The 113,698-nt window shown below is 48.0% G+C and overlaps 1 protein-coding gene across 6 annotated transcripts; it reads right to left on the bottom strand.

Moving 5' to 3' along the window:
- Positions 1–48,911: 48,911 nt before the first annotated feature.
- On the bottom strand, positions 48,912–96,096 carry TMEM229B (transmembrane protein 229B). 6 transcript variants are annotated; one of them, XM_055289071.2, is made up of 3 exons: positions 95,888–96,096; positions 65,776–65,948; positions 48,912–52,588 (listed from the first exon to the last, which is right to left on the bottom strand). In XM_055289071.2, the coding sequence occupies exons 2-3, from the start codon at positions 65,891–65,893 to the stop codon at positions 52,071–52,073; spliced, it is 636 nt and encodes a 211-aa protein (XP_055145046.1). In that variant the 5' UTR covers positions 65,894–65,948; positions 95,888–96,096; the 3' UTR covers positions 48,912–52,070. The 6 variants fall into 6 exon arrangements, with proteins under 6 accessions (XP_055145046.1, XP_055145045.1, XP_063500523.1 ...); XM_055289070.2 differs by lacking the exon at positions 95,888–96,096 and adding an exon at positions 95,535–95,875; XM_063644453.1 differs by lacking the exon at positions 95,888–96,096 and adding an exon at positions 75,090–75,201.
- Between the last annotated feature and the right edge of the window lie 17,602 nt (positions 96,097–113,698).

The raw sequence follows: 113,698 nt of genomic DNA, 5'->3' as shown, positions 1-113,698 counted from the left end.
TTTGCATTATCTGGCCTATACACCCAGGGAGACAATGTTCCTCATCTTAATCATCTCAGAGCAAGGTATCAGGCAACTAGGGACCACCTCTATAGCTTAGAGCACCCTCCATAACATTCAAACTAGCCAATCCAAAACTGTTCACCTTGTCCTGTCTTGCCTTCCCCTTGAAAGCCCCAATAAAGGCTCTGACCTAACGCTTTCCCCTGGCTCCTCTCTTCTGTCCCCTGACCACCCTGGTGTCCTCTCCCTGTGTGGTATGCCATGTCTTACACAGCTAGCATATGGCCGAGGACCTGTGAGTGTAATACACTCTGTGTGAATTTGCTCTTGATTTTAGCCACTGAACTCACCGTGATGCCTGGCACATGGGTGCTACGCCATAAACATGGGCTGAGTAAGTTAAATGAGTAAAGGTAGAGGAGGTCTATCCACCACAGGTCTTTCTATTCATTTCCACAAAGAAGTTGGGCCTGCCCAGACTGATCACCAGAACTGTAATTTGTGCATCCCAGTTCACCCCTAACTTCTCTCATACGTGGAAGAAAATGCATATCGGTTAGAATGCTTTGGGCTGCAAGTAACTGAAAAGTCAACCAGCAGTGGCTTAAACCCAACACAGATGTTGTTAGTTACTTAATGAGTAGGTGATTCCAGAGTAGATTCAATGGCTCAGTGCTGCCATCAAACCTAGGCTTTCCCCATCCATCTCTTTTTTTTTTTTTTTGAGAGGGAGTTTTGCTCTTGTTGCCCAGGCGCGATCTTGGCTCACTGCAACCTCTGCCTCCCAGGTTCAAGAGATTATCCTGCCTCAGCCTCCCGAGTAGCTGGGATTACAGGCATGCACCACCATGCCTGGCTAATTTTGTATTTTTTTTAGTAGAGATGGGTTTCTCCATATTGTTCAGGCTGGTCTCAAACTCCTAACCTTAGGTGATCTGCCTGCCTCAGCCTCCCAAAGTGCTGGGATTACAGGCGGTTTTCCCCATCTTTCTGCCCTGTCATCATCAGTGTCTTCTGCTATAGCAACAAACATTCTCTCAAAACTGTTTCAAGTAGAAAGGGCCAAAAAAGGGGTTGGGGGAGGGCGTTTGTTTGCAAGATTGAATTTTTAAAATTAAGTGGCTGTCTGTAGTGACCTCTAAGAGAGTACTCATGACATAATTTTGTAATTATTTTTTTACCTGTGACCACACCTTCCCTCCACCCTCCACAGCCAGCTTCTTCATGACAGAAACTGTATTTTAGGACTCTGTTTCCCCAGCCCCTGGCACAGTCTAGGCACCCACAGTGTTGACAGAAGAGGGGGCTCTGAACGGGGCCAAGAGTGAAAGGTGGAGAGGGACCACAAGTGAGGGATGGGAGGGGTCCTTTGCTAGAACCAGGGAACTCAAAGGGAAAGTGGGCATCAGGGTGCTCATAGCATAGGAAAGGGGAAGCGGTAAGTCTGAGAAAAGGTGGGAGAGGGTTGCGGCAAACCTTGGTACAGTCTGGAGAGAACTGCAGAGAGGAAAGGAAGGGTGTAGAGCCTGAGGTTTATGCCGACACAGCTTCTTCCTTTAGGCTTCATAATATTTCTCTCATCTCACAGGGCATTGTTTCCTCCCAGCAAGGTGAGTGTGTGGCTGTCACAATATCCAGAAGTGTCCAAGTGCAAGTGAGCCCTGGGGTGGGTGTCACTGATGGCTCCTGGAATAGCTGGAGGAACGAAAGACTTTTAAATCCACTTCTTTTTCCCACCCATATGGTCTAATGGAATTGAATGCTTAACACCAGCCACTTTTTTAAAAAGTGGGGAAGAGTCCGGGTGCAGTGGCTCATGCCTGTAATCCCAGCACTTTGGGACGCCAAGGCAGGCAGATCACCTGAGGTCGGGAGTTCGAGACCAGCCTGACCAACAAGGATAAACCCCATTTCTACTAAAAATACAAAAAAATTAGCGAAACGTGGTGGTAGGTGCCTGTAATCCCAGCTACTCGGGAGGCTGAGGCAGGAGAATCACTTGAACCCGGGAGATGGAGTTTGTGGTGAGCTGAGATCATGCCATTGCACTCCAGCCTGGGCAACAAGAGCAAAAAACTCTGTCTCAAAAATAAATAAATAAATAAATAAGTAAATAAATAAATAAAATAAAAAATAAAAAGGGGATAGGAGAAGCTAAAATATTGGGGGTGATTAAGAAAGAATGAAGCGTGCCAGGCACAGTGACCGAAGCCTACAGTCCTAGCACTCTGGGAAGCTAAGGCAGGCAGATCACTTGAACTCAAGAGTTCCAGACCAGCCTGGACAACATGATGAAACCACATCTCTACGAAAAATACAGGTGTGTGCTTGTAGTCCCAGCTACTTGGGAGGCTGAGGTCGGGGGAGTACTTAAGCCTGGGAGGTTGAAGCTGCAGTGAGCCAAGATTGTGCCACTGCACTCCAGGGTGGATGACAGAAAAAGTCGCTATTTAAAAAAAAAAAAAAAAAAAAAAAAGGAAGCAGATCCAAGCCCCTGCCCACCCCTAGTCTTCCTTCCTATGCTCCCAGTCTCAGCATCCGGCATTCTCCCTGGTCTTGGGTCATGACCTGTCTGAGCAGGGTCCTGCTGAGACTTCCACTGGGTGTGGGGTGGGGAGGAAGCCCAAAGGATTGGGCTGCCCCCAGAACCCCTTCAGATAAGCAGAGACATGCCCACGGCTGTGCTTCTACCCTGTCTGGAAGTGGGTTCTCTTGTAGTCCTATTCCAGCTCTTGTCAATCAGAGCAGACCCAGTTATCCTCAGTTCCTTCCTCCCCAAGGCTGGTCCCTGGGAGGCAGGTCTCCCTTCTCATTGTCTTAATTCTTCTCAGTCTCCGTTGGAAAGAAAGGATGTCATTCCAACTGGTTCACTTGCTTTGTCTTGCCGGGAGAAACAAAGTTTAGCTCATACTAGGAATGAAAATTTTTTGTTTGTTTGCTTTGTTTTGGTTTGGTTTCAGAGGCAGGGTCTCACTCTGTTGCCCAGGCTGGAATACAGTGGTGTGATCACAGCTCACTACAGCCTCAAACTCCTGGGCTCAAGTGATCCTCCTGCCTCAGCTTCCTGAGCAGCTAGGACTACAAGCACACACCACCATGCCTGCCTAATTTTTAAAAATTTTTGTAGGCCAGATACAGTGGCTCATGCCTATAATCCCAACACTTTGGGAGGCCAAGGTGGGAGAATCGCTTGAGGTCAGGAGTTCAAGACCAGTCTGGACAACATGATGAAACTCCATCTCTACAAAAAATTAGCCTGGTGTGGTGGCACATGCCTATAGTCCCAGCTACTCCAGAGGCTGAGGTGGGAGGATTGCTTGAGCCCAGAAGGTGGAGGTTGCAGTGAGCTGAGATAGCAGCACTGCATTCCAGCCTGGGCAACAGAGTCTCTAAAACCAAACCAAAAAACAAAACAAACAAACAAAAAGTTTTCTTTCGTAGTATGAGCTAAACTGTTTCTCCCGGCAAGACAAAGCAGGTGAACCAGTTGGGATGATGTCCTTCCTTTCCAAAGGGGACTGGGAAGAACTAAGGCAATGAGAGGGGAGCCCTGCCTCAGGGAGAAACAACAGAGGGGAACCGGACCTGCTCTGATGGACAGGAGCTGGAATAGGACCCAGGAGCACCCACTTCGAGACACAGGGTAGAAGCACGGCGGTGGACATGTCTCTGCTGATCTGATGGGGTCCTGAGAGCCAGCCTGATCCTGTGGGCTCCCTCCCTGCCCCATACCCCACATCTTGTCTCAAAAAAATTTTTTTTTTGGTGGAGACATGGTCTTGCTATGTTGCCCATTGGTCTGGAACTCGTGGGCTCAAGTGATCCTCCTGCCTCAGCCTCCCAAAGTGCTGGGATTACAGGCATGAGCCACCATGCCTGGCCAATGAAAAAATTTAATAACCGGCTTGTCCTGCCTGAAAAAAAACATCTCTAAGTGGTTTACTAAACACATAAAACCCCAAAACACACAAGTATCTAACATTTAAAATATTCAGTATGACTCTTAGATTACCTTTTCCTGTGGAGAGACAAGCAGAACAACAGTCTCGAAAAGATTCCCCACACAAAGGAGACTTGTGTGGTCTGACAGGATCGCTGGGCTGAGTTGGGTAGTTGCTGAGGAGGGTAGAGGGTTTGAGCTTCACCGTTGGGGTTTTCAGTGGTGACCTCAGCAAGGGAGTTAAGAATCAAAGCCCTGGGACCATGGCTGTGAAACCTTTGAAAGTAGGAGAACTGCTGTCATGTGCCCTGTGGGAGTTTCACTATCTGCTGCCTCTTCGCTGTCGGCACAGTCAGTGTGCCTCTTAAAACACAAGTGGCCAGTGCGATTGCCTTCAGCAGGAGCAGACTGAAACAGTAGGCTGCCAGGTTCGGGGGACAGTGTGGATAATGTCCATTTTGTTTTGTTTTGTTTTGTTTGAGACAGAGTTTCGCTCTTGTTGCCCAGGCTGGAGTGCAATGGCGTGATCTTGGCTCACGGCAACCTCCGCCTCCTGGATTCAAGCGATTCTCCTGCCTCAGCCTTCCAAGTAGCTGGGATTACAGGCATGTGCCACCATGCCCGGCTAATTTTGTATTTTTAGTACAGACGGGGTTTCTCCATGTTGAGCAGGCTGGTTTCGAACTCCTGACCTTAAGTGATCCACCCAGCTCGGCCTTGCAAAGTACTGGGATTACAGGCGTGAGCCACCATGCCTGGCCTAATGTCCAGTTTTAAGAGACAACGTCTGCAGATTCCTAGGGCTTATAGCTCGGGAGCAGAGGAGTCAGAAGTCACCCAGTCCTCCCCAGGCTTCCGCAGGCTCCAGGACCCTTTCCTCCTCCCACTGGGAAAAACTTGATGAGCCAAAGCAATGGGAAAGCTGGAGTGTTGGAGGTAGCCAGGGTGTATCGTGTCGCGCCGGGGAGGGAGGGATGTTTCAGGCGGCTGATGACTATAGGGATGTGGGTGGCGTACTCCAGTAGAAAAGCTACATTGTAATATTTGTGACAGTCCCGTTAACTGTAAAGCACTATCCAAATGCCATTACAAAATCATCCTGTTGTCGACAATTTTAAGAGAAAAACTTCTGCCCAGTTGCCACTAGAGGGCGGCCGAGTCCCGCATAGTTGAGAAGGTCCCGGGCAGGGAAGGGCCCTTGGTCTGCAAAGGGAGAGGATATGAGAGGGCAGCCCTGGCTGGCTGTGGCCGTGGAAATGCGGCCATCGGCGGGCCCTGGGTTCCAACGCGAAGTTGAAGCAGGCCACCTTTGTCAGGGGCTTCCGTCGTTGTTCTCTGGAATCCCCACACCCTGCCGCGAACACAGTCAGGTGGAACCCCAGGTCGGCGGCCCAGGGCTGTACTCACCCGCTTCCCGCGAGAGCTCCGTCTTAAGACTTACCGTCGCCGTTCATTTTTAGTTCTTATTCCCTGGGCTCCACTAAATACCACCTGCTCTGAGAAACTCATTTACGCTAAGGAGCTAATAATGGCAGACTACAATTTAGTTTTTAGCCCTTTGGGGGACACTCATACTTAGGAGATTTGGTTTCTTTTAAGGGTGTGTAAGCTTAGTTCTCCTCAGGCCCCCCTGCACTGGGGGTGATAGTAACTGTAAGGCACTGTGTTTTTCTAGCATGTTCTGGCACTGTCATGAGACCATCCCTAAAAGCCACTCGCACACATTTCCGAGACACCCAGGGATGTTTCACAGGAGCTCGACAATGCCTTTTTTTTTTTTGAGACAGAGTCTCACTCTGCTGCCCAGGCTGGAGTACAGTGGTGCAACCCTGGCTCACTGCAACCTCTGCCTCCCTGGTTCAAGCGATTCTCCTACCTCAGCCTCCTGAGTAGCTGGGATTACAGGCACACACCACCACACCCAGCTAATTTTTGTATTTTAGTAGAGACGGGGTTTTGCCATGTTGGCCAGGCTGGTGTCAAACACCTGACCTCAAGCGATCCACCCGCCTCAGCCTCCCAAAGTGCTGGAATTACAGGCATGAGCCACCGTGCCCAGCTGACAATGCCTTTTTAGCCTCCACCTATGCCCCAGACCCCCATGGTCAGCTGGGCACACCTCTGACTGCTTCCAATGCAGCATCAGAGGACCCACCCACACCCACATACAAGGACGCCCTCGGTGCACCAGCCCAAAGCTCTATCCTGCTCTCCAAGATTGGAATAACATTCACAGCTAACACTTACAGCACTTCTGTGCCTAGCACTTTTCCAAGTGCTTGTACACATTTAATCTTCACTACACAGTAGGGGAGAACTATTACTATTGCATTACCTTGTTTCACAAAGGAGGAATTTGAGGCCCAGAAAAGTTAAGTACTTTGTCCAAGTCACACAGCTGGTACGTGGAAGAGCCAAGATTCAAACTCAGGCCATCTGATTCATCAGCCAGGTTTCTCACCAGCACACGCACTGCCTCTGCAGAGAGCGGGTGAAACTGCATTGTCAGTCTGTCCTCACCAGCCCTTCCCTCACCAGAACTCAAGGCCAGACCCTTACCCTACTCAACACTGCCCCTTCCTTCCAACCTCAGGCTTGAGGGCCTGGCCTCCTTCCTTTAGTATTAGTTATCGTCTGCCAGCTGCTCCTGAAGCTCTCCCCACTGCTGCCCTGGGCTGTAGGGGGCCTGCTGGAGACAGAGGCAGGCGTTGGTTTGGAGGAGCCGGGTGGACTTTCTGCAGCCTCTCTTATCACACTCTGTAAGCAGCCAGCCACCTCATCTGATTAGCTGATGTTGGTCCCCATTGCAGATGGAATTTTCCCATTAGAGTCAAATGTGAGCAGGATCACAGAGTTAGAAGGAATGTGAAGGCTCAAGACCCATATTCTCTTGTTTCATACAAAATAAGAGCCCACAGAGATTAAATAACTTGCTCAAGTTCACAAAGCTCAGTTGGGCTGAAGCCATGACTAAAATGGGATCATTGTGTTAATAACAACAATAACAATGATGAGGCCCGGTGTGGTGGCTCATGCCTGTAATCGCAGCACTTTGGGAGGCCGAAGCAAGTGGACATTTTTTTTTTTTTTTGAGACAGAGTCTCACACTGTCACCCAGGCTGGAGTGCAGTGGCGTGATCTTGGCTCACCGCAACCTCCGCCTCCCAGGTTCAAGCCATTCTCCTGTCTCAGCCTCCCGAGTAGCTAGGATTACAGGCGCCCACCACCACGCCTGGCCAATTTTTGTATTTTTAGTAGAGACGGGGTTTCACTATGTTGGCCAGGCTGGTCTCAAACTCCTGACCTCGTGATTCGCCCACCTCGGCCTCCCAAAGTGGCTCACAGCCACAAGTGGATCTTTTGAGGTCAGGAGTTTGAGACCAGCCTGGCCAACATGGTGAAACCCCATCTCTACTAAAAATATAAAAATTGGCCAGGTGTGATAGTGGGCACCTGTAATCCCAGCTACTTGGGAGGCTGAGGCAGGAGAATTGCTTGAACCTGAGAGGCAAAGTTTGCAGTGAGTTGAGATTGCGCCATTGCACTCCAGCCTGGGTGACAGAGCAAGACTGTGTTTCAAAACAAACAAACAACAACAACAACAAAAATGATGACAACTAAGATTCCTTAAGGTTTTACCACATGCCACATACAGTACCAGCACCAAGCTGGTACTTAGATGCATTATCTCAGTTAATTCTTTCAACAGCGCTATAAGTAACAGCTTTAAGAGCTCTGTTACTTTCCTCATTTTACAAATGAAGAAAGATTCCAAGAGATTAAGTAACTTCCTCAAGATCACATGGCTCATAAACTGTGGGGCAGATGGTACCCAGGTTTGTCTTCGACTCCAAAGTCGCTGCTCTTAATGATTAAGGCACACAAGGGAATCACAAGCACTCTGATAAAACTCCTGCGAGAGGAGCCTGAACCTGGCTATGCCTTGGCTGGAGCTGAGGCACAGGTACGATGGGACATGGAGACAGGCCACAGTCATGCATTCCAGTCCCCTCCACAAAACCACAGAGCTTGGATGACATGGACCCAGATTTCCCTGGGACAGAGCTTGAACCTTGTATACTCAGGTTCATTTATGCAGAGTCGGGCTGGGAAGGGTAGATTATAGGGAATAACATACGGGCCCAGGGAGGAAAAACATCCACTGTAAGTGAGGAAGGATCCAGGCCTAGTGGACAAGGTGGCTGTGGTTCCCGTGCAAGCCTGTGCCGGACCCATGCCTGGTCCCCTGGAATGCCTGGGTGCTCTCAAGGGGAGGGCTGTATGGTAAAGCAGAAAGAGCCTTCCCACGTGGGCTCACGTGACTTTGCTATAAGCCCTCCATCCCAAGGAAAGAAGAAGCAGGAGGGCTTTCTCAACTGGCAGAGTGATGACCGAGTGGAGTGTCACATCAACTGGTGTCAATGGCATCACGGGGATAAGATCTGGAGGAGGCAGGTGGCAATGGGGCCTGTGGAGTGGAGTCTTGGTGGAGGGGCTGGGCAGTGAGTGACCGGTGCAATATCAGGCGCTGCCCCAGGACACTGACTCGATGAAAGGCCCAGAGACCTCAGGACCTTGGAGGGCCTGCTCATCACTAAGGGGCAGAGAGCTCCTCATTACGTGGACCACAAAGCTTAACGTCCCATTCTGATTGCCTGAGGATTCTGTGATCAAAGCAGTCCCTTCTTGCTGTGCCTTTGGTATAAGCATAAAGCCTCAAAGTGTGCAGGGCTGAGGGTGGGGACACCAGCTTCCCAAATACACCTTTGTGTTTACCTACAAACCTATAGGTGCCCCAGCAACCTGGCAAGAGGGTCCCTATTCTCTCTAGATTTCAGAAAGATAAATCAAACCATGGGGAATCCATGGCAGGCATGAACAGCTAATTCTAGTTCACCAAATCTGGGCTAACAACAGCAGATAAAAAGGGTTCAGCATAGGCTGGGCATGGTGGCTCACGCCTGTAATCCCAGCACTTCAGAGGCTGAGGCAGGTGGATCACGAGGTCAGTAGTTCGAGACCAGCCTGACCAATATAGTGAAACCCCATCTCTACTAAAAATACAAAAATTAGCTGGACGTGGTGGCGCTTGCCTGTGATCCCAGCTACTCAGGAGGCTGAGGCAGGAGAATTGCTTGAACCTGGGAGGCGGAGGTTGCAGTGAGCCAAGATCGCGCCACTGCACTCCAGCCTGGGCAACAGAGTGAGACTCCGTCTCAAAAAGCAAACAAACAAACAAACAAACAAACAAAAAACGGTTTAGTGTAATCCCAGCATTTTGGGAGGCCAAAGTAGGAGAATAGCTTGAGCCCAGGAGTTTGAGACCAGCCTGGGCAACATTATGAGACCCCATCCCTACCCAAAACATTTTAAAAATTAGCCCAGTGTTGTGGCACACATCTGTGGTCCCAGCTACTCTGGAGGCTGAGGTGGGAGGATTGCTTGAGCCCAGGAGGTCCAGGCTGCAGTGAGCCGAGATGCCACCACTGCACTCCAGCTGGGGTTACAGAGTGAGACCCCCATCTCAACAACAGCAGCAGCAGCAGCAGCAGCAGACCAAAACAGCGGCAAAAAAGGTTGGGGAAATGTGAGCTGGGTTGTGTCCCAGAAGCTCCCACATGGAAACTGGGGTGGGGGAAGGAAACAGAGGTTTCTGCAAGGGGCAATCAGTGCCCATATTCTAGATGTCATCTTTGAGTGAGCTTGGAACTGGAGCATAATTTTATCTACTTTTTCTTCTTCATTTTGTATATTAAAATGTTTTAATAGGAGAAAAAGCAAACACCTTTATTTAATGTGTTCATGCTGTGCTCACAGTGATTACCGTTAAATTTTTTAACATATTATTTTCAATACATACATGAAAATGTCACATAGAACAAAATGGAATATAGTGGGAAGTGTGTCTCTCCTGCCCAACAGGCAGCCACTATGAATTGGTAACATCTGCCCAGTGCTTTCCAGCTTAAAGAATGTGTGCTCATAAATTATCTCGTCGGATCCCAGCAACAACTCCCTAAGATATGTTGGCCCTAAATCATTATTGTCTCCATTTACAGATGGGAAGTCCAGCTCCAAGAGGTTAAATGATCTGCCCAGAGTTAGGCATCTAAAGAATGGCAGAACCAAGATTTAGACCCTGGTGGTCAGAGCCCAACTTCTGAAGCCTTCAAATTACACCACACTGCCTTCCTTGGCGAAAGAGCCCTGGTTCTTAGAACCTGGAATGTGCCATAAATAGTTCGCCTTCTACAAAGAGAGACTTGTGGTTGGTCAGAAAACAGAAAAATATCTCCTTTCTTGAGTATTTACATTCCAGAACGGACTGTTCATTCTCTGCTCTGAGACACGTTTACAAGGACACCTCTCTTCTGTGTTTTAGAGCATCGTACCTTTAAAAGTCAGCAGTGGGCAAGCTCTCAGGAGAGACTATGTGAAGAGCTAGTGTTCTAGGGATGCCATGACAAGTTGCCACAAACCGTGGGGCTGAAATAAACAGAAATGTATTCTCTCACGTTCAGGAGGACAGAAGTCCAAAACCAAGGTGCTGGCAGAGTTGGTTCCTTCTGGAAGCTCTGAGGGAGAATCTCGGGCTTCTCTGCTGCCTTATGGTGGTTGCTGGCAACCCTGGGTGGTCCTGGATTTGTAGGGGCATCACTTCAATCTCTGTCTTGGTGGTTGCATATGGTGTTTTCCCTGTCTGTGTGTCTTTGTTTTCTCTTTTATAAAGTTCCCAGTCATTTGATTTAGGGCCCACCCTCATCTAGGTATGACTTCATTTTAAGTAATTATGTCTGCAGAGACCCTGTTGCCACATAAGGTCACATTCTGAGCTTCTTGGTGAGCTTGAATGTTAAGGAGACACCATTCAACATTGTCTTGTCTGTTTTTCTGTTTTGTTCAATAAATAGGGAGGGCACTTTTAGAACATTCTGACTCTTCCTTAACCAGCCATGTCCCAACTCAGGAAGTTGATGCCCATCTTACAAGGAGGGCCAGAAAAAGAGAAGAAGGCACATGGAGGTATCCTCAGAGCTGATGGATGGCTGCTGGCAGACGCCCAGAAACAGGTGCTGGGCCTGGAGGGTGGAAGTATATACCATGGTAGCTGCATGGTTTGGTGTCAAAATACTTGTATTTTAGTGAGCATGAGAATGAGAGTAAGAGTGGGACAGAGGGAAGAGAAAAGGGAGGGAGACAGATGGCTTATTCACACACAAAAAGTTAGTGGTTCAGAATTAATTTAACTTGGAATAAATGATTTTTTTTTCAAAGAAAATTTTAAAGTTGGAGGTATAGAGGAAAACGTGAAAGAATTATGTTCGGCCGGGCGTGGTGGCTCACGCTTGTAATCCCAGCACTTTGGGAGGCCGAGGCGGGTGGATCATGAGGTCAGGAGATCAAGACCACGGTGAAACCCCGTCTCTACTAAAAATACAAAAAATTAGCCCGGCGTGGTGGCGGGCGTCTGTAGTCCCAGCTACTCAAAGAGGCTGAGGCAGGAGAATGGCGTGAACCCAGGAGGCGGAGCTTGCAGTGAGCCGAGATCGCGCCACTGCACTCCAGCCTGGGTGACAGAGCGAGACTCTGTCTGAAAAAAAAAAAAAAAAAAAGAATTACGTTCACAGGACTTGGAGGATCAGAGTATCCTCTAAGCCAGAGAAGCATGAACTTGGACCCCAAGTCAGTTAGCTTGATCTAGAGCAGCAGCAGCCACAGCTGGGAAATCTCTTTTCAGTTGAATTTTTCTTTTAAAAAAGTTCATCTAAATGTTGCATTCTACTCCATATTATATTCATATTTATTTCTCCCCAGAAGATTTAAGGAAAAGTTGATGCTCCATTTTTATCCCATGGCTTGACTATTCCTGGAATATTGGCCCTCTGCTTGGAGAAAAGTGGACTTACAGACAAGCCAAGCTTGTCTCTGATCCTAATTGTGAAGTCTAAATAGTTAAAACTAAAATGGAATATAAATTAAAGGCAAATGAGATACATCCTATAATTCAACAACAACAACAACAACAACAAAATGATTAAAATTCATCTGGAATATGAATGGACAAAATATCAAAAAAAATTTTGTGGGGGAAAAAGAAGGAGGGGGGTAAACTTGAAAAAGCAATCATCACTATATTTCATTGGGGTAAAGACAAGAAACGTTGGCCAGGGTAATAGAAGAGACATACTCTACAGAAACAGATTCAAGCTATTTAAAGACTTGATATAAGATGAATAAGCATCAACACAATGCTACAAGAAAGAATCACTGTTTAACAAATATTGTCTAAGTGGGTCATAAAAAGCCAGAGCAAATGGGAAAGCAAATGTGTTTCCACTGTGATGAGAAGAAAACATTTTGACTATTGACGAAATTAGATATCAGAGACAGGATGGACGGATCTAAATGTGTTTTTAAAAGCCTTTTGTGCCACAGAATGTAATAAAGCAAACACAAAAATGAAAGCCACAGATGGGGGAGAAATATATGTGGCAAATTAAGCTTTCTATCCAAAATAGCTAAAGAACTGATCTAACTATAAAAGGCCAGTATCCTGCCCCTTTTTGATAAGTACTCGAAGGAAATGAGCAGAGAGTTTACACACAATACTTTACATAGAAAAATAGGCAGCCCCACCATGAATCTTGAATTTGCAATTTCGGTGAATTTTATAGTGTTATAAAAATTAATATAAATGATAAAACAAGGTTTGATTGTTCAAATTCCCTGGATACTAATTTGGCAAAACCTACAAAACAATTCCTATCCGTTGATTCCATAATCCTAATTCTAAGGAAGTAGCTGAAGAAAACAGAACAAAGTCATTTCTACAAAGTGTTCGTTGCAGTAGTATTCAAATAGAGAAAAACAGAAACTAACCACTTGCACAGTGATTTCTAAATCAGTGTTTCTTAAAATGGGGCTGAAGGACTGTCTATATCAGAGAAGAATCGCTGATGGGAGCCTGGGAGTATTCATTTTATCAAGAAGGTCAGTTTATGAAACCACAGTAAAGTTCGAGAGCCACTAGATTCTAAGCAGACCACAGACCATGAGAACATTTGGAGGACTAAAGAATGTTTCAGGTAACAGACATGTTCATGCATAGAAGTGGGAAGAAGGAATAATGATGACAGCAGAGAGAACACCAAACCCTACAGGCAGTGTCTTGGTCCATGTTTTGTTGCTTATAACAGAATATCTGAAACTGGGTCATTTATAAAGAAAAAGGATTTGTTTTGTACGTTATTGAGTTGAGAAGTCCAAGGTCCAGGGGGTGCATCTGATGAGGGCCTTCTTGCTGGTGGGAACTCTCTTCAGAGTCCTGAGTTGGTGCAGGGCATCACATGCTGAGGGGCTGAGCATGCTAATGTGCTAGCTCAGGTCTCTCTTCCTCTTCTCTCTCTCTCTTTTTTTTTTTTTTTTGAGATGGAGTCTCACTCTGTCACCCAGGCTGGAGTGCAATAGCACCATTTTGGCTCACTGCAGCCTCCTCCTCCTGGGTTCAAGCAATTCTTCTGCCTCAGCCTCCTAAGTAGCTGGGATTACAGGCACCTGCCACCATGCCTGGTTAATTTTTGTATTTTTAGTGGAGATGGGGTTTCACCAAGTTGGCCAGGCTGGTCTCAAACTCCTGACCTCAGGTGATCCACCTGCCTCAGCAGCCCAAAGTGCTGGGATTACAGGCGTGAGCCATCACGTCCAGCCTTTTCCTCTTCTTATAAAGCTACCAGCTCCACTCCCATGATAGCCCATTAGTCCATTAACCCATTAATCTATGAATGGATTAACCCATTCATGAGGGCAAAGCTCTCATGATCCAATCACCTTTTAAAAGTCCCTCCTCTCAATACTGCCACATTGGGGATTAAGTTTCAACATGAGTTTTGGAGGGAACATTTGAACCATAGCAGGCAGCAACAGCACCGGTCTGAGATGCCCACAGGGCAGTGGCCACAGCAGGGTATGATGGCTAAAGTCATTGGAGTTTTGTAACACTGTGCTTTGTTTAAAAACTCATTATGGTCATACAAGTTTTCATTTATTTATCAAAGTCCCAGGGAGGTCACTGGAAGCAATAACAGAACACCTACAAAGAATCTCCAAGACCCTTGCCTCAAGACATCCTTTTCTGGATGTCACCCCTTCCCTTTCTCTGTCTTGCACTCCCAGTCCCTGGGTGACTAACAGGCCTTTTCTGCCTTCAACTCTGCCCAAGGCCTCCCATCCCATAAGCATCACCCCGCTGTGTCCTTGGCCACGTCCATTGGTGGTGCCAGTGGGTGGAGGTGTTGTCCTCTCATTAGGACAGTTCACTGACCACACATTTTTGCATCAAATAAGGGGGAAACAGAGCTTAGCAGGCAGAGACTGCAGATGGTTAAGTATTTGCTTTTGAGGATGGGGAAGCAAGGCAGGTCTGATGGGATGTGTTGCTAAAGCAATTGTGAGCTTCTCTGGCTCCCAGAGGGCTTACTTCCCTTAGGGCTGATTCCCGAGGCACAGAAATGCCACCGTAGCTCTACTTCCCACATAAGCCTCTTTACTGGAACCTACTGATCCATTCTTGCCCGGAGTCTTGGGGCTTCTTGCCAGTATCTGTGAATGTCACAAGATACTACTGTCCAGCCAAGGTTGGCCAACCTCCTCCAAGAAGGCTGGGCAAATGCTCAGGATGCCAGGCCAGTAGGTGCCTGTGTGGGAGGGGAGAGTTCACTCTCTACCATGTATCTACCCCAGCAGCTGGGGGATATTGGGGTAGCCAGGACTAGCCCAGCAACATATCAAGGTTTTATTCGTTGCTTTCTGCAGCTGTAAGGGAGAATACAAACTCCTCCTTTCAAATTAGCACATCTGTTCCCTGGCCCTGCAATACCAGCTCTCACCCCTTCCTGGCTCTCTCGCAGCTGCCCCCCTAGGTGGTACACAGTCTTCTGCAGCCTTGCATGATCCAGCAGAGGGAGCCCCTTTCCCTGTGGAGACCAGGCTGGGTAGAGTTTCTTCAGGACACCAGAGTGGGCATTAGGGAACTAATGCTCCCAGCCTCCATCTGGCACTCGATAATCTCACTGCTACCCCCAGTCCTTCCACAAGTTCCTCTCACAGGGTCAGAAACCAGCCCAGAGAACAGGTTCCCAGACCTCTGTGCAGTGAGCTGCCCTCTGGAGGGACAGAGGAGAGAAGAGAAACGGCAGAGAAGACACCAGGCAGTCCAGGCACTGTGGCTCACACTTGTCATCCCAGCACTTTGGGAGGCCGAGGTGGGAGGATCACATGAGTCCGGGAATTTGAGACCAGCCTAGGCGACAGAATGAGACCCCATCTCTACAAAAAATTAAAAATATTAGCCAGGCTTGGTGGCACACACCTGTAGTCCCAGCTACATGGGAGGTTGAGGTGGGAGAATCACTTGAACCCGGAGGTCAAGGCTGCAGTGAGCCATGATTGCACCACTGCACTCCAGCCTGGGTGCCGGAGCCAGACCCTGTCTCAAAACAAACAAACAAACAAAAAAGACACCTGGCAGATGGCTGGCGTCCTGTTGTGACTTACATAATAGACCTTTCTTTTATCTTTAATCCCAAAGTACTTCTTGAGTGCCTACCTATGTGCGAAATGCTGTGCTGGGAAGCGACAATCATGAACAGACAGACATGATCCTGCCTTCACGGAACTTGCAGTCCATGGCGGGGAGGCAAAAAATAAACAAGTGAGCAAAGTCACAGAATGATGTGAAATTGTAGTGAGTACGCAGAAGGAAATACACAGGTACAGCGATGGGAAATAAGTGGGCTTCTGCTTCAGATAAGATGGTCAGGGAAGGCTGAGCTGAGCCTGGTTGCAGGGGTGGGCAGGGGCCAGATCAGGCAGACCAAGTTAGGAGATTTCCATTTTTGTCTGAGTCTAATGGGAAGTGATTGGAGGGCTCTAAGCAAGTGACACGGTCTGATTTCAATGTCCAAACCTCACGGCGGCTGTACATCTGAGAATAGGCTGTGCGGGCAGCGGTGGGAGGAAGGAGAGCAGACAGGAGCCTCTGCAGCATCCAGGGGGAAGAGGATGCTGGCTGGGACTTGCTGGAGGAGTGGGGAGAGAGAGGTGGGAGGAAATGAGATGTATTTGGGAGGTTGTACCTAGAGGACTTACTGATGGGCTGGAGTGAGGAAGAGGAAACAGGGCTGAATCCCAGATTTCTAGCTTGAGCAACCCAAAGACGGGTGGTACCATTTACCATGATGGAGGAGACTGGTGGGAGGGAGGCAGACAAAGAAGGGGGGTTGGGAGGAGGTTTTGCTGGTCTTTAGGCTTGTCCTGATTCCAAAGTCAAGGAAGTCATTATTTATGTGCCTTTCCTATCAGCCTATTAGACCTCATTTTTATATGTGGTTAAACTGTGGTTGAGCCCAGTGAGTCAAGAGGGCTGACAGATAGTACCAAGGAGCCAGTTTGCTATTTGGGGCCCTCTGCTCCTGGGACAAACGGCTCCCAGTCTAGTGCCCATGCTCCCCAGCTGTCATCCCCCTCCCAAACATCTCCCAAGGTCCTTCAAGCCATGTTGGCAAAGCTCCCAGGACAGTATGCTCTGGCTCCAATATGTTTTGTCTCATCCCTAATCTCCCCTGAGCCTCCCTCCTCTTCTCAAAATGCCTTTTCCAGTGCCCTGGCTTGGGTCAGTGTCTAGAAGGTGGGGTGATCAGGGGCTGGACCAGGAACCTGGCAAGCAGGGAGATTTGAGCCTGATGCTGGTTTCAGCTCCCAGCTGGTGTGGGCTTATCAGTTCCCTTCTCTGAGAACTGTAGATTTCTGACTGCAAAATGGGACACAATCCTTCCTTTCTTTATGGGGTTAGAGGTAGGAGCTTTGGAGTCAGGAAGATCTCAGTTCAAATCCTAGCCAGCTATGTGACCTTGGGCAGGTCACCTCTCTAAACTACAGTTATATCACCTATGAAACAGGAATAATAACCCCCTTCCTAGAGGACTCTGGTGAGTATAAAGCAAGATTATGGCTGGGTGTGGTGGTTCACGCCTGTAATCCCAGCATTTTGGGAGGTCGAGGTGGGCGGATCACTTGAAGTCAGGAGTTCGAGACCAGCTTGGCCAACATGGCGAAACCCCATCTCTACTAAAAAAAAGTAGCCGGACATGGTAGCATACACCTGTAATCTCAGCTACTTAGGAGGCTGAGGCAGGAGAATTGCTTGAACCCAGGGGGCGGAGGTTGCAGTGAGCTGAGATGGTGCCACTGCACTCTAGCCTAGGTAACAGAGTAAGACTCCATCTCAAAAAAAAAAAAAAAAAATCTAGATTATGAAGTTTTGGTTGCTCACAGCCAGAGGGTCAAGATACATGGCAGCTAGTGCTACTGTTCTTGCACATATAAGGAGATCATCCATCTGTAAGGGGACAGGCAACAGGCATCAGTTCCTAAAGCAAGTGGGAAATGATAGGATGTGGGACCATGAGCCTTGGTCTACATGTCACAAGCCAACACACACACAGACTTCAGGCTGGCCTCTGCAGAGCTAGGAAAGTCCAAAGCACACTGGATATTGTTTTGTGACTTCATTATTTTGTCTCTGTGCCTCAGTGTCCCCATCTGTGAAAAGGGGATAATACTTGTGCCTAGCTCATAGGTTGTTGTGAAGTTTCAGTGAGCTAGCTTTTTAATTGCTAAATTATGTAAGGTGTTTAGAATAGTATCAGGAATGGGCTCATGTTCCTCTTGCAGTGGTTGTAGGTTTTCATCAGTATGTGTCCTCTAGAAGGAAACTTTTCTTTAGTGCAGTAGACACTTCTGTTCTCTCAGCCGCAGAAGGAGGGAAGAATGGATAAGCACTGGGCTAATGACAATTTACAGACTGACAATTTGGGGAAAAGGTGCAAGGTTGAAAGATTCATCCTAGCATATTAGAGCTTGAAAATGGACCTAGGAGTTCCATAAAATTCAATAGTTTCTTTCTTTCTTTCTTTCTTTCTTTCTTTCTTTCTTTCTTTCTTTCTTTCTTTCTTTCTTTCTTCTTTCTTTCTTTCTTTCTCTCTTTCTTTCTTTCTTCCTTCCTTTCTTTCTTTCTTTCTTCTTTCTTTCTTTCTTTCCTTTTCTTTCTTTCTTTCCTTCCTTCCTTCTTTCTTTCTTTCCTTCCTTCCTTCTTTCTTTCTTTTTCTTTCTTGTTTTTCTTTCTTTCCTTCTTTCTTTCTTTTTTGCATCAGAATTACTCACAAAAGTTTCAATAGTTTCTAAACTCCAGACATCAGAGCAGTACATGTCTACAGTGATGTTTTCTCCAGTTTAGCGCAATATAGAAAAACAACATACACAATGTAGTAGATTTTTCTTAAATCCAAATTTGTTCCATTTTGAGATTTTGAGGTTTTGTTCTTTATGCTTTTAGTGTTAAAATATCCTTTCTTCTCTCCTCTTCTCTCTTTTCTTTTTTCTTGTCTTTTCTTTTCTTTTGAAACAGGGTCTCACTCTGTCCACCCAGGCTGGGGTGCAGTGGCGTGATCTCGGCTTGCTGCAGCCTCAACTTCCCAGGCTCAACCGATCCTCCTACCTCAGCCTCCCGAGTAGCTGGGACAACAGGTGTGTGCCAGCCCCAGCTAATTTTTGTATTTTTGGTAGAGACAGGATTTCACCATGTTGGCCAGGCTGGTCTTGAACTCCTGGCCTCAAGTGATCCACCTGCCTCAGCCTCCCAAAGTGCTGGGATTACAGGCGTGAGCTACCACTCCTGGCCTTAGCTGGGTAATTATGAGAAGCATCTGCATTTTCTTTATTGTGTTGGTAATGATCTGCACATACCCAAAGAACTAAAAATAAATGGCAGGAAGTCTGACTTCTTTGAAGCTGGGTAAATATTTATTTTCCCAAAGATCGAACCTCCTTGATACGGATGTAAAGTTACAGGAAATGTGCCTTAGGTCTGCAGACTGTGGTCTATGGCTCGAATATACAGGTGGTCAGGATTTACACTGAAACTGTTAGCTATAAAATTACTGTCCCCCCCACCAAAAAAAAATTTCTGTCCCACTCACCTTGATCCACTGCTGGATCATGGCCAGGGCATAAAAGACACTCCGGACCGGGCACGTGGCTCACACCTGTAATCCTGGCACCCGACGTGGCCAGATCACTTGAAGCCAGGAGTTTGAGACCAACCTGGCCAACAGGGTGAAAACCCATCTCTACTAAAAATACGAAAATCAGGTGGACATGGTGGTGCACATCTGTAGTCTCAGCTACTTGGGTGGCTGAGGCGCGAGAGTCACTTGAACCTGGGAGCCAAAGTTGCAGTGAGCTGAGATCGTGCCACTGCACTCCAGCCTGGGCGACAAAGTGTTTTTTTCCTGTCTCAGGGTGAAAAAAAAAAGACACTCCCAGTTTGCCCTGATGCTGCCCTGATTCTATTTCACCTCCAGCCTTGACACACTGAGCAAATGGGCTCCCTTCCCTAAGGCTTACTTCCTCCATCTGGCAAATGGGCAGGAGCAAGAGAAGGCAGGGAAAGAAGGCTAAATATTGATCCTAACTGTTGTAGTGTCATTAATCCCTGACAAAGGGCCTCAGAGCTCGGCTTGTCTCTAAGTCCGCTTTTCTCCAAGCAGAGGGCCAATATTCCAGGAATAGTCAAGCCATGGGATAAAAATGGAGCATCAACTTTTCCTTAAATCTTTCGGGGAGAAATAAATATGAATATAATATGGAGTAGAATGCAACATTTAGATGAAGTTTTTTAAAAGAAAAATTCAACTGAAAAGAGATTTCCCAGCTGTGGCTGCTGCTCTAGATCAAGCTAACTGACTTGGGGTCCAAGTTCATGCTTCTCTGTCTTAGAGGATGCTCTGATCCTCCAGGTCCTGTGAGGCAAATGTCATTTCCTAGGGGCTCAGCATAGGCCAGAGACATTTGGTCAGGGATGAAGATGATTTGTGACAGACAGCAGAGGAAAAGTCAGTCCTCCAAGGCCCTGGCACTCTTCCTTTCCCATTTTCCCCCTCCAGAGATAAAAATGCACCAGGCACCGGTCTCCAAGCTCAAGACCTTTTGCAGTGAGCCCAGTGAACCACTGTGTGGAGAGTTACTTACAAAGCGTAACTCCAAGAAAAGGACCCTATGTCAGCTACTCCCTCAAACTCAGGCCGACTTCTCCAATGGGCTCAGTAGACACAGGGCCCTGTGGTGGTTAATTTTGTGTGTAAACTTGACCTCCCAGGTGCTTGGCTAAACATTATTTGGGGTATCCTGTGAGGGTGTTTCTGGCTGAGATTACTATTTGAATCAATAGACTGAGTGAAGCAGACTGCCCTCTCCATGGTGGGTGGGCCTCATCCGATCTGCTGGAGGCCTGAATAGAGCCAAGAAAGTGGAATAAGGGAAAAATCAGGCTCTCTCTACCTGACTGTCCTTGAGCGGGATGTCGGCCTTCTCCTGCCTTCGGACTCGGACTGGAACTCACAGCATTGGCTCTCCTGAGTCTCCAGCTTGCCAAGTGTGGATCATGGGACTTCTCAGCCTTCATATACATATGGGGCTGAGACAGTCCCATGATCTGCAGTTGGCTATAAATATCTATCTCCTTCCTATTGGTTCTGTCTCTCTGGAAATTCCAGACTAATATAGGCCCTCTACTTTTAGGGGACCACGAAAGTGTTTTAATTTTAATTTCTTTTAAAATTAGAAGAAGATGACTATAATAGTAATGAATACATACAAATGAATCAAGGTTGGATTCAATTTGTCTTTATGCCAATGTAGTCACAAAATATAATTTTTAATATATTTGTATGGAAGAATGGGCCCACAGAGGCATAAGTGTCTAAGTGCCAAGAAAGCCATGATGTGGCCCTGCTGACACTCTGCAGCACCCCATCCTTGAGGGTTAGGAGGTCAACCCACTGAACCAAGGGGCACACATTGCCTCCTTGTACCTGGGAGCCTACGTGCACCCATTGGTTCAGTGGGTTGGCCAGAATGGTGCTTCTACTGCCTTCCACTGACCTTGAAGAAGAGGTTATTTTTGGAGCTATTGTCTTGAGTTTTATCTATTAATAGAAAAATTGTGTGTGTGCGTGTGTACTTCTACCGAGCGGTGCAGAAGGCAGAGTGAACCAGAAGCAGGCCTAAGATAAGGAACAGCTTCTCCTTCCAAAGAAGGTGACTAGCAAGGAGCACTCGTCCCTGCCTCCACAACCAGTTTTCCTCTGTGTCCTGTCCTGGTTCTTGTCTAATTAGGTTGACCTCTCTCTCCTGTAGACCAGGACCAAGTATTCAGTGAGCATACATGACGTGTCAGATACTGTTCAGGGACAGCAAAGATAAACAACAGGACACCTGCAGCCTTCAGAGGCAAACAGCCTTGTAAACAAGCAGTCAGAGCTGAGTACAAGTACTGTGGGAAGACACAGCTTAATTCTGCCTGGATACCCTGTGAAGGGTGTGGGAGGACGAACATGTGACCTTAGGGAAAACAGGCAGGTGTATCCTTCCAACCTCCCAAAGGGAAGATTTTGTTCTGTGTGAGGAGTGTCAGAAATGTAATAAAGCCAACAATGTTATATTAAATGAGTTCTGGGCTGGGTGAGGTGGTTCAACCTGTAATCCCAGCACTTTGGGAGGCTGAGGCAGGAGGATTGCTTGAGCCCAGGGGCTCAAGACCAGTCTGAGCAACAATGGCAAAACGCTGTCTCTGCAAAAAATACAGAAATGATCCAGGCGTGGTGGCACCTGCCTGTAGTCCCAGCTACTGGGAGGCTGAGGTGGGAGGATTGCTTGAGCCCAGGAGGCAGAGGATACAGTGAGCTATGATTGTGCCACTGCACTCCAGCCTGGGCAACAGAGCCAGACCCTGTCTCAAAAGAAAGAAAGAAAAAAAAATGAGTTCTGTACATTGTGAACTCCAAATTACAAATCCGTTTTATGACTGCTTAAGACCTCTTCTTCCAGCTAAGAAGTAGAAACAAGTGTAAATTAAGAGTGCCATGTTACAGAACACCTACCACTACCACAAAGTATGCTTGCCCCACAACCTTTTCAATCACCTGCAATTTTGACAGGAAATGAAAGGAAAGAAGGCATTTCAAGCAAGGCACAAAGGGTAGGAGGACAAGTGTTCTGGGAATGACAGGTAGTCCTGTACAGTCAGAAGGAGGGATGCATTCCAAAGTACAGTGGAGGCATAGGATAGACATTTAGAAAAAAAAAAGAAAGAAAAGAGAAATAGAAATGTAGGTGCCAGACACAGTGGTACACACCTCCAGTCCCAGGTACTCAGGAGGCTGAGATGGGAGGATCTCTGGAGGCCAGGGGTTCAAGTCTGCAGTGGGCTATGATCATGCCTGTGAATAGCCATTGCACTCCACCCTGGGCAATATAGTGAGATACCATCTCTAAAAAATAAAAAGAAAAAAATAGATGCAGGAATAGCATGCCCCCAGTTAAGCCTCTCGTCCTGGATGAGGAAACAGGTACAGAGAAATGTGAAAGGAAAATAAATCTTGGGGCCCCTAAATCACTAAGCTAAAGGGAAAAGTCAATCTGGGAACTGCTCAGGGCAAACCCCCCTCCCATTCTATTCAGAGTCACCCCTGTGCTCACTGAGATAAGTGCATATCTGATTGCCCCCTTTGGAGAGGCTAATCAGAAACTCAAAAGAATGCAACCATTTGTCACTTATCCACCTATGATCTGGAAGCCCACTCCCCACTTCCCCTTCGTCTTGAGTTGTCCCAGCTTTCCGGACTGAACTAATGTACATTTTACACATATGGATTCATGTCTTATGTCTCCCTAAAATGTATAAAACCAAGCTGTGCCCCGACCACCTTGAGCATATATTGTCAGGACCTCCTGAGGCTGTGTCACAGGCACGCATCCTCAACTTTTTGCTAAGGTTTATTGGCAAAATAAACTTTCTAAATTAACTGAGACTTGCTCAGATTTTTGGAGTTCACAGAAAGGAGCATTCTTGCTTTTCAGAGGAGGAGAATGGCCCCTTTCTTGTAAGTGTGATGAAGTATGTATTCCGAGCATGTTTTTCAGCCTCTGAGCTATAATCATCCCAGCCGATTTAGGAACCATATAGTATGATAGAGGAAAAATATATGTTGGGACTTTGTTCTTGACTTCTGACTCAGAGCTCATAAGACCCTTGGAATTTCCTGAGTGATAGGAATGTCTCTTGTTATTCATAATAAGCCCCTTCTTTACTCACCTGAGTTTATGCTAATGAGGTGACTCAGGATAGAACCCCTAGATAGCATCAAAATGGGGGCTGGCCACCAGAAAGACCAAATACGTGATTAGAAGGTGGGAACTTTCAGTCCTCTGTCCTGACCTCCAGGGAGGGAAGCCGGGCTAGAGACTGAATTACACAAACTCTTTTTTTGTTTTTTTTTTTTTTTGAGACAGAGTATTGCTTTGTCACCCAGCCTGGAGTGCAGTGGCATGATCTTGGCTCACTGCAACCTCCGCCTCCTGGATTCAAGCAATTCTCCTGCCTCAGCCTCCTGAGTAGCAGGGACTACAGGCAGGTGCCACCACACCTGGCTAATTTGTGTATTTTTAGTAGAGACGGGGATTCCACCATGTTGGCCAAGTTTCTCTCGAACTCCTGACCTTAAGTGATCTGCCCACCTTGGCCTCCCAAAGTGCTGGGATTACAGGCATGAGCTACCATGCCTGGCCAAGTTACACAAATTCTTGAACAATGAGTTTCCAAGAACCTCTGGGTTGCTGAACACATGTCTTGCCCTTGGCATCCCTCCTTGGCTGTCCTGACTTGTATCCTCTATAATGAAGCAGTGATCATAAGTAGAGCAATTTCCTGAGTTGTCTTCTACAAATTATCAAACCTGAGAAGGAGGGTCGTGGGAACACCCAAATTTGTAGTCAGCCAGGCAAAAGTGTGGGTGTCCTGGGGACCCATTACAGCTGGCATCTGAAGTGGTGGTAGTCTTGTGGGACTGAGCCCTTAACTTGTGGAATCTGATACTAACTCCAGGTAGATAGTGTCGGAATGGAACTGAACTGGGGGACACCCAGTTCGTGTTGGAGAACTGGAGAACTGATGTGGAAAACTGACATATATTTGGTGTCAGTAAAAAAGCACATATTTAGTTCAGAAGCGGTGTTAGGCAAAAACGTGCAGAGAGAAATGGTAATTCACTAGAAACAGCCTCAACCTGGTTTAAGAGAGGCAATTCTTTTTTTTTTTTTTTTTGAGATAGGGTCTTGCTCTGTCACCCAGGCTGGAGTGCAGTGACAGGATCATGTTAGGAAAAAACGTGCAGAGGGAAATGATAATTCATTAGAAACAGCCTCAACCTGGTTTAAGAGAGGCAATTCTTCTTTTTTTTTTTTTTGAGATAGGGTCTTGCTCTGTCACCCAGGCTGGAGTGCAGTGACATGATCAGGGCTCACTGCAGCCTTGACTTCCAGGCTCAAATGATCCTCCCACCTCAATCTGCCTAAGTAGCTGGTACTACAGATGAGTGCCACTACACCTGGCTAATTTTTGTATTTTTTTTGTAGAGATGGGATTTTGCCATGTTGCCCAGGCTGGTCTTGAACTCCTGAACTCAAGTGATCCATTGTCCTTGGCCTCCCAAAGTGCTGGCATTAGAGGCATGAGCCTCCCTGCTCTGCCTAAGGGGGGGGGCAATTCACACAGCAGCTCATGTACTTCACAGTTTGCTTGTGGCTAATGTCAAGTCCTTTGTCTTTGGAGTCAAGCCTGTAAGAAACAGTTCAAAAAATAGGGCTTCCCTGGAAAACTAGATCTTTTGTTCATTTTAATGGCAAGCTGGGAGGCCCAGATAGAGGGTCTGGAATATACAAGCTCTCCCAGCTCTCATGGGAGGCAGATCCTCTAGGAGGCTGTGAAAAAGAAGAGGCAGGACCAGTTTTAGCTTGGCTTTTTCCCTGATGCCCTCGGCGCCTTTGGGCAAATTGCTCCCCTCTTGGGCTTCAGTTTTCTCATCTGTAAAATAAACAGCATCAGACTTGACGATTGCTTAGGTCCACCCGCCCCAAGAGCAGAATTCCGTGGCTCTAAACTCAGGGAGAGTGCCCCCAGAGATTGTTAGGAGACTCAGTAAATAGCCGGACACAAAGTTCATCTCATTGAATAACTATGAGTGTTGAATAAAGGAATACTTCAGGGAAGCCAACAGCCTCCAAATTACTCCTGCCCTGCCCCTGAGCCAGATGCATTCCATGAAACCAAAATCAGAGAAACAGAGTGATGAGGTGCTGACCTCCGGGTCAGCAGAGGCTGTGCTCCTGGTAGTTAGAAGGGTGTCCTGCCAAGCATGCCAGCCACTGCAGTCCTGGCTTCTCCCCAGAATGTCCTTTCCCAGGAGGGGCAGCACAGTCACCACCTACCCTTCTTGATGAGCCATTAGGACATTGAAGCCCATTCAACGTGACATGGCGCAAAGCAGGCAGGGAGAGCCGCTATGCTGGGTGACAGAATCAGGATTCAAAAATATGCTGCTGACTTGAAAGATGGGCTGAAGCTAACAGGGTTATATTTAATAGGGAGAAATAAGGATCCTAAGCTCAGATCCAAAAAGATCAACTAGACCAGGGGTTGGCAAACTACCAGCTCCAGCCTGCTGCCTGTCTTTGTAAAATAAAGTTTTTTTGGATCACATCCACGTCCATTTGTTTGTAGGCTCTCTATGGCTGCTTTTACGCTGCAGTGGCAGGGTTGGATAGTCACACAAGGACTACAGAGCCTAAAATATTTACTACCTGGCTGACCCCTAAATTAGACAAGGAAATCCATATGGGAAGTGTCTTAGTCTGTTTATGCTGCTTTAATGAAATACCATAAACTAGGTGGTTTATAAACAACAGAAATTTATTTCTCACAGTTCTGGAGACTGGGAAGGACAAGATCGAGGTGTCGGCAGGTTCAGTGTCTGGCAAGGGCTCACCTCCTGGTTCAAAGATAGCACCTTCTGCTGTGTCCTTACATGGTAGATGAGGGGATCTCTCTCAGGCCTAATTCACAAGGGCACTAATCTCATTCTCAAATGTTCCACCCTTATGACCTAATCACCTCCCCAAGCCCCACTTCCTAATACCATCAGCTTGGAGGTTAAAGTTTAAACATAAATTTGGGGGGAACACAAACATTCACACTATAGCAGGAAGATTTGAATTTAAAGCAATTCAAGTGAAAAAGATAAAGAAAAAAAGAAGATGAAAGATTATTATTTAGCTTGCATTAATAGCATTATGATATTAGGACAAAGATTGTGTTAGATAGGTAGGTCTCTTTTAGATGTAAGTGATGAAAAGTAATAGAAAACTAGCTCAGCACAGGAGGGATATATTGGGAGGGTGACCAGGAGAAGGCAGGTGAGCCTCAGGACCACTTTTCCTATAGCTACTTCTCACTTGGTACAGACCGGCTTCTGTGAGTGGCAAAAAACATGGCTATGGCAAGGTTCTCATCACTAGTTTGCTCGTTTTCACCAATCTTGGTCTTTTCTGTTTTTTCTCAGCACTTGGAAAGATGATATGTCCTAGCCTGCCCTACAGTTAAGTGAGGCTATGGATTGAAATCTGGCGAATGTGGATGGAAGTGAGCTGCATCACTTTCAGGCAGTGGCCATTAGAGCTGGGGAGCCTTCTTCATGCCCTCGCCCACCCCTTCATTCCTTCCACTCTCTTCCTTGCAACTGGAAGTGAAAGAGTAAGACGACAGAGCCTCAGAATAGCAACATCTTAGATCCCTGAATCACCACTTGGGGGAGAGCTTCCCAGGAAACCTGCCCAACCCCATCAAACTTTGCATGAGAAAGAAATACATTTTTATTGGATTAAGCCACTAACATTTCAGGTTTGATTTGTTTCTTATCATAGCCCATTCTTTTTTTTTTTTTTTTTTTTGAGACGGAGTCTTGCTCTGTCACCCAGGCTGGAGTGTAATGGTGCGATCTCGACTCACTGCAACCTCTGCCTCCTGGGTTCAAGCGATTCTCCTGCCTCAGCCTCCTGAGTAGCTGGGATTACAGGTGTGCGCCACCATGCCTGGCTATTTTTTTTTGTATTTTTAGTAGAGACAGGGTTTCACCGTGTTAGTCAGGATGGATATCATAGCCCATTCTATATTGATCAATGTAGCTACCAATGGCTGTTGAATTTTATATTTTACCATTTCAGTCAACAGAGAGGTATTCAAAAACAAACATCCCGTATAAATGAATTGATTGGAGCAGCTTAAATTTGGTGCCAACCTCTTAGCCAACCAGCTGGCCTTGGGAGCAGAATCATAGGTGAGTATGGCAGCCCCCACAAGGACTGCATGGATGAAGTTTGGGGAAGGGGGATGGTTTGCAGTTTCCAGAAGGAAGTCTGGAGGGGTGGTGGGGGGCCGTGGAGGGGAAAGAGAGCAAAGGGAGACGACAGACAATAATGCTGCCCTACTGATCACAAACACTTCCGTGTCACGCTCTCAGCATAGTATTTTAAATGGAATCCTGAGTCAGGATTCCTGACAAATCCATTAGAACAGACTGGAAACAGAGGGAGTAGGGCAATGAGGAAGAGGCCTTAAGAAGCCTTAAAGAACCTTGACCTAAGAGGTAGAATTGGAGGAACTGGGGCTATTTAATCTTGAAAATAGAAGACTTGGCAGGAACACAGTGACTCTCTTCATGACTGTGAAAGACCATCCCATGAGAGGAATACTGTGACACTCCAAAGGGCCAAACTAGGCGTAGAAGGTGTCACGACAGAAAAGTCAGATTGTAGCCCAACTTTAGGAGGAGCTTCTGTCCATGATAGCCAACCAGGAAGGGCCCAGACTCTTTTAGGAGGGGAGAAGCTGGCATCATGAGGACACACCAGCCAATTCTGCTCAAACTGCTGAAGACGGGATTCCTGTATTTTTGGACTGCTTGTTCTATCTGCACAATCCTCTCCAATACTAAGAGTCTGAAAATTAACTTAAATTGGTCATTCAGTCTGGCCAAGAGGATCCAGGAGGCACTAACTGCAGCCCAGGCCGAATGAGCTCTACTGTGAAGAAGGATACAGGCTGCATTGGATATGATCCACTTGTCCAGAAGCCAGCCTCTGCCCTCTCAGAGCCCAGAAGCTTTAGAAGAGGGTTGTGGTAGGCACTTGGGAGGGCCTGGGAAAGATGCTCTTTCATGGCACTCTTGTCACTGATCCTTGAACCCAAGGCTAGAAGGCAAGGCATGGGGAAGTGGGGTGGCGAGGAGGAGGGAGTCTCCTGACAATGGTCCCCTGTACCTTGTAGGCTGGCAGGCAGGGACAACACACACTCAGAAACAATGCAGAGGCTCAGATAGTGCTACATGGTATAGCATCAAGGCCTTCTCCCCTCATTTGCCAGTTGAGGCCTAATATGGTTTGGCTCTGTGTTCTCACCCAAATCTCATCTTGTAGCCCCCATAATTCCCATGTATTGTGGGAGGAACCCAGTGGGAGATGATTGAATCATGGGGGCGGGTCTTTCTGATGCTGTTCTTGTGATAGTGAATGGGTCTCACGAGATCTGATGGTTTTAAAAAACAGGAGTTTTGGCCCAGCACGGTGGCTCATGCTGGTAATCCCAGCACTTTGGGAGGCAGGCGGATCACCTGAATTCAGGGGTTCAAGACCAGCCTGACCAATATGGAGAAACCTCTTGTGGAGGCACATACCTGTAATCCCAGCTACTTGGGAGGCTGAGGCAGGAGAATTGCTTGAACCCAGGAGGTGGAGGTTGCAGTAAGCTGAGATCGTGCCATTGCACTCCAGCCTGAGCAACAAGAGCAAAAACTCTGTCTCAAACAAACAAACAAATAAACAAACAAAATGGGAGTTGTTCTGCACAATCTCTTTTTTTTTTTTTTTTTTTTGCTTGCTGCCATCCATGTAAGACATGACTTGCTTCTCCTTGCCTTCCGCCATGATTCTGAGGCATTCCCAGCCATATGGAACTGTAAGTCATTAAACCTCTTTCTTTTGTAAATTGCCCAGTCTCAGATATGTCTTTATCAGCAGCATGAAAATGGACTAAATACAGTAAATTGGTACCAGTAGAGTGGGGCACTGCTGAAAAGATACCCAAAAATGTGGAAGCAACTTTGGAACTAGGTAACAGGCAGAGGTTGGAACAGTTTGGAGGACTCAGAAGACAGAAAAAATGTGGGAAAGTTTGGAACTTCCTAGAGACTTGTTGAATGGCTTTGCCTAAAATGATGATAGCGATATGGACAATAAAGTCAGGCTGAGGTGGTCTCAGATGGAAATGAGGAACTTGTTGGGAATTGGAACAAACATGACTCTTCTTATGTCTTAGTAAAGAGAATGGTGGCATTTTGCTCTTGCCCTAGAGATTTGTGGAACTTTGAACTTGAGAGAGTTGATTTAGGGTATCTGGCGGAAGAAACTTCTAAGTAGCAAGGCATTCAAGAGGTGACTTGAGTGCTGTTAAAGGCATTCAGTTTTATAAGGGAAGCAGAGCATAAAAGTTCAGAAAATTTTCAGACTGACAATGCGATAAAAAAGAAAATCCCATTCTCTGAGGAGAAATTCAAGCTGGCTGCAGAAATCTGCATAAGTAACGAGGAGTTGAATGTTAACCCCCAAGACAATGGGGAAAATATCTCCAGGGCATGTCAGAGGTCTTCATGACAGCCCCTCCCATCACAGGCCCAGAGGCCTAGGAAGAAAAAGTGGTTTTGTGAGCCAGGCCTAGGGTTCCCGTGCTGTGTGCAGCCTAGGGACTTGGTGCCTTATGTCCCAGCCGCTTTAGCCATAGCTGAAAGGGGCCAACATAGAGCTCAGGCTGTGGCTTCATAGGGTGCAAGTCTCAAGCCTTGGCAGCTTCCACATGGTGTTGAGCCTGTAAATACACAGAAGACAAGAACTGGGGTTTGGGAACCTCCTCCTAGATTTCAGAAAATGTAGGGAAATGGCTGGATGCACAGAAAGAAGTTTGCTGCAGGGGCAGGGCGCTTATGGAAAACCTCTGCTAGGGCAGGGTGGAAGGGAAATGTGGGGTCAGAGCCTCCACAGAGAGTCCCTACTGGGGTATCGCCTAGTGGAGCTGTGAGAAGAGGGCCACCATCCTCCAGGCCCCAGAATGGTAGATCCAACAACAGCTTGCACCCATCATCTGGAAAAGCCACAAACACTCAATGCCAGTCTGTGAAAGCAGCCAGGAGAGGGGTTATACATGCAAAGCCACAAGGCCAGAGCTGCTCAAGACCATGGGAAACTTCCTCTTGCATCAGTGTGATCTGGTTGTGAGACATGGAATCAAAAGAGATCATTTTGGAGCTTTAAGCTTTGACTGCCCCACTGGATTTCAGACTTGCATGGGGCCTGTAGCCCTTTTGTTTTGGCCAATTTCTCCCATTTGGAATGGCTGTATTTACCCAATGCCTGTACCCCCATTGTATCTAGGAAGTAACTAACTTGCTTTTGATTTTACAGGCTCATAGGTAGAAGGGGCTTGCCTTGTCTTGGATGAGACTTTGGACTGTGGACTTTTGAGTTAATGCTGAAATGAGTTAGGACTTTGAGGGACTGTTGGGAAGGCGTGATTGATTTTGAAATGTGAAGATAGGAGATTCGGGAGGGGCCAGGGGTGGAATGATATGGTTTGGCTCTCTGTCTCCACCCAATTCTCATCTTGTTGCTCCCATAATTCCCATGTGTTGTGGGAGGAACCTAGTGAGAGATGACTGAATCATCAGGGTGGGTCTTTCCCATGCTGTTCTCATGATAGAGAATGGGTCTCATGAGATCTGATGGTTTTAAGAAACAGGAGTTTTGGCTAGGCATGGTGGCTCCCGCCTGTAATCCCAGCACTTTGGGAGGCTGAGGCAGGTGGATCACCTGAGGTCAGGAGTTTGAGACCAGCCTGGCCAACATGGTGAAACCCTGTCTCTACTAAAAATATAAAAATTAGCCAGGTGTGATGGTGCACACCAGCTACTCGGGAGGCTGAGGCAAGAGAATCGCTTGAACCCAGGAGGCAGAGGTTGTAGTGAGCTGAGATCACACCACTGCACTCCAGCCTGCTGGGTGACAGAGTGAGACTCTGTCTCAAAAAAAAAAAAAAAAGAAAAAGAAATGAGAGTTTCTCTGTACAAGCTTTTTTTTTTGCCTGTCGCCATCCATGTAAGTTGTGACTTGCTTCTCCTTGCCTTCTGTCAGATTGTGAGGCTTTCCCAGCCATATGGAACTGTAAGTCATTAAACCTCTTTCTTTTGTAAATTGCCCAGTCTCTGCTATGTCTTTATCAGCAGCATGAAAACGGACTAATACAAGGTCCAAGTGGCCCTGTGCCTTAACCTACTGGCAGGACTAGGATCAGAACTCTCTTCCAGGTTTTATAGGAAGCAGGGCAGTGTAGGGTAATGGTTAGGAGCAAAGAGGAGGGCCAGGCCATCTAGGTTTGAATCCTGACTCTTGTTACTTATCAGCTGTGTGACCTGGAGCAAGTTAATTTCTCTCTCTGTGCCCAGTTTCTCGATTATAAGATGTGGCTAGAGACAGCGTCTACCTCAGAGGCCTGTTTTAAGTATTGGAATGGTTATTATTTCCAGGGCTCAGATATGGTAAGTATTTGCCCAAGATCACATAGACAGGAAGAGGCAGATCCAGAAATGGAACCCAAATCTGCTGGATCCTGAAACCTGAGCTTTTCCTGCCCCCACCCTAGCCATGCTACCTCCCTCAGCCCACACAAGGAAATTTTTTCTGCTATTGTCTAGGACATAGTGGTCTCCCTTGGTCAAACCTGCGTGTGCTAGACACTTGAGACTTTTCTGTCTTCGCACATGGGGAAATGGAGGCACAGTACGGTCACAGTAACATGTCGCCCCAGAAAGGGGTACTGAGTAGCTGAGCCTGTGCCAGATGTCTTTTGGGTCAAGCGCTTGAGATGAAAGTAACAAAATAGTGTGCTCAAAAGCTGCTCCAATTATCCCCTGGGGGGTCAGCATGGCCCTAGGGTTCTGTCAAGGAGGCTGGGTTGACCAGTCAAAGTGCCCCTTTTCCTGGCTTCAGAAGCTTCCTGAGCCTGCCGGCCATTGTGCAAATGAAGGCCCTGAGGGAAGGAGCAGGAAAGCCGGGGTGAAGGAGAGCCAGGAAAAGTATCCTGCCCTCCCAGCTGAGACAGAGGACCTGCCTGGGGCTCCCTGTCCTGCGCACACCTCCCATCAGCCTGCTCAGGTACCCGGGATGCTGACATGCTGAATCCTTGAACAACCTTTCCTTAGGTCTGGCTATCACCTTCCTGCCCATTGGGGATGTATAAATAGATTTTAGCTGCACCTATTTTTGCCCCCAAAAGATGCTGATGGCCTGAGCTGTTCCTAATCTCATGCCAGGTCAGGATGGTGTCCCTGTGTCAGAAACTATGGTAGGTTAGAGGTTCAGAGCTGGGATGAGAAGCAGCAGGTGGAGAGGGGGCGGCTGAGTCAGAAATGTGCATGGAGAGCCACCATCTGCTGGGCCTTGGCTGAGGTTCCAGAGCTGTGGAGAGAGGGGCAGAGGAGGTGACCTAGGCTTAGAGCTCAGCCATGAGCGTCAGGAAGACACAGGACACAGTGAGCGTGGCTGTGATTGTAGATCCTGGCTCTGCTGCTTGTCAGCTAGCTGAACTTTGGCAACCTCTTTGAGCCTCAGCTTTCTTATCTGAAAATGGAGGAGAATCATACCTCCTTCTCAGGAGGGCCTTAAAAAAGGTATCAAATCCTTAGGTTAGCACCAGCAGCAGAGCAAGGGCTGGCTTGAAGGCAGCAAGCCAGACTTCTGGAACCAAACTCCTTGGGTTAAAAGCCTCATGGTGTCACTTACTGGTTGTGTCCCCTCGGGGGCGGGGTAGGGGTGTACTTAACCTCTCCGCTCCTCAGTTTCCTCATCTGTAAAATAGACATAGTAATGGGTAAATGTTTCATGCAATTGTTATAAGAATTTAAATGGCTTATTGCTTACAAAGCACTTAGAACAATGCTTGACACAAATCATGAGCACCTGCTAAATACATAGCTGACATGCTTGTTCATGCTTATAAACCTATGCAGTTTTACCTGTTGAAATTCCTTCCCAGCATCTGATGAATAAATCCTCCTTGAAACTGTCATCCTTCCATCTTCTAAGGATGACACCTGAAATTTTGTTTTTCTTCATATGACACTAACTGCACGGCATCCCCTCACCTTTGTGTCTCCTTCTCCAAATGTCAGCTGGGGCTTCCTGAGTATGTAGAACTCCAAACAGTCATCCCATGTGCTCTGATCTCTAGGCACTCATTCATTCATCTATTCACTCATTCATTCATCAAACACGAATGGGCATCTCTCATGCCCTTGCATTAGGGACTGGAGGCATAGGAAGAGAAGCCAAGTGTTCTCTGCCTTCAAGGAGCTCACAAATAGAGAGATGGAAACTAAAAAGTAAGAAAATATATCATTAAAGTTGACTTTAATAAGTTATATAATAAGGGGGAATACTCTGGGTCCCACGGGAACACAAAGGCAGGGCCCTAACCTAGGCTAGGGAGTTGGGAAGAGTCCTCTGGAAGAGGTGACATCCCCTGAGGGGTGCCCTGTCCCAGCCAGGACAGCATTCTTTCTTTTTTTTTTTTTCTTTTTTGAGACGGAGTCTCGCTCTGTCACCCAGGCTGGAGTGCAACCTCTGCCTCCTGGGTTTGAGTGATTCGTGTGCCTCAGCCTCCCAAGTAACTGGGATTAGAGGCGTGAACCACCATGGCTGGCTAATTTTTGGATTTTTAGTAGAGACGGGGTTTCACCACGTTGGCCAGGCTGGTCTTGAATTCCTGACATCAAGTGATCCACCCGCCTTGGCCTACCAAACTGCTGGGATTATAGGCGTGAGCCAACGTGCAGGGCAGCTTTCTTACTGAGCACGGTCAGATGCTGCCAGCCTGTCTGCTGCTGCCCAGCCTCGCCAAGGTGCTGGCCAGGTCTGGCTGTAGCCCTGCGGCCCACCCTCATTCTCACCCTCCTCACATTTGGCTGCCCCTCAGTTTCTCATCCCCACCTGTTCCCTCCCACCCCAAGGCCTTTCCTGTGCCATCCCCTCTGTCTGCAGTATTTTTCCTCCCCCACTGTGGCTCGCAGTTAATGACCTCTCCTTTTAGATCTTGATGCAATTGTGACTTCCTCCACGGAGCCTTCCCTGACCACCCTGACTAGGTTAAATCCCCCACTACAGAAGCTCCTAGAACTATGTGCTCCTATCTTGTAGTTCTGACATACACATCATGTGATTATCTAATTCTCATCTCTCCTATGGATCAAAAACAGGATTTAAAAAATAACAGAATTAATAAATAATAAATGAAAAGCTAGGACCATGTGCACGTTAATCCTGAGACACTATGGAAATTTCTGCTTCCCTTTAAAGTCATTTAAAATCGTCATTTATTTGTAATTATTTATAACTATCATTTATCATATATAATAAATTGCTAAAGGGTTCATTTGTTTCTTTATTCAATCATTCCACACATATTAATTAAGCACCTGCTTTGGGTCAGGTGCAGTTTCCAGCATTAGGAGGAGAAAGCAGTGAAAGATATGATCCCTACCCTCTGGAGCTTACATTTGGGTAGAGAAGACAGAATAAAGAAACAAACACCATTTTGGACATAGGCCCTGGCAATGATTTCATGCAAAGCAATTGCGACAATCACAAATTGACAAATGGGACCTAATTAAACTAAAGAGCTCCTACACAGCAAAAGAAGCTATCAACAGAGTAAACAGACATCTACAGAATGGGAGAAAGTATTTGCAAACTATGCATCTGACAAAGGTCTAATATCCAGAATCTATAAGGAACTTAAACAAATTAACAAACAACCAAACAACCCCATGAAAAAGTAGGCAAAAGACATGAAGAGACACTTCTCAAAAGACGACATCCATGTGGCCCACAAGCATATGAAAAAATGGTCAACATCACTAATCATAAGAGAAATGCAAATCAAAACTACAATGAGATACCATCTCATACGAGTCAGAATGACTATCATTAAAAAGTCAAAAAATAAGGCCAGGCACAGTGGCTCACGCCTGAAATCCCCAGCGCTTTGGGAGGCTGAGGTGGGTGGGTCACCTGAGGTCACAAGTTTGAGACCAGCCTGGCCAACATGGTGAAACCCCATCTCTACTAAAAATACAAAAAATTAGCTGGGCATGGTGGTAGGCACCTGCAATCCCAGCCACCCGGGAGGCTGAGGCAGGAGAATCACTTGAACTTGGGAGGAGGAGTTTGCAGTGAGCTGAGATCGCACCATTGCACTCCAGCCTGGGCAAGAAGAGCGAAACTCCATCTCAAAAAAAAGTCAAAAAATAACACATGCTGCAAGGCTGCAGGAAAAGGAATGCTTACACATTGCTGATGGAAATGCAAATTAGTTCAGTCAGTGGAAAGTAGTCTGAAGATTTCTCAAAGAACTTAAAACAGAACTACCATTTGACCTACCAATCCCATTACTGGGTTATATACACAAAGGCATATAAATTGTTCTACCCTAAAGAAGCATGCATATGTATGTTCATTATAGCACTATTCACAATAGAAAAGACATGGAATCAACCTAAATGCTCATTTATGGTGGAGTGGATAAAGAAAATGCGGTACATATATACCATAGAATACTATACAGCCATGAAAAAGAATGAGATCACGTCCTTCGAGCAACATGGATGAAGCTGGAAGCCATTATCCTGAGTGAATTAATGCAGGAACAGAAAACCAAATACAGCATCTTCTCGTGTATAAGTGGGAACTAAACACTGAGTACACATGGACATAAAGATGAGAACAATAGACACTGGGGCCTACTTGAGGGTGGAGGGTAGGAGGAGAGTCAGGATTGAAAAACTACCTATAGGGTACTATGCTTATTAGCTGGGTGACAAAATAATCTATACACCAAACCCTCAGACACTCAATTTACCTATATAAGAAACCTGCACATATACCCTTAAACAGTTTGAAAAACTAGAAAGAAAAGAAAAAAGAAACAAACAGCAGGGCATGCTGGCTCACACCTGTAATCCCAACAGCTTGGGAGGCTAAAGTGGGAGGATGGCTTGAGGCCAGGAGTTGGGAGTTAGAGACCACCTTGGGCAACAAAGTGAGACCCTGTCTCTGCAAAAAATGTTTTAAAAATTTAGCCAGGTGTGGTGGCATGTGCCTGTGGTCCCAGCTACTTAGGAGGCTGAGGCAGGAGGATCATTTGAGCCCAGGAGTTTGGAGGCTGCAGTGAGCTAGGATGGCACCACTGCACTCCTGGCTGAGCAACAGAGAGAGACCTTGTCTCTAAAACCAAACCAAACAAACAAATGCCTTAAGAAGGAAGCCACAGACTTTGGAAAGCAGCTGATTGTCACGGCCCCCCAGCTATGGGACTTTATTACAAAAGTCCCACTAGGGGCTTACTAGGAGCTCTCAGTGAGGATGACATTGGCTCTAGAAAAAGAGGAAATTTCTTTGGAAAAGTCCAGCCAGTGGACTGGGCTCTAGCCACTGTGAAGTGACTCCCCGGCTGTAGGCTGTCGTCTCTTATTGGTAACCAGATGCTCCAGGAGCAGCAGGCTGGCTGGCCTCTGAGGTGACAGAACACCTGAGGCCCCAGCTGGCGGGGGCTGAGGGCAGGGCCGCTCTCTGGTGCCAAGTGTCCTTCTTAGCTGGTCAGAGTGCTGCTGTTGGCTAAGGATCCCTGTGGCCTGACATTCCCCTGCTTCAGCAGCCAGGAGCGGGAATTGAAGGTGGAGCTGGCCAATCCGTTGTGACAGGGAGTGCTGCAGCCCTTGAAACCTGAGGAGAGCTGAGCCTTTGCCTTGCTCACCCGTCCCAGGGTGAACTTTCAGCTTCGGATCTTTGCTGTACTGAATGGGGGACCCATTAGAGTGTGTACAGGGTGACAGGGAAAGGCTGAGACTGCCCTGTGGAAGATGGATTTGTAGGGTGGAGCTGGAGTTGGGGGGTGAGGCGCCTTCTCCTCAGATTTGATGAATTGATGTGCGCTACACTGTCCTTTATGGACTCATAATAACCCCTGCCAACTCTCTGGTTCGTTCAACAAATGTTTATTGAGCTCCTACTACCTGCCAGACCCGCAGTGTGCCGGGTGCTCGGGATACCACAGTGAAGGAGATGTGGTCCCCAGCATCCCCAGTGGGTAACAGTTATCCCCATTTGGGTAACATATTGTTCTTTCTAAGCATTTGTCAGGATCTCGCTTGATAACTAGTCAAAAGCCTGTGAATTCCATAGAGCATTACCGTTGTTCACATTTGAAGGATGGAGAGGGGAGACAGAGAGAGGCCTTGCTTAAGGGAAGCTAGGTAGAACCAGGTCCTGTTTAGTCTTTTCACTGACCCCCTACCAAGGGGAGTCAGGAAACTGATACTTTGTATGCTATTTTTTTCCTTACTTTTTTTTTGGTTTGGTTTGAAGCAGGGTCTCGTTCTGTCACCCAGGCTAGAGTGCAGTGGCCTGATCTCAGCTCACTGCAGCCTCGATCTCCTGGGCTCAAGCCTCCCACCTCAGCCTCCTATGTAGCTGGGACTACCAAAGTGCACCGCCATGCCTGGCTAATTTTTTTTTTTTTTTTTTTTTTTGAGATGGAGTCTTGCTGTTGTCGCCCAGGCTGGAGTGCAATGGCATGATCTTGGCCCACTGCAACCTCTGCCTGCTGGGTTCAAGTGATTCTCCTGCCTCAGTCTCCTGAGTAGCTGGGATTACAGGCGCCCGCCACCATGCCAGGCTAATTTTTTTGTATTTTTAGTAGAGATGGGGATTCGCCATGTTGGCCAGGCTGGTCTCGAACTCCTGACCTCATGATTCACCCGCCTCGGCCTCCCAAAGTGCTGGGATTACAGGCATGAGCCACCACAGCCAGCCACTTGGCTAATTTTTTAAAATTTTTTGTAGAAATGAGGTCTCATTATGTTGCCCAGGCTGGTCTTGAACTCCTGGCTTCAAGCAAACCTCCCACCTTGGCCTCCCAAAGTGCTGGGATTACAGGTATGAGCCACTGCGCCTGGCCTATACTATTGGCTTTTAATGATTCACCCTAACCATTAGAGTCTGATAGCAAAACCTGATGAATCAGGGAAGGCTTCATGGAACTCCTGAGCTTGTTTTCTCTATTCACTATTTCATTTTTGGCACCTTCTTGTTGAATGAAACTGATGCCCTTCACAGGCAAGAGGATAGATTAGAGACCTATTTAAAGTTCTTGCTTTCACCATGCATGTCACACCCTGATACCCATCTTGAAAAGCCCTGCTTAGAAGGTCTTACTGGCTGGACACAAACACAGCTTGATTTGAAGCTGAAAGGCCTCCCTGGTTACACGTAAGCTTCTTGAGGGTCAGAGACATCGCTTAGGGCTTCTGTGCCTCCCAGTACCAAAGAGCGCGCACGCTGTTCCTCACGTAGGCGCTCAATTAAACCCTAATTGATTCGTTGATTGGGAACAACAATTATATCGTTGAAGTGCCTGGAAAGACAATCTCCCAGGGCTGCCAGCCAGCTGGGGGCTCAAGGGACAGGTGATTTCAAATCAATGTGCTTGCTCATCCCCAAGGCAAAGTTTAAAACGGATGACTGAAGCATTCTTTTAGAACAGTGCAAAATTGCAAACATGCAAATAGCCAGCAGTAGGGGGATAGCTAAGCTAACTGGGTTATATTAAGATTCTGGAAGACTCTACAGTTATTTTAAAAAGCAAGTATGTTGTCTATTTTAATACAGAGAAATGTGTATCAGGTACCAAAATGGGAGAAGCAGAATCTGAAAATAATGTAGAAATAAACATACACTTAGAAAGACAAGAAGAAAAGGTGACCATGTAGTAGCTCCCCACACCCCCCTCCCTTTTTTTGTAAAGTTCATTCAGCAAAAGGGATGGTTATAACAGGGTCATGTCTCTCATACTGTGTGGTGCCATGGGAGGAGTCCCTGGGCCAGATCACCAGATGACCCAGGGATCCCGGTGCTGCTAATTATGGACCACGTGGCCTTGAACAACCTACTCTCCCTATCCTCAGTTTGTTATCTGTGAGGTGTGAATTGTAACACTTGCTTTGCCTGTCTTCCCAGGTAAGGCTGTAAGGAAAATAAGAGTCTTTATCGGCCAGGCGCAGTGGCTCACACCTGTGATCCCAGCACTTTGGGAGGCCGAGGCAGGCAAATCATGAGGTCAGGAGTTCGAGATCAGCCTGGCCAACACAGTGAAACCCGCGTCTGTACTAAAAGTACAAAAATTAGCCGGGCATGATGGCGCACACCTATAGTCCCAGGTACTCGGGAGGCTGAGGCAGGAGAATTGCTTGACCCCGGGAGGCAGAGGTTGTGGTGAGCCAAGATTGCGCCACTGCATTCCAGCCTGGGCAAAAGTGAGACTCTGTCTCAAAAAAAAAAAAGGCTCTTTACCCCATGTAGTAGGATATTCATAGATTTCTGTGTAGAAATAATGATGTGTTTGACTATGGGGTGCTGACTGACACGTGGCTTATACAGCATATAAATGTTTTACCTTTCCGGAATCCAAAAAGTCTTGCAAAATCCCACGGGTTTGCGGTAAGGGATCACGGTCCTGTATAAAGCATTTTAGACATTTTTTATTTAACTCAACCTTCACAATAATCCTATAGAGTAGGTTTTACCATCTCCATTTTACAGATGAGAAAACTTGTGTCTGGACAGGTTAAGTAATTTGCCTTCCTATTCATTATAAATAGTACAGGCTAGATGAGGACCATTCTAAAGCCCATAATTTTGGTCATTATGACCTCGCCAGCAGAATTCCAGAAATGCTTGCTGGAGTGGCATCTCCTTGCATTTTCCTTGTGAAACGAATGAAGGAGAGTGTCTCTCCTAATAGTTGACATTGATTGGGTGCTAAGCACTCGACAATCATTGCCTCTTTTAATCTCCACCACTCTGGGAGGTCTAGACTATTATTGGCCCCATTTTCAGATAAGGAAACTGAGTCTCAGACAGGTTACATAGCATGCCCACGTGAGTCAGGAACCTGGGATTCAAACTCCAGTCTAATGACTCCAAAGCCTGGGGTATTGAATCTTTGTTGGGCAATCAGGAAGTTCCCAGGGGTACATGGAGCATAAACAGCACATTCCAGAAAGGCTGAGAAAGAGGGTGGTTGCAATCAGAGTTATGAACCTGGAGCAATCTAGCCCCTTCCATTTTCTGGTACTTTCCCTTCCCTCCCCCTCCCTTACCCTCACTCTCCCTCCTTCTGGACAACAAAGTCAGCTGTCATCTCAAGGATATGAAATGTAAGCCAGAATTGGGTGTCACGTGCCCTCAGCAGAGCCATACGAAGAAAAAAAAAAAACTAGAAACAATGCATAGTCAGAAGAAGAAAAATTGTTTCTTAGGCTGCTCAGGGCACATGCAAAGGCAGAAACAATGAGATAGTCCTGCAAAAGGTGCCATCTGGTCCTGCTGGTCAGCAAATCTGAGATCCTGGGAGAACAGATTGAGTGAAAGTCAGCAAAATAACACTAAATAACACCTGATGTCATTTTGTTTTTATTTCTGAAGGGATCCAAGGAACAGGCTTTCCCTTGGAGTTTGAAGAGGGCCAGGTGAAGTTCTGTCTCCTGTTCTGACCTTTGGCTTTGATTGGGCAGGTCAGGTTGTCCCTGGAGCTGCCCAGTGGGCAAGACAGGGAGGCTCTGGGCACCAGCTGTCCTTGACTGCCTGTCCCTAAAGAACTCCTGGGGACTCTACTGCAGAAAAGGACAACAGCTAAATCAGGCATAGGCTGTAACAGGCGAGGTCTTCCGGAGGTGGGGTAGGGGTTAGATGAGAGATACTAGCTCAGAGCATGAGCACCATTTCATGAAGGTTAGGATGAGGGAGTGTGAGGGTTAAAGATATGATCACAGGTGATGGTCACATGTTTACAAAGAAGTCAGGGTTGTGGCAGGGATCTGGATTGTCCACATGCAGAAAGTTCTCACTGCTGTATAGAGAATGCGGAAAGGGACTGGTTGCAACTAAGTGAAGTAATTTTCGTTTTTTTTTTTTTTTTTCAATTTTTAGAGAGCCAGGTTCTTACTCTATCACCCAGGCTGGAGTGCAGTGATCATAGCTCACTGCAGCCTCGTACTACTGGGGTCAAGCAATCCTCCTGCCTCAGCCTCCCAAGTAGCTAGGCCTCAGCCATGAGCCACCACACCTGGCTAATTTCTTTAAAAAACAGAGATAGGGTCTTGCTATGTTGCCCAAGCTAGCCTCAAACTCCTGAGCTCAAGCAATCCTCCCAACTCAGCCTCCCAAAGCTCTGGGATTGCAGGCGTGAGCCACTACGCCCGGCCAACAAAGAAATTTATTGGAAAGCTGTGAGGGGCACCTCACGGAATCAAAGGAAAGGCTGAAGAACAAACTGAGAGGACAACAGAAAGCCAAACACCTCCAAGGATCCAGGTAGCAGGAGTTATTGGACAGTCTGTTTAGGTTTTGTGTTGAGATTCAAATCAAGGGAAAGAGGTTGAGTGTTCTGGTTTGGGTTAGAAGGTCCATCCTTGGCCTGGGGAGAAGAGGACCCACCAATACCATAGCCAATGGGAAAGGGGTCATTTGGCAAAGCAGGAAATAACTGTATTGCAATTAGTAAGGAGCTTCCACTAGCTAGCATTACTAATTCATCTTGATTTGCCTGGTTTTGCCAGTGAAAGTTCCATGTCCTGGGAAACCCCTCAGTCCCAAGCAAACCAAGTCAGCTGGTCATCCTACAACCAACAGGGTGGTGATCCTGAGTTGGCTGTGAAAAATCCCTGTGGCAATGCCCAGAGGCAATGCCCGACTGGACATGGTGGCTCACACTTGTAATCCCAGCACTTTGGGAGACTGAGGTGGGAGGATCACTTGAGCTCAGGAGTTCAAAACCAGCCTGGGCAATATAGTGAGACCTCATCTCTATTTTTAATTAAAAATTTTTTTCAAATATATTAAAAACCAAAGGCAATGCCCACAAGACTTAAACGTGGATGTCTAATATTCCATTTTATTATGTTTGCTGGAGCCGGGTGTGGTGGCTCACACCTGTAATCCCAGTACTCTGGGAGGCTGAGGTGGGTGGATCACGAGGTCAGGAGATTGAGACCATCCTGACTAACACGATGAAACCCTGTCTCTACTAAAAATACAAAAAATTAGCTGGGCGTGGCAGCACACACCTGTAGTCCCAGCTACTAGGGAGGCTAAGGCAGGAGAATCGCTTGAACCTGGGAGGCGGAGGTTGCAGTGAGGCAAGATTGCGCCACTGCACTCTAGCCTGGGAGACAGAGAGAGACTCTGTCTCAAAAAAAAAAAAAAAAAAGATTGCTGTGCTGAGCTAGCATCTAACGCTGGCTGCTCTAGACCATCAGCAGAGTTAACTTTTGCACTCAGCCTAGGGGGAGGCTAGAATGTGCTCCCAGTGAACTCAACTCAACTACATCTGAGCTAAATACACCGAACTAAGTCTCAGAGAGGCTCAGTCTCTTGTCCAAAGTCATATAGACAGTAAGTGGTAGAGACAGGGTTAGAACGAAAGTCTGTCTGAGTCAATACCTCTGCTACCTCTTCCCTACCTTTGCCCTACTCTGGGAAGGTCCAATACTGCCAACAACCTTGAGACTCCAAGGATCCGTGGGACTTGAGCTCCCAGGTAGCTTCAGGAGGGCCTCAACAGGCCCAGCTCACAGAGGTTAAGGTGCATGATGTGGCACAGGGTGTGTGTGTGTGTGTGTGTGTGTGTGTGTGTGTGTGTGTGAGAGAGAGAGAGAGAGAGAGCAGCCCTGCATCTGCACCACCTGGCCTGGTGCAATCTACCCCAGGGTAGGAGTGCTTATGTAGCAGGTACAGAGAAAGTTTTGCCAAAACAAAACAGATCCGTATTTCCAGTCCCGCTGACCCCAATCCATGACCTCTGAGAGAACAGGATGGAGGCTAAGGGTACCTGGGACCCCAGGCTCTCCCTGCAGCCTACCCTGGCCTGTGCCCCCCCTCCTCAGACTGGGGTTTCCTGGAAGGGGCTGGGTGAGGCCCCACAGGTCTTCCTTAAAAGCACTCCATCACCCTCTGTCCATCACATCCATCACCCTCTGTCCCCCTGTGCCCACCCTCCAGAGCCCTACAGGCTCTGACCCCTGCCTGCTGCTCTCACCCACATCCTGTACCCTTCCTCACCACGCTCCAGCTACACTAGCCTTTTATCTGTACCTCAGACTCCTCGAGCTCATTCCCGTCTTTGGCTCTTGTACCAGCTGTTTCCTCTGCACAAAACACTCTCCCCATACCTTCACAGGGGGACTCTCATCACGATCCAGACTTCAGACTAAATAGCATCTCTTCTGGCAGTCCTTTTGGGACTACCCAGTCTAGAGAAGCTCCCTATTCATTTGCACACCACCCTGTTTTAATGTATCACGATCTGTTATTTTCTCAAGTTCTGTTCTCTGTGTGTTCTCAGCCTTCACACATGCTGTGCTTTCAACCTGGAGTGCCTGCTCTTCACCTCACCTCAAGCTTCACCCCCTGTCCTGGCTAAATCAGGCACAGAAATATTTCCTGATCTCCCCTCCTAGACCTGGGTTAATCCCTCTTTCCCTAACAGTGAGCCATCGGAGTTGTCGGCACCCTGTAATTCCACTGAAGGCATCCTACAGCAAGGACACAGGAGTCTGCCTTGCTCCCTGCTGTGCCGCAGGCCTAGCGCAGGGAGGCCCTGGTGCACAGCAGGTGAATGGATGACCAAAGTCAGCTGCGTTGACAACACTGGAAGAACATAGCCACTCTGCTGGTGACCGGCACACAGAGGGCTTCCAGGCTCCAGGACTGGGTTTGTAAACTGAAGGCAGAGCGAGGGGAAGCTCCGCCGAGACAGAAACCAATGTTGCCAGCTTTAAGTGAGCTCATCAGTCTCCAGTTGGGCTAAGAGGAGAAAGAGTGTTCCAGGGAGAGGTAACACAGGGGCTGAAGGCCCAGAGGCAGTCAGCGGGAGCTGCAGGGAGAACTACAAGTCAGTCTCCCTGGATGGCACAGGGCTGGGGCAGAGGCGAGAAATGAGGCCAAACCACAAAGGGTTTGTAAGCCTCGCTAAGGCGTCGAGCTTGATCCTTAGGGTAATGGGAAATCATTAAAGAGTCTGAAGTAGGGAGTGAAATGGTCAGATCTGCATCTAAACAGAAACTTCACAACAGGTACAGGTATGTCTTGGGATGCCTAAATCCTTGCGTTCCCTCCCAGATGACCACACACTGTGCTTCCAGCTCTCACTCCTCATGGAATTCCTAAGTGAGCACAAAATGCAAGGGCTTCAGCAGAAATCTGCTCCTCGACCCCTATACTGGGTTGAATGGTGGCCCACCCAAAAGATGTAGACATGTCCAAGCCCCCAGAAGCTGTGAATGTTACCTTATTTTGAAAAGGGGTCTTTGCAGATGTAATTAAGGATCTTAAGCTGAGATCATCCTGGATTACCTGGGTGGGCCCTACATGCAATGGCAAGTCTTTTTAAGAGACAGAAGAGGAGGAGGCCATGTGACCACAGTGGCAGAAATGGGAGTGATGCCGCCACAAGCCTAGGAAGCCAAGGATTGCCGGCAGCCACCAGGGACTGGAAGAGGCAAGGCCAGATCCTCCCCTAAAGCCTCAGAGGAGATGCAGCCTGCTGATGCCTTGATTTGACTTCTGCCTTCCAGAAGTGTGACAGAGCACAGTTCCATTATTTCAAGCTACTCATTTTGTGGTAATTTGTTACAGCAGTCCTAGGACCCTAACACAACCCCATACTCTAACTAAGAAGCTTCAGCCCCAGGACCCTTCGCCACCTGGTAGACCCTTCTAAACCGGAAAACTTCCTCTCTGTTTAGAAGCTGTAATTGTGACAGAGGCAAAGAGCCAGACCATATCATCTGCGAATCTCCTTCTCTGTACTGTTTGGCACTAAACGGCTACCTTTGCCCAAACCAAGAAAGTGTATTACCAGAATGAAACAATGGACGGATCGGTGGAGCTGGGTCTTTGGCCAAGGCCAGAAGACTCTAAGAGGGAAATGCTGGCAGGGCTCTGCAGGGATTAATAGTTTGGAAAGAGGGAGGAGGACAGTGAGTTGCTCTATGGTGGTGGGCACAGAAATGGCATGGATGGTTGTTGTCTAAATAGATTCCTGGCTTCAAGTTCCCAAAAGAGCCTGGGAACTGGTGTTCTGGAACACTCAGCCTGGCCTTTAGGGTGGGTTCACTAAGACTCCTCTTGTCAAGAGTTTCTTAAAGCACTCACTACGTGCTTCCTTTATTTGGCACTGTACCCTGCTAGGCACCTTGCAGGGCACAGTAAATGTCTGCATTTCTGGACAATAAGATTCCAGCCTGGGCCGGGCACAGTGGCTCACCCCTGTAATCTCAACACTTTGGGAGGCCAAGGTAGGTGGATCACCTGAGGTCAGGAGTTCAAGACTAGCCTGGCCAACATGGCAAAACCCCATCTCTACTAAAAATACAAAATAATTAGCCGAGCATGGTGGCACAGGCCTGTAATCCCAGCTACTCAGGAGGCTGAGACAAGAGAATCACCTGAACTCAGGAGGTGGAGGTTGCAGTGAGCCGAGATCGCGCCACTGTACTCCAGCCTGGGTGACAGAGGGGGCCCAATCTCAAAAAAAAAAAAAAAAAAAAAGATTCCAGCCTATCTCTGAAAGTATCAGAAATCAACCTATCAACCTTTGAGTGTGTGATAAGTGTCTCTTCCTGGAAGAATCCTTACCCAACCCTGTAGACAGCCAGGGTCCTCTGTTAGAGCTTCTTTTTTGGAGGATTGGTCAACGTTGTAATGTTATGGGCTTCCCTTCAACATCTTCAGCATCACAGGACCTAGCCTGGTCCTTGGCTCACTGCAGGTATCTCATAAGGAGTTGATGAGTTAAACAAGTCAGTTCTCAGTCCCATCTGGGTTTTCAGAAGGCACCGGCAGAAGGTTCTTATCTTGTTAGGAGAAAGGTTTCAGCTGGTAGTTTCAAACACTCTGAGGGCACTGACAGCCAGGGGCCCAGGTTTCATGCCAAGACAAGGAAATAGGATCAAAGAGAAAAGGCCCAGGGCAAAAAGAAGGCTGTGGGTGGGTAGGAGAGAGGGAGGGGAGAGCGTATCAAGGCTAAACTCAGCATTGGTAGAGGCCACAATTTCACAGCTCTCCTCCACTAGGCGGGACCTTGTGCCAATTGTCTTAAGTCTTGGCTAAGACGGCATTCTACACCTCCTTTCTTATAACTCCCTCTCTCTCCCTTCTCTCCCATTCCCAAACTTTTTAATTTAACTGCAAATAGCACCCACATGAGCTGGACTCAAAAGGCATCCAGAAACTCATTAAGTACAAAGGGGCATTGGACTCACCACAAATCCTGCCCCCCGTGGAAGGTCTCTGCTTATATTGAACAAAAGAGTGTTTTGCAGAGAAATGTGGTAAATCAGGGTGGCCAACTCTTTGCCAACAGACCTCTCCCATAAAACAGAGAAATAATGGTGACCATCTGAAATGGGAAGAAATGAGAGCATGCATGTGGGGCCTGAAGTTCAGTGCCTGGCCGCGGTCACGGTACTGGCAGTCTCGAGGCTAGCCTGGGAACCACAGCAGCTATTTCAATTTTTTTTTTTTTTTTTTAGGTGGAGTCTTCCTCTGTCACCCAGGCTGGAGTGCAATGGTGCGATCTCGGCTCACTGCAGCCTCTGCCTCCTGGGTTCAAGCGATTCTCCTGCCTCAGCCTCCCAAGTAGCTGGGATTACAGGCATATGCTACCAAACCCAGCTAATTTTTGGATTTTTAGTAGAGATTGGGTTTCACCATGTTGGCCAGGCTGGTCTCTAACTCCTGACCTCAGGTGATCCACCCACCTCAGCCTCCCAAAGTGCTGGGATTATAGGCTTGAGCCACCACCACACCTGGCCAGTGTTTCAATTTTTAAGACCTGGCTCCTCTAACCTGCTGTATGAGGAATCAGTCACTCCCTTTTCCTCTGTTTCCCTCCCTTGGTTGTACCGGGGCAGTGTAAACATTGCAGCCTTCTGAGATAGGCACCCAGGAAGACCAGGCAAGACTACGGTCATGTACTCACTGTCAGTAAACACTAGGCTTTCACAAAGTCCAGGCAGACTTCAGAAGATGTGGCTGAAGTCCTTAGTGTTAGCTCTCCTGGGGCATTTCTTTCAACAGAGTGTTGTTCGTACCCTTTGGATTGGGTGAGGGAGGGGTGGAGGAGGTGAGGAAGGAAAGTGTCAAGAAAGGCAGGCGCCCACTGAGTAGAGTAGGGAAGTAGCTGGCACTTTGGGAGGCCGAGGGGGGTGGATCACCTGAGGTCGGGGTTCGAGACCAGCCTGGTCAACATGGCAAAACCCTGTCTCTACTAAAAAATACAAAAATTAGCCGGGCCTGGTGGCATGCACCTGTAATCCCAGCCGCTTGGGAGGCTGAGGTGGGAGAATCACCTAAACCTGGAAGGCGGAGGTTGCAGTGAGCCGGGATTGCACAACTGCACTCCAGTCTGGGTAATAGAGCGAGATTCTGTCTCAAAAATAATAATAATAATAATTTCTTTTAAAAAAAGGGTCTTGGGCCCCCTCAGTCTTCTCGCTCAGGGACCTGCCTCTTGCCTCTTCTCTGAAGCTCCATAAAGGAGACCCTGTTTCACTTTGCTTGCCTTTCTTTCTATAAAATCTTGTTCTGAGAGAACTACCTTGTATATTTGTTTATGCTAACATGTAAATGACTGCTGGGGATTTATGCTAGCTCATTTTCGTAAGGTAAAAAGCTTTCAGTCAAAGAAATGAAAACCTTCAAGTGAGGGAGGCAGAGGGCCCTCCCGATGATTTAGAAAGAACACTGTCTACTCCATCCAGAAAAGCAGTGGGTGTTCTATAATCCAGCTGTGACAGGGGCCCCATGCCATTTGCGTTTAGCTGAAATTGCTGAGCAACTTCAAGACAGGGTCTCACTGTCACCCAGAGTACAGTGGTGCAATCATAGCTCACTGCAATCTCCAACTCCTGAGCTCATGTGATCCTCCTGATTCAGGCTCCTGAGTATCTGGAAATATAGGGGTGTGCCACCATGCCTGGCTTTTTTTTTTTTTTTTTTTTGTAGAGATGGTGGTCTCTGTATGTTGCCCAGGCTGGTCTCAAACTTCTGGGCTCAAGTAATCCTCCTGCTTCAGCCTCTCAAAGTGCTGGGATTACAGGTGTGAGCCACCATGCCCAGCCTGACTGAGCAACTTCTGAACCCTCCATCCTCTTCCTGGAAGGAGGAAAGTGGGCAGCGGCCTGGTGGTGGTGGCAGTGGTGGTGGTGGGCAGACAGGGAAGCTCAATGGAGCAGAGGTACATAAAGGGGGAGAGATTACTCCCTCCAAATGCACTTCTCCGAACAAACAGGGCTGCCAGAGAGGAGTGCAGAGCTGTTTTTTCGAAGCATGACTTTCAATGTAACATCACTTTCAAAGTAAAGGGCTCTGGCCTTCTATGTCTTTGGGGGTACCCTCAGCCACCCTACTTGGTCCCTCCTGCCTCATGAGATGTCCCAGGTCATGGCTGGTGTTTCCAGGAGGAGCTCGTCTCCTGGGCAGCTGCAGCCAACCTGCAGTCAACCTGGATACTGCCTGGGATCCCCCTCTGCCTGGGAGCGTGGCACCAAAGTAAGGCCTAGATCACATTATGCCACCTGAGAATTGGGGTCAGGGTGTGAATTCAGGTTACCAGAGAGTGTCAGAGCAGAGACAGCAAGAAGGATTGGCAGGGAGTGTCACTTGCCCCCTCCACGGGGCAGCCCCGCCCAGCAGCCCTCTTGGTTCAGAAGGGCATGATGCCAGGGTGAAAAGGGCCTGGCCTCCAGGAGGCCCTGAGAAAGTGGCTCCAAAAGAGGAAAAACAGATGGGCCAGAGCCAGTCCTGGAACACAAACACCAGTATATTTTATGTGCACAAATGTGAAAAGGAAGAGACAGAGGGACCAACGGAGACACAGAGCAGGCAATGGGCGCACAAACCGGTCGTGTGTCCTTCTCAAGAGCTGCCCAACTGGGAGACAGTCCCACCCACCTCAAAGGCCCTTTAGCAGAGCTGGGGCCTGCAGCTCCTCCAGGTTTGGGTGGCCTCAGGGTGGAAGGCACTCTCCCTGCCATGGCTCCCCTAAGGGCTGGGCCTCTCACCTGTCTGCATCCCAGGGTGATGCCTGCACAGCCCAGGGCTTCATAAATGCAGGTTCTCATGAACTGACCCACTCAGCAGCTGCCTCCCCAGGAGACCCATGCAGAGTGAGGGACCAGGACAAAAGGGCTTCATGGGGACTCCCTAGGTATTATTGCTGTGAATAAGCATAGGCCATTGTGACTCAATGGCATTGAAGAGGGGACAGGGCACATGGGATGCCTAGCAGATGTCAGAAGCAGTTCAACCATGCAGGGCAACACATTGCAATCTGTAACTCAGAGATGCTTGCCATGCCCAGTGGAGAGAGGCCCAGGACACCAGAGGTTCATGAACAGCCAGCAAACACTCCCCACCAGCACCCTTAATGCTTGGCAGGGCTGGGATTATTCCAAACTTTGAGTCCCTGGCAACTAAGGGATTGGGGCCCTGATACCCAAAAAAAGCAAGAGTCGAAGTGTGGGCTATCCCTGGTGAGATCTGAACCTGTAGATCCCGTGGTCAGGCCATGGGTTGTTGCCTTCCTTTGCTGGAGGTTTGATGCCTTATGAGGGGCAATTGGAGAAATGGGACACCTAGATGGAGCAGAAACACTATGCTGGATGTTGCCAGGCACACAGGCATACCCCCAGGACCTCCTGCACTTGGGAACTTATAGGACCCAGAGAGGAAATGGTGTCAGGGAATGCCCACAAGGCAATTTCTGGAGCAGCAAGACCTGGTGGGCCAACCAAGGACTTGCTCTGGCTGAGAATTATGGAGGCATCAACAAGCTGGCCACTGGACTCAGTTGTGGAACGCGAGTGTGAAGGTGGGTAGTGTGGTCTAGGGACCCACATGGAAGGCCTCAAGGGTTGCTGGCAGACTAAGACAACATGGAGTTGGAGAGAGAACCAAGGAAACAATTGCCCAGAGAGAACAGGGAAGCCAGACAATATTCTCCTCCTGGAATTTTCTCCACCTATAGATGGAAAACAATCTACTCCCACCGGAAGCCTGATTCTCTGTAACCCCCAAAGCCCTGGAATTGGGGCCACAATAAAATCAAAAGGAGGGCTGGCCGCTGCAGAAAGTAGTTCATCCCTGGATTTGAGGAGCCTGCCCAGGAAATAGGCTAGGAAATACCCTTCGTTCTGCTCTGGACACGGCTAACTGCAGAAAATCCTGCCAAAGGCAGAGTCTGCAAGCTTTTCTCCAGACCTAGGACACAACTGTGGCCCACCCCACCACATTGTGCACCCCACCACACCCTGCACAGTATGAGCAGGGCAGCCAGCAGGGAAGAGGACATTCTCTTCACAGGTGATACCGTCACTTTGTAATGATCCATAAAAAGGGGAAGGCTATTTCTACCTAAGAGTCCTAGTGTGGTCAAGAAGAGAGCATGTACCATGGGATGGGCCACTTTCTAACGGACCCTTCCCCTTGAGGAGTGAGAGTCAGAGCTGGAAGTAGGCTGGAGTGAGTATTTCACCTGTCCACTGCCAGCAATGGACCTGTCACAGGACAAAGTGGGGCAGGGGAACCAAGGTGTCAATGCCCATGAGTGTGGCAGGATTAATACTTTTAATGAGTTTAAGGAGTAAGCTCAAAGGGTCAGCCTTGCTGGGAGGAGTTTAGGGAGAGGGGCAGCCCTGAGGTTCTGCTACCAGGGCTGAGGCTATGGCAGAACCAGAACTGATATCCTCCCACAAAGGAGGCTCCAAGGAGCCTTCTACAGCTGCAAGGTCCTCCTCTCTTTCTTCCTCTCATTCTCCATCAGTCTCCAATGCTGGATACTTGGCTTCTCCATCCCATAGAAAGCTAGACTGCTCCGTTTTGGCTTGAAAATAAACCAGGCAGGGAATAGATGACCTAGAACTCTGCTTTTTCCCCACCGAACTGACTTGCCTCTAGGTCCCCACTGTGGATCCACAGGGCCTAACCCAGCCTGCCTGCGCATTGGAGGGGATCATTTGTTCTCAGCTGAGCCACTAAGAAGGGAGCACTGCCACAGCCCACTAGACCGGGGGTAGGGAGGTGTAACTCAGGAACTCCCCAGGCATCAGGCCAGCCGGAACAGTGGAGGGAAGGGCTGCAAGGGGGTGGCGGTTGGGGGTGTCTCAGGGCTCCATCTCCAGCAGCTCCTGTGCTGGCTAGGGAGCTGGCGGGGGCAGGTGTGGTGACCGACGTGGATAAAGAGCCGCGAGTGGTAAAGGCTTTGAAAACAAGACAGAAAAGGGGGAAACGCCACCGAACACACGGGGATTGAAACCTCCAAAAGCCCAAGGTTGGTGGGAATCCAGCACCACGGGGGCCCCAGAAGGCCAAGGGAGCAGCGCAGGGCCCTGGGGGAGGGTAGAGGAGCCAAGGGAGGGTCTCCCAGCCCTTGCAGACCAGCGTTGCTGCCACGCAGCCTCCTGGCTGCCCAGTCTCTCCTCGGCTGCAGCTCAGCAGGCCCCTGGGGAGGTATTGGTTGCAAGCAAGCACCTGAATATTGCCTAATGGAACCAGCCAAAGCTCAACTAAATCCAGATCAGAGGGAGGGAGGTCAGGCCTTGCCTCCCACCTGCGGCCCCATTCTCATTGTCCCTTAGCCAGGACAGGGCCTGCTGCTTCCAAAGTCAACTACATAGTCCATCGCTGCTCAGCCACAGGCCTCCTGGCACCAACCCCTGAGCTGGGCCGCGATCCATGGACCCTTCCCAATGTCCCTCTGCTGCCTCCACACCCCATTCCCCAACACCTGACCACGGCCCCCCAACACCGGCCCCCGCGGAGGTTAGGGGGCTCTGTGTGCCCTACAGGGCTGAGGCTTGGCTGGAGCAGGGCTTTTGCTGCATGGATGGGGCAACCTCACCAGCTTGGTCTCTTTGTCCATGAGTTCCATGAGGGATCCCCAGGCCCCCCACCCGCTTCCTACTCAGTCAGTCTTGACGTGGCCGTTGGCCAGGGCTAGGGCGCCGCTGGGCTCTCCGGGCTCAGCGTCCTTGTCGAAGCGGAGGCGGAGGGTGTTGCGGATGATGAACTGCTCCATGATGAGGGCCCCGCAGAACCAGGGCACGGCGTACTCCAGGGTGATGAGGCCCATGAAGTCAAAGTCGAACTGGGAGTAGTCCCAGGGACAGGCGTTGAACTGGCGCAGGATGAAGCCGGTGGTGAACTCCCACAGGTAGGTCCAGAGCGTGTAGATGAGGCAGCGCAGGAGCAGCGGGCAGCGGCCGCGCAGCCGCAGGTACATGCGCTCCACGATGAGGATGGAGGTGCCGTAGATGAAGAGGGCCCACACGCTCGTGACCCCAGGGAACTTCCAGTTCAAGTTCACCACAAACTCCCAGGCCGCCGTGAACATCACCTCGCAGAAGTAGCCGTGGATGGCGTACAGGTACCAGCGGGACAGCGCCGTCAGGGGCTCGGCAGAGGCCATGGCGCCGACTGGGGCTGGCTGAGGGGGGCACAAGAGAGACAGGTGAGGGCCGGGCGCGGTGGGTCACGCCTGTAATCCCAGCGCTTTGGGAGGCCAAGGCAGGCGGATCACTTGAGGTCAGGAGTTCCAAACCAGCCTGCCCATCATGGTGAAACCCCGTCTCTACTAAAAATACAAAAATTAGCCGGGCGTGGTGGCCCGCTCCCGTAATCCCAGCTACTTGGGAAGCTGAGACAGGAGAATCACTTGAACCCGCAAAGCAGGGGTTGCAGTGAGCCAAGATTGCGCCACTGCACTCCAGCCTGGGCGACAGAGTGAGACTCTGCCTCCAAAAAAAACAAAACAGCAACAACAACAAAACAGAGCAAAGAACAGAATAACCCACCCACCCCACTGACTTCTCTGCAACTCTACCCAAATGCTACTTAGAGGGAGGTGTCTGTACTCCCTACAGCTTTTTTGGATTATCTGTGGTCAGTTGAAGAGTCGGCTGGCCTGGTCCACCAATCAGCCCCATTTCTAGACTACTTGCTGATTTCTCAGCAGGCCTATCCACTGGGGACCCCATTTCTTCCTCCACTTCTTCTCAAACAGTTCTATGTCACTCATATTTCTGAGATGTAAGTGACTCATCACATTTGTCCTTGTGTGTGTGCATGCCATTTTTAAACCATGTTTAAGTGTACAATTCAGTGGTCTTAAGTACATTCACATTGTTGTGCAACTATCACCACCAACCATCTCCAGAACTTTTTCATTGTCCCAAACAGAAACTTTCTACCCATTAAATACAAACTCCCATTCCCCATACCCTCAGCCCCTGGCAACCACTATTCTATTTTCTGTCTCTATGAATTTGACTACTCTGGGTGCCTCATATAAGTGGAATCATACAAACATTGTCCTTTTGTGACTGGCTTAGCGTAACTGGCTTAGCTTTTACTTAGCCTAACGTCTTTAAGGTTCATCCATGTTGCAGCACATGTCAGAATTTCCTTCTTTTTTTTTTTTTTTTTTTTTTGAGACAGAGTCTCACTCTCTCGTCCAGGCTGGAGTGCAGTGGCGCTATCTTGGCTCACTGCAACCTCTGCACCCTGGGTTCAAGTGATTCTCCTGCCTCAGACTCCTGAGTAGCTGGGACTACAGGTGCATGCTGCCATGACCGGCTAATTTTTGTATTTTAGTAGAGACAGGGTTTCACCATGTTGTCGAGGCTGGTCACAAACCCCTGAGCTCAGGCGATCCTCCCGCCTTGGCCTCCCAAACCGTTAGGATTACAGGCGTGAGCCACTGCGCCGGGCCGGAATTTCCTTCCTTTTAAAGGCGGAATCATATTCCATTGTATATATCACCATATTTTGTTTATCCATTCATCCATTGATGGACACCTGGGTTGCTTCTACCTTTTGGCTACTGAGAATAAGGCTGCTATGAACACGGGTGTACAAAGGTCTGTCTGAGTCCCTGCTTTCAACTCTTTCAAGTACATATGCAGACGTGGAAATACTGGATCATATGGTAATTCTATAGTTAACTTTCTGAGGAACCACTGTGCTGTTTTCCACAGTGGCCACACCATTCTACATTCCCCATCAGCAATGTACAAGGCTTCCAATTTCTCCACATCCGCCCCAAACACTTGTTATTTTCTGTTTTGTTTTTATAATGGCCATCCTAATGGGTGTGAGGTGGTTCTCTCATTGTGGTCACATTTGTCTTTGCTCCATTAAATGGGGTTTTGGTGTTTGGTTTCAGTGTTGAGGGGAAACCAATGGATTGACACAGGAAAGAGTCCTCCCCAGTCCTTCTGGCTCCTTTCCCCTCCCCTCTTTTAAACCCCACCAGTCTTCAAGGCCCGGCTCCCATGCTGCTTCTCTCTACTTCCTCCTCGCCCTCCACCAGCGACTGTCCCATTATCAGGTGCCACCCCAATGGCTTTTTGAGGTATGTGCTCTTATGATCCAACTAGCCTGTGAACTCCTTGAGGACGGTGACTGTTTCACAGGCTGGTGCTTTGTGGTCTTGATGCAGGCCTCTCCTGGGCAGGCCCTCTCTAAATGATATGTCCTGTTCATGTGGAGGGAGGTGTGGGACTGCATCAAAAATGGGAAGGTAGGGCATGAGAATATAAATCCCAGCTCTGCCAGCTGCTAATGGCTTCATATCTCTGTCAATCCCCTCTCCAAGGTGGGAGAAGAGACAGAGGTTAAGGAAATGACATCTGTAGTATGCACACCTGTCTGGGAATTCCAGCCTCACATTTCAGCTGAAATAGGCCTGGTCACATTAATACCTACCCATCCTTGTGCATTGCTCTGTGGTCTTCCAAGCACTTCATTCACATTTTGTCATGGTTCTTACATAATTAAGATTCAGGCTGGGCACGGTGGCTCACGCCTGTAATCCCAGAACTGTGGGAGGCCGAGGCGGGTGGATCACCTGAGGTCAGGAGTTCGAGACCAGCCTGGCCAACATGGTGAAACCCTGTCTCTACTAAAAATACAAAAATTAGCCGGCTGTGGTGGCGCACGCCTGTAGTCTCAGCTACTTGGGAGGCTGAGGCAGGAGAATTGCTTGAACCCAGGAGGCGGAGGTTGCAGTGAGCCAAGATCGTGCCACTGCACTACAGCCTGAGCAACAGAGCAAGACTTCGTCTCCAAAAATAAATAAATAAGTAAATAAATAAATAAATAAAATAAAAAAGATTCATGTGAAGGTCAGAAAATTTTACTCCCATTTTTTTTGGAGTGAGACAGTTAGAGCTCAGAGAGGGGACATCATTTGCCCCATATCCCAGAGCCAGTAAATGGCAGAGCTGAGACTAGAACCAATATCTCTTGCTTTCTACTTCAAAACTCATCCCCTGCACATGACTGCCCATCTCTTAGACATACGTAGCAAATGTCACTCCCCTGCTCAAAAATGCTCGATAGCGGCCGGGCCCAGTGGCTTATGCCTGTAATCCCAGCACTTTGGGAGGTGGAGATGGGCGGATCACCTGAGATCAGGAGTTCGAGACCAGCCTGACTAATATGATGAAACCCCGTCTCTACTAAAAATACAAAAAAACAATGGATGGGTAGGTATTAATATGACCAGGCCTGCTTCAGCTGAAATGTGGTGGCATGCGCCTGTTATCCCAGCTACTTGGGAGGCTGAGACAGGAGAACCGCTTGAACCTGGGAGGTGGAGGTTGCAGTGAGTTGGGATCGCACCATTGCACTCCAGCCTGGACAACAAGAGCGAAACTTCATCTCAAAAAAAAAAAATGTTCGACAGCTCCCTATTTCCTAATGAAACACAACAGCATCCTTGGCCTGCCATTCAAGATTCTTCATGACCTTGCTCCGATTGACATCTTCAGCCTTTTCCTCACAATCCAACTCTTCCTTTCTTTCATCTCCATGCCTTTGCGGGTCCTATTCATTCTGTTAGGCGTGCCTTTCTTCTCTCACTTCCGTGAGTATAAACCAGCTTACAGGTTACCTTCAGAACAAAATCTCTTTCATTCCCCCAGGTCCCAAGTCCTCTCTTCCTCTTCTGAATTTCTACAGCACTTACTCTGTCTCACTCCCTTTGCTACACGTTATTTTCTGTTATATTATACTGAGAATTTTGGTCCCCGGCCAGACCTCTTTCCTGTGTGCTGCACCTATAGCTCCTGCTCTTCCCTAGACAGCTCCCCCTAATGTCCCACAGGCATCCCCAACTCCTTTCCTAAATCAAACCCATGGGCAGGTGTGGTGGCTCATGCCTGTAATCCTAGCACTTTGGGAGGCAGAGGCAGAAGGATCGCTCGAGCCCAGAACTCTTGAGTTCAAGACCAGCCTAGACAATGCAGTGAGACCCTGTCTCTAAAAAATAAATAAAATCAAACCCATTGTCTTTTCCCCAAAACCTGTTTCTCTCCTAAGACCCCCACCCCAATTAATGGCACCACCATGCACCCAGTTAGAACCAGAGGTCTTGAAGTCTGTCTGGCTTCCTCTGCCACATCCCCACTCTAACATGAGTTCCTGAGAGTGAGGGCCTTGCCTGCCTGGTTCAGCACAGTATTCCCAGTGCCTGGCACAAAGCCCAGCACACAGTAAGCATTCAAGACAAGAATAAAGACATTGCGCCACTGCACTCCAGCCCGGGCGACAGAGCGAGACTCTGTCTCAAAAAAAAAAACAAAAAAAAAACAAAAAAAAAAGAATAAAGACATTTCTTAGTTAGCAATTGCCATATAACAAATCATCCCAAAACCCTGGCCTAAAACAACTACCGTCTACTATTACAGCTCATGTATCTGTGGTTGGCAGATGGCTGGGGCAGTGTGGCTCCACTCCACCTGTCTCTCATCCTCCTCCGGGGCCCAGTGGACTTGCCTGGGCATATTCTTCTCATGGCAAGGACAGAGGCACAAAGCTGAGCAAGCCCAGCTGCACAAGTGTGGTTCAAGACCCTGGTTAAGCCATGCCCACCAACATCCCACTGGCCAAGGGAAAGCCACCAAGTCAGCTACTAACTCCCACCCTTACCACCTCTTAAATATCTTTGGGATCCATCCCCTCCTCTTCATTACTCTTATTGCTGCCACTGCTCTGGTTCACGCCCTCATCATGTCTCACCTGGATGACTCCAAAGGTCTCCCAGCTTTGCCTTCTTCCTTCTAATTCACTCATCACAGGATGAAAGAGTGTGTAGAAAAAACGCAACCTTTCTAAAATGCAAATCCGATGTTTCTCACCACTTGAAGCCCATGAGTGGATCTTCAACATCTACAGAGTAAATAAAGCTGAAACCCCTGGGGACAGCTGGCAAAGCCCTTCACAACTTGTCCCTGCCTCCAATCCTGTCCTCCAGATCTCTACCTTGCTGTTTTTGCTACCTGGGCCCCACCCAGGGCCGGTGAACCCTCCTTTAAGACCCAGCTCCACCTCTGTGAGGACTTTCCTAAGCACCCTGACTCCAGAGCTGTCTGCCCACTTCTGCACCCTCCCTTCTCTGCGGTAATAGTGAGCACTCTGCTTCACTGGATTCATCTGAACGCCAGCACCAGCAGCCTCCTGAGGAATACTTGTTTAAGATAGTGGTAAGAGAAAAAAGCAGGATTCAAAACTGAATATTCAACCTAACTCCGATTCTGCAAAGGCATGCATATGTGCACATATACAAAAAAATTAAACAACAATCATCTCTGGATGGTGGTATCATATGTGATTTTTTTCTTTATATTTTTCTGCATACTTTTTTTTCCTAACAAGTATGTATAACTCTTATAAAACTAAAATTTCATCTTAAAAAATGCTTATGGAGGCTGGACACGGTGGCTCACGCCTGTAAACCCAACACTTTGGGAGGCCGAGGTGGGTGGATCATGAGGTCAGGAGTTCAAGACCAGCCTGGCCAACATGGTGAAATCCTGTCTCTACTAAAAGTACAAAAATTAGCTGGGCGTGATGGTGTATGCCTGTAATCCCAGCTACTCGGGAGGCCGAGGCAGAATTGCTTGAACCGGGACCCGGGAGGTGGAGGTAGCAGTGAGTGAGATCATGCCACTGCACTCCAGCCTGGGCTACAGAGCAAGATTCTGTCTCAAAAAAAAAAAAAAAAAAAATGCTTGTGGAAGCTGGGTTCAGTGGCTCATGCCTGTAATCCCAGCACTTTGGGAGGCCGAGGCGGGTAGATTACCTGAGGTCAGGAGTTCGAGACCAGCCTGGCCAACATGGTGAAACCACATCCCTACTAAAAATACAAAAATTAGCCGGGCATGGTGGCATGCGCCTGTAATCCCAGGTACTCGGGAGGCTGAGGCAGGAGAATCGCTTGAACCTGGGAGGCGGAGGTTGCCGTGAGCCAAGATAGCGCCACTGCACTCTAGCCTAGGTGACAGAGTGAGACTCTGTCTCAAAAAAGAAAAAAAAAATGCTTGTGGAATGAATATGTATTCACCATATTCATATCTTGTGTATAGAAGGTGTTCAATGAATTTACTAAGCAAATAAACCCAAAGAATTCTGAAGTCACGTAAAATTATTGCAGGCTCTTCCCTCCTGGGTCATCCAACAACAAACCATGCCTCACAGGTCTCAATATGGCCGGCTGGTTAAGTTCAGGGACCCCAGATGATCCTAACTGCCTGGGTTGGAATCCTGGCTGATGCTTTCCACCTGTGAGACCTGATGGATGCTGCCCAACCACCCTGTGCCTCAGGGTCCTTGTAGGTAAAGTGAGGATATCAGAAGTAATGACCACAGGAGGCTGGTGTGAGGATGAATGAACTAGTACATATACACTACTTAAAATACAGCTAAGGCTCCAGAAAGGGCAGCCGTCATTTCTGGCACAGAGCCAGGCCTCTGGACAGCCCCTCCTGCTTTTACGCCACCTCCTACCCTATGCAGGGTCACTGTGCCCTGCTCTCGGCAGCCTCCAGGCAGCCCTTCCTGTCAAGCAGGTTAGGTCTTCATCGCAACCCTGAACACCAAGCTAGCGAGCCAAGAAATCGGGTGGCAATAATAACCCCACATACGGCCCTCAGGAGAACAAAACTCCCACAGACATCCAGGGAGAGTGAAGGTGAGCCTCCAGCTTCCCTGTGGCTACCAAGGGATGAATGGAAGAGGAAGGGTGTCAGAGCCAGCCCGAGGGGCAGACTTGACACGATGGTAGAATGAAAGGGGCACAGCCTCTCACCCCCTCACTTTATCTTATACCTCCTACCCCCAGGCAGGAGAGAACAGATCTAGGCTCCAGGGCAACACACTGAGGCGGACTGAGGGGCTGAGACAGATGGCACAGCACAGGGATGTGGAGACCTCTGGACCTCCTACCCCGACTCAGGCCCCATGACCTGCACATATCCCCCTGGCTCTTCCAACCCCCAGGGCCTGGGCTGAAGGAAGGGGAACCTCACGGGGCTCTCCTGCAGCAGCCTGACATGACTGTGTGGATCTCATCACTCGGGCCAGACCCCAGCCTTGAGGTGACTTTAAACCTTGCTCTTCTTGCCCCTGATCTCTCTGGGATGTCCCAGAACGGTTTCCCAGCTGGTAAGAGATGGGAGGGTCCAGTCTCTTCCCCAACCCCAGCAGGTAACTTGGGAGAGTCAGACCCCCAAACCCTCGGAGCAGAAGCAAGAAGAAAGGGGTAGCTGTCAAAGGGAGAGAGAAACCTAGGATCAGAGACAGCAAGTTGCTGAACAGAAGAAAGGACGGAGTTCATGCCTGTAGTCCCAGCAATTTTGGAGGATGAGGTGGGGGAATAGCTTAAGGCCAGGAGTTCGAGACCAGCCTAGGCAACATAGCGAGACCACCATCTCTATAAAACGAAAAAAAAGTAGCCTGGTTTGATGTGGTGTGCCTGTAGTCCCAGACACCAAGGCAGGGGGATCCCTTGAGTTCAAGAGTTTGAGGCTACAGTGAGCTATAATTGTGACACTGCACTCCAGCATGGACAATGAGCAAGACCCTGTCTCTTAAAAAAGAAAGAAAGAAAAAGAAGCGAGATGGGAGAGAGAGAAACAGGGTGTGCCCCAAGCCCAGATTCTGTTTCTGGGCAGCAGGAAGCCATGGGTAGTAGATGGAGGGGAAGCACACCATGGCAATGTCAGACAGTGTCCGAGGGCGGAACTAGGAGAACATAGCTGGTCCATGCAAGACCAGCAGGGGAAATGAAAGACCTGCGTCAGGGCAGAAGATGGGGTTGAAGAGAAAGGAATAGGAGACAGTGTCATTGGCTGAGGTGGCAGCTCCCAGTGTGGTGGGGAAGATGATAATATTAGAGGCTGGGCATTGACTTGGATGCGTTTTCAGAACCCCACTCTCCAAACCCATTTCTAATCAGCACAGGAGCTGTGCTTAACTTTGAGATAGGACAGGCTCACCCACCCGATACAGGGCCTGACAGGCCCATATTCCCTGCCCCGGCCTCCACCCACCTGACTCCCTTTACCCCTAGGCCCCTTCCACTAGCTCCTTGCTCAGCCCTGGGATCAGAGCCCCGGGAAAGCCTGCTGCAGGAAAAACCGGCAGCTCAGGGGACCTTGGCTTCTTTCTCCTGGTGACAAACAAAACTGTCCTGAGACCTGTGACATGAAGATAGGACAGCCCAGGAACAGAAATTCAGGGTGGATTGAAGAGGAGGAGAGTGTGAGCAAGGTTGAATGCAGGAGGACAGAGTTTGCAGAGCAAAGGACAGCTTCACAAGCAGGGTTTGACTGAACAACACTCACATCCAAGAGTCCTCATACCTGATGAAAGGGCCTGGGCAAACAGAGTCCCAGCGAAGGGCCAGGACTCAAGGTGACTTGTGAGGGCTGGGAACTACCCCTCCAAGGGAACAGGTGATGGGGAAGGGGAAGGGGAGCTGGCTTTCAGAGCCCTGCTCACTAAGAGCATCTCACCTGCTGCTCTCCGAGCCTGCTGTTCCACAGGGTGGCGGGGGACAAGACCAGCAGTTGAGAGGGGTAAAGAGGCTGCCATAAAAGTCTAAGACAGGCTAAAGGCAAAACCAGATGGAATAACTGCCATTGGTTTTGTCAAAAACTCCCATCTTGTTTCAGGGGGCTAAGGTGCCACAACACAGTGACTCTGGGAATTTTTGTCCAGAGAAGCATCTGGCCAGAAAATCAGGATTCCCCTCCCATGCAGCCGGGCTGGGAAGGCCTTCCGCTTTCACTCCACTCACTTCCCAAGCTTCACTCCCCATCCTCAGGCACCCCCATCACTACAGTTCCATGTTCTGGGGAGACCCACAGCCCTTCTAGGAGACCCCTCAGGGCAAGGCAGTGGGGGACAGCTTCAGGAGCCCCTGGGTGGCTCTGTGCTGAAGGTGAGTGGCTTCAATGAGGAAAGGGCAGAAACCTCCCTGAACTTCCCCTGTTGTCATCAGGTTAGCAGGAAGGAAAACAGGGCTTGCTCAGGGCCAGAAGGGAAGCAAGTGGAGGGAAACTCCTGTAGCCACTGGCTGGTGTACATGCCACAGACTTCCACCCTCTTGCTGTGGGCACCCCCCAAGGAAAGCCCTTGGGATTAGTGATACTGCAGGCCTTGATGAAGTCCTCCCTCCACTCCCAAGTCACAGTAATAATAATAACCAGGTGCTCTTCTCAGTATTTCTATGTATTAACTCAAAAAATTCTCAAGCCCATTTTACAGATGAGGAAAGTGAGGCAGAAAGAGGCTACATTCTTTTTTTGTTTGTTTGTTTTTTGGTTTTTTAGATGGAGTCTCACTCTGTCACCCAGGCTGGAGTGCAGTGGCGTGAACTTGGCTCACTGCAAGTGAGCCCAGGTTCAAGCAATTCTCATGCCTCAGCCTCCCAAGAGGCTGGGATTACAGGTTCCTGCCACCACACCCAGCTAATTTTTGTATTTTTAGTAGAGACGAGGATTCACCATGTTGGCCAGGCTGGTCTTGAACTCCTGACCTCAGGTGATCTGCCTGCCTCGGCCTCCCAAAGTGCTGGGATTACAGGCATGAGCCACCACACCTGGCCGAGCCTACATTCTAATAACTATAAAAGGCAAGGCTGAGATTCAAACCCCACAAATCTGGCTCCAGAGTCTTTGCTCCTAATCAGCACACTGCACTGCCCCCGAGGCTGACTACAGGCTCCTCTGAGGGCACTACTATTTTCTGAGTTCCTGCTTCTGGAAGGCTGGGATGGTATGTGGAGAGACAACAGGAAGCAAGGAGAAGGTTGTGAACTTCTAGGTGGATCATTAACAAATCTCCCAACTGGCTGTCAGAGTTCCTAAAGGCTCCCAGCCTGTTCCTCAGGATCCACACAGAGGCCCTCCAGGGTCAAAGGTGACGGTCACAGGACCATGACAGCAACCAACCCGTAGGCCTCAAGGCATGCGTCATTCAAAGGCCCCTCAGCAGGACACACACAATCCAGAGGCCTCCTGACTGCCAGCCCACCCCAGTGCTCCTGGGAGTCTCAGATGGCCCAGCCCTGCCATGGAGACACCAGCCAAGAGCAGGGGCCAGCTGCCCAGAGGAGCAACAGCCAGCATGTCAGGAGCAGCACTCCGAACACAGAGGATTTCAGGGGGCCTCAGATCCCAAGCAAACCCCAGCAGGAGGCAGGGCAGGGTGAGTGGGCTTGGGGGATGGAATCAGTTCTGGCACAGAGGTCCCTGGGGATCAAGAAGTGAAGGGCGCCCTGCACAGGGGGGCTGGCAGGCTGGCATCCCAGACCTGTATGTGGCTGCCTTGCTGTTACCATTCAGATCTCAGCTCAGCTGTCGTATCTCAGGGACTTTTGATTCCCCAGTCCAAAATAGCCTCTCTGTCACTCACACCATTCCATTTTATTTTCTACATAGCACTTTCACTTTCTGATATGTTACTACTTATTTATGGTCTGTCCCTCCTCAACTAGAATGAAAGCTTCATGAGGGCAGGGGCGCTGTCTTGTTCATTGCTGTGTAATCAGTGCCTAGAGTGGTGCCTGGCAATAATACCTAGTAATACTTGTGGAATGAATGGACAGATGAATGGGCCCAAACAGGCCCAGGCCCTTAAACACTGATGAGGGCAGGTATAAACAGCTAGCTGCCTCAGTCTGTCTTCTCTCCTTTCTTGAGAAATACAGCCTTCTAAAATGTTTAATTCTAGCATTTAATTTTTTTCTAATTGTAAAAGCAACATGTGCTCACAGCTGAAATTTAAACATTACAGAATGACACAGAAAGCAAAAGTTCCCTGTAATCACACATCTTAGAGAAAGTCAGTATTAATGGTATGTTGTGTAGTCATCCAGATTCAATTTTATCTTTTAAAAAGCCAATCCATGCATCATAGAAAAAGCATTCATAGGCCGGGCGTGGGGGCTCACCCCTGTAATCCCAGCATTTTGGGAGGCTGAGGCGGGAGGACTGCTTGAGCCCAGGAGTTTGAGACCAGCCTGGGCAACATAGTGAGACCTCATTTCTAATAAAGAAAAAAAAAGAAAAAGCATTCATAATTCTGAACTAACAGCGATTACCATTTCTCCTTTGCAATATTTTCCTATGTGTGTATTTTACAAGTCACCATAATATACTTATTCTGCAACCTGCCATTTTTACTTGTCATGACTACTTTTGCAAGTTGTCATATAGCCTCTGTGCTCATTATTATCATGGCTGTGTAATATTCCAGCAAGTGGAAAACTGTAATTTACTTAACCTGGATGTCCAAAGGGAAGAGTTTTTTCCCATTTCTACTACTACAGATGATATAACGAGAATTACCTTTAATGCCTGTAATGGAATAATGCAGCCCTTTTCTTCTCTGGTACTATTTCCTAATAAGATATCTTAATGGATAATTCCAGAAGGGGAATCACTGAACCAAACGGTACAACAGCCTTAAGGCTGATGGCATAAATTGCTCTGGGGAGATGTGTCTCCCATCTGAGTCACCACATTCCCACAGAGGCATCCATGGCCATCTCTTTACCCCCAACCCCCCTCCTACAGTCTAGGCTTGCTCACACCACACTGGCTACAAATCAACTCAAGAACACACTTCCTGAAAAACACTCCAGTCAAACTGACTTTGCAAGCCCAGGCTGAGTGGAAAACAGATTCTGGCCCTGAATTATAAACTCTCAACTAGGAGAGTCAAGATCTACCTAAAGTGGAAACAGACCTGATTACCCCTTTTCTACTCCCTGCGAATTCCTGCATGGAATCTGAAGCTCTGGGCTCCCATCGACCAGCCTGGGAACTCCGAAAAAAGCTTGTCTGTTCAAGATTGCAAAAGCCCAGCTCTGCCTGCCATGCCTTCTGGGGAGCTTCCTTCCTGCAGGTCTCTGATCCCGCCAGGCTACGGGCCCTGCACAGACATAACAGCCTTCAGGCCAGACAGGCCTCTGGGGGTTGGGAAAGCAGCCAATTGTCATTTTTTAAGGCATCATCAAGGACAAGCCAGGGGCTGAGGCTGGAAAGAAAGGCCTGTGAGGACAGGCAGAGCTGTGCAGTTAGGAGCCTCTCACCCTACCTCGAGCTTGTCTTGCTGAGGAAGAGATGCTGCTGCTGACATGTGGCAAAAGCAAGAGGACCTGCTCCTCCAGATCCCGTGGTGGTCACTCTTATGGCAGCTAAGGCTCACAAATCCCCCCACCTCCCAGGGCCCTGGATGCCCTACTCCAGGCCTCCTAGACCAGCACCACATGCATTGCTCATGGCTTCTGGGCAAAGTCCAGTCCCAGGTGATGCACGGTCCTCACTGCACAGATCTGAAGCCTGACGGCCAAACTAGATGCTGTTTCCCAGGTGTGGGTGCTTGCTTCACTCACGCCAGCCAATCTGAATGATATGGTTTGGCTGTGTCTCCACCCAAATCTCTTCTTGAATTTCCACATGTTGTGGGAGGAACTGGATGGGAGGTAATTGAATCATGGGGCCAGGTCTTTCTCATGCTATTCTCGTGATAGTGAATAAGTCTCATGAGATCTGATGGGTTTTTGTTTTGTTTTGTTTTGTTTTGTTTTGTTTTGTTTGAGACAGAGTCTTGCTCTGTTGCCAGGCTGGGGTGCAATGGCACTATCTTGGCTCACTGCAACCCCCGCCTCCCAGGATCAAGTGATTCTCCTGCCTCAGCCTCCTGAGTAGCTGGGACCACAGGCACATGCCACAACACCCAGCTGATTTTTGTATTTTTAGTACAGATGGGGTTTCACCATGTTGGCCAGGATGGTCTCAATCTGTTGACCTTGTGATCTGCCCACCTCGGCCTCCCAAAGTGCTGGGATTACAGGCGTGAGCCACTGTGCCCGGATGATCTGATGGTTTTATAAGGGGGAGTTTCCCTGCACAAGCTCTCTCTCTTTGCCTGCCACCATCCTTGTAAGATGTGACTTGCTTCTCCTTGCCTTCCACCATGATTGTGAGGCTTCCCAAGACATGTGGAATTAACCCTCTTTTTCTGTATACATTTTCCAGTCTTAGGTATGTCTTTATCAGCAGCATGAAAACGAACTAATACACTGGGTCTGTCCTGGTTTTTAGAGGCCATGTGGCCATAAGACGGCTCCAGCATGTGATGGCCCAATATTTTGCTTGACATTCCCCTCCCACTGCAGAACTGCAGCCCTGTGACAGGACCTTGGATGGGGAACAGACTCAGAACTAGAACTTCCAGACTCGTGCCCATGCTGATGAGGTGCCAAGCAGGCAGGATCACTGGGCTGGTGATCCCCTGGGTGCTTGTAACATACTCACTTATCACACCCTTGAGTGTGCAGCTCACAACAGACATCAGGATCACTGTCCAGGAGTGTCCTGGGTTAACCTTGGTTGGCTGGGTCTCAGTGCCATTCTCAGCAATGTAGGCAAGCATCAGCCCTAGGACTCAGCTGATCCTTGGCTGAGGGGCTGGCAACTTCCATGTGTCCCTGGGAATAAAAGAGGAGGCTTTTATTAGCTTAAACTGCCCCCAGCAGATCCAAAGTAAACAGTGCAAGGGCCTGGGCTCTGGGCTCAGCACCAGACACTCATCCCACCCTGGCCACCAGGGCCCCCTCCTGGAACCTGCCCCCTCCTCTTTGCATCCAGTTTGCTCAGGTCTAATTAATCCAGCTACAAGAGTCTGGGATGGTCCTGGACAATCCACATGTCGGGGGTTAGGACTTAGGGCTTCTTGCCTGAATGTGTGAACACTTGTGAATCTGAGAGGGGATATAATTTTAGAATCCAGCTCCATTCTCATTCAGCTTCAAATTACACTCTTACCTTCACCCTGTAGTGGGTACATCTGTTCTCAAGGGCGGTCAGAACCTCATGGAAGGCAGACAATGTAGGACATTTCTTTCAGCACTTTGAAAGCAGAGAACAACCACTCGTGCAGAAAAACAAAATGTGTGCTAAACCTTTCTATGTACAATTCTACCTCTCTAATATTTATTCAACTCATTTTCTAATTTTACCATTATTATGGTTGAGGCCCTTCCTATGAACATCAGTAACCAGCTACAAGCTAATACAAATCTTACTTTATAATGCCCTTTGCCATGTACTTTAAAAAAAAAAATCAAGTAGAGACAGGTCTTGCTATGTTGACCAGGCTGGTCTCAAGCTCTTGGCCAACCCTCACACCTCAGCCTCGCAAAGTGCTAGGATTATAGGCGTGAGCCACTGTGCCTGGCCAGCCATGTACACATTTTTAATACTATCCCTAAGACTTGACTATTTAATGGAGATTCCAACATTTTTTGTTTTAATATGAAAGTGCTAAAGCTTCCCTGAAAACCCCCTGGATACAGCACCATCTGCATATGCCCAAGGATAGCACTCAGGACCAGCATGGCCCTCTGGGACAGCCCAGCCACTCAGAAGCTGAGAACAGTATGTGGCTGGGGGTGGGAGCTGGCACCCCCCTGTGGATGACCAGGCAGGATGGACCAGAGGCGCTGGTCTGTGCTGATGCCCACGTCCACCTTCCCCCCTCCCCTCTGACGCCCAGGCTCTCTGAGTAGAGGCCACTTGGGCCCTTGCTCAAGCAGACAACCTGTGAGGCAGCCAGGCAGCCAAGGAGAAGTGAAAGGGCAGGAGTGGGGGACCTGAAACTCACTGTATGGTGTGGTTTTGGGGGGTGCTCCCCTGGGTCTCCCCTCGGGGCCTCTGCACTGAGAGCATCACAGTGGGCTGCTGTGCTCAGCCTTGCCTCCCCCTCCCCAGCTCCTTCACAAACAGGACCCTCCAACCCTCCCTGATCTGTCCATCTTTCCTGCTTCTCCCAGCCTGCCGGATGGCGGACAGGGGTCACCTTGACACGTACCTATCACCTTGAGGAAAAGGCTTTAACGGGGCATGTCCGAACCCTCTGGGACTCCCTCTCCACCAGCACCACAAGGACCATGTGCCTGGGGAGTTCAATCCCACCTGTGGAGACTTCTCCCCAGCCTAGGCCCTCAGCCACATCCACGACACAAGTCAGAACTAAAACAGAAACAGAAACCAAAGACCACATCCTGCCGGCACAGCCTGCGGGTTACTGCAGCCAGCTCTGGGAGCCTACTGCCTGCTGGGGTGCAGCCCTGGCAGATGAAGCCCCAGCACTCAGAAAGGCTCCTTTTGAGGGCAGCATCCCACCAGACACCTCCCGCTTCCTGGTCTGCAGGCTTTTTCCCCAGGAAAAACTTAGCTGCAGGGAGGACGAGATGATGTTGCATCTCTTCCTCCAAGTGCATAAGCTGTCCCTAGGCCTCACTGACACTCCCTATCCCCCAAGAGTAGGTCCCAGGGGACAGAGGACATGAGGCTCCTTTGAGGACTGCAGGACCTGAACCAGAGGTTCTTGGAGCATATGAATGAATGATGAGCCCTTATAGCAACTAACATATGGATAGAACTTAGATCATCTCTCATGATTTTCTCAGGCTCCTGAGGGGCAGGAAGGGCAGAAATGGTCACCTCTATTTTAGAAATGAAAACACAGAGGGTTCAGGACATTAAGAGATTTGGCCAAATCCAAACATTTGATTCAAATCCCAGTCCTCAGCCTCCAGAATCAGCCTGTCCCCATATGATGTGCCTTCGAACTGCTTCCCACCCAAATCTCATCCTTAAGGCACACATCTGCAGGCAAGGGTCTTCAAGTCAGTGTAATCTACTTAGTCTGTTCCGAGTAAGCTGCTTATTTTGCAAACTTATAGCTGAGTTTGTCCATGCAGCTTCTGGTCAATATGCCAGAGACATTGCTGGGAGCGTGAAGAAGCAGAGACCACTGGCCTGTTTCAAGCCCTGTCATCTCTCCTGCCCTCCTCTGTGGCCACCATTCTGACTCCTTCTTCCAGACCCTGCTCCCTCCTCACTCCTTTGCAATGCCATCCCACAGCCTCCAGGTCATTCCATCACTGATGTTCCCAGGGGGATCTGACCATCCTTCAACTGAAACATGTCATCCCATCTTAAAATTATTTCTATGCGTCTGTTTCCCCCACCACGTTATGAATTTCTTGAGATCATAAAATTTCTGCTGGATGGATGGACAGGCAAGGTGGAGAAGGGCCCAGCTACATTTAAATTCTTGGGCGACTGAAACATCCAATGTTACTAATCAAACATAGCAATATCTTGTGTTTTTCTCTAATTTATAGGCCACCATCACAGATGGGCCATACATGTTGGTTTACTACAGGCAAGGCTGTCTCTGCAGGTGAAGGAAGCAAGGAGTGTGCTCACTCTCCTTTCTCCCATCTCCAGGAGCCATTGCACCAGCAGAGAATGAAGAGAGGCAGAGTGGGCGGCCTGGGTTTGCACAATACAGAAGACATGTCCAACATCACACAAGGAAGACTGGGGCAGGAACAGACCGTTCCAGGCATCAGGGGAGATACTGCAGGCTCCTACGTGGGCAAGGGGCCAAGCGCAGGTTCAGATCAGAGAATAACAACTCCTGTTCTGTTATTTCTACAATGTGCTGGCACTCTCAAGAGCCACATCAGTTTTCATGCACGTAGGATCCACTTCCCAAAGAGGTTACTGGCAGGAAATTCCCTTTGCACCGTTTTCTCTCCTTTCCTATAACTATTTAAGGTAAGCTGGGCTTGCAGGATTGAGTCTCTGCTTCTCTGACCAGAACCTAAAAACCAGATCTGTCTCCCTGGCCCCTCATCATCTCCTTGGCCTGGAACCTAACACTGGAGCCAGAAAGCGTGCAGGCAAACACTACCTCTGTTTTTTTACCCCCACTCTCCTTTTCCTTAACACTCCCCAAATCTCCCTGTAAAGGAAAAAGAGTTTGTTCCTTCTGCTCTCACACTCAAAGCAGAACACTTCTGTGACCAGATATGGGGTGGGCGTGGAGGGGGTCCCCCACACCAAACATTTCTCCAGCAGACACCAGCTGGGTCTCCTACAGTTCATTTAAACTCTGATGCTACCTATCCTGAGATAGCAGCAGATCCCACATTTTGAGGGCTCAGTCCCACAAGACTGCCCCCACTTCAGATGCCAGTCACAAGTAGATCGTCACCTATACTTCTGAACAATTGGTTACAAACCAGGGTTCCCATGACCCCCTCCTTGGGTTCTATTAATTTGCTAGGATGGCTCACAGAACCCCGGGAAACACTTACCATTACTGATTTATTACAAAGGGTGCAGATGAACAGCCAGGTGGAGAGATGAATAGGGTGAGGTATTGGGGGTCGCCCACCAGCACCGCCACATGTTCAGCCACCCAGAAACCTATCAAATCTTGTTCAAGAGTTTTCATGTAGCTTGATCTCCACCCTCCCACACCTTTCTTGGAGGTTGGAGGGTGGGGCCAAATGTTCTAATCCTCTAAGCATTTGGTCTTTCTGGTGACTGGCTCCATCCTGAGGCTGTCTAGCCCCTCCGCCACCCCACCACTTCCCCAGTAACTTCATTAGCATAAACTCAGGTGTTATCGAAGATGCTTATTATGAAAAACAAAAGACATTCATTTCACTCAGGAAATTTCAAGGGTTTTAGGAGCTCTATGACAGGAACCTGGGACAAAGACCGAATACATTTCTTATTACACCACACTCTGACCTAGGTGCCCACAAAGTATAGAAGATGCCTAAAGGCCCACTGGGGAGCCCTCTGGTTACTCAAAGCCCCCTGTTCTTCCCACGTGACTCAGAACAACCACTTTTACTTATCCTAGAGTAAGAAAAGCCCTGAGCGCAAATGGATCTGGTAACTTCCTACACCAAGGAGGGGCCAAGCTCAACTATAAAAGCAATCAGTATTCCAGATCCCCTGAGGGGAAAGCCTGTGTCTGTCCAGCTCCCCCAGGAAGCAAGGAGAGGCCCAGGCCGTGGGAGCCTGCCTGGCATGGGGAAGGTGCATGGAGATGGCAGCCAGGCCCCAACCCCACGGGGCCCTGTCCTTCCCCTCTGTGCCCCTTGCTCTGAGCTTGGAAGCTGCATTGCCCCGCCTGCCCGACGTCTCACCCCACTGTCTTCTGTCTCACTTGGAGGCCACCTGTCCTTTTCCTCTCCTCTCCCCCTTCCTCCTCCCCATCTAGCCCACTCTATCTCACATGCCCCTCTCAAAGTCCCCCACTGAGCAAACCCTGACCACCCAACTCCATCACCTTGGAGGGTGGTCTCTGGTCCCATGTCTGTTTCCTCCCATTCCCACCCCCGGCAATCAGTAGCTGCTGCTTGCTGCCTGAAAGGCTGGACAGCTGCTGGGCTCTCTAATTAGCTGCCTGGCTGCCGTCCCAGAGCGAGGCATGTGTTACTGTAAAGAGCTGCCTCACCTTGCCTTCATCAATAATCCCCTATGCAGATCCCATCAGGCAGTGGCTGAGAGGCCCTAGAATACTCTGCACATGAGACCAGCAAGCCTTCTCTTGTCAGTCAGCAAAAAGAGGGAGTGGCCTCACAGCCTCACTGGCAAAGTGATCAGGATTTTATCTGGGTTCTCCCCATTACTGCCCATGTCCTTAGGGTGTCCTGGAAGTTACCCTGCCACACTGCACCTTCAGTAAGCGACGGGGAGCCTGCCCCTTTGTTGCCTCACCAGGGAGGCAGAAAGAAGCCCAGCAGGGCTTTCAGAAGACAAGCCTGGACCACTCCTATGGTGTGACAACAGGACTCTGCTTTTTCACAGCCTGTACAGCCAAGCCACCTAGAGATTTCTAAACAACGAGGGAACTTAGTCCAAGAAGTCTTGTGGTAGCTGGTTTGTTTATTCAAAGTGTTGTATTCCAGCAGTCAACAAATATTTATTGAGATCCAGTGAAGGCCAGGTACTGTACCATGTGTGAACAAGACAATGTTCCTGCCCCCTTGGAGCTCACAAGCAGGTGGGAGATCAGCAATAACTAAGCAGCTCCAAACATACTATAATTGTTAATATTATGCCATGAAGACGGGGAAGGCCAGGTGGGGGAAAGAAAGAAACCAGATGCTGGAAGGTGAGTCTTAAATGTTAAGTAGGTAGCATTTGGGCATAGGTTAGAAAGATGAGAAGAAGCCATGCAAAGAACTTTGGGAAAAGCATTCCAGGCAGAGAGGACAGTTAGTGAAGAGATCCTGAAGTAGGAGAAAGTTAGACAAGTTTGAGAAACAGCAAGGCCAGAGTAGCTGGTGTTAGGCACAGTTTCTCTTCAAAGGTTTCAATTCCTGGTTCTTTGTTCTATTCTGAGAGTAATCTTACCCATCCATCTATCAGCCCTCCCTATCTCTGTTGCACCCAAACATGCCCAAGCATGTCCCATCACCTATGTACTCATCTTTCCCGTCAAGTGCCCCGCTTGCCTCCTTTGATGATGTCAACAGTAGCCAATTGGAATTAGTTTAGATTGTGCAGTCCAACCCCAGCCAACACGGGGAGGACACAGAAACAGGGTCTGCATTAGGGATAAAAACCCCTGCTCTCCTTTGTTCGGTGTGCTCTTGCGACAGTAACTGACACAGGCAGCACCTTTCTGCAGAAGTAAATTGCCTTGCTGAGAAAACTTTTTTTTTGCCTGAGTGCTGGTTTCACTTTGCGACACCGAGCTTTATTTCCAACGCTGAGGGTCAGTGTGCTTTGGATGCTGTCAATACCCTGCCTGCTGGGGTGAGCATCAGGCCCCAGCCTGGCCAATCACAGCACCACGTTCTCCTGGTTCTGTGATTGGTTCAGGGATGGATACATGCTCCAATCAGAGCCAATCCTGAGATTCTTGTTGGAATGGTGACAAAGACCACAAAAGAGGCATCCTTTTTTTTTTTTTTTTGGAGTTGGAGCTATAAGGATGTCAGTCTGAAATTGACAGGGTAAGGCCAGGGGCAGTGGCTCACACATGTAATAAACTTATTTATTTATTAAAAATAAATAAGCTTTTTTTTTAAATTGAAGGATGGGAGTTGTTCTGGGGAATCTGTGACAGTTGCTGTCTGCTCTCCATCTGAACCAATCGGTACTATTCCTTTCCTTAAGTAACAGCCCACAGGAAAGGCCAACATGCACTCAGCTGGACACTGACCCCAACCACACCAGGCACCTCCACCATAAGCCTTAAGCCCAACAACCCCTGCCCTTCACTCAGCCAGTTGCTGGACTGCTCCATCTACTGAGAAAGCACCCAGTCTTGCTAATGCTTAAAATACGGTTCCAAACAGCACTTAGGCAAGAGTAATTAAACGGAATGTTATCTCAGTCAGTCTCTCATTAGCCACGTAATTAGACTGCTGAAAATAATTAACATTCCTTTTGACAAAGGATAAGAGGACCCATTACATTCATTAGGACAGCCTCAAACCAGCCTGATAAAGGCCAAGAAGAGAATTTAGAAATGAGACCCAAAGAGGTTATGCAGCTTTCTCAAGGCCACAGTGCTAGTAAGGGCAGGGCTAGGATTTGAAGCCAGGCAGTGTGCCTGTGGGTTCTGTGCTCTATCAGAGAAGCAGCTGTGGGGGCGACAAGGTTTCAGCCAGCAAATCCAGGCACAGGAAGGGCCCTGAATTGGTGGTTATTGAATCTGGAGCAGCCAGGCCAATCGGCCCCACCCCCACCCACCATGCTTATACTCTGGACACGGGTTGAGAGGTAGGGGATGCCTAGACCAGCTCTTGCCAGTGCCCAGCAGGTACATCCCACCCTCCTGTCCACAGCCAGTGATGGCTGGCAGTGGTGCACAGAATCAGCGTTCACAAAGAGGTGACCTGAAGACACCACGATCCAACAGAGGAACACAGAATGAAGGCTCGCCCAACATTTGACAAGAACCAAGGCTACAGAAGAAGCACCAAATTTTAAAAACAGAAGTGGCCAGACGCAGTGATTGAGGCCTGTAATCCCAGCGCTCTGAGAGGCTGAGGCGGGAAGATTGCTTGAAGTTAGGAGTTTGAGACCAGTCTGGGCAACATAGTGAGACTTTGTCTCTACATAAAAATTTTAAAATTAAATAAAGCAAATGGGGCAAAATATTAATCACAGGTGAATCTGGGTAAAGAGTATATGAGTGTTTTGTACTGTTCTGGCAACTTTTCTGTACATTTGAAATTATTCCTAAATAAAAAGTTTGGAGGCAAAAACATCAGGGACCTTCTTATTAGGACAGGGCGTGGGACCCAGGAACAGACATGGAGGCAAATCCAGGGAGAACCACACTGGTCATCAGAGGTCTCCACTGGGCACAAAAATTCCAGCTCTGGGGTTTCTGCCTGCCAAATCCCTCCTGGAAACATTTCCTCTTCCAATTTGGCCCTCCTTTTTCTCACTTCTCCATTGATTTACTCCCACCTCCTCCTCCCAGGATCAACAATCTTGCAGAAGGCATCCATCCTAACGCCAGAAGACAGGGTTAAATTTTGGAGTCTATCCGTATATGTAGTTAATATTTCCTGGAGATATTTTGACACCTGTTTTGTCCACAGCCCATAATAATGAGTCAGATTACATTTGTTAAACCACAGCCTTCTGGATTTTTTTTTTTTTAGATGGAGTTTCACTCTTGTTGCCCAGGCTGGAGTGCAATGGCACAATCTCAGTTCAGTGCAACCTCCGCCTCCCAGATTCTCCTGCCTCAGCCTCCTGAGTAGCTGGGATTACAGGTGCCCGCCACCATGCCCAGCTAATTTTTGTATTTTTAGTAGAGATGGGGTTTCACTGTGTTGGCCAGGCTGGTCTTGAACTCCTGACCTCAGGTGATCCACTCACCCCTGCCTCCCAAAATGCTGGGATTACAGGCGTGAGCCACCATGCCCGGCCAGCCTTCTGGATTTTATATTTTTTTTCCCCTAAAGTTACATGCTATTCCAAGTCACACTGCCTGACTTAGGCCTTCAGGCCATGTTCCTCCCTTCTGAGCTCTCAGACAGGCTTTCTAGGGTAGGTGCCCCATTTCAACACCTCAGCACCATCACAACCACCTAATTCCAAAGCAAAGCCCTCAGACACAGGCACAGCCTCCTCCTCAGGTTCACTGTCACAGCTGTGTGTGGCCGTGTTAGATAATGCACAGCCAAACAGCTGAAAGAGTCTTTACCCACTGTAGTCCCAGCTATTCAGGACACTGAGGTGGGAGGATTGCTTGAGCCCAGGAGGGCAAAGCTGCAGTGAGCTGAGATGGTGCCACTGTACTCCAGCCGGGGTGACATAGTATGACCCTATCTCTTATTATTATTTTTAAAAATTTTGTATCTATTTATTTATTTTGAGACCAGGTTATGAGACTGGCTAATTTTTGTATTTTTGGTAGAAACAGGGTTTTGTCATGTTGCCCAGGCTGGTCTCAAATTCCTGGGCTCAAGCGATCCACCCACCTTGGCCTCCCAAAGTGCTGGGATTACAGGTGTGAGCCACTGCTCCCGGCCTTTTTTTTTTTTTTTTTTTTGAGACAGGGTCTGGCTCTGTCACCCAGGCTGGAGTGTAGAGGCACGATCTCTGCTCACTGCAGCCTCTGCTACCCAGGTTCAAGTGATCCTGTCACCTCAGCCTCCCAAGTAGCTGGGACCACAGGTGCACTCCACCACACCTGGCTAATGTTTTGTATTTTTGGTACAGACGAAATTTTGCCATGTTGCCCAGGCTGGTCTCAAACTCCTGAGCTCAAGCAATTTGCTCACCTCAGCCTCCCAAAGTGTTGGTATTACAAGTGTGAGCCATGTGGCCGGCAGAGATCCTGTCTCAAAAAAAAGAGAGACCCACTTAGGACTAAAGGGACTCAAACAAACCATGCTATTGTACACATTCACTAGCTTATTAATTCGGGAATCTTTACATGCATATTTTATGTCCAGACCACTGAATGCAATGTAGGTTGGGGTATGAATGCTGAATCACAATGGCAAGGCTGGTTGTTTTTTAAAACACGGGCAATATAAGAGCTTGGAAATTCTACTGTAACATCCAACATCAGAAAACTAATAATAACTTACATTCTTACAGTGCTTTTTACCTAAGCGAGACCTTTCAAGTTCATCTCAGCATTCATGCATTCATTCACACATTCATTAAACATTTACTCAGTAGCTATTTTGTGCCACCAGGTACATTCAAAGACCACAAAGTCAAAGACCCCAGCCCAGGGCCAAAAGAAGCTGACATTCTATATGGTCCTAGATTACCCATCTGCATACTACACGCATGCTTAGGGCACCGGCCACCATGGGGCACCAAGAAAATTATTTTAAGGAAGAAAAAATGAGAGAGAATAAAAAAGAAGCCATTTTGGCATCAGCACACATATAAATTCTCTGTGTTTTATATTATAATTTAGAATTACATTAATTTATTTTTAATTGCTTATGGGACCCTAATATCATCAATGTTGAGGGCCTCTAACTCAGTCCAAACAGTAAATCAGGGGTTACAATCCTAAATGCTAACAAGGGTCAAGCAGCCACCACAAATTAGTGAAGGCTATTAAGAAACACAACACACCAGTCTGGCAACATGGCGAAACCCCGTCTCTACTGGACACTGGGGTTGAGAGCCAGGCATGGTAGCGTGCACCTGCAACCCCAGCTACTCGGGAGGCTGAGGCAGGAGAATCGCTTGAACCAGGGAGGCGGAGGTTGCAGCGAGCTGAGATCGTGCCACTGCACTCCAGCCTGGGCTACAGAGCAAGACCCTGTCTAAAAAAAAAAACAAAAAACAAAAGGAAAGAAACATGACACAAATTAGTGAAGCCTATTAAGAAGCCAAGACTGACAGGACTCGGTGAGTGATTTATTGGGAGGGAGATCAAGAGAGAGGAGTCGAGGATGACACCCAGACTTTTTTCTTTTTTTTGAGACAGGGTCTCACACACTGTCACCCAGACTGGAGTGCAGTGGCAGAATCTCGGCTCACTGCAAACTCTACCTACAGGGTTCAAGCAATTCTCCTGCCTCAGCTTCCCAAGTAGCTAAGATTATGGTCATGCACCACCACACCCCTAATCTTAACCCCCACCATGGGGCTAATTCTTTGTATTTTTAGTAGAAATGGGGTTTCACCATGTTGCCCAGGCTGGTCTTGAACTCATGACCTCAAGTGATCCACCCACCTCGGCTTCCCAAAGTGCTGGGACTACAGGTGTAAGCAACTGTGCCCGGCCTAACACTCAGACTTCTGACTTGCACAATGGCACCCAAGAGAAGAGCTACAGGAAGAGGCATGAATCTGGGGACCCGCGATGGGCTGCCTTTTAGGTGCTCTAACTTTGAGGTGCTCCAGGACATGCGGAACAGCCAGTTTGGGACCCCAGCTGGATAGAGCACTGCAGAGGAGGAGCACACTGTGGAGAAGGTGCATGGGGTGACATCTGGGGCTGGTGGAGGACGAGGTGCTTTGAAGCGGCCGGAGAGGCAGGCGGACACCCAGGGAAGTGGAGACGGGAGAGTGCTGGAGGCCATGGTCAACTGCAGATGTAAGCTGGCCAGGGAGAGAGAAGGCTAAGCAGCACAGAGCTCACCATGTGAGACCGTGTGAGACGGAGGAGTGTGGGTCCAGCGTGGTGGCTCACACCTGTAATCTCAGCCCTTTGGCAGGCTGAGGTGAGAGAATGGCTTGAGCTCAGGAGTTTGAGACCAGCTTGGGTAACATAGCAAGACCCTGTTTCTACAAAAAGTTTAAAAGGCATGGTGGTGCAGGCCTGTGGTCCCAGCAATTTGGGAGGCTGAGATGAGAGGATCTTTGAGCACAGGAGGTTGTGGCTGCAGTGAGCTGTGATCGTGCCACTGCACTCTGTCCTGGGAAACAGAGTGAGACCCTGTCTAGAATTTTTTTTTTTTTAAAGAAGAAAGAAAACTGCTTCCTTTAGGCCAGGCGTGGTGGCACACACCTGTAATCCCAGCACTTTGGGAGGCTGAGGTGGATCACTTGAGCTCAGGTGTTCAAGACCAGCCTGGGTAATATAGTGAGACCCCATCGCTACAGAAAGAAAAGATGGAGGAGAAGTGTGAGGGGAGCTAGCTAAGATAGGGTGTGCAATGACTCTTGAGAAATTAGTTTGTGAAGAAAAGGAGAGAGAAAAGCTGCTGGAAGAGAAGCAGACGTGAGAGAGGTGTCCTCCCTCTCCCTCCCTCCTTTCTTCCTGTTTTCTTCCCTTCCCCTTTTCTTTCTTTCTCTCTCTCTTTCTTGCTTTCCTTCCTCCCTCCCTCCCTCCCTCCCTCCCTCCTTTCTCTCTCTCTTTCTTTCTTTCTTGCTTGCTTGCTTGCCAGAGTTTCATTCTTGTTGCCCAGGCTGGAGTACAGTGGCTCAATCTCAGCTCACTGCCACCTCTGCCTCCCGGGTTCAAGTGATTCTCCTGCCTCAGCCTCCTGAGTAGCTAGGATTACAGGTGCCCACCACCACACCTGGCTAATTTTTGTATTTTTAGTAGAAATGGGGTTTCACCATGTTGGCCAGGCTGGTCTCCTGACCTCAGGTGATCCGCCTGCCTCAGCCTCCCAAAGTGCTGGGATTACAGGCGTGAGCCACCATGCCTTTCTTTCTTTCTCTCTCTCTCTCTCTCTCTTTCAAGATAAGAGAGACCTAAGGATGTTTAAATGGTAAGGAGAAATCACAGCGAGGGAAAGCTCGTGGGTGGGGTATACACTGCAGGCACACACGAATGCCCTGGGTTGTCTGGGGTCGCGGGAGGGCAGCACAGTGAGCATCCGTCCCGAGGTCAGGCCAGATGCATGTGTCACAGTCATCCCCTTTACAGAGAGGAGACTCGGGCACATGGAGTTAAGTGTAACCTGCCTAAAGTCATACAAATACTGAGACACTGTAGCCCAGGCCGCGAACGCAGGTATCCCAGTCCTGGGCCCTCCTTCCAGTGCTGGGATGAGGAAGAACTGACGGGCAGCTCTGTCAGCACCAGGGTAGGTGGGGAATGCCACAGATACTTACAAGTGGACACCTGGAATGCAATTCCCACATGGCCAACAAAAGAACTCTCCCACATGACTTTGGAACGTTCTACTGGACATCACAGAGGTAAAACGTCCATTTATAATTATATCAAAATCCTAACTCCCTTTCTAAAATAAACACAGGGAGTTTTTGCACGATTTTAACACATGCTGAGTTGTCTAGGAACACCATTAGCATGCAAAATGGAGGGGATACTGTACTTTGTGTTCTTTGGAGCTTCACCAGGAATGGTTCAGCATTTTGGAAAGTCACATCAACCCCAGCAGCACCTCTCCTGGTATTTAAGTCACCCACACGATACACCTGTATCTTGTGGGTGCTTGTGGATGTTACATTCTTGGTGAGGCTATGTAAAGGTTCAAGCATCTGACTGCATCCTTCCGCCTTCTGTATGGTTGTGCCCAAGCAACCACATATGAGAATACATCATGATGTACTTCTGGGGCTCAGAAACTAATACCTCAACGTCTCTCTGACCTTCTCCCCACTACCCGTCAACTCTCCCAAAGGAGGATGAAGTTCTCTGAAGTTCTTTTATCTGCCTAAGATCCAGATCCACCAAAGAGAACAATTGTTTTTTCTTCTCCTCTGTAAGACCAAGAATGTACCCACACCTGAAAACCACACCTGAACAGACCCTTTACAAGTTAATCTCTGTTCCCAATCCATTCATTCCTCCCTCGTAATCTTTTATTACCCATCAACAGAATTCCTCTTTGCCCCTCTCCCATACCTGGTTTGCCAAGACGTTCTATAAGCTTCTGAGCCACGATGGGGAGTGGGCAATCACTCTGTGATTCTCCCCATGCACACATTAGTAGAGTTTATATGCTTTTTCTCCAATTAATCTGAGTTTTGTGAGTTGATTTTTCAGCAAACCTTCAGAAGGCAAAGGGGAGACTTTGCTTTGACCCCTACAGTATTATAACTAACTTTCCCTTTATTTCTTTCTCCTTTAGAGTATGGTTGAGGCATTATACTGACTCTTAAAAACTTCTATTTACAAATATTTACTAAATAAAAGACAGGGCTACCATTTCAGATAATGTGCCCTAAAAGCAAGGGAAACTGCAATGCCAAGAAAGATGAAGGAGTGAACAGAATTAGGGTGGCTTCGAGTGATCGATCTCCCAGAATAAAGGCAATGTGTTTTGTTGTTGTCGGTTTTTCTTTTTTAAAATGGAGTTTCCCTCTGTCGCCCAGGCTGGAGTGCAGTGGCGTGATCTTGGCTCACTGCAACCTCCATCTCCCGGGTTCAAGCGATTCTCCTGTCTCAGTCTCTCGAGTAGCTGAGATTATAGGTGCACGCCACCATGCCTGATTAATTTTTTTTGTATTTTTAGTAGAGACACGGTTTCACCATGTTGGTCAGGCTGGTCTTGAACTCCTGACCTCAGCTGATCCACCCACCTTGGCCTCCCAAAATGCTAGGATTACAGCCAGGAGCCACTGAGCCCAGCCAAGGCAATGGCTTTATTTATTTATTTATTAGTTATTTAATTTTAGAAACAAGGTCTTTTTTTTTTTTTTTTTTTTTTTTTTGAGACGGAGTCTCGCTCTGTCCCCCAGGCTGGAGTGCAGCGGCGCGATCTCGGCTCACTGCAAGCTCCACCTCCCGGGTTCACACCATTCTCCTGCCTCAGCCTCTCGGAGTAGCTGGGACTACAGGTGCCCGCCACCATGCCCGGCTAATTTTTTGTATTTTTAGTAGAGATGGGATTTCACCGTGGTCTCGATCTCCTGACCTTGTGATCCGCCCGCCTCGGCCTCCCAAAGTGCTGGGATTACAAGCGTGAGCCACCGCACCCGGCCTAGAAACAAGGTCTTGCTCAGTTGCCCAGGCTGGAGTTCAGTGGTGTGATCATAGGTCACCATAAACTCAAGCTCCTGGGTTCAAGCAATCTTCCTGCCTTAGCCTCCCAAGTAGCTAGGACTACAGGCACATGGCACAACACCCAGGTAATTTCTTAATTTTTTTGTAGATATGGGGTCCTGCTATGTTACTCAGGCTGGTCTCAAACTCCTGGCCTCAAGTGATCCTCCTGCCTCGGCCTCCCAAGGCACTGGGATTATAGGTATGGGCCACTGTGCCCCACTAGTGGTCTTTTATTGATATCATCTGGGTACACAGACAATGTAGTCAACCTCTGGAGCTTAAGAAAATTATTCAGTTTGGCACCTTTGGGAAATTTCATTTCCCTGATTAATTCAAATTACACTATATCTCAGCATTTTCCAGCATAATGACAATAGGTAGAAGACCACAAGTTATCTGCAGAGGCCAGGGAAATGATAAATGTTTCAATGTCTGGAGGCAAAGATGTGTTTAGATGAAGTCAAATAAATAGGTGCCAGGCTTGGTCTGTGGAATATCTTCCTTAATGGACAAGAAGATGAGTAAACAGTATGTAAGAGGATGCTTTAGTATATTTATGGAAAATGCTATATCGTGAGGAAGCGTGGACAGGAATGGGGTAGAGAAGTGATGATCCCAGAAGACCTCCAATAGGTTAAAAAGGTTAACCAATAGGTTAAAAAGACAGTGCCAGAAATACTTATGGCTCAGACTCTGAGAAGGGCTGGTTATTTAATGGTGGGGGAAAGGCAGCCTCAATTCCCACAGGCATGACCATCACTGCTAAACAGGGACAAAGGGTAAAAAAAAGATATGCACTTCAATTGAGCGGATAGCTTATTTCATCCTCCACCACCTGAGATATGCCCTTCAATTGAGGGGATAGCTTATTCATCCTCCACCATCTGAGGACACCTGGGGGCTGGGGATTAAGGAGCGGAGTGGTCTCCTGGCCAGTGGAAGGTCCAGAAACAGGACTTTTTAGGGCTGGCTCTACCACTGACACTTGTAACTCCCAGTCATAGCTCCTCTACAGTTTTTGCATCAAAAAAGTGAATAAGGGTACAGTGTCTCTGCCTGTAGTCCCAGCTACTCATGTGGGAGGATACCTTGAGCTATGATCACACCACTGCACTCCAGCCTGGGCAACAGAGTGAGACCCTGCCTCTTAAAATAAATAAATAAATAAAAAACAATAGGCCATGTGTGGTGGCTCACACCTGTAATCCTAGCACTTTGGGAGGCCGAGGTGGGTGGATCACGAGGTCAGGAGTTCAAGACCAGCCTGGCCAACATGGTGAAACTCTGTCTCTACTAAAAATACAAAAATTAGCTGGGCGTGGTGGTGGGCACCTGTAATCCCAGCTACTCGGGAGGCTGAGGCAGGAGAATCTCTTGAACCCGAGAGGCAGAGTTTGCAGAGGCAGAGGTTGCACTCCAATCAGGGCAACAAGAGCGACGCTCCGTCTCAAACAAAACAAAACAAAAACAAAAACACAATAGAACACTTTAGATTCCTTTATTTTGCGTTTTTGTGTTGCTTTTATGATTTTCCATGTGCATCTGGATATTTTTTAAAGTTTTAAAACATCCAGTCAAAGCAGCTATAAGAATTAATCAGCAAATTGACTCACATGAGTAGCTGCATCACCTTCCAGATGAAAGTAGAGGAACAAGGTTCATTTGGGATCCAAAGAAACATCCAGGTATAGGAAATGCCTCCAGGTATACTTGGGGGTTAACAATAATAATAATAAAGAAAATGCCTCTAGGAACCAGCTGCTCTGCATGAGCTAACTTGGCCTAGGGGCAACAGGTCCCAACTAGCTTGAACGAAATGCAAACCTCCGGCAGGTACTCCCTGCCCTGAGGACACACTAGTTCATCCCAGAGTCATGGCAGTGGGGTTAGGAGAAATGGAGGGATTGACCCACAGGCTAGAACTAGGGTGAGACAAGACAGGCACTCAGCTCAGGCACAAAATTTAAGGGACTGCCAAAATATTTAGTAATCAAGATAAATGATATTTTATTATTTTTATTTATTTATTTTTGAGACAGGATCTTGCTCTGTTGGCCAGGCTGGAGTGCAGTGGCATGATCATAGGTCACTGCAGCCTTGACCTCCTGGGCTCAAGTGATCCTCCCACATCAGCCTCCCAAGGTGCTGGCATTACAGGCATGAACTGCTGCACCCAGTCAAGATAAATGATATTTTAAAAAATCAAGTTGGTAAGCCATGGCCACAGGCTATAGTTATATTGGAGCCAGGGCTGAGATTAGGGACAGGCCAATGAGGCAGGGCCCCAGGTGAGGTTCTGTTACGTTTGAAGAGCCCAAAGACCTGTCCTGCTCCAGTGCCAAAGGCATCTCTGTTGAGGAAGGTTGTATAGCACCAAAGTCCCCTGTCTAAAACCCTTGGAATTCATAATTTTAAAGTTTTTTTAAAGGTAATGTAGAGCACATATCATAAATTACATAATCCTCACAGCAGGGTCTGGGGCAGCACCCGCTAATCAAGCACATTCACGTTTCTATGGTGACATCTATGAATATTCATACTGTGCGGTGTGAGCCTCTGTTAGACCAAGTCAGATTTTGCTGTCACTTGAGTGAAAGAAAAGCTTTTGGTTTTATAGTGCTTCAGATTTCAAAATTGCAGATAAAGGACTGTGGGCCTTAACAACACGACGTTAGGTCTCCCAAAGAAAAAAGGCAACAGACTGGGCTCTGTGGCTCACACCTGTAATACCAACACTTTGGGAGGCCAAGATGGGTGGATCACCTGAGGTCGGGAGTTCGAGACCAACCTGACCAACATGGAGAAACCCTGTCTCTACTAAAAATACAAAAATTAGTCGGGTGTGGTGGCATGCGCCTGTAGTCCCAGCTACTCGGGAGGCTGAGGCAGGAGAATCACTTGAACCTGGGAGGTGGAGGTTGCAGTGAGCCAAGATCGTGCCATTGCACTCCAGCCTGGGCAACAGAGTGAGACTCCGTCTCAAAAAAAAGAAAGAAAAAAAAGAAAAAAATGCAACAGATAGGACCCAAACTTTTGTTATAAACTTGTTCTGAGAAAAGAACTGCAAAGTCCTTGCTGGTGATCACCCAGGAGGTGATTTCTTTTTTTTTCTTTTTTTTTTTTTGAGACTGAGTTTTGCTTTGTTGTCCGGGCTAGAGTGCAATGGCATGATCTCAGCTCACTGCAACCTCCGCCTCCCAGGTTCAAGCAATTCTCCTGCCTTAGCCTCCCGAGTAGCTGGGATTACAGCCATGCGCCACCACGTCTGGCTAATTTTGTACTTTTAGTAGAGACGGCGTTCCTCCATGTTGATCAAGCTGGTCTCAAACTCCCAACTTCAGGTGATCTGCCCACCATGGCCTCCCGAAGTGCTGGGATTACAGGTGTGAGCCACCGTGCCCAGCCCCAGAAGGTGATTTCTAAAGGTCAGTCAAGGCCAAAGCAGAGTGACCACAGGGCTTATTTCCCAGCAGCCAACCAACCAACCTTATTAAATACCTTCTGTGTGTAAAATCTTGTACAGGGTCCTGAAATGTATTAAGATATACAAAACAAAGTTCCAGCCTTTGGGAGCTTAAAAATTAGTGGAGACAATATGGTAAGCAAAACAATCATGGAATATTAAAAACTGAAGGGATATCATCTGGACCCACACTGTAAAGATGAAACCGACGTTCAGGGAAGTTGAGAGCCTTGCGTAAGTTAGCAGACAAGCAGATAACCGCACACTAACAAACAGATAGTGGCGCTGCACGGAGAGATCAGGATCTGTGTTTGCCAACTGTCGTTCACTGTCCTTTGCATAAAAGCACATAATAATTGTGACCTGGCAATAAAATGACAAGAGGAGTTAAAAGATCCTAACAGAAGTGGTTTTGGTTAAATAAACTTTTGCAGCAGAGATGGTCGCTGGCTTCTAAAAGGACTACAATTTGGGTAGGCAGCAAGGCAGGTGAGTGCCCTTCATGCAGTGGAACAACTGAAGCAGGGGTGGGCGTGTGTATGCCAGATTAGTTGTGCAAGTGGATTAGGCTCTGGGAAAGGGCATAGAAGGAGTTCCTGGGGGCGCTGGGGAGATACGTTTGGAAAAGCGTGTAAAGGCTATGGAGGGCTTGAATGCCAGGGCGAAGGACGTCAATTACCTCCCAAGGCAGCATTTCCCATCCCTGCATGCCACCTTCATGACTCGGCATGGCTGCCCACTGCCCTGCGGGAAATGACAGAGGGTAGTAGTTTAAAAGTCCACGCTCTGGAGTCAGATTCTTTCCGTTCAAATCTCGGCTTTGACATCAACTGTGTGACTTGGACATGCTGCTTCACCTCTCTGCCTCAGCTTACTTATTTTTTTATTATTTTTATTATTTTTATATTTTGAGACAGAGTCTAGCTCTGTCACCCAGGCTGGAGTGCAGTACTGCAATCTCGGCTCACTGCAACCTCCGCCTCCCTGGTTCAAGCAATTCTCCTGCCTCAGCCTCCCGAGTAGCTGGGATTACAGGCGCTCACCACCACGCCTGGCTAATTTTTGTATTTTTAGTAGAGACAGGGTTTCACCATGTTGGCCAGGCTGATCTCGAACTCCTGACCGCATGATCTGCCCGCTTCAGCTTTCCAAAGTGCTGGGATTACAGGCGTGAGCCACTGTGCCCAGACTATTTTTTAATTTTTATTTTTATTATTTTTGAGACAGGATCTCACTCTGTCACCCAGGCTGGAGTGCAGTGGTGTGATCTCGGCTCACTGCAGCCTATGCCTCCTGGGTTCAAGTGATTCTCCTGCCTCAACCTCCTGAGTAGCTGGGATTACAGGCACCCCCCACCATGCCCAGATAATTTTTGTATTTTTAGTAGAGATGGGGTTTCACTATGTTGGCCAGGTTGGTCTCAGACTTCTGACCTCAAGTGATCTACTTGCTTCAGCCTCCCAAAGTGCTGGGGTTGCAGGCGTGAGCCACCGTGCCCGGGCTCAGTTTATTTATTTGTAAAATAGAGAAAATATAAGTACCTTCCTCATGAGGATTAAGTAAGAAAGCATGTTTATTGTACTACAAACAGCAACCTGGCATTATAATTTATCAATAAATGTCAGTTGTTGTTACTAATCTTTTTATTTAACTCAGTTTTTTTTTTCAGTTAAATATGTACTGTAGCCTTATTCTAAGCAATAACATCCACAAAATTATGGGCTTATTGTGACAATGATGGTTTTGATGATACACATATAACAAGATGTTAAATCAAAAAGTCTTGACTAAGGCACCAAGATGCAACAGGTATAATGCTGGTAAGTGTGACACCAGAGAAGGATGCACATTTTCAAAAGAGGTGCACAAGGGCCCCTCTCTCAAGCTGAGGGTATAGAGGGTCAGAATGGGCAGAGACTGGGGAAAAATCTTTGTGGAGGAATTTTGGGGTTGCTGTTAGTGTGCTGTGATATCTCACCCTATCCCCATAGAAAACCGGCCCTCCTGTCAAGCTGGTGAGAGGGGAATTCACCAGGACCACTCAGGAAACTTGATGTCTGTCCCCTGCAACTGGGAGGACATGGTGAACTGGCATCTGATCACCTCTTGAGACATCCAAAGGGTGGGACACAAGTTGGCCATCTGCTGTTGGAGGAGCCAAGGGAGACTGCTGAGCTGGGGTCAGCCTGCCTTCCCAGGTTCACTGCGCCCAGGGATGTGATTGTTTCCTTGGACTAATGTGGGCCACGTGCACTAATGTGGGCTGGCATGAGGTCAGAGCAGGTCTTCTCTGAGATGGTCTCTTGGGCAGACTGAAGGACCTTAGCTGAAAGAGGCTAGAGGTGAACCACCGGATTTCAGGGGCTGAGGAAGGAGCAATGATCTAGAATAGAGGATAATTTGCTCTTTTTTTTTAAACAGATTCTTGCTCTGTTGCCCAGGCTGGTATGCAGTGGTGCGATCTCAGCTCACTGCAACCTCTGCCTCCAGGGTTCAAGCAATTCTCCTGCCTCAGCCTTCCTGGGATTACAGGCACCCGCCACCATGCCTATCTAATTTTTGTATTTTTAGTAGCGACAGAGTTTCCGCCATGTTGGCCAGGCTGGTCTCGAACACCTGACCTTGGGTGATCCACCCATCTCAGCATCCCAAAGTGCTGGGATTACAGGTGTGAGCCACCTCACCTGGCTGATAATTTGTTCTTTTCAAGACAATAGAAGTGAGACATCCCAGCAGTTGGGAGGGTAAGGAGGGTTCTCTGAGAATCCGATAAAAATATGGACCAGAAAGCTGGAAGCCAGCAGACAGTGTACCTAGTAAGCACTTTCCTGCCCCTCCCAGTCCAGTGACAAATGAGTGGATGTATTTTTATTTTATTTTATTTTTTAGTTTTTTCCATGGCACTCTGCTTCATAGAGCGGGTATATTTTGTACTTAGTTGAGACTATGCTTGTAAGACTTAAAGTGATCACAGAACCTTCTCCTATGAATAACCAGAAAAGTTACAGGGCCAAAGTTGTCACCCTAGACCAGGGAAAGAACTAATCCCACTGGATAAACATAAAGAGACAGTGGGAGGCAAAATTAAGTTGCTTGATGAGTACCTTCCAATGAGTCCTGTTTCTTTACACTCACTAGAAACGTAGCTATTAAAATGAAATGTTTGTCCCTGTACCAAACGAAATCATCTCTCATCCCCCCAGTAGCATGGTACCCCCCATAAAAATAATGGGGATAGGAGAATAAGAGGTGAGGAGAATGTAAGACAGGCGGAGATGGAAAATATTGGTTTGGTGGGTTCAATGGGAACTCATTTGCTCCTCAACCTTGAATATGATGAAATGAAAATAGAAGATGCACCAAGGAATGAAAGAATCCAAGAGTCCTTAGAAAATGGCTTTGTTTGGGCCAGGCACGGTGGCTCATGCCTGTAATCCCAGCACTTTGGGAGGCCAAGGCAGGCAGATCATGAGGTCAAGAGATCGAGACCATCCTGGCCAACATGGTGAAACCCCATCTCTACTAAAAATCCAAAACTTAGCTGGAGGTGGTGGCATGTGCCTGTAGTCCCAGCTACTCAGGAGGCTGAGGCAGGAGAATGGCTTGAATACAGGAGGCGAAAGTTGCAGTGAGCCGAGATCGCACCACTGCCCTCCAGCCTGGCGACAGAGCCAGACTCTGTCTAAAAAAAAAAAAAAAAGAAAGAAAGTAAAAGAAAAATCCTTGTTCAAAGGGAACTGAAGACAGCCTAGCCCTAGCCCAATTCCGTGAACAAAGAAGACGTGGCTCCTGAGTTCCTGGGCTGAGTATATGGTTTAGCCTTGCCCTTTCAGGTAGTTAGGGCAACAGAGGGAGTATATTCTCACTAACACTGAGTTGCCCAGAAAGCATCAGCTAAATTAGCCAGGTGCTAATATAGGTGGTGCACCTATAGTCCTAGCTACTCGGGAGGCTGAAGTGGGAGGATTGCTTGAACCCAAGAGTTCAAGGCTACAGTGAGCTATGATTGTGCTACTGCACTCCAGCCTGGGTGACAGAACAACATCCTGTCTCTAAAATAAACAAAAACAAAAAAACATCAACCAGACATCTCGAGTTCTGGAGACCCGAGTGGCAGAGGAGCAGGGATAGGGGGAAGAATCCTGGACTGAAGCAGGCCCTGGAGTCCACAGGGTCTCGGTCTTTTGTCCAAGCTGGAGTGCAGTGGTGTGGTCACAGCTCACTGCAGCCTCGACCTCCCAGGCTTAAGTGATCCTCCCACCTCAGCCTCCCAAGGAACTGGGAGTACAGACATGCGCCACCATGCCCAGCTAATTTTGTGTAAAGACAAGGTCTCACTGTGTTGCCTAGGCTAGTCTTGAACTGGCAAGTGATTCTCCTGTTTCCGTCTCCCAAAGTGCTAGGATTACAGGCATGAGCCACCCTGCCTGGCTCAGTTTAAGTTTTAAGACAAGACATAAGGGTTGCTCCCCATGACATAGGAATGGTGAGTATAAGGGTGTAGAGACACCACCTCTCAGCTGCCCCACTGAAGCAGTTAAAAGAGCAATAACTGGGCTGGGCATGGTGGCTCACGCCTGTAATCCCAGCACTTTGGGAGGCTGAGGCTGGCAGTTCACCTGAGGTTGGGAGTTCCAGACCAGCCTGACCAACATGGAGAAACCCTGTCTCCACTAAAAATACAAAATTAGCCGGGCGTGGTGGCACATGCCTCTAATCCCAGCTACTCGGGAGGCTGAGGCAGGAGAATCGCTTGAACCCGGGAACTGGAGTTTGCTGTGAGCCGAAGTCACATTGCACTCCAGCCTGGGCAGCAAGAGCCAAACTCCATCTCAAAAAAAAAAAAAAAAAAAAAAAAAAAAAAAAAAGAGCAATGACCGGACCTAGTCTCCCTTCTTGAGAAGGGACTTCCTCCAGCTCTGACTTTGTCCCTTAGCTTCCAATCTGGCTTCTTTCTCCTTCAACACCATCTCTTCCCTCCTAGCTCTGACTTCTGACAGTTCCAGACCAGCTGAGTTATTTCCTGAGAAAGGCTAGAACCTCAGCCTTTCTCAGGAAAGGCTGGATCATCCAGTATTATTACCTGAAGAGATATTAGAGAATATCTTGTCCAGATGATAAGAAAACTAAAAGCCAAAAAACTTACATCACATGCCCAGAGTCACTGAGCTGCGAGGAGAACCCAAGTCTCCTGACCCCTTGCACACTGTTCCATCATACAGCCTCATGCTAGCTCTCCAAGAGGGGTCGGCTCACCTTCCTTGGACCACCACCTTAACCCTCATTCCTCTTCCATGAATACTTCAAAATTGTGGAAGAGGCCAGGTGTGGTGGCGCACCTGTAGTCCCAGCTTGGAAGGCTGGGGCTAGAGGATCCCTTGAGCCCAGGAGATAGAGGCTTCATTGAGCTAGGATTGTGCCACTGCACTCCAGCCTGGGTGACAGAGCAAAACCTTGTCTCAAAAAAAAAAAACAATAACAACAACAACAAAAAAAAACAAAACAGAAGACAATTAACTTGCTTGGAACAAACAAGAATGGATCCCAATCTACTAGCTGGTCACCTTTGAATGGAGAAATCAGTGGCTATAAATACTTTCTCAGAAGAACAGGATAATCTAATGTTTGCTGTACTTTGCTCAGTGTAGTTGGGACCCCAGAGTCATAATCAGGTCTCCACAGCTGAATTATAATGATGGGCAGGGAAAGGCCCAGGAACTAGGTTGGAGGATGAGGATTGGGGTCAAGAATCTGCAAAGATAAGCTTCTATGACTAGTGGCAGTAGGACAACAGAAAGAAAAATGTTGCCCAAACAGACCGTTAAGCAAGAGGAAAATTTTGGTACCAAAATGAAATGGGGTTTATGAGATATATTCCTATGCCAAGCAGAAAGCGTGTTCCCTTTACAGTAACTCCCAGGCCATCTGGTCTACTTCCCTACTGCAGGGTACAGACCTCTCCTTACTGAACATTCATTGAGATGATGTTTTTCAAATAAAAATCTGTACTTCTGTCTCCTTTTAGCTAGTTATGTTTAATCCACATCAACTCTCTCTCTCTCTTTTTTTTTTTTTTTGAGATGGAGTTTCACGCTTGTTGTCCAAGCTGGAGTGCAATGGCATGATCTCGGCTCACTGCAACCTCCACCTCCCAGGTTCAAGCGATTCTCCTGCCTCAGCCTCCCAAGTAGCTGGGACTACAGGCACAAGCCGCCATGCACAGCTCATTTTTGTATTTTTAGTAGAGATGGGGTTTCACCATGTTGCTCAGGCTGGTCTTGAACTCTTGACCTCAGGTGATCCACCCACCTCGGCCTCCTAAAGTGCTGGGATTACAGGCGTGAGCCACCGCGCTCGGTCAGTTCTCCTTTCTATGTGTTAACCTATACTGCCTCCACTTTTACCCTCTCCCCAATATTTGTTCTATCATCTGATCCAAGCTTATAAAACACAATAGATTCAGACTGGCTGGGAGATGTGGTTCATCCCTGTAATCCCAGCACTTTGGGAGGCTGAGGCAGGAGGATTGCTTGAGGCCAGGAGTTTGAGACCAGCCTGTGCAACATAGCGAGTTATAGAGACTCTGTCTCCATATAAACAATTTTAAAAGCAGCCAGGTATGGTGGCACATGCCTGTAGTCCTAGGGAGGCTGAAGCAGGAGGATCGCTTGAACCCAGGAATTCAAGGCTGCAGTGAGCTATGATTGTGCCACTGCACTAAAGCCTGGGTGACAGAGAGAGAACCCGTCTCTAAAAAAAATTTTTTTATTAAGAAAAAAAGGATCAGATCTCAATTCAAATCCCAGTTTAGACACTTACTAGCTGTATGATATGGGTGATCACTTTGTCTTGCAGAGCCTCAGTGTTTCCAGCTGTGAGATGGGGATAATCAATAGTAGCTATCTCATTGATGTGAGAAAAGAACATATGTAAATGCTTAGCCTAATAAATGGTGGCTGTCATTGTTATTGCCATGATCACTGAAGCCAGCTGAAGCTCTATTTGTGGAATTAAGTCTCAGAGGGCTGAAATGGGCTGTCCAAGGTCACACAAGTGAGTGAGTCAGGGAGGGATCCCAGATTTCCTGATTCCTGAAGCCTTTGCCAACCATCAGCTCACACACAAACGAATCATTGCCCAATGACCTAGAAATCTGGATATCTGATCACATCCAAGTACCACAGCTGGTGATTTAATAAGCACTCACTATGTGTTAGAAACTGTGCAGGCTATATGAAAGCTTTATAGCATCTATAGGTCAGTATAAGAAGGTCATCTCATTGCTTATACCAAACCAAAAAAAAAAAAAAAAGAAAACAAGACAAAAATCTGGAACCGCTGCTTGTGTTGCCCAGTGGTAATGATATTTCTTGTCCATATGTGTTTTAAGAAAGTAGATGAAAGTAAGACCAATGCTCTGGCTGCCTTATTCCTGGCTTTGAAAAGGCCTTTTTGATTGGGAACAAGGGGGAGAGAGATACTAAGGACTTAGGGACTAAAATGGGGTTTGGCCAAGGACAGCAATGAAAAAGGAGATGGGGGTTGTCAGTGGGCTAAAAACAAGTCCCTGTCAGTGCTCTGAAGAATGGCAGTTATTGTCAGCAAGGTGGGCTTCTCGCTGCACCAGGGCCTGTCCCTCCACTGACTGTGCAAGCAATGAAACCATGGAGCCCCAGGAAGCACATTTTATCTTGAAGCATGAATCACCCCTCAGAAGTCTAGAAAAGAATCCTCTCTTTGTGGCCCTTCAATCTCCTTGGCTGGCATCCCTAGCTCCTCAGGGCTGATGTCAAGGCCTTACTAAAACTCAGGGTGAGTGACCTTTCCGATGGAAACGGATCATTCCAGAAGCTCATGTGACAGGGGTGCCTCTTAATAACTGAAAGGAAACAATGAATGAATGGGCCAGCTAGATGGCATTCGTCATTCAAGTCTAACTGCAAAAGCAGTCAGAAGTGGATAATCCAGTATGTTCTGAATGAGGGGCTTTTGGAAAGCAAAGGAGTGGCAGAAAGTGATCTCTCCCCTCATCTTTTCATATTTATTAGCTCTCCCTACATTAATTGACAGCTGAAGTCTTATTTAAAAAAACAAAAAACAAAAAAATAACTGTCATGCTTCTAGAAGATGGAGCAGCCAGAAGGAGCAATCTGAGGACCCGAGACCTGTCCATGTAGACGGTTTGCCCTCATTTCAAAGATGCTGTCTCTTCTACAATACCAGCCACACTTGGAGCCAAGAATCCTGAAAAAAATATTAAACTCCCTACTGGGGAGCCAGCAGAGTAAACGATGGTGAAAAGCTGGATGTTCAAAAACGCGAATTGTCAATGACTTTGGTTGCTCCTCAAATTGCCAGACTGGATTGTGATCCAAAGGTAAGTGGAAGCACCAAAATCAGAGGAGGGTGGAAAGTCGCCTTTCAGAACCATCCTTTGAAGGAGCAGAGGGCCAGCATCACTCTGTGACCTCAGCTCCACTACATTTATACATAGCGGAACTGATGTTAAAATGAACATGAAGTACAGCCTCACAGGGGAGGAGAGCCGAAGTCCACACTATGTATAAATGCAGCCTGATGAATGTGAAAACAGGGAAAGGAGCAAACCCTCTTTTCCATCTTGGAAATGTGATAGTTGACTTAGCCTCAGTTCTATCTATGGATGTGGTGTGTCGGGGTAAAAACCACTGCCTTTTCCTTGAATCACAGCAGCATGGGGCATCCCACAGCTCAAAGTCTGAGGCAAATATACATCTTGAACCAAACACCCTGGTACTGGTGTAAATTCTGGTATGTAAATTCTATGAGTGCATCTTTATCTTATAGCAGGAAAGTATAACCTATGGATCTACTTGGGTACTTGGTTTTAAACACTCTTAAATCCCAGGAAAGGAAAACGTCCCCAACACATGCATTCTCACACACCACAGCCAGTGTGACAACTCTCAGTGGGCCTCAGTTTCCCTAAGGGGAACCAAACCAAAAGTGCCCCCCTCCTACCCCTTCCCTAGAAATCAGCTTACACTTTACTTTTCAAATACAAAGCCTGATTTCTGAGAAGTGATGTAGAATAAGAAGAAGATCTGGCCAATAGAGGCTGAAATTCCTCGGCTCAGAACATGAGAATCCCGTCTGATATTCCCTCCTTAGCCAGGTGTTGCCACAAAGGGAGCTAAGACTTTGCCGGGTCAGAAATTATCCTCGCCTTAAAAGGAATGTTCCTGCAATTAAACAAATACACCCAAACCACCTTGTCTGTATATGGGAGGTGGGGAGAGGAGGGAGGAGAAGAGTAAAAGGATACAAACTTGAAAACAGCCAGGCTGTGGGAGGGTTAGCTATCCCTTCCCTCCCCTCAAGGACAGCCAGGTCTGATATAGTTGCCGATAAGACCAAGCTGCCTCACTCTACTGCCCTTACCCAGGTCCCTCCTTATGACATCAGAGTCCCCAACATCATCGGAGACCCTCCTCAGAAACCGGAGGGTGACAGGCACTAACATTCTAGCTGGAAACTGTATACCAGGAAAAAGCCCACCAGGAAGGAGCTCCAAGCCATCCTGGGAGGTAAGCAGAAAAAAACACTTGCTGCCTAAGTGCTGCAGCGAGAGCTTTTCTGATAAAAACTACACTTTAAAAACCAACACTGAGCTTTGCCTATCACAAAAGCTGTAATTTGGTCCCTTCCTGTAAAATGACACCTTTCCCTTTAGAAACAATATATAAATCTGATACAACCGAAATAAACACAGTATAAGGCTCACTAACTCATTTAATATCTTTCATTCAAGGACTCGAGGGTCTTAAATCCCTTTGTAAATGTAAAAATTCATGCCTCATCACTTCAAAACAGGAAGTTAGGAGAGTATCAATTTCCCATCTTAAGGTCAGTACATTTGAGGAACATGCCACGGAAAAGCCCATCCTCTAACCACTGGAGGCTCGGAGGTCAGGCCTCCATATCATTACCCTCAGCTCCAAATAAATAGCTTGGGAGAAACCAATAAAGCCTCTCCAATGGGGACTTGAGTGATAATCAATCCTGCCTGCCCGTTAGAGTGGGAAGGTCCATAGGAGTGGGCCTAGCTGTGCTTCTCTGGTCCAGCACCTGCATCTGACTTTAGCCACAAATTGCAGGGCCACAAATCTGTAGCTCAGGGGACTCAGTTTTCTCCTGCTACTCCTTATTGGTCCTGGAACCTCCCTTGCTTCTGTACCTGTAAGTGGCCAAAATCAACACTAAAGAAAGCCTGTTGTCCCCACCCAACGCCTGCCACACTATGTCCCCAGTTGCCTATATCTGTCTCCAAACACAAAGCCCCCGATGGGGGCTAAGTGTCATGTCAGCACACCCCTGAGCAAGGTGTCTCTAGAGCGAAGTGTCCTGACAGGCCCACCCTGGCCCAACCTACTTGTATCATTAGCTCATTCACACGGGCAGGCAGGAGAGTCCTCCACTAGTCTAGGGCCCTCCAGTGCCCTCTGTCTCACAGGGAAGCAGATGTATCTGTCTTCCAACCAGGGAAAAAAAATCTGAGCTCCCAGAGGGCTGTCCTGCCACAGGATAGGAGCTGGTGGTCACATGTAAGCCAGCTCAGAACTGAAGGCACCTTGTTCCTGGAGACACAAGGCCAAGGACTGGGGACCTGGAAACTGGCCCATTTGTTTTCTAGAGAGAAAGACACTGTACCACCCCTAAGGCAGGTTGCTTGGCCCTCCCTTGATCCCTCTTCCTGGTACAGCAGAGAGAAACCCAGGCCTCTCAATTATGCAAGGCTGATAGCCACAGCAATAATTCATTTATTACTAGGGTGCTGAGAACACAGGAGAACTGGTGAGCAAAGCCCCCAAGGTTACACCAGCAGACAGCTCCCTGGGGTCCTGCTCTTTCCCTCCAGGGAGAGCCTTGAGCAGTGCCGGAACACCCTGCCCTCCTGTCTCCAAGCTCTGTATCTAAGGCAGCCAAACACCCCCAGGGAAACCCTGGGGAAAGAAAGGAGACAGTCCCTGGGAAGGAAGGGAAGGGGGTCCGTTTCTGACTGAGCATAGAAAGAGGGAAAGGAAGACACCTGGGAAAGAGGCCAATGTCTCCCTGCCCTTGCCAGGAACCGGGCTGTAACACTCCCCATCCCAGCCAGGCATCTCTCACGGAGGACCAGAGATCAAGGAGGGCAGGTGAAGAGCTGGCAGCCAGGGGACTGGGCTGGGCCCTGGGACACGGACCTGGGGAGTGGAGGGCGCCTAGGTGTGGGGTCCACCATCACCCAGTTTTTCCATGCACCCTGGGGAGAAGACGGCGGGGTCATTTTGGCAGCGTTCCCTTCCCTTCAGGAAAGTCCTCAGCCTCTAATTCAGGAGGGTCCGTGGTTTCCACTCCCAAGCCGTGGCTCCCCAGCTTCCACCCAGACTGTCACCCCCCTCCACCCTCCCGAGGTGGCCTCCTGGGTGCTCTCCGCCCGGAAGAAGAGGAGGTGTCAACCTACCGCTGCCCCTCGCTTCCCCCTGACACCCCTTTGTTTCAGGCAGGGAAAGTTGCCAACGCGCACCCCCTTCCCCAACACGCCCCCCTGTGCGCCCATCCCCCGCAGGGAATCCAAGCCCGGGCGCACCATCTATCTAATCTGCAGCTCGATCTCGAACCGGGGCAACAGCCTCGAAACCGAAAGCAAAGAGCAAACGGGATCTGCCAGAGCCCCAAGTCCGGTCGCCCAGTCTTCCCAATCACCGTCCCCATCGCCCGCGCCCCCCGCGCTCGGGGCTGCCAGCCCCTCGCGGCCACCTCTCTGGGCGGCGGAAAGGCCTCTTTCCGGGCATCGGGGGCACCTACCGGTGCGGAGCCGGGGCCGTGGGCAGGGGCTGGGCAGAGCCAGCCGCCTGCCGGGCGCAGGTGCGGCCAAGAGCGCCGTCTCCAGGGCTGGCTCCCGCTCCTCCTCCCGCGCCGGGACTCGGGGCGCTCTCCTGAACCGCCTGCTCCCCGCCCCCAAGCCCGGCGCTCTGGCTCCCCCCGCGCCGAGTTGCGGGCCGTGCCTCCCCCACGCCGCCTGGCACTCCCGCGCCGCGCCTAGTCCCGCATTGTGTGTCGGCGTCCGCCGCGGCGGCGCGGGGTCCGGGGGACTGCAGCCGCCGCTGCCCGGGAGGAAAGGAGCCCCCGGCGGCGGCGGCGGCGGCGGCGGCACTCACCCATAGTACGGATGCGCTGCAAACTGCACATGCTCGCGTCTGACAGGCGCTCGCCCTGCCGCCCGGCTTAACTCCTTGCTCGCCCGCTCGCCGGCCCGGCCCGCTGTCCCCTCCGACCCCGCTGCCTCCCGCAGCCCGGGGTCCGCGACGCCACGGGCGCCTAGGAGCACGCCCCCTGCTCGGGTCGCGGCGCAGGTGGCTGCGGTGCAGGGCTCTTCGGCCCTCCCTGTCCTAGCCAACCCGCCTGCATTTGAGTGTCTGTCAGGCCCGGAGCTTGTAGTTGTGGGGACCAGGCGTGCAACATCCACTTTGGGTATCATTGCAGGCCCGGGCTACGTGAGGGCCACAGACCAGGTGGTGTGGCAGACCCACTATGTGCCAGCACTGTGGACCCTGTGGTCAGTTCATGGAAACAGCCATGTAAGGTCATTTGTTTATCCCCATTTCCAAGATGGAGAAACTGAGGACTATGGAAGTTAAGGAATTTGCCTAAGGCAGGGCTTGAACTTCTAAGGCTCACGATTTGCTTTATACCATAAAGATTACAGAGAATATGTTATTTCAGAAGTCAATCTAGATTCTTGTATTGGGAGGTGGAAAATAATGAATATCATCTGGAAATTCTGGAAATTCCACAATACCGAACGTAGGAAATCGGCAGCTGAGGGCCCTGACTTGAGACAGTCCCCTCGGACTGGTCCTGGGTCCTGCAGAAAGGCTGGGCAGGGAGTGGGAAGGACATCCAGCCCCCATTCCCACGCCAAGCCTAGGTCCTGGCACTGGGTGCCTCAGCCAAGAGGAAAGGGCATTTTGAAAATTTATAACATCCTCTGGGGGTGTCCTTTTGTCACTAGCCCATCCGGAGAGGGTACCCTTTCTAATTCTCTCGCAAACCCTATGCATGCCTAGGCCTGATCTGAGGGGTCTAATGGCTGCTTTTCAACCTAGCGGGACGGGGGGAAATGAGGAGAGGGACAACAAGAGAGGCTGAAGCCCGTACCCCTTTTTGCAACATACCCCAGTGACAAACAGCTCTCAGAAGTCCAAGGCAGCACAGAATCTTCTAAGAAAAGGAACCTATGGTTCATCCAGCTGCTCTTGCCCCATTCTGGGCGAGAAGCTGGGCTGCTTTCCTCCTGTCTGAACCTAATACCTAACCCTAATCTGATCCTGTGTCTTCCCCAATTGCCTGATGCGGCTGTAGGTCTTCCATCAACCTCCTATCCCTAGCCAGAATATTCAAAGATCAACAAAGGTGCCTCTCAAAGCTGGGAGTAGGAAATGTGGACAAGGAATTTCTAAGCCCATCCCCATACATACCCTGTTCTTGGGCTGGTCAAGCCATTCTTCTCAGAAGGAAAGCAGTGGGCAGAGGGAGTCATGTTGGGTTCCTCAAACCAGTACAAGAAGTAGACAGCCATGTGCTACCAGTGGCAGGAACTCTAGACTTCTCCCTGAGTTTGTTTCCTTTTCTGTAAAATGGAGATATTGCCTCATCATAAGTATAGTATAATGACCCAAGGACATCATGCATATAATATTCTCAGCACACAGTAGGCTTTGGATAACAGGAAAACTTGTTTTTTTGCTGGAGATAAGGCAAGGAGAAGGGAGAGAGTCAGGGCTACAGGCAGGCAGGCATGTGGGCTGTCCCTAGTACACTGTCAGAGACGCAGGAGACAGTGTCTCAGGGACACGTTGGCAAGAAGCAGCTAGTCTAGCAGCAAGGTCTACCTGATGAAAAGGGCCATCCCCTGTGCCCCCTTGCCACGGAGCCATAGTACTCCTAATCTCCTTGTCTAGCTGTGGCCAGCGGCTGGCAGCTGGCTCTCCCCCAGGCTCTGGGAGGCAGCATTGCGCAGAGGAAAGCGCAATGGGCTGGAAAGGCTTCGGAAGATCTGAGTTCCTGGCACCGTGTGCATGAGGCGTGGTAGGTGCGGGGCTTAGTGCTCACAATATTTTTAGGGACCCGCAAAAATATGTGAATTTCTTTTAAACTCAGAGGCAAAAAATAAACATTGAGGTCAAAGAAAAATGTTTTAATATATAATATTAATATTTTCATCCTTTAGCAGAGAATCTCTATTGTAGAAGCCAAGATATCAGTTAGAGAATCAGAAAGAAGGGTTAGGAACTAAGGTGCAATGCACGGCATCAACCAGCCTCTACTTTCTCCAGCTCTCTGGTGAACTTAACTCCATGACCTGGATTTTCCTCATTCCTTACATTAGGGATCATTTCTTCCCAAAAAATTTAGATAGTAGTGCTTTACAATTGACATATTTTCTCTCTCTGGGTAGCACAGCTATTTTTATCCCCATTTTATAAATGAGGAAATTAAGGCTCAGAAAGGTTGTACAGTTTGGTCACGGTTAGACTGCTAGTAAAGGCAAAATGCAGTTCAAACTCAGGTCTTCTGGTACCCCTTCCAAGCTCCTTTCTATTTGCACCAAGAACATTTGACGTAAGATCAGGTGTGCACAGGGTAGAGCAGTCTGCTGTAGAAATGGACTTTAAAATCGCATCTGTAACAGTAAGGGGCCCCCCTGGCTTTTCACCCAAAGAATGCTGAAACTTACATACAGAATTGTGGGAAGGGGTGGGGAGGGTGACCCTGGGTGCAGGAGGCACAGTGATCATGGTTCTAGTGATTCAAGTACCGGTTGAAGGTGAAGGGGCCTGGGACAAACCACCCCTGCTGCACTAACACACACCAAAGGATACCAGCCCCTGCTTTGCCTTCGTGTCTTGTCAAAGCAAGAGGAGCGGTGTGGTGGCATGGGGCAGGAACAGACAGGCTTTGCTCAAGCAAACTTGGGTTTGAGTTCAGGCTCTCCATCCTAGTTGGATGTCTTAAGGAAGTTCATTTAACTTTTCCCAGCCTACTTTTCTCATCTGCAAAATGGAAATGGCAATAATACCCAAGACCAGGGCAGTTGTAAGAGTAAGTAGGAGAATGCATATAAGGTGCTTAGCATAGCGCCAGACACATAGTATAATACATAGGTAATAAGTGGCAGTAGCTCCACACTGTAATGTAAAGGCCCCGCCACGGTAGGCAGTAAATGGTAGTTCCCTTCACATCTCTCTTCCACCACCTGGCAAGGAAAAGGAGTATCTTTGTATCTCTAAAGTTCCTTGAACATATTAGGTCATTAGACATATATTCTGAAAGGCAAGAACTGTTCTGCCCTTCCCCCAAAGCAAACCAGCCATAAAGGGTTCGCTCTTGTCCCCCATAAGTAATTTTCTTGATGACTTTCAAAGGGAATCAGAAAGATTTCTTTATGCTTGTTAAAGGGTTGGTTCCTGGGGGCTGCCCTCTGACCACAAGTCAGGAGAGATGTGGCTAAAGAGGGTGATTCCAGTGGAGGAACTGACCTGCAGCCCAATCAGAAAGGGTCTGGGAGGGAGACGGAGCATGGAAATGGGAGATCAAGAGAAGATCACATGAAGTCTGCTGCAGATGCTATGATAAGAAAGCAAGAAGTGAGGTAGAGGCCGGGCGCGGTGGCTCACGCCTGTAATCCCAGCACTTTGGGAGGCCGAGGCGGGTGGATCACGAGGTCAGGAGATCGAGACCATCCTGGCTAACACGGTGAAACCCCGTCTCTATTAAAAATATAAAAAAAAATTAGCCGGGCATGGTGGCGAGCGCCTGTAGTCCCAGCTACTTGGGAGGCTGAGGCAGGAGAATGGCGTGAACCCGGGAGGCGGAGTTTGCAGTGAGCCGAGATTACGCCAATGCACTCCAGCCTGGGCGACAGAAGGAGACTCTGTCTCAAAAAAAAAAAAAAAAAAAAAAAAAAAAAAAAGTGAGGTAGAAGCAGAGGAAGCGTTGAAGTCGAAGCCAATCTTGAATTTGGAATTATTTGGATCAGCTTTACAGGAAAACAAGCTGGGTAGGAAAGAACTGGGGGATGGGACGTGTGGATATGGTCTTGGTGAGAAGAGGTCAAGGTAATAAGCCAGCATTTGAAAACAGGGGGAGTCTCTTTGCAACTGCCCCTTCTTGAAATAGGAAGGAAAGGGGCATAAAGAGGCTAAGGAGTGTGAACCCAGATCACATAGGATTCTTTGACTGCAAGCAATAGAAACCAACTTTAGCTATCTTAAGTCTAAAAAAAAAAATTTCATTGGAAAAGAATATGATCAGATGGCTCACATATTTAAAGGGAATGCTGGCAAAACAAACTCGAAAGGACTAGCACAGCACAAGGCCAGCTTTGGGAATCCAGGTAATGGGAAGTAATCGAGGGTCTCCTCGGGGCTGTGCTGCCAGAGCAACTAGACGTCAATCTTTTCATCACTTCTGCTCAAGCATAAACAGTCAAATTTGCCTAAGTTGAGTCCTGCATTCACCTTCCCTCTTGGACAGGGAAGGGTCCACCCGGATACTCTGGTGTAAGCCCTTCTAGGCACTGCACATCGTGATTAGAGACAGTGAAAGAAATAAGGGGCTGTTACTACAAGAAGGGAAAGGCTGCCAAGTACACCCCCAACAGCGAATGTCCAGGACAAGGGGAAGCAAGCAGCATAGGGAATTTGTACCTGACTCAGTGGCCCTGTAAGTTTTGTTTTGTTTTTTTGTTTTGTTTTGTTTTACTTTTTTTTGAGACAGGTTCTCGTTCTGTTGCCCAGCCTGGAGTGCAGTGGCATGATCATGGCTCGCTGCAGCCTTGAACTCCTAGGCTCAAGCGATTCTCCTGCTTCAGCCTCCCAAGTAGCTGGGACTACAGGCATATGCCACCATGCCTGGCTAATTCTTTTATTTTTTGTAGAGATTGGATCTCCCTATGTTGCTCAGGCTCATTTTGAACTCCTAGACTCAAGTGGTCCTCCCACCTCGGCCCCTCAAAGTGCTGGGATCGTAGGCGTGAGCCACCATGCCTGACCTAGACTTTATTTTTTAGAGTGGTTTTAGGTTCACAGTAAAATTGAGAAGAAAGTACGAGATTTCCTATAGCCCCCTGCCTCCACACATGCATAGACTTCCCATTATCAGAATCCCCCACCAGAGTCGTATATTCGTTACAGTTGATGAAGCTGCTTTGACATATCATTATTACCCAAAGTCCATAGTTTACATTAGGGTTCACTCTTGGTGTTGTTCTTTTTATGAGTTTGGATGAATGTATATTGACATGTATCCACCATTATAGTATCATATGGAATATTTTCACTGCCATAAATGTCGTCTGTGCTTTGCCAATTCATCTTTCCCTCCCCCTTAACCCCTGGCAACCACTGTTCTTTTCACCTGCTCTACAGTTTTGCCTTTTCCAGAATGTCATATGGGTGAAATCACACCATTTAAAGCCTTTTCAAACTAACTTCTTTCATTTAGTAATATGCATTTAAGTTGCCTCCATGAGGTTTTATGGCTTGATAGCTTATTTCTTTTTAGCATTGAATAATATTCCATTATCTGGATGTACCACAGATTATTTACCCATCACCTACTGAAGGAAATCTTGGTTGCTTGCAAGTTATGGCAATTAAGAATAAAGCTGCTATAAACTCCATGCAGGTTTTTGTGCGGACGTAAATTTCCAACTCTTTTGGGCAAATATCAAGGAGCACAATTCCTGGATTGTGTGGTGAGAGTATGTTTAGCTTTATAAGAAATTTCCAAACTGTCTTCCAAAGCAGATGTAGTAATTGTGCATTCCCACAAGCAATGAATGGGAGTTCAGTTGCTTCACATCCTCATCTTGTCAGTATTTCCACATTTGGGCCATTATAATCGGTGTATAGTGGTATCTCATCATTGTTCTCTGTAAAGTTCTTGGCTATGAGAGAAAGTGAATGGAGAAACAGGTAAGCCTCAAGAAAGCAGCAAGAGGCTCTGAAAAGTACCAGGACAGGAAGATGTAGATTGTTGAATAATATCATTTCTTATGCTAGGGTTGGTATAGAGCAGGGTGACATATCATTATCATGCAAAGTCCATAATTTACATTTAGGTAACTTCATAAATTACATTACAAAGTCAGACTTCTGCACAGCTGTGAGCTATGCTCAGGAATGAGTGCATTGTGATAGGGGAAGCAAATGCAAAAGTTTACTAAGGATGCCCTTGAATATTTATAAAATGTCACAGAGGGATGGAAAGGGGTACCAGTGGAGGGAGAAGAGGCATTAGGCCCAGGGGAAATGATCAAGTCCTGTGGGTTTCTCAGAAGATTTTGGTATCTATATGTCCATGTGGGAAAGGGGTAGGTAGGTGCTTTCATAGAAGTCTCAAAATAAAGTGTCTTGCTACTTTGGGGATATTTAAAGGTCCTGTCCTCTCTTGTTTTTTCATCATCAAAAAGAAAATCCAGTGGATAAGGACTATGCAGTATTCATGAACACCTTGAGCCTGAAAATGAAGAACTCATGATTCTGTGATCATGTGAATTCATCCATAAAGCGTTAGGGCATTAATGGGTGTGCACTAAGACAGCCCTGAAAATTAGCACAGGTTGATAAGAAGAGCAGTAAATTAAGAGAGGAAAAGACCAAAGTTAAAAGAAATCAAAGTGAGAATAAGAATACACATTGAAACCACATCACCTCATACTTTTAAGTATGGGTTTAACTGTGAAGGTCGTAAGTCTTTTAGAAGACAGAGTTGACTATGAAAGTTGGGGATTAGGCCGGGCACGGTGGCTCACATCTGTAATCCCAGCATTTTGGGAGGCTGAGGCGGGTGGATCATGAGATCAAGAGTTCGAGATCAGCCTGACTAACGTAGTGAAACTCCTCTCTAATAAAAATACAAAAATTAGCCAGGCATGGTGGAGCGTGCCTGTTATCCCAGCTACTCAGAGGCTGAGGCAGGAGAATCGCTTGAACCTGGGAGGCGGAGATGGCAGTGAGCTGAGATCCTGCCACTGCACTCCAGCCTGGGCGACAGAGTGAGACTCTGTCTCAAAACAAACAAAAAAAAAAAAAAGAAAAGAAAGTTGGGGATTGTGCGGGAGAGCCCCATTCCACACATATCCCCGTACCCCCTCCTCTCCCACTCTACTGCTCTCATTTCCGACTCAGCAGTGAGCCCAGATGCTGGGCAAATTTAAAAGAATTTTTGCCCTGGAGATTAAAATCCAAACTCCAAGCTGGTCACCTCTGCTCTGTCCCTCCCTTTGCCAGGATACAAGAAGCTTAGTCGTCTGAGGGGGGACAAAGGAGTATTGTTGAGGCGAGCCTGGTTATGAGAAGGCTTTGCAACTAAAAGCTTTTATGCTGCTATCTAAGCCACTCTGCCTGGGGGGACACTGTGTGCCTGTCCCAACTTCACTATATCAGTTCAAAGAGAAATTTCAGCCAGACACAGTGATTGCAGGAGGATATCTTGGGACTTGGCAACATTAATAGGTTAAGAATTTGTATCACAGCATTCTCATCCAAGTCACAGCTAGGTCCTGGGATAGGGTAGAGTGGGAAAATCTTTCTTTTTGTAGATCTGAGTCAAAAGGTTTCTCCCATAGGAGCCGGCTGAGAGACAGCCAAGCCTGAGGCGGGCGGTGAGGCAGTGTGCCCACTGCCTTGCAGAGGGTGGGGCAAACCCCATCTCTATTCTTTTTACCCTCCTTGTCCTGGACCTGCTAGAACCCTGCCACCTTCAGGAAAGCCTGCAGAAGCCCAAAGGGTTGATGATCCCAGAGACTCTATCTTGTCCGGGGAATTAGTTCAATTAGTCTCAGATGCCAATTAATTAACAAATGTGTATTGAGTGTCTTCTCTTGCCTAGTACTATGCTGTTTTGAGAACTGGGCTCCTGACTTCACGAGGAGCCCAGGCTGGGTGTGGTGGCTCATGCCTGTAATCTCAGCACTTTGGGAGGCCAAAGCAGGTGGATCATGAGGTGAGGAGTTCAAGACCAGCCTGGCCAACATGGTGAAACCCTGTCCCTACTAAAAATACAAAAATTAGCTGGGCGTGGTGGCAGATGCCTATAATCCCAGCTACTCGGGAGGCTAAGGCAGGGAGAATTGCTTGAATCCAGGAGGCGGAGGTTGCAGTGAGCCAAGATGGCACCACTGCACTCCACCTGGGTTACAGAGTAAGACTCCGTCTCAAAAAAAAAAAAAAAAAGAAAGAAAGAAAGAAAGAAAAAAGAAAAAAGAGGAGTCCAGTCCTCAAAACAGCACAGTGCTAGGGAAAAAAGTCATTCAACTTGTTATTCAATTCAACAACCACTAATGTGCCATGCACTGTGCTAAGGATTATACAGGTGGGGTTATACAGGTAGCAAAGAATGAAACCTAGGCATTTGGAAGATGAAAGCAATACAAGATGGTCTATAACAAAGCATTACCCTGTGCTCCATGTAATGGCTTTAGATTCTACACCTCCACGCAGAGGAAGATGTGCGATTATTTGTGTTCTACAATGGGGCTGTTTCTGTGGCCATGCTGTATCTCTACCATGTCTTATTTGTGGGTTAAACTCTGGCTTTGGCTCAAGATTGACCAGCATTTGTAAATACACACTTCTTTTTGTTAAAAGACTCTGCCCTTCTTTCTTGCCCACAGCTTAGGTCAAGGTCTCTTTCTCTTAGGTCCCTCAGCAAAGAACAGACATGCGAAGGGGAAACAATATCTTTGGAGGAATTTTTTTTTTCTTCATATCCATGGGCAGTAATGTCAGGTATAGAGCTGTGACCTCTCTAGGGAATACAGTAGAGGGATCTTAGGACAGGGAGGGAAGAATAGTGACACAAAGACAGTTTCCAGTGACACAAAGAGGGTTTCCAGTGACACAAAGCAAGAACGCAGAGGGGATGAATCCTTTGTTCTGGAACTGCATGTCTGTTCTGAGTGGATAGGATAAGAAAGGAACTGGCTGCTCAGAGACCCATTTTGACCTTGTAAATGCCCTGTAGTTGTTTAATGGAAGATTAATACTCTCTCACAACCTTGGGCTTTTGATATTTATTTTTTTAATAAGTGAAATCTCATATGTTCCCCAAGTTCCTGGGCTCAATCTTCCTGCCTCAGCCTAGTGAGTAGCTGGGATTACAGGTGCATGCCACCAAACCTGGCTCTGTTTTTACTATTTACATCCAAACTCATGTTCTAGGAAGACACTGGGCCCACTGGACCCCAATCCCTGTCATAACTGCTAATTTTTCACCAGGCTGAATTGAGCTGGCTGGTGCCCAGAACTCTAAGATTGCCAAAGGTCAGGTCATGAGGGTCTCTGGTGCTGCAATTAGGAGTGTGGACAAACATGGGTGGCTGTGGAGGAGTGAGAAGGGGTAGACAAAAGGAACACAGGCTTAGGACTTCCTCCTTGAAGTTATGCCACTCCCACCCAGAACCTCCTGCAGTCCAGCCAATGGACCACACCCAGCTAGCTTCACTTTCCTTCTTTCCTCAAATGGAGAAAATGGCTGAATACATCATTTCTCTTGAAGGTTGCAAGATGGGCTTGAATTAGAAGTAGGGACCCAACTTAACTCTGTCCCCAGACTTGTGTCTGCTCCTTCAAGTCTTGGACAACCGCCAAACCACAAGAACATACTGTATAATAGGAATCCAGTAATGCTGTTGTGGTCATAGTGTAATTGCTTTGAAGAGATAATAGGGACTCAGATAATATCAAAAGATGTGGGGCCCCTCTGATCTGAACATTGATCCCCAACTCCCCCAGGTCCCCATTGCCATATCCCTCCCCAGTATCTTAACGAGGAGAAAGGAGGCAGAACTCAAAGCGTTGGCATTAAACTTGAGGAATGGGTGGTTATGGGGGCACACTCTGGCTCTTGGACTGGCAGGTTGTGGCTTTATTGAGTTAGATGTCAACTTCCCTGAATCTCGGCTTTCTACTTACTCATGAGGATCAATACTTTTAAAACATTTTAATAGCTTTATTAGAAAAATGATTCATACTCCTTATAAAATGCTTACATAATATAGAAAAGAACAAAGCAGAAACTAATAACATTATATCAAATTTCTCCACTCAAAGATAGTCACTGTTAATCTGTGGGAAAAAGAATTCTACCCATATTTATACACATAAATATACATATAGTTATACGTATACAGTTTTACATAAAACAAATCATATTCTACATGCTTTTCTAGGCATTGTTTCACTTGACATTAAGTAATGAATATCTTTCCTTGTCAATAAATATAATTCTTCATCATACATTTTGATGGCTGCATAGTATTTCATTTTCTAGATGAATCATAATTTTAATACTTTACTTACTAGTCCTAATTGATGGACATTTCAATTGGATCCTTTCCCCCTCTTTTATTTTGCTGTTATTGCTGCTATAAATATTAGGGGCACCCCTTATTCTTCTCCTAACATAAATTGTGAGAAATAGTCAGTGATGTAACTCAAGAAAGGATGCAAGAATCACAACATGCCATGTCAGTGAAAGGAGATTTGGAGTGGGGAAAGTCCTAGTAACATTTTAGTAATTATTCCTTCTATAAATGGCTTCCAGTCTGATGTACATTACTACACATGCAGTTTATTATGCTTGACGGGAAAATATATTTATAGAAAGTTACTTTGAGTATTCCAGTGGATTTATTTCAACATTAACAATTTTGCCTCCCAAAAGAACCATGTTCTTCTCAGGAGTGTCTTTTGTTCCAGAGATCCTGGATTCACACAAACATGATGTCCTGTGCCCAGGAAATTCCTACTTTCAAGATCAAACCATCCCAGAAGCCATCTGAGAGTTTCTCCAATAGCCAGTGAGGCAATGTGCAGTGTTTGGCAGCAACAGCAGCCCCATGTCAGCCCCAGAGCAATGCCTACTGGCTTTCCATCCTAGGAATCTGCCTGCTCTGCTCCATCACCAACCTTATATATGAGACCTGTCTGTCAGCTCTACCTGATTCCTTTGCATGGGTCCACTTTAGTAGTTCCTCTTCTGGACCTGGACTAGGAAATCCAGAACCTATAAATGCAGAATTCCTTTTTGGAAATGTGCACTCTCCATACCACCAGTCTGAAAACCCCAGAGCTCACTTCTACATAAGCAAAGCTCCTAATACAATTGGGAGTCAGTCTAGTGCCAGCTCTGTATCCCATCACTTTATCTGTAGCAGAGCAAAAAGGATCCTTGACTTGCAGCTTGGACTTTGTGCAGAGGCATCTCTTCCTGTCCCCTGCCCGTGTAACATGGCTAGGTAAGATGCCTGCCTGGAATGAGTGCCAAGCTGACGGTCTGTGCATGCTGCTTTCGGTCTTGTGCTTTGCACAGTAGGAAGAGGTACGCGTTGCTTGGTGCCAGGTCCATGGAACTAAGAAAGGGGAGAATATTCTTTCCATCTTTTCCTAGTCTTTTATACAACTCAGTGTTCTAGCCCACTTCCTGAAACGATGCAAAATTGAACAGGATAAAAATATGCATAGTTTAAAGTATCCACTTTAAGCACAGCTTAAATCCCCATTAATCACCATATTTGGAGGTGACCAAAGCATGCAATGTCAGATCAGAAGGGAACGGATCTGGCCCTACACCTGACTGGGAGCCAGAATGCTGGGGCTCAGGGTCCTTGAAGAAAACAAACAAGCCATCCCGGCCACTAGATGGTGCTGAGAGATAGTCTCCAATGTGCTGGCAGTCATGTCCAGGGCTTCCATACTGAGGGCAGGTTTGTCATCAGAACTCACCCCTTTTTACAAAGAGGAGAGGGCAAAGAGAGCTTCCAGTAGGGTATGAGCCCTGACACACCATCGAAAACCCTGAGCACAACAAGGAGAAGTCCTGACCATCAAGGGAGATGATAGACCTATTGGTTCAGGCTAAACCACTAGGGGCAGGGCAGAGGGAGCTGCAATGGCTAGGTCTGCCCATTCTGTCCATGTGTTTCACTTATTTCCTTTTCTGTGAATCCCAGGGTACTTGTGGCTCACTCATTGCAACCTTTCAGCCTGGAAGGTGCCCCGCAGGGGAACCCACACATCCCTGAGCAGAGGCAAGCCCTGAGTGGCTAAAGGCGTGGTCTTTAGAGTCAGGCAGGGCAGGGTTTGTGTCCTGGCTTGGCCACTTGCTTGCTACCTGAGCTTAGCCATGTCACCTGGTCTTCGTGAGCCTCAGTCTATGCACCTATAAAACGGAGATCAAAATAGCTTCAGCTCCAGAGAATTGTGAGAATTAAGATGATTCCTCCGGCCGGGCGCGGTGGCTCACGCTTGTAATCCCAGCACTTTGGGAGGCCTAGGAGGGCGGATCACGAGGTCAGGAGATCGAGACCACGGTGAAACCCCGTCTCTACTAAAAAAAATACAAAAAATTAGCCGGGCGTGGTGGTGGGCGCCTGTAGTCCCAGCTACTCGGGAGGCTGAGGCAGGAGAATGGCGTGAACCTGGGAGGCGGAGCTTGCAGTGAGCCGAGATCGCGCCACTGCACTCCAGTCCAGGAGACAGAGCAAGACTCCGTCTCAAAAAAAAAAAAAAAAAAAAAAAAATCTGATTCCTCTGCTTCAGCCCGGGAGCCGGAGGTTGCAGTGAGCCGATATCGCACCATTGCACTCCAGCCTGGGCAACAACAGCGAAACTCCATCTCAAAAAAAAAAAAAAAAAAAAAAAAAAAAGATGATTCCTCTGCTTCAGCCCGGGAGCCGGAGGTTGCAGTGAGCCGATATCGCACCATTGCACTCCAGCCTGGGCAACAACAGCGAAACTCCATCTCAAAAAAAAAAAAAAAAAAAAAAGATGATTCCTCCTAAAATGTTTAGTGGGTCAGGAACAAAGTCAGCCCTCAATAAATATGGCTTTAAATGTTTCAATTTTTAATTAGGAGATTAGAAAGAAAGATTTCATTTGTTTGCAGTGCCCTGCAATGGCTGGCTGTGTCCCCAGTGTGTTTTGGTGAAGTTGCTTCTATTCCCATTCAGCAATTCTCAGATAAACAAACAATGTGTTTTGTACTGCAGCAGCCCCTCATTCCCCAGCATGGCCCTGGTGAAGTGTCCATTAATTCCTTATCTCCAGACTGAGGATGGCAGCCACGAAGGTCCTGCTTCTATTTTACAGTTAGGTGGAGGCACAAAGAGTTGCTGAGATGTCCTCAGATTGCAGAGCAAAGTAGTGGCTGAGCAAGAACTCACTCACAGCTCTGCATGTAGGACCCCACCCCAGACCTCTGGCCTCTTCCTGTCAGTGAAAGTAGTGGCTTTGAGGAGAGGAGGTCAAGGAGCATGAAGAGGCCCTCCAAAGTCCAGTTGCCCTGTACTGAGCCACCTACTCCTCCACGCTCTCCCTCTCCTACAGTGACCCACTGTGGACACTCGGCAAGCACATGATGATGTATGAACACAGGACCCTAGCTCACCAGACCTCTCATAGTTCAGCTCTGAGATGGGCTGGTGGGGACTCAGATAGAATGGAGTGTGAGGATGAGGCAGGGCTGGGAGACTTTCCTTTCTCTTGGCTTGGGTCTGTCTTCTGCTGAGGAGATAATAATAACAACTAGCATCTACTGAGTCCTTACTGAGTGCCAAGAACTGAGCTAGGTGCCAAAGCTGGAATTCGAACTCTGGAAGTTGAACCCCACTGTCAGCTTGAAAACCCATTGTCTACAGCGGCCACACATGTGTCCCAGAAAAGAAAAGGGTCATTGGCAGCTCTCTGACAAGCCTGGGTTTCCTTGGCTTCTTAGAGCCCTAGTCTCTCCCCACACAGGCTCCCTGGGCTGTTGGAGAACCTGCCACCTACTTAAAGCTGGTCCGTGCCCAGTTCCTCCCTCCCCGAGTTGATGTGAGCAGCCATTGTTCTCATCTTTGATGAAAGCTGTTGGAGAAATAAGACAGCTAGTTTAAAACTAGGATGTTGCAAACTCTAAAATGATCTAGAACGGCAGTCAGATGGCTGGATTTACCTGATCCTCATTCCCTGGTCTCCACCAGCTCCCAACTCAGCTGCTCTTTCTCCCTCCCTCTCCTGTCCCTATCCCATTGAGCCCCCATTCACCTGGCTCTCTGTTGCCCGTATAACCCGCAGCCGCAGCGGACAGAGCATTTTGCATTGATATGTGTTGTAATTACATCAGTTCCGCCCCGGCAGTTACTCTCTGAGAAAATCACTCAAGAGCATACTAGTCAATACAGACCCCAGACAGATGCGTGACAATGCAGACTCCTGGGCCCACTGATCTGAATAGCTAGGGGTGGCCTGGAATCTATATTTTCACATCAGCATTTTATGACATGAGGTTAGACTTGTAATCACTGCCCATCTCCTCATTGGAATCCTTCTCCACCAGGCCCTCCTTCCATGCTGCTCCTCCTGGATACTTTCCAGCTCCCTAGTCTTTGGGCACCTTGCTAGTCCTTTACACCTCTACACCTTCAAGTTCCCTCCTCATTTCATAATATCTACTAGATGCCAATAATATGCCAGGCACTGAGGCAGGCCCTTTATCTCCATCTTTATAATAACTCTCTAAGGAAGGAATTCTGATTCCTGATTTACAAACGAGGAACGCCTTCCTTCCCCTCCCCATCCTCTGCCTGGCTCTCCCTGGCTCCCATACCCACAGCTATACTGAACAGATTATTTGCGGTGATGTATGTGGTAACTGCATCACTTCCACCCTGTGTCCCTTGGGCGGAAGAGCCAGGATTCAAGGACAGGCATGTCTAGTTCTAAAGCCTGTGCCCAGAGTTCATAGGTCACACTTGTCACACTTTCCTTCCTAGCACAGTGGCTGGAAAATAGCAAGTATTCGACAGATATTTGTTAGTGAGTAACTGAATGAATAAATGAAAGAAGAGTCCATACTTAAAGTTAGGACACTTCCTCCCATCTTTCCATACCCATCTCACATGCACACACATACACACTCACACACACACACTGAGGATTTAGCCACTGGGCCATATTTTCTTTCCTTCCTACCTGGCCCTTTTCTGCATGTCTAATCACTGCCTTCCTAGCCCCACTTGGATGGTGACTCTTGACGCTCTGCTCCAACCCATGGTTACCTCACCTTTCATGTCCCATGGTGGCTAATCCTGACAATCACCGAAGAGCCAAATTGCTCCCAAAGATTCAGCAGTAGAAGTAACCTCCCGACTTCTTTGTGACCCAAGGCAGAGAGCAGAAGCCTGGACTAGGACTGGCCCCAAGTTTCCTGGGAGTCTGAGACTCCCTTCTCCTTCTTCTCCTCTCTCTTCCCCTTCCAACAGCAACTGAGAACCAGGTCCTGAAGGCAGGAGGAGGGGATCCCTTGATTTGAGGCTTTTTTGGTGAAATACGAGAGGGTCTCTTTGGAGCTCAGAGAAAGCAGGTGGGGATGGGAAGCAGGGTTTCTAGAAGGCTCATACATGGGAAGATGAATTGTCAACCATTTCACCAGCTCTCCTAGAGCTGTTCCTGTCTCTCAAGCCATCTGCTTATCCATTGCAATCTTGTAAACAGAGAGCTCCTAGACCTCCAGCCAATATTTGTTCAAAGAATAAATAACAAAAGCTTCCATTTTGTTAGAGATCACTTGCTGCATGCCAGACAACATACTATCTCATTTAATCATTTCAACAACCCTAAGAGGCCAGAATTACTATCATCATTATTTTACAAACATGGAATTAATTCAGAAAACTTCAGCAACTGCCCCAAGGTCCCACCACCACTTAAGTGATGAAGCTTGAACTGAGCTCTGGCCAGTTCCAAGTTCCCCTTTCCCTCCCATAGTGCTGTCCAAGGAACGAGGCCCAGACTAAGATGCTGTAATATTGACTCTGTAGGAATTTAGTTTTTAAACATTCTAGCCTAAACCATGTGGTGTGTGTATATAAAGTGACTCTCCTGTAACCCCTAGAGTGGTTAGTTAGCATCTGAAGTGCCCTAATCAGGAATCCGCACTCCAGAAAATGGTTACATAAGCACTTCAAACAACATCAAAATATACACCCAAGGGCTTAATGTGCTTGAGGGATGCTAGAAATAATCTTTTATTGGTGAAATAAGCAGTTTTCAAAACATGGAGTTGGCCAGGAAGATTATTTGCCCTTGCATGAATGGAGTGTGAGAGCCAGAGCAGGCCAACTGCCCGACTTTCTTGAAGCAGGCTGTGTGACTGTTTTGTGCCAGCTTGCCAATACATGTATATTTGGCAGAATTTGGCCTTAACTATTTTTAATATCCCACCTTCAGGAGATTACAGAAAAGAAGACAAATGGCCTCCCCTCACCTCTCACATCCCATGGCAGCTAATACAATCATCGAAGGACTAAATTGGCTCAGACCAGTTGACAGGGCCCCATCCCGGCCTCATCTTCTTTCACAAGAATGCCCTGGCATATCCTTCAACTCAGGCACATGATGGCTTTTCTTCCCATCTCTCTGCTCCATCCTCCATTCTCCTTTGTCAGGCCACTTGTAATAATAAACTAATATCCAAAGAAAGGGGCTCTAGGGGTGATGGTGGGTATTACAGTCCCAGCTACCTGGGAGGCTGAGGCAGAAGGACTGCTTGAGCCTAAGAGTTCTAGGCTGCAATGAGCGATGATTGCCACTGCATTCTAGCTTAGGCAACAGAGCAAGATCCTATCTCTTAAAAGAAAACAACAACAACAAAAAGTTGCAACTTGCCCAAGTCACATAGCTAAAAATTGGAAGAGACATAACTGAAACTCAAGCCTCCTAAATTCCTAATGTAGGGTTCAGTCCACCTCTACCACCCTCCCACAGACTGCCGAGGGAGGGGTCCTGCTCAGAGTTGGGCAATGGTGAGATGCACTCTATGGCCCCAAACTCACTGAAACTAACAACTGAGCTGAAAAAAATGTAGAGCCTCTTCTGCCCTCTTCAGAAGTAACCAGCTATAGGGGAGAGCATGTTCCTCCCATTCCACTCTCCACGGTGCATCCTTTTTCACTATATAACAAAGTTATATTAAATGAGTTCTGGGCCGAGGTGCGGTGGCTCATCCCTGTAATCCCAGCACTTTGGGAGGCCGAGGCAAGAGGACTGCTTGAGTCCAGGAGTTCGAGACCAGCCTGAGCTGGTCTCATAAATGAGACCCCATCTCTACCAAAAAAAAAACAAACACTTTTTTTATCTGGGTATAGTGGCATGTACCTATAGTCCCAGCTGTTCATGAGGCTGAGATGGGAGGATTGCTTGAGTCCAGGAGTTCAAGTTACAGTGAGCTATGATTGTGCCACTGCAATCCAGCCTGCAGAACAGAACAAGAAGAACCTATGTCCAAAAAAAAAAAAAAAAAAAAAGTGAATGAATGAATGTCTTCTTGGCAAAATCCAGAGAACTTGTTTTTGGGCTTCCTTAGGCAACTTCTGGAATGTTGAAGTGGATAGCCTGAGCATTGCCCCACAAAATGGGGCTAATCTATCCCAATCCCCATGAGCTATAAAGCTGTTTCCAAGTTCAGCCATTGAAGTCCCATTGGCCCAGTTAAACTTTCACTTTTGGCCTCCTGCACTACCAGCTTTCCTTAGTGTCTGGGCTCTCAAAACTTCTCCGTTTTGAGAATTGCCTGGGGAACTTTAGTTAGAGATTCAGATTCAAACCCAGGGTGGGGGTGTTCTTCATGGTGCCTGGGATGAGTCTTCCAAGGACCATTTGGAGAAACAGGCCCTGCTGGTATTTTGCTTCTGTTCAGGCCTTGACTGACAGAGAGCCTGCAGGGTTGAGGAAGAAGGGTCTGTTTTGAAAGGTGGATCCCTCCCTGCAATCGTCTCTATTTGCATCTTCTTTACTCCAGGCTCATCTAGCCAAATGTTGAGTTTTCCAGCCTCTCTGGGTATGAGATTGCTTTGGGCGATCTGAGATCTGCAAATGTCTGAGAACGAGGAGCACAGGGGCACGCTGATGACTGCCCTACAA

Source organism: Symphalangus syndactylus, chromosome 8 (assembly GCF_028878055.3).
Source record: "Symphalangus syndactylus isolate Jambi chromosome 8, NHGRI_mSymSyn1-v2.1_pri, whole genome shotgun sequence".
In the NCBI taxonomy this organism is placed as follows: Eukaryota; Metazoa; Chordata; class Mammalia; order Primates; family Hylobatidae; genus Symphalangus; species Symphalangus syndactylus.
This window is presented reverse-complemented; position numbering and strand designations above follow the sequence as displayed.

What these genes read in the sequence shown, in the direction of transcription:
- TMEM229B (XM_055289069.2), bottom strand. Translation starts at nt 57,337, where the DNA reads ATGTTGAAGATCCACTCATGGGCTTCAAGTGGTGAGAAACATCGGATT. An exon ending in AGACCTTTGGAGTCATCCAG is followed by an intron (nt 52,593 to 57,187) that starts GTGAGACATGAT and finishes TGCCCCCCTCAG; the next exon opens with CCAGCCCCAGTCGGCGCCAT.